General features: G+C 42.3%; 1 protein-coding gene across 7 annotated transcripts; it reads left to right on the top strand.

Moving 5' to 3' along the window:
• Nucleotides 1-11124: 11124 nt before the first annotated feature.
• On the top strand, nucleotides 11125-75943 carry PAPOLA (poly(A) polymerase alpha). 7 transcript variants are annotated; one of them, XM_050799054.1, is made up of 22 exons: nucleotides 11125-11340; nucleotides 28291-28464; nucleotides 29272-29338; nucleotides 34167-34248; nucleotides 36291-36400; nucleotides 36811-36864; nucleotides 39969-40080; nucleotides 40806-40895; nucleotides 40986-41124; nucleotides 42684-42756; nucleotides 44086-44206; nucleotides 45178-45262; nucleotides 50093-50146; nucleotides 50627-50746; nucleotides 52018-52127; nucleotides 55982-56103; nucleotides 60378-60520; nucleotides 64391-64488; nucleotides 64711-64949; nucleotides 69508-69570; nucleotides 71688-71762; nucleotides 73789-75943. In XM_050799054.1, the coding sequence occupies exons 1-22, from the start codon at nucleotides 11333-11335 to the stop codon at nucleotides 73882-73884; spliced, it is 2235 nt and encodes a 744-aa protein (XP_050655011.1). In that variant the 5' UTR covers nucleotides 11125-11332; the 3' UTR covers nucleotides 73885-75943. The 7 variants fall into 7 exon arrangements, 6 of the variants coding, with proteins under 6 accessions (XP_050655011.1, XP_050655010.1, XP_050655013.1 ...); XM_050799053.1 differs by having other exon boundaries at nucleotides 64388-64488; XR_007727589.1 differs by lacking the exon at nucleotides 73789-75943 and adding an exon at nucleotides 66554-66635 and having other exon boundaries at nucleotides 11132-11340; nucleotides 64388-64488.
• The last annotated feature ends 56437 nt before the right edge of the window (nucleotides 75944-132380 follow it).

Here is a 132380-nt window from a genome sequence, read left to right as displayed (position 1 = left end):
AGGGCTGGAATCAACCTCTTTCAAACTCCTGTTAATGTTGTCATTTTGACCTCCTTCCATGAATCCGAAATGTTCTTAATGGCATATAGAATGGTGAATCTTTTCTAGAAAGTTTTCAATTTACTTTGCCTAGATCCATCAGAGGAATCACTATCCATGCCACCTTTAGCTTTATGAAATGTATTTTTTTTTTTTTTTTGAGACAGAGTCTCACTCTGTCACCCAGGCTGGAGTTCAGTGGCCGGATCTCAGCTCACTGCAAGCTCCGCCTCCCGGGTTCACGCCATTCTCCTGCCTCAGCCTCCCGAGTAGCTGGGACTATAGGCGCCTGCCACCTCGCCCGGCTAGTTTTTGTATTTTTTAGTAGAGACGGGGTTTCACCGTGTTAGCCAGGATGGTCTCGATCTCCTGACCTCGTGATCCGCCCATCTCGGCCTCCCAAAGTGCTGGGATTACAGGCGTGAGCCACCACGCCCGGCCTGAAATGTATTTTTTTTTTTTTTTTGAGAGGGAGTCTTGCTTTGTCACCCAGGCTAGAGTGCAGTGGCCGGATCTCAGCTCACTGCAAGCTCCGCCTCCCAGGTTCACGCCATTCTCCTGGCTCAGCCTCCCGCGTAGCTGGGACTACAGGCGCCCGCCACCTCACCCAGCTAGTTTTTTTGTATGTTTTTAGTAGAGACGGCGTTTCACCGTGTTAGCCAGGATGGTCTCGATCTCCTGACCCCGTGATCCACCCGTCTCGGCCTCCCAAAGTGCTGGGATTACAGGCTTGAGCCACCGCGCCCGGCCTGAAATGTATTTCTTAAATAATAAGGCTTGAAAGTCGAAATTACTCCTTGATTCATGGGCTGCAGAATGTTTTGTTAATAACACGAAAACATTAATTTCTTTGTACATCTCCATCAGAGCTCTTGGGTGACTACATGCATTGTCAATGAGCAGCAATATTTTGAAAGGACTCAGTTTTTTTTTTTTTTTTCTGAGCAGTAGTTCTTAAACAGTGGACTTAAACTAGTCATTAAACCAAGCCATTGCACAGCAGTTCATGCCTGTAGTCCCAGCAAGTCAGGTGGCTGAAGCAGGGGATTGCTTGAGCCCAGGAATTTGAGGCTGTGATGTGCAACGATCACACCTGTGAATCGCTACTGCACTCCAGCCTGGGCAACATACTGACACTCTGTCTTTTAAAAAAAATTTTTCAGTAAACCATGCTGTAAATAGATGTGCTGTCATCCAGACTTCACTGTTCCCTTAAGAGAGCACAGGCAGAGTAGATTTAGCTATACTCTTCAAGGCCCCAAGATTTTGGGAATGGTAAATAGACATAGGCTTCAACTTAAACGTACCAGCTACATTAGTTTCTAACAAGAAAGTCAGTCTGTCTTTTGAAGCTTTGAAGCTGAGCATTGACTGCTCTTTAGGTAGGAGAGTCCTAGCTGGCATCTTTTTCCAATACAAGGCTGTTTTCGCTATGTTGAAAATGTTGTTTAGTGCGGCCACCTTCTTAAATGATTTTAGCTAGATCTTCTGAGTAACTTGCTGCGGCTTGTACATCAGTTTCACCTCGCACTTTTAGGTTATGGAGATGGCTTCTTTTCTTAAACCTCATGAACCAACCTCTGCCAGCTTCAACTTTTCTTCTACAGCTTCTGCACCGCTCTCAGCCTTCATAGAATTAAAAAGAGTTAGGCCCTTGCTCTGGATTAGGCTTTGGCTTAAAGGAACGTTGTAGCCGGTATGATCTTCTGTCCAGACCATTCAGACTTTCTCCATATTAACAAGAAAGCTGTTTCACTTTCTTATCATTTGTGGGTTCACTGGAGCAGCACTTTTAATTTCCTTCAAGAACTTTTCCTTTGCATTCACAACTTGGCTAACTGGCACAAGAGGTCTAGCTTTTGGTCTATCTCAGCTTTCAATATGCCTTCCTCACTACTCTTAATTATTTCTACCTTTTAATTTAAAGTGAGAGACTTGTGACTCTTCATTTGAATAGTTAAAGGCCATTGTAGGGTTATGACTTGGTCTAATTTCAATATTGTTGTGTCTCAGGGAAAAGGTAGGTCCAAGAAGAGGGACAGAGATGGTAAAATGGCTGGTTGGTAGAGCAATCAGAATACACATTTATCAATTAAACTTGCTGTCTTATATGGGAATGGTTTGTGGCGCCCCAGAACAATTACAATAGTGACATAAAAAAATCACTAATGAATAATAGCAATAAACTTAGAAACAGTGCAAGAATTATCAAAATATGACACAAAGATATGAAATGTCCACATGCTGCTGGAAAAATGGTGCTGATAGACTTGCTTGATGCAGGGTTGCAAAAACCTTCAATTTGTAGAAAATGGTATCTTGCAAAGTGCAGTAAAGGACAATAAAATGAGGTGTGCCTGTATATTCAAGCCCTTTGCTCACTTTTTATTTGGGTTGTCTTTTTGTTGTTGAATTGTAAGAGTTCTTTACATGTTATAGATACAAGACCCTTGTCAAACGTATGATTTGCAAAGATCTCCCCCATTCCATGGGTCTTTTCATTCTGTTGAGAGTGCCTTTTAAGACACAAAAGGTTTTAATTTTGAGGAAGTTTAATTTACCTATTTTTGGTTTTGTTTCACTGCACTATTTTTGGAAACTTTTTTTTTTTTTTTATAATTTCAACTTTTAGTTTAGATTCAGCGGGTAACATGTGCAGGTTTGTTACATGGGTATATTGTGTGATGCTCAAGTTTGGGACACAAACAACCCCATCACTCAGGTGGTGAGCATAGTACCCAATAGTTAGTTTTTCAACCCTTGTCCCTGCCTTTCCTCCCACCTCTAGTAGTCTACAGGGTCTATTGTTGCCATCTCTATGTCCACGAGTACCCAATGTTAATTAGCATAGGATAATGGTCCCGAGCTGCATCCATGCCGCTGCAAAAGGCATGATTTATTTTTCATGGCTGCACTCTATACTATTTTTGACCCTTATATTTTAATAAAAAATCTCAATAAAAAGAATACATTTTCCACAGTTTGAAATCATTAGTCTTTATAATAGTTACATTTTCATGCCTTCATTTCATGACCTTGCTTCCTGGTTTACTGAAAACTAACACAAAAAACAAATCAAATCAAAAAACAAGCCATCAAAAGAGAGCTTCTTTGTCTTCATGGGGCATGGAACCAGTAAAAGAAAAAAAAGAATAAAAGAGAGCTTCTACATTCTCCCACTACAAACCTCTCTCTGCCTTCCCATCTGCTACAGAGAACTGTGTGTGCTCCCGTCTGAGGTCAGCCCTCCACTTCTGCCCTCGCTCCTGTCCCTCCTCACATAATCAGATTCAACTCTTAAAATTGTCTGCTCTCTCGTAGCTTAATTTTTCTCTTACTTCTGGATCATCATGCCAAGCTTTAAACATGAGGTACTAGCTTCCGTACTTCAAAACAAGACAAAACCAAATTAAAATGCAAAAACCTTCCCACACCTCCACATCCTCCTCCAGCTATGGTCCCAATATAGCAAGGTTACTAGCCAGCTCCATATTTCCAAATCCAATTGGTAATTCTCAGGCCTCATCTTACTGGGTGTCTCTGAACATCTGACACATTTTATCATTTCCTCCTTGAAACACTTTCTTCCCTCCATCTGAATGTCTCATAGGCATGCTAAACTTTAACATGGCCAACGCTGATTCCTGATCCCCGTCCTCCCTCCCCTCTACCTGCCGCTCCCCCATCTTCCCACCTCAGTTATTGGCAACTCCATCCTTCCAGTTGCTCAGGCCCAAAACCTTGGAGTCATTCTCGATTCTTTTCCTTTTCTTTCTCTCTCTTTTTTCTTTTTTTTTTTTTTAGATGGAGTGGCTCAATCTCGGCTCACTGCAACCTCTGTCTCCTGGGTTCAAGTGATTCTCCTGCCTCAGCCTCCTGAGTAGCTGGGATTATAGGTGCCTGCCACCACACCTGGCTAATTTTTGTATTTTTAGTAGAGACGGGGTTTCGCCATGTTGGCCAGGCTGGTCTCGAACTCCTGACCTCAGGTGATCCACCTACCTCGGCCTTCCAAAGTCCTGGGATTACAGGCATGAGCCACTGTGCCCAGCTCTTTTCTCTTACCCCCCATCCAATACATCAATGTATTATATTGGCTCAACTTTCAAAACGTATCTGGAGTCTCTGTGCTTCTCATCCTTCCAACACTACCATCCATTAATCCATTAACCCATGATTCCATTAATCTATGAATGGGTTAATGCATGTATGAGGACAGGGCCCACATCACCCAAACATCTCTTAAGGGTCCCACCTCTTCATACTGCCACATTGGGGATTAAATTTAAATATGAGTTTTGGAGGGGACAAATATTCAAATCATAGCAAGCTGGTATCATTTACAATAAAACAGGTAGGGGTAACCTAAGGAACATGTGTAAGACCTCTACAGAAAATTACAAAACATTACTGATAGTAATTAAACATGAAATAAATGGAGAAATGAAGGGACAGACCATATTAATACTTTATAAAACCCAATATTGTTAATACTTCAATTCTTCCCCAAAAATGATTTATAGAATCAATGTAACTCCAATGAGAATCCCAGTATCTTTCTCTCCTTCCTTCCTTTCTTTCCCTTCCTTCCTTCCTTCCTTCCTTCCTTCCTTCCTTCCTTCCTTCCTTCCTTCCTTCCTTCCTTCCTTCCCTCCCTCCCTCCCTCCCTCCCTCCCTCCCTCCCTCCCTCCCTCTCTCCCTCCCTCCATCTTTCTTTCCATCTTTGCTTGCTTCCTTCTACCTTTGTTTTTTGGGGGGATGAAAATCAGTAATCTGGGCCGGGTGTGGTGGCTCATGCCTGTAATCCCAGCACTTCGGGAGGCCGAGACAGGCGGATCACCTGAGGTGGGGAGTTCAAGACCTGCCTGACCAACATGGAGAAACCCCATCTCTGCTAAAAATACAAAATTAGCTGGGTGTGGTGGTGCATGCCTGTAATCCCAGCTACTCGGGAGGCTGAGGCAGGAGAATTGCTCGAACCCGGGAGGTGGAGATTGCAGTGAGCCGAGATCACGCCATTGCACTCCAGCCTGGAGCAACAAGAGTAAAATTCTGTCTCAAAAAAAAAAAAAAAAAAAAAAAGAAAAGAAAAGAAAAAGAAGAAAAGAAAATCAGTAATTTGGTTCTAAAATGTATATGGCAATGCAAAGGACCTAGAATAATCAAAACAATTTTGAAGAACAAACCTAGAGAACTAAACTCTCCAGATATCAAGACTTATTACAAAGCTACAGTGATTAGAACAGACACATACATCAACGGAGCAGAATCAGGAACCCAGAAATGGACCCACACATTTATAGTCACTTGACTTACAGCAAAGGTGCCATGGCAATTCGATAGGAAAGTATGATCTTTTAAATAAATGGTGCATGGCCATCAACTAGAGATCCACATATTAAAAACAAAGCCAAGCCTTGTTCTCTATCTCATACTGCACACAAAATTATTTTGAAGTGGAGCATAGAATTAAATGTGAAAGTCAAAATAATAAAGTGGCTGGATGTGGTGGCTCATTCCTGTGATTCCAGCACTTTGGGAGGGCAAGGCAGAACTGCTGGAGGGCGAGGTAGGAGAATTGCCTGAGGCCAGGGATTCCTGACCAGCCTGGGTGACGTAGCTGGGACCTCATCTGCACTAAAAATGAAATATAATAAAAATTAGCTAGGTGTGGTGGCATGCACCTGTAGTCCCAGCGACCTGGGAGGCTGGGGCAGGAGGATCAGTTGAGCCTGGAAGAGGGAGGCTACAATGAGCTATAATCACAGCACTGCACTCTAGCCTGGGTGACAGAATGTAAGACTTTGTCTCAAAAAATAGATATATAAAATAAAAGGAGATATGAATTTAATGAAAGGACTGCTCAAGAGTATAGTACTCATGGGATAAAAATGCTTATATTATTATTTTTATTTTAGTAATTAATAAGTCTGGTCTTTAATTTTTTGAAAAGTATTGGCCCAGTGGATCATCAGAGTTCATTACCGGGATAAAAATCTCTGTGTCACACAGTATCTCCTATGACTACTCCTAAATGACAATAAAACACAATTCATGTAGTTCCCTCTGTATGAAGAGTTTCTGCTCTCAAAAACATTTTCATGTATTTTTTGTTTGTTTGTTTGAATGCACTGGGGGCCTCTGGGAACCAGTTTTGAAATTCTTTCCACTATTTATGACATTGTTCTGTGGAAAATGCAATCCGAATGACACAGTAGTTCCCCCGTAACTGGGGTTTCTCTTTCCTGTTTTGGTTACCTGTGGTCAACTGTGGTCTGAAAATAGTAAATGAAAAATGTTAGAAATAAACAACTCATAAGTTTAAAATTCCCTACCACTCTGAGTAGTGTCATAAAATCTTGCGCCTTCTTGCTCAGGTGGACATGAATCATCCCTTTGTCTGGTGTTTCCACACTGTATACACACTGTATACACTGCCCGCCAGTTAGTCACTTAGAGCAGCCCTCTCCATGATCAGATCAACTGTCCAATAGTACAGTGCTTGTGTTCAAGTCACTCTTATTTTACTTAATAATGGCCTCAAAGTACAAGAGTAGTCATGCTGGTATATTGTTCTAATTGTCGTATTTTATTATTGTTGCTGTTTACCTCTCACTGTGCCTAATTTATAAATTAAACTTTATCATAGGTATATATGTGTAGGAAAAACATAGTAAATACAGGGTTCGGCACTACCCTGTTTCAGGCATGTGCTGGGACTCTTTGAAGGTATCCCCTGGGGGTAGAGAGAGACTACTATACTTAAAATTCCAGTAGAACACATCTTCCCCCTTCTCTGCAGCCAGAAGAAAACAGGCACTAGGTGATGGGGCAATAGTCATGGAGACCAGCAGCAGCTGGAGGGAGGTGTGGGCAGGACTCAGGACAAGCAAGGGAAGGGTAACAGTAGACTGTACCAATATACTATTAATTGGTCTTATCTTACTCTTCACTTTCCTTGGCTAGAGTTTTATTCTTAACTGGGTCCTAAATAGGATCTGTGAGCATCTAGCTCGTTACTCATTCATGAAATTTGAGTTGGAGTAGTCGCTGGGTGTATATAAGGTCCTTCCAGAGCCGAAACATGATTCCAAGCCATGATTCTTGTTTTTAGAGTTTATAATGTTTCCAGCTCAAATTTCTCCTCTTAGCTCCGGAAGCATATTTTCAACTGCCTCATAGACATTTCTGAATGTCCCACAGGCAGTTCAAAATCAACACATAGTTACTACTCTCTCAATCTCATCCACTTACCTAGTTATACTCCTCTATTTCCTATTTCACTTATCAGTAGCTCCAATCATTGTCACCCGCCCCCATCCAGAACCTCTGAAATCACTTTGGTCTTCTTCCTCTCCATCACTTCTCACATCCAGAATTAGCTATGCCTTCTAAATCTTTCTCAAATTGCTCCCTTCTTCTCTTCCTTATTTCAAACTTCATTTCTCATCTGAATGATCGCAAGAGCTACCTCACCCATCTTCCAGCTTCAAAACCTCTCCTAGTTCAAATTCATTCCTTACACTTTCTGTCATCTTTCCAAAAATATCAATGTAACCTCACTCCTGTTTTAAAACTTTCAATGGCTCCTCCATTCACAAAAAGAAAAATTTTAAATCTCTCAGAATTAACTTCAGGTCTCAGCTCAAAAGTCAGTTCCTCTGAAATCCTTCTCTATCTGAAGTTGGCCTCCACCACAACTCTAATGCCTGGTTTATTAATGCCTCTTATCACAATCTATAATTCCCTTGTCTATTTATGGAGTTATTATATGCTCTCCCATCTCCCCCTACTCCCTTTATTATGAGACATGGTCTCATTCTGTCACCCAGGCTGGAGCGCAGTGGCATGATCTTGGCTCACTACAGCCTTGACTTCCCAGGCTCAGATGATTCTCCCACCTCAGCCTTCGGAATAGAGGACTACAGGTGTGCACCACTATGCCCCTTATCTTCTGCCTCTCACTTTCCAGCTTTATTTTCACCACTCCTCACTAAATATTTTGTGGTTTAGTCACTTCAAAAGTCTCCCTTTCTCCAAATAAATTATTTGCACTTTTAAATTATTATTATTATTATTTTTAGATGGAGGTTTGGTCTTGTTGCCCAGGCTGGAGGGCAATGGTACAATTTCGGTCCACTGCAACCTCCGCCTCCTGGGTTCAAGTGATTCTCCTGCCTCAGCTTTCAAGTAGCTGGGATTACAGGCACCCGCCACTATGCCCAGCTAATTTTTTTGTATTTTTAGTAGAGATGGGGTTTCACCATGTTTGTCAGGCTGGTCTCCAACTCCTGACCTTGAGTGATCTTCCCGCCTCGGCCTCCCAAAGTGCTGGGATTACAGGTGTGAGCCGCCGCGCCTGGCCTCATTTTATTTTTAAAAATTGTTCTCTTTACCTGAGATGCCCTTCTATTCCTTCTGTCCACTTACCAAACCCTAACATATCAGGACATGTCTGAAGTGACCTCTCTTACATGAAGTCTACCTTGACTCCATCCTCAACCCTCGATATTGTTCCTTTTAAATGTCTTAGGCAAGTAGTGTGGTATCTAGCACATTCTAGGTACTATTCATCAGCTGGCTATCTAGCGGCCTCATTCTATGGAAGGCTGAAACAAAAATAGTTTGAAGCAATTATAGACCAAAAGCATGGATGTTTAGCGTCCCTCTCTTCACTGCCTTCTGAGATGCCTGGCAGAGGACAACATAAGCTGAAAAAGTCCCATTCTTTTATTCATAAAGTACATCATTAGTGCATTTTTTTTTTTTTTTTGGACAAGGTCTTGCTCTGTTGCCAAGCTAGAGTGCAGTGGCATGATCAGGGATCACTGCAGTCTCGACTTCCTTGCCTCAGGTGATCCTCCCAACATCAGCCTCCCAAGTAACCGGGACTACAGGTGTGTGCCACCAAGCCCAGTTAATTTTTTTTTTTTTTTTTTTTTTTTTTTTTTTTTTTTTTTTTTTTAGTAGAGACAAGGTCTTGCCATGTTGCCCAGGGTGGTCTAGAACTCCGGAATTCAAGGAATCCTCTGCCTCCCAAAGAGCTGGGATTACAGGTGTGGATGAGCCACTGTGCCAGGCCCCAGGGCATATCTTTATAAGCAGCTTTTAAGTCCACAGCCTTAATACATTATTGAATTTTCTGGATCTCAGATTTTCAGTCTTTTAGGGACAACTATGCTGCTGGGTCCCCAGCCAAAGCCACCTTGATGACAAAAGGAAAAGAGACTAAGTGGAAGAAATGAGAATCAAACATAAGTCTGTTTCCAGATAAGTACTATTTAATGGAAATGAAGGCCACATATATAACTTAAAATTTCCTAGTGATCACATTTAAAAAAACAGGTAAAATTAATTTTAATAGTATATATATATATTTTTTGAGACAGGGTCTCATTGTGTCACGCAGGCTGGAGTGCAGCAGAGAGATGACGACTCACGGCAGCCTCCACCTCCCACTCCAGCAATCCTCCTACCTGAGCCTTCGGAGTAACTGGGACCACAGGCACGTACTACCATGCCCAGCTAACTTTTTTTTAACTTTTTGTAGAGACAGGAGTTTCCCTATATTGCCCAGGCTGGTCTCCAACTCCTGCTCAAGCGATCCTCCCACCTCAGCCTCCTAAAGTGCTGGATCACAGGTGTGAGGCACCGTGCCCGGCTTACATTTTCTTTACTGCAATATATCCAAAATATTTCAATGTGCAATCAATACAAAAAGTGATCAGAGAGGTATTTCACATTCCTCGAACTGACACCCGTGCGTATTTTGCACTTCCAGTGCATCCTAAACGAACTAGCCTCATTTCAAGTGCTCAGTGGCCCTAAGTGGCCAAGGGGCTACCCTAATGCACAGGGCAGGTTTAAGGACAGGTCCTGTGCTTTTCCCACTCGGAGTCACTAGTCCTACTAGACATTCTGTGAAAAAGGGGAAAGCCTTTGTGAAACTTCCTGACGACTCACAAATGCGTATTACATTTAAGAGTTTAAAACTTTGGTTAATGCAGCGTCCTGTATTTGATTCTTTCCCTCCTCCTCTCCACTAACCCCCTATGTGACACCGTAGAACTTATAATTCGTTATAATTCGCAGATGGAGGGCATATGAGAGAGGAGGCTCTGCCTCAAACACTTTCTCACACTTTTGCCGAGAGGTCGCGACAAGGTAGACTTCCAGGTCCCACCCGAGATAGATGACGGGCTGGAAACACAGTCAAGGGAAAATTATGACCAAGACAGCCTTTGCTAAAATGCCAGCGGTGACTGCCATTGATGTTCCTATAAAACAGGTCAGCTCTGTCAGGAAGTTCCAGTGCATCATTTGTTCAAAAGTAAAATCAGCCCGTGTTCCTGTATTCGGGGACTGTCCTCACAGTCCTAACCTACATATTTATTAGCTCAACAAATATTTCAGAGCCTGGGTCAGGCATCACGTGTTAAAACAGACGGAAAGCTCCATCTAGGTCCACTGGGTGGGACGCAGTCTGGGAGGGAAACGGAGTACTGGGGACATGTTTTCGTCGGCTGTGGGATAAGACCTCGCGCCGTGTCACACGCGGCCGGCACCGCTGCCCGGTAAAGTACTTGTTACTTTGCAGTCGAGTACGAAGCGGCTGACTAACCGGTTCCAACCCAAGGCAGCGACTCCTGCGAGTCGTTCTAAGCGCCGCGCTGTGGGGTACACACGGTGCACGCGTGGGTGCCTCAGCCCCCTGGCAGCGCCTTCAGGGACGCCGCTCCAGGAAAGAGCAGCCGCCGCGACCTCAGGCGGCGGGAAAGGTGGGACCTCACAATGCGCCGGAAGCGGTGCCTCGTGGGCTTGGGATCTCTCCGGGTTCTTCCTTGCGCCGTCCACGCCGCACTGCCCACGAGAGCGTCCCCGCCCAAGGCACAACTCACCTCCCGGAGCCTCCCTGACCGTTCCCTTCCACCATCTGACACCCACAACTAAGCAGGAGAAGACCGGCGTGGTAATTGCCGGGCCGCCGGCGGCCGTAAGAACTCCGCTTCCCGTGAGGCTTCGCGGCGAGCGGCGCTGGTGCGCAGGCGCGCGCACGGCGTGCGTGGTGGCGTCAGCAGTTCTAGAACGTTGCTGTGGTAGCGCTCGGGCGCCATGTTAGGACGAAGGGGAAGGAGGAGAAGCGCTTAAAGCGGCGGGAGCGGTGCGGGAGAGGGGTTGGACCCAGGGCTGAGGCAGGCCCCCCCCTCCCTCCCGCCTCAGTGGATCATGCCCAGGGCGGCAGCGGCGGCGGTTGCGGGGGGGAAGTGACTGGGCGGTGCCGGCGCAGGAGACGATGCCGTTGTAAGTAATTTGTATTCTGTTTTCTTTCGCTCGCCGGCTGGGCCTTGGGGGGCGTCCAGGAAGGGGAAAGGGTAGGCGGAGAGGGTGGCACGCGAGCCCGACCCTCCCCCCGGTAGGAGGCAGGCAGGACTGGGGACCTTCCTGTTTCCTCGCCCGCTCGCCGCCGCACTTCTCCCGTGTGCTGGGTTCCCGCGTCCCCCGACCCTTCCTGGCTGGGTCAGCTGCCGTCGGGCCGGGGGCCTTCCCCTTCCGGAAGAGCTGGAGGAACCTCTAACTAGCCCGGCCACTCCAGCTTCTCCGCCCCGTCCACAAAGAAAACCAAAACAACCCCAAAACAAAACATTGCCTGGCGGCGGGGAACCGAGACCCTGCTCCACGCGGGATCAGCACTTGGGGTTCGGGCTCGCTCTCGGCGCCCCTTGGGCCCATTGGATGTTGCTTTTCTGTTCCTGGTCTGCCTCAGCTTGCTCACTCTGTTCCATTTCCAGATGCCTGTGTTGTGCGCCAGAGTTAGCTCCTTTCCACTGACCTTGTCTGAATGTAGGAGCACGAGTTAAAAGCCCAGCTTTGAGTGTTGAGTCCCCCTGCCTCCACCTCCGCCCCAGTCCTCCCTAGCGTTCACGGTCGGTCGGAGAAGGGGGCACTTCCCAGGGTGCCCTCCTCCGAAACGACTTATGTATTGCTTTCCCTGTTTTGTTTTGATGGGGTAACCGGGTTTCATTCTGCTTCCTTTCTCTGTCTCTGGTAATACTTTTTTTTTTCCCCCCCTGGTTGTAAGGCTTAAAGCTAGTCTCTTTATGCTTTCTAATCCCACTACGCGTTTTTCTTTTTTTAGAGGATTTTTAAAAAGTTTTTTTCCTCCCCTCCCCCTTTCTGATAATGAGATATAATTTGGCAGCTCATTGCCAGTAGATTACGGATTTTTTTTTTCTGCAAATATACAGCATTGTAGAGGCCTAAGTAGTGAGACCGCATTTTTCCATTTTTGAAGATTGAAGCGTAAGAGTGCCTCTTTGAGACCAGGGACCGAGTTTTCTTCATCTTAGCCTCAAAACGCAACATGTAATTGACACTCAAAGTTTTGGTTAAATTCAGGATAAAGATTTTTGTGGTTTCTAGACATCGAATGTAGTAACTCAGGTCTATTTTTTTTTTAAGTAAGGATAATTTCTTTTGCATATAATCACCGATTGTAGTTTTACGATTATATGTGTGTGTGTCGATGTGTTTCTTTACAGGTGAGACTTTAACTTTGACACAGACCCTCATGACTTCTATCGAAATTTATGTATTTTAAAATAATTTTTCAAGGCTCCCACCCACCCCCTTATGTTATTAGGAAGTTTATCACATTACTTCTGTGATGAAAACGTTTGTTAGACTTAATTAACTATACATGTCTAAAATCTTGGAATCTGCATGGTTTCTGTTTATCGATTTTTTCCGTTTCATGGAATGATGAGACCCTAGGAGAACTGAGTCTAAGCAAGATTTTTGTGGTGTTTCTCAGTTCAGTAGGAAATAAATGTTTGCAGTGATGTCATGTGATGACGGCGTTATGAACAGTTAACATTTTGCTGTCTTTGAAAAGGGACTTCTTTTTCTTATAATCATACCAGCATTAAAAATGATAGATGTACACCTTAAAAGGCTTCAATGAAGAAATAACATTAAGTAATTTTGTGTCTTATTTCTAGGAATTAAAAGTACTTTTATACCTACTTTCCTCCAACGTTCTTTGAAGAGGGAAAGTATACATTTCTGTGAAAGACCTTAGGTATTTCAAATTCTTCGTGAGTTCGTTGAAGTGTGTAAAATGGAAGACGGGGCCAGGCGCGGTGGCTCACGCCTGTAATCCCAGCACTTTGGGAGGCCCAGGCAGGTAAATCGCTTGAGACCAGGAGTTTGAGATCAGCCTGGGCAGCATAGCGAAACTTAATCTCTACAAAAAACACATAAATTAGCTGGGCGTGGTGGCTCATGCCTGTAATCCCAGTTACTTGGGAGGTTAAGGTGGGAGGATTGCTTGAGCCCCAGGAGACCGAGGCTGCAGTGAGCCTTGATCATGCCACTTCGTTCCAGCCTGGGCGACAAAGCGAGACTCAAAAACTAAGTATACCATAATTACTATAGTGAACAGTAGAGAGCCCAAAGAATTAAAGAAATATAGGGCTTCTTCCTCGTGACTTTGCTTGGTTTTTCATGTACTGCTGTCACACTGTCATAAATTTTGTTTTTTTGATGTGTTGGATTGTGATTTCCCCGCTATGTTGTGTTTGACTTTCATTTTTGGTACACCTGTCCTAATGTTAAATTTGGATGGGTGAGTGGCATTGGGGAATGGACCCTAGGTGAGTTGTCAGAATGAATTTAAATCAAAATTATCGAATTTTAGGATGTTACAGAACATTTTGATCAAGTGTCCATATTTTGTCTAAATTTCATATGTAGCTACAAACATACTTTTGAAAAGATTATAGTCTGATTTAAGAGCTATGGTGGTAAAGCTTCTGAAAGTTTTGATAGTCTTTGGATCCATTAAACAGAGTTTCTCACCTAGTCATTATTGACATTTATGCCAGATTCATTCCTTGCAGGTGCCTGTCCTGTGTATTGTAGTTTGTTTAACAACATCCTTGGCCTTCCACCTACTGGATTCCAGGAGCTCCACCCCTCCATTTCCCCAGTAATGACAACCAAAAATGTCTCCATGTATTGCCAGATGTGCCCTGGGGTGCAAAATCTGGTTGAGAACTACGGCATTAACAAAAAGTGTGATGCCCTTATGGAAATTAGATGTATTTCTGCCCTACTCTGTGTTGGTCAGATATTTTTGGCATCAGCTCAGTTCTGAATATCAGACGGATGATAAAAAGGTATAAAGTAAGAGTAACCAGTATCAGTAACATTTATGCTTCACGCATAGAATGTTGTCGAAGTTACCAAAAAGAGTTACTGCAAGACTTAGGTGAGACAATAGCTTTCCTCTCAAATATTTGCGGGTGCTGCACAAGGAAGAGGGAATTGGAGTACTTTTACATCGCCATAACAAGCAGAACCAGTACCTGCTGGTAGATGTTCTGTACTTCCCAGAGCGTGATCTGTGGATGCTTGGGGAGGGGGACCACTGAGATCTTAAAGAGGGTACATAATATTAAAACAGTTTTCATGTTACTGAGATGTTTTGTCTTTCAACATTTGTACTTATAGTGCAAAAGCAGTGGTGGGAAATGCTGTATCCATCATAGGAACAATCAAGGCAGAGATCCGGTATTGTATATAGTCATTTCCTTCCTTCCTTCCTCCCTCCCTCCCTCCCTCTGTTCTTGCTGTCGTCCGTTCGTTCGTTCATTCGTTCGTTCATTCGTTCGTTCGTTCGTTCGTTCGTTCTTGACAGTCTCACTCTGTCGATAGGCTGAAATGCAGTGGCCCGATCTCGGCTTACTGCAACCTCCACCTTCCGGGTTCAAGCGATTCTCTTGCCTCAGCTTTCCCAGTAGCTGGGACTACAGGTGTACGCCAGCCACCACGCCCAGCTAATTTTTGTATTTTTAGTAGAGACGAGGTTTCACCATGTTGGCCAGGATGGTCTCTATCTCCTGACCTCGTGATCTGCCCACCTTAGCCTCCCAAAGTGCTGGGATTACAGGCGCGAGCCACCGCACCCGGCCGTCATTTTATTTCTTAAAGACTGCACACTCATAGTTTAAAAAAGCTTTTGATGAAACAGTAGAAGGAGGTTAATTTTATCAAATCTTGACACTTTATCTTTTTAATGTACTGTGACCATGGAAAGTACTTGTGAAGCTGTGTACTGGGGAGTAAAATGGTGGTTTTGAGGAGCACTTGTATGTTGATTTGTGAGCTAAGCTGGTGTTTTCATGGAGCTCCGTTTTTATCTGAAAGAACAAGTGATGAACTGTGGATATTCATTTTTGAGTATTTAGGAGACTTACATGAGAATAAAGCAAGTCTGTCACTTCAAGGTAAACAACTGACTGTATTCCTGGCCAGTGAAAAATTTGAGCTTTCAAGCAAAATATAGAATTTTAGAAAGCTTGCTTTTCTGACATGAGCTTGACAGTTTTTCTCAATACTTAAAAGATGTTTCTGCTGACATTGGTGGATTAATGCATATAGTTTCAATGCTGTATAATGTGTGCTTAAAAAAATAATGTTTTTTAATATTTGGTAGACCTGTATAATTCAGTGAACCCAAGTTTTCCAAATGACCATTTGTGATGTAATAAAATCGTGTATGCATTCAAGGGTACAGAGTGCAAGGTAAATCAGATTTTAATGCAACAGAGTACCGAGAGTTTATTAATAGGGTTTTAACTTTCGTATTGTAACTAATCTTTGCAAAACTACCACTTGGGGAGTTCTGGTATAGTATCAAAGAAGACTACCCATAATTAATTGAAAAGACTAAATACTGCTCTTTTCCAATTACAGTGTTGCTCCCAGCACTATGGGAGGCCAAGGTGGGAGGATTGTTTGAGCCTATAAGTTCAAGACCAGCCTGGGTGACATAGCCATCTCCACAAAACAAAAACAGTTATAATGTTGGTTTGATGCCAAGTTTTCTTCATATGCTTCAACTAGAACAATTTGTTGCAACAGATTGAATGCAGAAGCAGCTATGAGAATGCAGCCATCTTTGATTTAGCCAGAATTAAAGAGATTTACAGAAATGCAAAAGCATGCCATTCTTACTAAATTTTTTGTTTTGGAAAACAGTTTTTTAAAGCACGTTAACATGTAATGAGTTTCTTGCTATTTAAATGAATAAATACTTTACAAGTTTTTCAGTTATAATTTCCAATGCAGTGGATATTGGTAAGCGTAATACATGTAAGTAAGAGCTCTTTGCAGTGCTCAGTACATTTTAAGAGTTGTAAAGGGGTCCTGAGACCAAAATGTTTGAAAACTTGAGAAATCCTGATTGAGAACAGCTGCCCCAAGATGAAGTAGACTTTTCAGTGGTGGTGTGAGCTGCTCATGCAGCACCTCTGGTGTTTTTTTTGTTTTTTTTGAGATGGAGTCTTGCTCTGTTGCCCAGGCTGGAGTGTTAGTGGTGCTAGCTCAGCTCACTGCAACCCCCACATCCCAGGTTCAAGCGATTCTCCTGCCTCAGCCTACCGAGTAGTTGGGATTAGGCCTGTGCCACCACGTCCGGCTAATTTTTGTATTTTTAGTAGAGACAGGGTTTCGCCGTATTGGCCAGGCTGGTCTCGAACTCCTGACCTCTGGTGATCTGCCTGCCTTGGCCTCCCAAAGTGCTGGGATTACAGGCCCACCACACCCGGTCTCTGGCGGTTTTCTGAACACTGTCTGGGGATGGACCTGCACCCCACTCCACTCCAACCCACTGTGATTTAAATAAATTTTTTTTGTTGTTGTCAGTGAAAAACAATGTATTAGATAACCTTTAGGAAAGATAACAGAACTGTGAGATTTTGATTCTCAGATTTTAAAATTTGGAGTTTTTATAGTGAATTGCTGCTCAGTAAATGTTGACTATGGTTTTGAGATGTGGTGTTTTACCTGAAACATATTTTCAGTCCATATTTTTTGGTAGAGAACTTGGAAGGGTATGGGAGTTGAGTAAATTTATGAGCCTGCTCAGTTCCTATCCCTGATTGTTTTCCTCACTTTCTTAAGGCAGAAGCCAGTTCTGGCTTGATAACGACTTTAAAAATGTTTTGACTCATCAGAACATTCTATTCCTGGTTAACTAAGTCAACTTTAGGTTAGCATTACAATTAAATTTCATCTTTAGTTTTATCTAGGCAAGTTTATAAAGCTAGCTTCTTTCAGGTAAAAAGAGACCATTTGACTTCTCAGCTAGTTCTAATTTTGGGAGGGTATGTGTATCTGTTTTATTCTGTATGTTCAGGGTTCTAATTACTTAGCAGCTTTTAAATAATTGGACAATGCCAGTTTATGATTTACAAAGCAGCAACATTATAGGAGGTAATTGGTTCCCCTAAAAGTTGGTTAAAGTTGAGGCTCAAAAGAATACTTGACAGAGGTCATAAAGGTACTAAATTGTAGATTGGGGCTTAAATCAGCTCTGGATTCCATGTTCCATTCTCATTCCAGTACACTATACCATTTCCTGTGGACACTGTAGGGAACCATGTGTGGTTCGCTCAGTTGGAGTCTTTATTTTTGAGACAGGATGTCACTGCTACCCAGGCTGGAATGCAGTTGTGTGATCATGGCTCACTGCAGGTTTGACCTCCCAGGCTCAAGGGATCCTCCCACCTCAGCCTCCTGAGTATCTGGGACTACAGGCATGCACCACCACACGTGGCTAATTTTTGTATTTTTTATTGTGAGAGTGTTTTGCCACGTTGCCTAGGCTGGTCTCAAACTCCTGGGCTCAAACAATCCCGCTTTGGCCTCCCAAAATGCTGAGATTACAGGCATGAGCCACCACGCCTGGCCAGTTGGAATCTCTATATAGTTTCAAGTAGAAATAATTTTCAAGCTCAAGTTTTTTGTGTGTATAACATTTAAATCTCAAAGTATTTATATAGTGAAAAATACATACAAAAGTATATAAACCAAAGTAACATATAGTATATACTTGTAGTATACGCAGAATGTAACATACTATAGAACCTGAGATCTTGTGCATCGCTTAATGATTGGATATATTCTGAAAAAATGTGTTAGGTGATTTTACTGTGGGAACAGTGTACTTACACAAACCTAAATGGTATAGCCTACTATGCACCTCGGCTGTGTGATACAGCCTGTTGCTCCTAGGCTGTAAACCTGTACAGCGTGTTACTGTACTGAATACTGTAAGTAGTTGTAATACATTAGGAAGCATTTGTGTATCTAAATGTATGTAAACACAAAAGGAATAGTAAAAATACGGTCTTATACTGTTACGGGACCATTGTTATATATGTGGTCTGTCCTTGACTGAAAAATGCTGTTATGTGGCACACGACTATACTTTTAGTGACTTTATTTGTGTATATATTCTTATTTAAAGCCATGCACAGATTTGCCACTTACAGACCCCACTTTGTGGCCAGTACCTTTTGTGGGAGTTGCCTTTTTTTTTTTTTTTTTTAAATCTTTGGATTGTATGTAGGCCTGCTGAACTGTATAGCAATCTCATTTGTGGAAACTTAAGGATTTGGGAAGAAAAAATAGAGGCATTCTGTTAGATTTCTTTCTTCCTCTTTTGTTACATAATTATTTTTCAAATTTGTATTCCCTCTGTATTTTGTCCAGAAATTGGCTTCTTGCATTTTATGGCAGTTTTTATAACTTTTGGGTTGATCAAGTATAGTGTTTCTGTCATTTTGATCCTTAGAAACATTTAAATTGCATTTCCTGAAATTAGTAGTATGAATCTGTAGCACTATGACTTACTATGATTTTGACTATTTTCTGATACATTTTCGCACTCTTTCATACTTCTTCAGGTCCTGTTTCATACTTTATTAAATTTACATTTCTTTCATTTTCAAGTTGTACTTGGCAAGTTGATGTAGGAGTGCACAATTCAACTTTTTTTTTTTTTTTAAGTTTCTCCTAGCCATATGAGAGAGAGGGACATACACACACAAATACATGCACTTGTGCGCAAAGGGGCAGTTGGAAGTACCCTTATGAAGTGAGGAAAAATAACTTGGCTATTGTAGTAATTGAACAGCAAGTACCCTTTCTGTGCATAAGCAACCTTGAATTTTCAGTTTGGCCTTGGGCTTTATCATACATGCTTTATTCTCCTTGAGCGTAAACAATTATGTCATCTTTGAGCCTCTGCTACTGCTTTACTAACTATTGACTGGATTGCCCACCTGCAGTACATTTTTAAGAATATAGTGGGGTCTAAATATTTTTATTACCACTTACACAGAACACCTTATGGTGGGCCATTTAACCAGCCTTTTAATTTCTTAGCATATACGTTATTTTGGCAATATTCTTGCCTCTAAACTACTATCATCATATGCTGCATACCTTGTTAAAAAGGAGATTGTATTATTTTGGCTCAGAATTAATATTTAATGCACATTGAGATACTTAGAGAGATCCCTGTGTCTTTTCTGTTCATGTCCTTCGAATGAGCACATTAAGGTGGAGACCTTTCAGCAGCACCTGGTACTGTGGGGAATTGTGCCTTCTGTCAGTTACTGCAGTCTCTCCGATGGCTTCCAAAGAACAAGATTAGCAAGTTTGGCTTTCAGTTTTAACTCCATCATGCACATCATCAAGCATTTTCTGTTAAGTAGTAGCTATGAATTGGGACAGTTGACTCTGTTAATATCATGGGCCACAACTTGTTCCAAATGCCTACTATCAGTAGTGCCTGATGAGCTTTGTATACATTGAGACACAGGCAGGCTGTGGTGGCTCATGCCTGTAATCCCAGCACTTTGGGAGGTCAAAGTGGGAGGATTGCTTGAGCCCAGGCATTTGAGACCAGCCTGGGCAACGTGGTGAGACTCCGACTCTGTTAAAAAAAATTAAATTGAGATGCAAAGTACTTAAACATTAACTATTTGAGGAAAACACCAATGGAAATACGATATTCTGTCCTTTTGTGTGTTAGTAGTCATCTGTCTAGATTGCGCTTCTCCCTTCCAATCATTTACTGTGTACACCTTAACCTTCTGGCATAGTCATGTTTTTATCTTTGTTTCTTTAATTTTTTTTCCCAAGCTTCTACTTTGGACTTGTTTAAGGATCTGAATCCCAGACTAAATTTGAGATTGTCATTGAAAACAGAGACTACCTTAAGCATCTTTGTATATCTGATTTTATTTAGCATTGTCTTTTATGCATATTTAGGAATTCGGTACATTTCAACCTAATAAATACTGTACTTTCTGACAAAAGGTAGATGAGAAAAAAGTGCTTTTAGGAAAATTGAGTTGATGTTTAATAACCTTGGTTGGCCTAGCAGCTTCCTGGAGCAATAAATAAAGCAATATTTGCTTTGGATTTACTATTTCTAGCCACAGAGTATTGCACTAAAAAGCTATTTTAAAAATCTTGGTTTGTTTCACAAAATAGTGTTTTAATTAGCATGAACTGAGTTTTTAGCTAATAACCAAAAGCGAATTATTTTAATTTGAGGATTTATTTGGTGCCCCTTGCTGACATTTTAGGGGTGAGTTTAGCCTCTTTGCTATAACTATTCTAATTTAATGGTGAATGGTAGAATTAGTTGACTTTCAACTTTTGCAAGATTATTAATATCTACTTTAAATAATTTAACAAGTTGAAACAAGTTTATAAAATATAAGGCAAAATATTATGGTCTCAATTCTGCTTGGTTGTGTTTCTATGAATGTGTTATAGACATAATATACAAATAGTTAAAAATAAATAACTGGGTGTCATGGTGCATGCCTGTAATCTGAGCTATGAGGGAGGATCACCTGAGCTCAAGAGTTTAGATCAGCCTGGGCAACAGAGCAAGACCCCATCTCTAAAAACAATAATAAAAAAAAAACTGTATCTATATGACTACATATTGTAAGTGATGTACAGAGGTGCTTCAGTATAGAGATGATTATTATAGGCTATGAAATCAGATATCTAGGTTCATATTCTGGTCCAGTAAACTTAGTCAAGCCTTCTTTCTTAGTTTAATAGTAAGAGTTGTTAGAAAAGTTTAGGAATAATGTAAAGTGCTTGACTTAATATGTGGGATATGTTGAAGTTTCAGTAGATGGCAACTGATCATAATTATATTCTGCCACTTTTTTTTCTCCTGATACTCATGCTGCTACATGTACTATCTCATTTCTTTATTGTGGCATAGTTTTAAGTTGTAAGCATGTACTGTAATTAACCAGTTCTTTATTGATGGATATTTAGGTGGTTTCCAGTTTTACTTCATTGCATACTCTCCTCAGTGAACAACCTTGAATACCTTTCTGTGTTAGTTCTATGAGAAAGGTTCAAATTCCAGAACCTATGAGATCAAGAGAGTTAACTTACAAATGAATGAACTAAGTACCAAATGAACTCCCTTTTTAGGGGATAGCCCTGGGATAGACACTGCTCATTTCAAGCTTATTTCTATTGTGCCGGAGTTTGGGTCCCTATTTTGGTCTGTCTTCCAGTCTTTGCACCCATACTCTAGGAGTGGCTGGAAATTTATATATTTTTTATTGTTTGTTTTTTGCTTTTTGGGGGGATGGAGTCTCGTCACCCAGGCTGGATTGCAGTGATGTGATCACGGCTCACTACAGCCTCAGCTTCCTGGGCTCAAGAGATCCTCTTGCCTCAGCCTTCTGAGTAGCTGGCACTACAGGTGCATGCCCCTACAGCTGGCTAATTTTTAAACTTTTTGTACAGATGGGGTCTTTCTATGTTGCCCAGGCTGGTCTCAAACTCCTGGACTCAAGGGATCCTCCTGCCTCAGCCTCCCAAAGTGTTGGTATTACAGGTCTGTGCCACTGCACCAGGCCTGGGGATTTAGCTTTTTATGTAATATTTTATAGTTTAAAAATGTGTGATTAAAGAGAATATGTCTTCCAACTTCAGGGCTTTCAGTTTGAGCCTTCTGCCCTAGTATTTCTGTCCTAGTATTTCTGTAATAAGTAGATCGCTGGAGATAAAGTTGCTAGACAAACTTTTAAAATTGGTATGTGCATTTTTAATTTTGATAAATACCAGATTGCTTTTTAAAATGATGTAACAAGTTTGCTTTCATCCTGATGAATAAGGGCTCATTTTTTTTTTTTTTTTTTTTTTTTTTACACCATTGCCGACATTGGAGGTTTTTTGGTCTTTCATTCTTACCACATACATTAAATTTTGTTTTTCATTATCTGGTTGTGTTAATTTGCTTCCCTGATATGCAGTGAAACTTTTTAAAAAATTGATGAATTCTTTATGTATTCAGACTATTACTGTTTTGACATAAGTTGCATGTATTTTCTCCTTTTATCATTTGCTTTAACTTTCCTTATGTGCTATATTGTTACTATATAAAAGTTGGAATATTTTGATACAAGTAAACCTGTTTTTATGGCTTTTGCGTTTTGTGTCTTGCTTGAGTAAGGCTCTGAAAATGTTTTTTATTTTCTTTTAGTGCCTTTATGCTTTTTAAATATTTTTGAAATAGCATCTGGGATTTAGATTTTACTATGGACAATCAAGGCCATTCAAGTATTTCATAGTCGTCTTCACTGACTTGAAATGGGATCTTTGTATGTGCGAAGATGATCATACTTTGCCTATTTGAATGTATGACCATTAAACTCCAGTTAACAAATCATAGGAACTTGCACTGTTTGCATTAGATTTCTAACTACTGTACCAAGGTGGTTCTTGATAGTTGAGATTGTATGTATTAGTTAAGTTGAATGTCTAACCTTTTGAAACAAATATCCCGCCAAAATAGCCAACAGTCAACAAAAATGTCACTATTCTAAGTTCCTAGATATTTATCCTAATTAGAGTCATCTTGACAGCCCTGAATGGGGAAAGGAAAGACCTGTGTCTCAGCTTTGGTCTAAAAACTTTTGTATTTGGAAACTTCTTGTTAGTGTTATATGCTGTACTTGTAAAATTCCTAGTTTGTTATCCAAAGTAACGAAGAGATATAATAATTCTAAGGTAAATCCACAGAGATGCAGCTTACCAAGAGTAATATAACTAGTGGCAGAAATGAAACCAGAGTAATACGACGAGTAGAAGTGGAATCAGGCTTGCTTTCTCCCTTTTTTATCAGATTATTTTTGAGTTGAGACCAGACTTTGTAGTCTGTCTTGAATGCCATTACCAGAAGTTACAGTTTTTTAGTATACAGTTGTATTTTAGGAAGACATACTTAGTAGTAGTATGCCTGGTGGAACCATGTGACAAAGGAGTAGAAGGAAAGGAGTTGGAACCACGATTGCCAAGAGTTAGAACTAGAATAGTTGAAAAGGAATTGTTATATAGAATGCTAAAACAATTAAAAGGCATGTGTTCTATGTGAACTTTGCCTTGATGAAAATAATTTAAATATTATAAAGAAAACTCTGCATATTCTAAGGAGAGAAGAGTTCTGAAAATTCTTTATACAATACCTTGAACCAGTAAAAAAAAAAAGGTGTTTGTAGGGGAGGAGTGTTTGGCTGTCTTTTGTGGTTTTGAGAGGGGGCAGAATTCATGTATGTACTATTATATGTAGGTATGTATTTATGTGTAACTCTGATCCAGAAAGGATGAAAACTTTTAAGAATGCTTTAGTCATAATATTAAAAACTGACAAGATGTTTGCATTAGATGTGGATGAAAAGGAAGAATAAGGATAGATACACAATGGAGCAAAAAATTGGGTTACTAAAAATAGTTCTTAAGGAAATACAGTAATTTTTGTATTTTTATAGAGTAGAGAGCTTGCTAGATGGCTGCCAGTCACACTCTAAAAATTCAGGCGGTACCCTAAAGGTAAATACTAATTATATTGGTGAGATGAAAATGGACCAGTTGCTCAAGCAAAGCACAGTGTTCTTGATATTAAAAACCAGGAAGACATTTTAAGGAATCACAAATACTGCAGCTGTATGTCTGGTTTGTGTTTTTTGTTTTTGTGTTACATAAGTTATAGAAGTTTATTTTTCAAAGTACAATAGTATCTGAAGAAAATTAAATACTGGTAAAATGTTTCTAGAATGGATAGATGTCTAGTGCGTTCAAAAATGGGAGGAAGAACTTTGCATTCTTGGGGTTGGTAGCTGTCTGGTGTATGGTTCCAGGAGAGTGTCAGTGCATATATAAGGCAGAAGAATCCTTAATCTTTGGAGGTTTATGTTCCAGATTGCCCAATATTGGAGTATATAGTTTTGTTTTGTTGGAAGGGGAACAGCAACAAAAAGATTTCTTAAACTGTTTTATCATTGTACTTTATTTTCTAATGTTAAATGGAAAATCTTCACTTTCATTTAAAGTGTTATAATGTTTAATGTTTCTACTTTGGACATTTTGGACATTTGAAATATCTGGGAGTCTGGAATTCTTAGTCTAGCTCCTTAAGCTCATGCTGAGCCATTTTTATTGGATACACAAGTATCTTGTAAATTTCAGAGTATGCATTTGTTTTTTTTTATTTGGTAGGTCTTGTTACATAGTTTTTCCTTTACTTTCTTTCCTTCCTTCCCCTTCCATCCTCTCCTTCCCTCCATCTCTCCCTGTCTTCCTTCTTCCCTCCCTCCCTCCCTCCTGGGATCCTATCTCAAACTCCTGGGCTCAAGCCATCCTCCTGCCTCAGGCTCCGGAGTAGCTAGGACTACGGGCTTGTGCCACTAAGCCCAGCTAATTTTTATTTTTCATACAGATGACTGTCTTGCTGTGTTGCCCAGGCTGGTCAATTCCTGACTTCAAGTGATTTTCCCCTGCCGTGCCTCCCTAAGCATTGGAATTATAAGCATGAGCCACGGTTCCTGGCCCATATATGTTCTTTCTTGAATTAGGTGGAATACATGTGGTTTTATATTGACACAAAGTAATACTGAGGCTGGATGATGTGCCTACATTTGTAATAAAGTAATAAAAATTTCCAGCTTGCATGTGATTTATTTCCCTATCAAAATGTTAGTGTAATCAATATTTTTTCAAATTAGGCTGAGCAAATCTTGTGCACGTTTAGAAATCAAGGCCTGTATTCTAACATTCTAGTGAGAAAGTTAAAGTAGACAGGAGCTTTCCAAGCGTTGTTTATTATGACAATGAAAGTCTGAATATTTGAATAAGAAAAAAATGGGAAAGATAGAGGAATCTTACAATGGATACTCTGTTTTTTTAATGATCCAAACTGAACTGGTAATGAATTTAATTCCTTGAGAATGGAAAAGAATGCAGAGAAACATATTACTTGCACAAAACAAAAATAGAGATTTATTGCTTGAGGCTACAAAAATACGATTTCAGCTTATACTTGACTTACAAGCTTTCCTTGCTTGAACCAGATCTAGCCTAGACAAAAAGTTGTTTTTACACTTCTTTTTTCTGGCTTTACTCATGTTAAAATCATTTATGAAAGCATTCATAATCCCAGGATAATTGTGAAGGACTGTAGTTTACTAAGAAAAACTCATGAAGCAATGAATAACACAAGATAATACAGTTACGTTAGGATAGGTGGTAAGCATAGTTTGTATTGTGCACTTGAAAATTTAAGAGTGATCTCTGCCGGGCGCGGTGGCTCACGCCTGTATCCCAGCACTTTGGGAGGCCGAGGCGGGCGGATCACAAGGTCAGGAGATCAAGACCACGGTGAAACCCCGTCTCTACTAAAAATACAAAAAAAATTAGCCGGGCGCGGTTGTGGGCGCCTGTAGTCCCAGCTACTTGGGAGGCTGAGGCAGGAGAATGGCGTGAACCCGGGAGGTGGAGCTTGCAGTGAGCCGAGATCGCGCCACTGCACTCCAGCCTGGGCGACAGAGCGAGACTCCGTCTCAAAAAAAAAAAAAAGTAAAAAAAAAAAAAAAAAAAAAAAAAAGAGTGATCTCAAGTTCCGTGCTCTTATGGCAGAAAACCAGAGGGGCACACAGGGAAACTTTTGGAGGTAATGGATGTGTTTATTACCTTGATTATGCTAATGGAACTACAAGTGTATTATGTCCAAACTTACCAGATTATATACATTAATTACGTTCAGTATTTTTGGTATGTCAATGATACCTCAATAAAACTAGGGGGAAAAAAAACCTGTGTGTAATGACCAAGACATTATGAATTCAGTTATACTTCATGTGTATATTTTAACCTTAGGAGATGCTGCATATGATTAGAAAACAGAACATTTTTATTTCGTCTTCAGCAAATACCTTTTTTTTTTTTTGAGGTGGAGTTTTGCTCTGTTGCCCAGGCCAGAGTGCAGTAGGTGCTGCATACGATTAGAAAACAGAACATTTTTATTTCGTCTTCAGCAAATACGTTTTGTTTCGTTTTTTTTCCGAGGTGGAGTTTTGCTTTGTTGCCCAGGCCAGAGTGCAGTGGCATGATCTTGGCTCACTGCAAACCTCCACTTCCTGGGTTAGAACGATTCTCCGGTCTCAGCCTCCTGAGTAGCTGAGATTACAGCATGTCATCACACCTGGTTGATTTTTGTATTTTTAGTGGAAATGGGTTTTCGCCTTGTTGGCTGGGCTGGTCTTGAACTCCTGGCCACAAATGATCTGCCCTCCTCGGCCTCCCAAAGTTTGCTGTGATTACAAGTGTGAGACATCATGCTTTTTGCAAGTCTTCAGCAAATGCTTAGTGCTGATGTGGATGAACATTGTATCGAGTAGCTATGCAGCTTAGATTAAAGGGGCAAGAGGAAACGATCCAACGTGAATTAATTTCTGCAAGAGATATGTCTGATTCGTATTTATTCAGTAAATGCTGTTATAAAATCTGAATTAAAATTAAGACAGTATGTAACTAGACCAGGCAACAGTAAACAGATGACATGCAGTCCAGCAGCTAATTAGTAACATACAGTATGGGCTTCCTGGCATTCTTAGATCTGTGTTGATATCACAAGACAAATTACAGAACAGTCTAGCAGTCGCAGTGTAGACCAGAACCCAGTGGATTTGTGTAGTAAATGCATCATAAGCCTTACCTGTATAGCATTCTTAGATTTAGCACTTTATTGCTTATGTAGATTATCACACTTTAACTTATAAAGTAGAAATTGTATTTAGAACTTGGTAAAAAAGTAGCTGTGGTTGGGCTTGGTGGCCTATGCCTGTAATCCCAGCACTTTGGGAGGCAAAAGGGAACAGATCACTTGAGGTCAGGAGTTTGAGAGCATGGCCAACATGGTGAAACCCTGTCTCTACCAAAAATACAAAAATTAGCCAGGTGTGATGGCATGCACCTGTAATCCCAGCTACTCGGGAGGCTGAGGCAGGAGAATCAGTAGAACCCGGAAGGCAGAGGTTGCAGTGAGCTGAGATCGCGCCACTGTACTCCAGCCTGGGTGGCAGAGTGAGACTCCATCTCAAAAAATAAAAAGTAGCTGTGTGTGTGTGTGTAAAATACATTTTTTTTTTTTAGTAGAGACGGGGTTTCAACATGTTATCCAGGCTGGCCTCAACTCCTGGGCTCAAGCCTTTCTCCCACTTCAGCCTCCTAAAGTGCTGGGATTACAGGTGTGAGCCACCACACCTGGCCTATAAACACTTAATTTCTTAAGGAATGGAATTTGGAAGAAATAACTAATCCAGATTTGGGGTCTTTCCTTATCATATACTTGGTTTTGTATGTTATTCAACTGTTAGTTTAAAAATATTGTGTTGACTTTTTAAAGTTAATTTAATGAAAAAAATTATGAAAAAAGATTGAGTCAAATTTATTTCCAAAGCATTTAAAGCATGCTATGCCTTTTTACAAATTTGGAACTTATCTTAAGATGGATAAAAATGTAGCTGTGTGTGTGTAAAAGAAACCTTTTAGACTAGCATCATTATTGAAGTGTAAATCTCTTTAAAAGATCATTAACAAGCCTAGGGTGAATACAGTTCTTTCCCTTCAAATTTTGTTATGCTATTTGCTTCATTATCTATGAACTTCGTTCATTGTGAGTCAGATGCCAGGTTTCATTTGGGGAATGTCTTATATTGGTAAAATAACATTTTTGTAGCGTGTTTATCAATGTTTAAGAAACAGATTTTGGCTTATTTTCAAGAGGTGAAATTTTACAGAAGTTTACTATGTTCTGGATAGTGTTTTCTCTAGCAGTGTATTTGGTCTGGATTCTAACTTAGGTGTTTAAGTAGTGACAGAGTTAAAATCCTTGGGGTAGAATTTTCTCTTTTTGGTCACTTGCTTTTGGTCACTTTTTGTCATAAAAATTTTGGGGGTATTGCAGGGAACCAATCATGTTTAGAAATGTGTGTTACTAAGTTAGTTTTTCTGGTCATGCTGATTTGTTTCAAATTGTAGAATTCTTTTGGGAGTAATTTTATCCAATTTTATTTATAGTCCAGTTACAACACAGGGATCACAACAAACACAGCCGCCACAGAAGCACTATGGCATTACTTCTCCTATCAGCTTAGCAGCCCCCAAGGAGACTGACTGCATACTTACACAGAAACTAATTGAGACATTGAAACCCTTTGGGGTTTTCGAAGAGGAAGAGGAACTGCAGCGCAGGTAAATAGATATTCTGTATTTTTTTAACTTGGAAATTTTTATTGATGTTAACATAAACTGATTTTGAGGCATTCTGTACTCACTCAGAAGGCCAGGGTTATTTGCCCAGATCTATATATCTGTTTCAGAGAAGAGCGATACTTAAGAGAGAAAACTTTTTTTTGTTTTTTTGAGACAGAGTCTTCCTCTTGTTGCCTAGGCTGGAGTGCAATGGTACGATCTTGGCTCACCACAGCCTCCGCCTCCTGGGTTCAAGCGATTCTTCTGCCTCAGCCTTTCGAGTAGCTGGGATTATAGGCACCCACCACCACGCCCGTACCCGCCACCACGCCTGCCTAATTTTTTATATTTTTAGTAGAGATGGGGTTTCACCATGTTGGCCAAGCTGGTCTTGAACTCCTGACCTCCGGTGATCTGCCCGCCTTGGCTTCCCAAAGTGTTGGAATTACAGGTGTGAGCCACCATAACCGGCTGAAAACTTTATTTTCTACATAGAGTTCTCTTCCCTTAATTTTGATGTTGTTTATTTTTTTAAAGCAATAATTCTGATTTTTTAATGCTTTTGGTTATTATAGTACTGAATTGTCTGGAGAAAGAGGAATACCTTACTCAGTGTAACAGTGCCCGTATATATATAGAGAGAGAGAGAGAGAGAGCGCGCGCGCGCGCGAGCACGTGCTAACTACAATATACTGTGTTTCTGATCACTTAAAAAATCATAATTTAGGAAGAATGCCTATTTAAAACTTTGAGAAACTTAATCAGTAATGATCTGGAATACTTGATTGATAATTGTTTTATCAACAGGATTTTAATTTTGGGAAAACTAAATAACCTGGTAAAAGAGTGGATACGAGAAATCAGTGAAAGCAAGGTAAGGCAACTTTTTTGTGTATAAAATAATTGGTATATAGCCGACTGAACACAGCAAATGTCTTATGTAACCTGTCCTTATTTGAGTAGATTTAGAGTCTTTAATGTGGAGTCAATTTTAGACTATTGATAACAGATTTTACATTACTTTTCTAGTTAATTTGGAAGCAGGAAAAACTGAACTGACTTAAGCAATTTTTAAAAATAAGTACTGTTTGTTTGGAACATTTGAAAACTGAAACTCAGTAATTGTAAACTGCTCACACTCTTCGCAGAAATGATGGATGTTTCTCTAAAAAGGTGCTTTAAACATTTGAGAATCTTGTTGCCTTTTAAGAAATTCTGCCACAGTTTTTAAAAAAGATTTTCAGGTATTTTTCAAACTGAATATTTGTTTATTTAGTGTTTTTGTTTTTAAGAGACAGGGTCTCGCTCTGTCGTTCAAGCTGGAGTGCAAGTGACACCATCATAGTGCACTGTAACCTCAAATTCCTGAGTTCAAGCAATCCTCCTGGCCTTAGCCTCCCAAGTAGCTGGGACTATAGGCATGTCCCTTCGCACCTGGCTAATGGTATATGTAGGGTCTTGCTTTGTTGCCCAGACTGATCTCAAACTCCTGGCCTCAAGCAGTCCTCTCACCTTGGCCTCCCAAAGTGCTAGCATTCCAGGCATGAGCCACTGCCTGGCCTATTTAGTTTTCTATAATAACATTCTTTGTCCTTTTTTCTTTCTTATTGAAACAGAGTCTCACTCTGTCACCCAGGCTAGAGTGCAGTGGTGCCACTGCAACCTCCACCTCCTAGGTTCAAGGGATTCTCATGCCTCAGCCTTCTGAGTAGCTGGAATTACAGGCGGGTGCAACCATGCCCAGCTATTGTTTTTATTTTTAGTAGAGACGGAGTTTCTCCATGTTGGCCACGCTGGTCTTGAGCTCCTGACCACAAGTGATCCGCCTTCCTTGGCCTCCCAAAGTGCTTGGGATTACAGCCGTGAGCCACTGCACCTAACCTCTTTCTTTCTTTCTTTTTTTTTTTTTTTTTTTTTTTTTGAGACAGTCTCACTCAGTCGCCCAGGCTGAAGTGCAGTGGCACGATCTTGGCTAGCTGCAACCTCTGCCTCCCGCATTCAACTGATTCTCCTGCCTCAGTCCTTCAAGTAGCTGGGATTACAGGTGTGTGCCACCATACCCAGCTAATTTTGTATTTTAGTAAAGATGGGCTTTTGCCATGTTGACCAGCTGGTCTCAAACTTTTGGCCTCAGATGATCTGCCCACCTCGGCCTTCCAAAGTGCTGGGATTACAGGCGTGTTCCCAGCCTCTTTTTTTTTTTTTTTTTTTTTTTGAGACGGGGTCTCCCTCTGTTGCCCAGACTGGAGTGCAGTGGCATGATCTTAGCTCACTGTATCCTCTGCCTCCCAGGCTCAGGCGATCCTCCCACCCCAGCCTCCCGAGTAGCTGGGACTATAGGCGGGGGTCGCCAAGCCTGGCTAATTTTTTGTATTTTTTGTAGAGATGGCTTTTCACCATGTTGCCTAGGTTAGTGTCAAACTCCTGGGCTTAAGATATCTGCCTGCCTTGGCCTCCCAAAGTGCCAGGACTACAGAGGTCAGCCACTGCCCCGGCCCCTTTGAATTTCTAACTCTTCATTATGAATACTTGTACATACAACTCATAAGTACATGGCTAGGATTCTTCTGGTAGAGAAAATGTTTTTGTAGAGTTGTATATGGAGTTTGACCCATTTAAAAAAATAACATAGTGGTAATTTTTCCAGGGTAGTGCAAAATCCATGTTTATAATATAACTGAAAGGTTGAAAAGAGAACCAAGGGTAAAGGAAAAATTTCATAGAGCAGGGAGAAGAGGGTGTCATCTTAGAAGAAAAGTTGTAGTCTTTTGGTTTTAGTCAAATTTATAGGACTGTTTGCTTAAAGCAATGTATATGTATATTTCAAAATAGAAATTAAACTTCAGCAAATGTAGTATTCTAAATTGTGGACTTTATGTACCACGTGTTTCTTACTGATTTTAGTTTCTAATAGAAAATAAGATTTTTTGGGGGGTATGTTTGACATCTAATACTCTGAACTTTAAAATGAAAAAAAGATTTCGCAAGTGAAAATGTTTTTCCGTGACCTGAATTAAGAAATCTTAAATTTCTGGGTTACAATGATGATAATAGGTATAAACATACTAATATCTATAAGTGTAGTTTATAATATACTAGTCACCAGCCACGTGAGTATTTAAATGGAAATTAAAATTAATCAAAATTAAACATTCAGATTCTTGACTACACTAGTTACATTTCAGGTGCTCAACAGTGATGAGTAGCAGTGACAGAATGTTTACATCCTTGCAGAAAGTACCATTGGAGAGTATTCTTCAAAAGGCTGTTATGTCTTAATAGAGAAGTCTGTGGACCAGTGTTTTAAGATAGTTTCTACTTCATCTCCTTTGTAGGCTACTTCTGCACACATCTTGCTGGCTAATTTTAAATAACCAGGTCAGCGTTGCCATTGAGGTTTTAAAATATCTAAACAAAGGAAGACAAAGGCTTTGCTTACTTTTAAGAAATACAACATTACAGCTGGGCACCAGTGGTTCACGCCTGTAATCCAACATTTTGGAAGGCTGAGGCGGGCTTATCACGAGGTCAGGAGTTCAAGACCAGCCTGACCAACATGGTGAAACCCGGTCTCTACTGAAGATACAAAAATTAGCCGGGTGTGGTGGTGTGCACCTGTAATCCCAGCTACTCAGGAGGCTGAGGCAGGATAATCACTTGAATCCAGGAGGCAGAGGTTGCAGTGAGCTGAGACTGTGCCATTGCACTCCAGCCTGGGGGACAGAGTGAGACTCTGTCTCAGAAAAAAAAAAAAAAAAAGACAGCATTACATACATAACTTGTCTATTTTCTATAGTGATGATTAAATATGCTCTTAAAAAAACATTCTGATCGCTTTAAAGAAAAAGATTATATTCAATGATTTTTACCAAATATCCCAAAGCATATTAGAGTATTTTTTTTATCATATCAAAAGTGACTTGAAAGCCAATACCAGCCACGCGTGGTGGCTCACGCCTATAACCCCAACACTTTGGGAGGCTGAGATGGGCCAACTGCTTGAGCCCAGATTGAGACCAGCTTGGGCAACATGTGAAACCCCGTCTCTACAAAAGATGTTTTAAAAATTAGCTGGGCATGGTGGCGTATGCATATAGTCCCAGCTAATCAGGTGGCTGAGGTGGGATCTCACTCTTTAGAACTTGTCTTTAGGGTTTTTTGGAGTATGAAATAGCACTTCATTTTATGTTCTTTTTTTTTTTTTTTTTTTTTTTTTTGAGACGGAGTCTCGCTCTGTCGCCCAGGCTGGAGTGCAGTGGCCAGATCTCAGCTCACTGCAAGCTCCGCCTCCCGGGTTCCCCATTCTCCTGCCATTCTCTGCCTCAGCCTCCCGAGTAGCTGGGACCACAGGCGCCGCCACCTCGCCCGGCTAATTTTTTGTGTTTTTAGTAGAGACGGGGTTTCGCCGTGTTAGCCAGGATGGTCTCGATCTCCTGACCTTGTGATCCGCCCGTCTCAGCCTCCCAAAGTGCTGGGATTACAGGCTTGAGCCACCGCGCCTGGCCTGTTCTTTTTTTTTTTTTTGAGGGGGTGGGGAGGTGGTCTTTTACATGTTTTGGTACTGAATAGATACTTTATTATACCGAGGAGTTAGGTAAGAGGAAATATTGACTAAACACTTACTAAAATTGTTTTTGTTTGTACAGACCTTGTCATTCTTATGAGCAGGGCCATTGAATACTAAACTGTAAAGCCTGGGATTTTACACTAGTGCCAGGGCTAGGAAGGCAGTTTTTGAATGCTTTCTCCCTCTTCCTGATGACTCTACTCTTTCTGAGTAAGAAAAGTAAATTTAGCTGTTTCTAAATTACTTCACCAAAGCCTTTTGGAAATCTAAAAAACTAAGCAATTATTTACCAATATTGGCTTTCTCTTCTCTGCTTTGCCGTCCCCTTCCCCTTCCCTTCTTTGCCTTCCTCTTCTCTTTTTTTGAGACAGGGGCTCACTCTGTCGCCCAGGCTAGAGTGTAGTGGTGTGATCATGGCTCACTGCAGCCTCGACCTGTAAGACTCAAGCAATCCTCCTACTTCAGCCACCTGATTAGCTGGGACTATATGCATATGCCACCATGCCCAGCTAATTTTTAACACATTTTTTGTAGAGACGGGGTTTCACATGTTGCCCAAGCTGGTCTCAATCTGGGCTCAAGCAGTTGGCCTGTCTCAGCCTCCCAAAGTGTTGGGGTTATAGGCGTGAGCCACTGCGCGTGGCTGGTATTGGCTTTCAAGTCACTTTTGATATGATAAAAAAATACTCTAATATGCTTTGGGATATTTGGTAAAAATCGTTGAATATAATCTTTTTCTTTAAAGTGATCAGAATGTGTTTTTATTATACTCTAAATTGATGATTCATTTTATGTACAGCATCTTTGTCATGAATAAAGTCCCTGATTCTAATGTGCTCCTGTGGGATTACGTGATCTTCTCAATCACAGTCTTCTTTATAGCAGTTTCTAGAAATAGGGCAAAAATCTAACAATAAAGAATAAACTTCTTTAAAAGTTGAAAATTGTTTGAATTTCAAATATGATTGATTTGAGGGGCTGGTATTTTTAAAGAGCTTTTATAGACTTTGAATACCCTTTATATAAATTTATACTGTAATCTTTCTTGGGATCCACTCCCCCACCCAAGTGTAGTGTCATTTGAATAGTTGCCCTTGTGCTCCACTGGCAAAATAACCATTTTTTGTTTCAACAGAATCTTCCACAATCTGTAATTGAAAATGTTGGAGGAAAAATTTTTACATTTGGATCTTACAGATTAGGAGTGCATACAAAAGGTAAGTTTTATTTCATTTTTCCTAGAAAGGGACCCTTTAGTTCTTAAACATGATGACATACCCATCTCAGTTACTTGTGTATCATATAGCTTAGGCTTGCGTGGAAGAGAGAGTGCTTTGAGGAGTCTAAATTTTCAGTAAGAAAGATGTAAAATAATGCTGACTTCTGTATCGCCACTATCCAAAAGTAGTATTAAGATTAAATAAAATTAGCTTAGTGTGGAGACTCATATCTATAATCCTAGAACTTTGGGAGGCCGAGGCAGGTGGATTGCTTGAGCCCAGGGAGGTCAAAGCTGCTGTGAGCTGTGATTGCACTGCTGCACTTCAGCCTGGGTGACAGAACAAGACCCCGTCTCAAGAAACAAAAATAAAAAAAAATAAAAATTCAGAGTTTCAGTAGAGGTAGCCGCATTTTATATGTTCAGTAGCCACATATGTCTAGTGGTTACTGCATTGGAAAGTACAGATATAGAGTAGTTTTTCTGTTGGAGAGCTCTTTTGGACAGTGCTGCTATCTACATGTATATCATTTTCCCTCACTAGCAGAATATCATTCTGGAAATAGAACAAAAACGAATTCCAGCTTTTAAGAAAACCTCGTGGATGCCCCCGCTAATACCTTTATAGACAAATTATAAAATATAGCTAAGCAAAAACCCCCAAAATGTGTGTTCATAGCCATTGATAATCAGTTAATAGTTTATACTTGTAGTTATTTCCTCTATGCAGATAAATACACAATAAAAATGTTACCACGGCAAAGAACATTTATTGAGCTTCTTTTCTTTCACCGAGCACTGGGATCTTCATTATCTTATTTAGTTCTTCCAGTATTGTTATTCTCACATAACAAACAGAAGCCTGAGACTAAAAGAGGCAGTAAAGCTTGAACAGTTCTTCTCAGCCTTCTATTGGCAGGGTAGTGACAACTCACACATCCTGAGGCTCTACTGTCTTTGGGTCTTGCTCTGTTGCACAGGCTGGATGCAGTGGCACAGTCTTGGCTTACTGCACCCTCCACCTCCTGGGCTCAGGTGATTTTCAGACCTCAGCCACCTGAGTAGCTGGGACTACAGGCACACGCCACCATGCCTGGCTAATTTTTTTGTTTTATTTTGGTAGAGACAGGATTTTGCCATGTTGCCCAGGCTGGTCTCGAACTCCTGGGCTCAAGCCATCCACTTGCCTTGGCCTCCCAAAGTGCTGGGGTTACAGGCATGAGCCACCACGCCCAGCCGAGGCTGTATTCTTTAACCATGAACTGTATCTGCCAGGTTAGTGTTGTCTGTTTTCTAGTATCCTTCCCTTTCTCCATCTCCCATCACTCTGTCCCATTAGTACATTACTTTTGATATATCCTGTGTGCTATACAACCTTCCTCCTGTTCTTGAATATTCTATTATAATAAATAGCTTTCAGAGTCATACCTCAACATCTTGGCTTTTAGGAAAATGACTGTTGACCTGATTCCACATTAATCTCTCCCCTTTGTGACCCCAATTAGTTGATTTTAATTCTCCTTTTTAAAATTCTGCCTATGTACTCAGTGCTGGCCTCTTATCAAGCACTGAATTAATGACAAATATTTTACCATTGTCTACCTCTTTGGATTCTTCTGCTTGAAGTTTATTTTGTAGGTCCCATTTAGGGGCCTGGTAGAGAGCGTATAAGCACCAAACACGTAGTACATAGAGGAAAACTATGTTTTTGTTTAACCAATGAACATGGCTATGACTAATGACATCAAGATGTTGGGTGTATGTTTGAATAATTCCCTCTCCATGAAAGTACTTGCTGAACCATCTTTCTTTGGGCTCCCAGTTTATCTGGGCCACTATAAATAGAGGATGCTGCAGGATCAAAATACACCCCATCAATTAAAATCATGTTTGTCCTCCATTGACTGGTAATTTTTAGTAAGTTTCTAGAAGCTCACCGATATGTTAAACAGATTCTCAACATCAAATACTACCATGATAGGATGCAAAATAATTTTCTTGTAATATTAATTAGTGGTTGATGGGCTTAATTTTTTTTAGGTGCTGATATTGATGCGTTGTGTGTTGCACCAAGACATGTTGATCGAAGTGACTTTTTCACCTCATTCTATGATAAGTTGAAATTACAGGAAGAAGTAAAAGATTTAAGAGTGCGTAAATGTTCGGGGTGTAATGGGAGGAGTTATGAACTTTCATTTAGTCAGTTGAGTGAATACAGCCATCATTTATTGAGTTCTTGCAGTTTACCAAACCCTTCTAAGCACTTGGCATATGTGTTTGTGTTTTATTCTTTACAGCAAGTGTAAAATTATAAACTCATTAACAGATTAGGAAATTGAGGCAAACAAAATAAATATGAAATAATCTGGCTGCAGTCATACATCTGATGAGTGGGTGAAATCAAATGTTTGAACCTTGATTTCTGATCTGATTTGTCCAATTCAAGAGCTCAGCCTTAAAGCTAGCTATTTTTGTGTCAGGTGTTTTGCTAACGTACTAAAACTAGTAGAGGCCTAAAATGTAGTTTCAGAGACCCTAAACTTGTTTACTTTTCTTATAGGCTGTTGAAGAGGCATTCGTACCAGTTATTAAACTCTGTTTTGATGGGATAGAGGTAAGGTATAGTTCAAATTGACAGTTCTTGCTATGTGCTGTCACTAATTTTGATTGATATAGGTTAAAAACTTGGTTTATTTTAAGGTTTACAATTAGTAGTTGGTTGATATTAACGATTAAGGCTTTTAAATGGAAGTGACTGCCTGTTGTTTGTAGAATATACCATTTTAAGTCTTTTTAAAAATGCCAAGTGAAATTTGGAGCTAAAACAGAAGTAATGAAACCTTAAGATTGAAATGCTATTACAAAAAAGTTTTTTTGGTAGCTTTTCCATATGCCAGTTTTGTGTGCTTTTAGTCTCATTAAGGCAGTAGCATAATGTATTTTTGCAAGTAACACTTTGCTTTGACTTCATTTAAAAATTGGGAGGAAAGTGTCAGTGCTGAAATGTTTTCCAATAGGGGAGGATTTATGGACTCAAATTCTTGAGATGTTCATTTCTTCTTGCTGCTTTCCGTGTGTGTAATTAAAGTGATGAGAATAAAGTTGACAGTGAAGCAGCTTTAGTAATTCATTACTTTTGCTGTACCGAATGGTACTGGAAAGTCACAGATAATAAAGTGAAGATTGTAACAGTTTGGAAACTGTAAGAGAAATAATTTATTGAAGCTGGGCACAGTGATGTGCACCTATCAGAAGGCTGCTGCAGGAGGATCTCTTGAGCCCTTAAATCTAGCCTGGGCAACATAGCAAGACTTCATCTCTTTAAAAAATAAAAAGATAAATCACTGTTGTGCTATTTTGCAAAAAAAAAAATGGCTGCTTCTCAGGTTGCTGCGTAAGATGCTCAACTCTGTATTTTATGAAAAGTCAAGTGGCTGACCTTAATAAGTAGACATAAAATGTTACATTTGGTAAGAGATTATCAAGTTCATGTAGTTTTGATTTACTGTCAGTGTTTTAAGTAAATGTAAAAATAATCTGTAATATAAAGTATAAGGTGATACCTCATTTTCCTTAAAAGAATATTACTGACAAAGAGGACATTTTTTTGGAAGGAGACCTGACCTAACTTTGTAAACGTTACAGGATCAAGATGGAAAGTTAGATGGCTACTTAAAGCATTTAATGTGTTAGTTTTCTATTATACATGCTATATTAAAAAATAGTATTTTAGGAACATAATATTTCAGGAAATTTAGTAATCATTTTCACATTTCAGTATTTTTTGAAGTAATTCCATCCTTTAAAAAATGTGTCAGTATTATTACTGAGTTGTTTTTTCAGTTATCTAGTTTTATGAGCCTATAATCTTTATTTCTGTCCAAATTGCGGAAGATACTAGACTTTGAAATCTGTTCTTTTTCATTGGACAGTTTATCCTAGACCACAGGTACTTATTTGTGTAGCAGTACAATTTTTTTTCTGTAGGTGTGTTTAAATGATATTTTAAAATGTGCTCCTAAAATAATGCTTTTTAAAAAATGATCTAATAGCCGGGCACAGTGGCTTATGCCTGTAATCCCAGCACTTTGGGAGGTTGAGGCGGGTGGATCACGAGGTCAGAAGATCGAGACCGTCCTGGCCAACACGGCGAAGCCCTATCTCTACTAAAAATAGAAAAAAGTAGCCGGGCATGGTGGCGTGCACCTGTAGTCCCAGCTACTCAGGAGACTGAGGCAGGAGAATCACTTGAACCCGGGAAGAGGAGGTTGTAATGAGCCAAGGTCCTGCCACTGCGCTTCAGCCTGGGTGACAGAGCAAGACTCTGTCTCCAAAAAAAAAAAAAGTTATCTTATAAAAGGCTTGTTTACAGCAGCATCCGCATTTTTGGAACCATGAAATCATACCCTCAGGGATAACTACCAAATCTGTGCTGTTTCTTTGCACTGTTACCTTTCCTTTAGAAAAGAAACAATTTTGTAAGCTGAATTCTATGTCTTCAAAATTAGCCTTAACTCTGGTTGTTTTAGACTGTACTTTCCCCAGTGTTTTTGTTTTACTTAAAACTCAATTGGAAAAACATACTGTAGTATTATAGACATAGAAGTTCTCAGATACAAAGAAACTCTCTTTATTGAGAGTTACTTTTGGCTAAATATAAGGATGCTTGCCTTATATTTGAGTACTTTTAAGTTCTCGTGTAATGAGATCTCCCCTTACTGAGAAGTATTTTTGGCTAACTGTAAGGCTATTTGCCTAAATTTGGGTACTTTTTAGTATGTAATCAGTCTCTAATTCATATAGATGAAGAACTAAACAGCTAACTTTAATTCAGTGTATGTATTTAGTAGACTTAGTATACCCAGTAGATGGATTTAACAACCTTAATAATTGTGATTAAAGTGACAACTGGGTATATGTACATTTCCATTTCTGTTTTAAAAATATTGCCTTTTTTTTCCTCCCCTGAGACAGGGTCTCCCTTTACACAGGCTAGAGGCAGTGTTGCAATCACAGCTCACTGTAGCCTCAACCTGGGCTCAAGGGATCCTCCTACCTCAGCCCCCCAAGTAGGTGGGACTACAGACACTTGTCACCATGCCTGGCTAATTTTTAAATTTTTTTGTAGAGATGGGGCCTCGCTATGTTGTCCAGGTTGATTTCGAACTTGTAGCCTCAAGCAGTCTTCCTGCCTTGGCCTCCCAAAGTGCTGGGACTACAGGCGGTAGCCACCATGCCCAGCCTATATTGCCATGTTTTAAAATTATCTGGTTAAAATACCTATGATACGAAATAATATAGTTTGGACTTTTGGAGGGACATTGTCATGTTCCCAGATAACGAAAAGATCCTGGCTTTAAGGATAATTAAGTTTTTGTTTTGCTGTTTTGAGTCAAGAGTTTTACTCCTGTCACACAGGCTGGAGTGTAGTGGCACAGTTTTGACTCACTGCAACCTCCGCCTCCCAGGCTCAAATGATTTTTCTGCCTCAGCCTCCCACATGGCTGGGACCACAGGTGCGTGCCACCATGCCTGGCTAATTTTTTTTGTATTTTTTTTATAGAGGTGGGGTTTCACCATGTTGCCCAGGCTGGTCTTGCTCAAGTGTTCCACCTGCCTCAGCCTCCCAGAGTGCTGTGATTTTTTTTTTTTTTCCTTAATAGAAATGCCTTAAAAGTAGTTTGACAGATATGGATTGTTGTTTTGTTTGTGTTTCAGATTGATATTTTGTTTGCAAGATTAGCACTGCAGACAATTCCAGAAGATTTGGATCTACGAGATGACAGTCTGCTTAAAAATTTAGATATAAGATGTATAAGAAGTCTTAACGGTATGAGAAAGCCTACTTCCTTTTGTGTACTTCAGTTTTTGTCAGATATTAGTTATTTTTACACAAGTTTTGTATTGAAGCTTTTTATAGCTATATTGTTAACACAGTAGTGAGTTAAATAAAATGTACTTTGCCTAATAAACTACAGAAAGAGTATGTAGTAGTTTATTTCACTCTTAACAATATTTTATACTGTATTTCTTCTGTCATTAATGGTATTCAGGACACTTGAAAAGACCATCTGGCTTTTGTACTCTGTTGCTAGTGATTTAGGTTTCATGGCCTAACCCTAATTAATTTTGATCCTGTTATTCTTTAGTAATGCTTTCAGCATTGCTGAGATCAGAAGGACTACTTTGGTACAATTTTATATTAGCATAGCTTGTTACTGTGCTCTTGAAGAGCAATTCTTGGAAACTTGAGTGGATTAAGTCTTCCTCAGTATATGTGGAAAGTTTTAATTGTGAGTCTAAAATTCAAAATTAGGCAGGTTACAGTTTACTTTGGTTTCTTTGGTCAGTGCTTATGATAGGAGATAAATGCTTTAGTTTTTTTTTCCCCCTCTTAATTGAATTAGCTTTACTGGTTCTACCAAATGAAAATTTATGTTTACTTTTAACTTCAATCTCAGAAAATTTGGAAGCATTACCATTAAACTTTTGATGATTTAATGTTCTGTTTTTTTTTGTTGTTGTTGTTTTGTTTTTTTTACCCCTATTAATTAGGTTGCAGGGTAACCGATGAAATTTTACATCTAGTACCAAACATTGACAACTTCAGGTTAACTCTGAGAGCTATCAAACTATGGGCCAAACGTGAGTTGAGAATTTGTTGGCTGGCTTATTAGAAATGTTCAAGCTTTTGTTCAACACTAACTTATCTTTTTGCTTTTCCCTTATCAACAGGCCACAACATCTATTCCAATATATTAGGTTTCCTCGGTGGTGTTTCCTGGGCTATGCTAGTAGCAAGAACTTGCCAGCTTTATCCAAATGCAATAGCATCAACTCTTGTACATAAATTTTTCTTGGTATTTTCTAAATGGTATGTGTTTAGATTATATTAAAATAAAATTGATTGTAGACACTGAAGTTTAGTCTTATTTCTATGACATTTCTGCAGCTGGTTTCAGATTCAAATTTTAGTTCATGATGTAGTCATGTAGGCAGCCTTGGAGATCACATTGTATTTAAAATGTCAAACTGAAACTCTATTTCTTTTCCCTAGTTTGGCCAGGATAGTAAGGCAGATTCTATTTGTGCTTCCTTGCTTAAACTTACCCCTGAATAAACTCTGAATTTTAGCAGCTAAGATCCAATTTATTGATAGGTTGGGAAATCGGTTACTATACTTTTGGATAAAAGTTGTACACACCACCTCTTGCACTCTTTGAATCCTCTGTCAGTATAGGCCATTAGTTTCTTGTGATTGTTTTTTTTCCTTTTTGCTTTCAGCATTTATTTTGGCCTAATATTAAAGATACAAATTTTCATAAGAAGCTTTTAAAGAATAAATTAACATTAAGTGCTTCAGGACAAAAAAGGAATTTGAGATTAGTCATTAACCCAGGAGAGGTTTTTTTTTCTTTTTTTTTAAGTTTCTTCATTTCATTTCCACATTTGTCAACTATGATTTAAGAAAAAATAGGATAAAAGATTACTGCCATTTTATATTAATTGCCTTGGCCCAATAGGTGAGAGTCCTTGGTTTTTAATCAAATTAAGATAAATCGTCCATTCCTGTTCTTACGAACTCCTGCTCCTCCCTCTGCAAAAGAGATGTTCTTTTCTAGTAATTTTATAACAATTAGAGTTATTTGAGACAATTTAGAACTGTGTTCAACTGGAGGAAAAATAAAAAAAATTTAGAACCATGCCACACTTTTCACTACACATTCTGGCTGTTTGGGGATTTAGTAGCACTAATAACCAGGCGTGATAAGATTAAAGAATGTCAGAATTTCTCTTAATGCTACACATATATAAGCAAATAATGTTTTTAAGAAGCTAACCTTGATGTTAAGAATGGCAGGTGTTCTCCAGTTTTTACCTCTTTCATATGGGACCAAAGTAGCTAGTATATGGAACACATATGAACATGTGTTTATGCCACCCAAGTTTTACTACTATACTTGTCTTACGACTTTTAAGTCATGAATCCTTATTAATTTTCATAATTATTCATACCCTTTTGCCTGTGATCAGAAGTAACTTTTAAAATTATCAGTTGACTTTGGATGGAACTAGTATAAAGGCAGGAATTTTGTCTTTCAGTGGAGATTTATTCTGTTCAAGGTTGAAGTGGACACATCATTATCTTGGGATGGTACTTCTTTATTTAAATAGTCCTTTAAAGTTCTTTGAGTGGCAGAGAATATATTTTGTTTCAGTCTGAGAAGGCTACCAGATGATTTAAGTTCATTTCATAGTTAGGAGAAAAAGATTTTTGAGTAGTCTAATGTCATCAGAAAGGAATAAAACGTTGTATGTACCAAGAAGGCAGAATGAAGAAGGATCACATTCACAAATGCTGTATGTTTAACAAAATACGTTTAGATGGTAATATCCAATAGTCTTATCAAGTGCTACAATCTTTTTAAACAGGGAATGGCCAAATCCAGTGCTATTGAAACAGCCTGAAGAATGCAATCTTAATTTGCCTGTATGGGACCCAAGGGTTAGTGTATTATTTTTTCCCCTACCAATTCACACTGTGCAATAACAAGTAAAAATCATCTGCATAAACTCCAGGGAGACTTCCAGCCTTTTACTTATGAGTGGTCATGTCCGTATTACACTTTCTTTTAGATAACCTCAACTATAATTGTCCTCAACTATAATTGATGTGAGAAGCATAATTATGTACCCTGTAAACCACATTTAATTGTACATAGTTTTTAATACAGATTTTACTAACATTTTAATTTATTCTATATAGAACTACCTTGTAAGTCAAAGTTGTGTGGGCATTTGTGCTTTTAAAAAAATAAAAGGATACTAAAAATCCCTGTATTTTTTTATTTTATCTAAGTATTTTGCTAAAGTTGGGTTGTTATAGGAAAGCTGTTACTTAATGTTTACATGTGGCATATAACTTCTAAGCAGTCTCACTTTAATTACCATGATGTAATTGTAAAAAAAAAAATTGGTTTAGATTATTTTAGAGATTATAAAAACATGGTTGGGCTAAAGAAGACCTTCCATTCTGTTTCTTGGGAAGTTACAACATTTACCACTTACTCATTTTAAATGTTAACAACATGCACTTTATAAACTGATAAAAGAAATTTAGGTTTGAATAAGATTTCCTAAGTTTATGAAATCCTATTTTTCTAAATTTATCTTACTGCAATATCAAAAATTTTAAATTCTGTTGAATTACATCAAGCTATGCATTTTCAGGTTTTCCAAACCTCAAGGCATTTACTTTTAGAGGATGTGAATTTACAACTTCCTTTGTGGAAGTGTGCCACTTACCTGATATACAGATTTAAAATTAACAGTATATCATTTCATTATCTCCTAACATTTCAACATGGATAATGTAGTTTCACCGTGTGTTAATAAGCTTGAACTCCTTAATAGTTTAAGGGTATAGTAAGAACTTACGTTTCTATCTTGTTGAAAATTAGCTTTACAAAACATATTGTAGCATGACATGTCTCTAAAGGTAATTGTATGTGCATCCCTATTTCTGTTGTTGAATAAAGAAAAACTAAACATCAATAGATTCCCAAGCAGAACTTTTTTGTTGTTGTTCAGCCAGGCACACTTTCTAGTAAGGTTGCCAAAATCCAAATTGAAACAGATCATTAGTTTAGATGAAATCTTTGATTCTATAAAAAATTCCTATAAAAACAATGTCTCTACATGGTTTTTCTTTCTCAACTCCAGCTATGAATGAAATAAAAAATATAATCATTGGTTCAGTTTAACAAGGGGTAAAAAGCCCAAGTATCTGTTGCATATGTACTTGAAGAAACTGATTGGCTGTTGTTGTATGTAGGTAAACCCCAGTGATAGGTACCATCTTATGCCTATAATTACACCAGCATACCCACAACAGAACTCCACGTACAATGTGTCCGTTTCAACACGGATGGTCATGGTTGAGGAGTTTAAACAAGGTAAGTGTTTATCCTTATGCTCTGATTTATACACGAAGGATTTACATACCATTGTAGACCCGGTAGTCAACTGTGCAACTTAAATTGAAGGATTCACTGAAGTGGATTTTGGTGTTCATTTATTACAGTATATATTTGAGAACTGCAAAAAATTCCTTTTAGGCAATTTATGTTTTATAACAAGTTGGAAGATTAACCAACAGTTAAAACCAGTAGGCTGGTTTAGTTCCATACTATTGCCTTGTAAAATTATAAATGATGACAGTTTGTCTACACTGGTTGAAATGAGAGATGTTTAGCAGGCTGCGTACTCCTGGGAAAGAACTTTGAGCAGCAGTGGGGCCAAACCACCCAATTAGATTCCATTATTTTTTGGAGGAACCTTTTAACTTTTGAACCTACTTGTGCTGTTAATTTGAAGGTATAGCTACTACCAAATAGTCTTTGAGAGAACTGAAACAAGATTGGTTTGACTGAAAACAGTGGTTTGACTGAAAACAATGAAATAGAATCAGCTGTTTGACTACTAGCTTTAAATTTACACATTTAAAATTCCTGAGTATTTTATGCTTTAGTTTCATCTTTAGTCTAAAGAGGCCCATCAAGGGAAGATGCCTCTATCCCTTTAGAAACAACAGGAAAACTTGTTTTTAGAAAGGCAAGAAACAAAGTATATTGGAAATTTTTCCTTCTCGGGTAACTGGAGTGTTTAAGAAAGAAGGTCATTCTATGAGCATGGCATTTTAGAATAATCGTACTTTACCAGAAACCTGGTTCTGAAAATATCTTCCAGCTTTTTAAAAAAAGTATGTATGTATATAAGAATATGCTCTAAAATCATAAGCTAAAACTATATATGTTAAAATTCTGGTTTTAGGATTATAGTGAGTGCATGTAGTATGATTAAGATTATGTAAAATTCTAGATTATAGACTGAAGTATGCAAACATTTTAATATGTTTTTAATTTAGGTCTTGCTATCACAGATGAAATTTTGCTGAGTAAGGCAGAGTGGTCCAAACTTTTTGAAGCTCCAAACTTCTTTCAAAAGTACAAGTATGTATTTTAAGGCATGTCGGACATGTTGCTCTCTTAAATAATGGTTTAATGGTAGCACATATGAGCTTTCTTCTTGCTGGATTAATGTTTTGGATTTTCCTTTAAACATCTGTAGAATTTTCTTTCCTGTCACAAGGACATACTGTTTTTAGTGAACTCCTTAGTTTTTTTTTGGTTGTGGTAATGAATGTGAAGCCCCTTTGATTTTTCTGCTCCATCTAACTGAGCTCCTGCTACGTTTGTAGCAACATCAGTTCCGTAGGCATACCTCAGTCATGACAAAACAGTACATCTGTATAGTGGCAAGTGGATGCATCCTGAAAATCTGTAGTTAATAATTCTCTACTAAGACACAGTATTTTCATCTAATTCTGGAAACTCGTTAATCACTAAGAATCTTTAAAACAAAGACAAAGCTAATAAAATGTCAATATATATTCAATTAAATGTTTTCAATAGTTACAGCACATTATTCGCCTGCCATATCCCCAATTGTTAATAAAACCCCTTCAAATATTTCTACAACTAGCTTTCATGAATCTAAGTGGGTGTTAATAATTTTAATTAATGGTTTAATGCCTTAGTACAGGTTAAAAGCTTCATTAATTGTGTTAGTTTTGATGAAAAATGTAAGTTATAATCTTATTTAAAAAAAAACAGGCAAACCACAGGCTTGCATTTTTATTTGCCCTGGGCTGAAAATGTGCCAAAGTCCCACTTACAATTTTTTTTTTTTAAATGCTTGAAACTTTTCTGACCATTTGATCTTGTGTTGGATTGTGTTTTGTAATAATCTAAGCAGGATTGCTTTATGCTATTCCCCAATTAAAAGCAAGAATGATGACCTCCATGATGTCTCTGTGTTTTGTTTCTGTATCTTTTGCATGAGGAAGCAGTAACGAGCCAGTAAGGAAGCACTGTGTTGTCAGTGAACGTTAAAGTAGCATGACCATTAAATACTCTTATTTTATTACAACTTCCCCCATAAATTGTGATTTCTGTTTGACAGATAATTTTTCTTTGTTTCTATTTTAACCAATGTAGAGGAAGTACCTTGGAACATTTACACTAATAAACATGTATATAGATACTTTTAAAACTTGATACACAGGAGACACAGTTACATGTAAGGAGAATAATAAAGGAATTGGTTTTACAGGAAAGTATTAGTACCCCTTAATTCCTGGAATCAATGATGAAACTAGATTTAAACTTTGTTCTATTCACTTTCTTATAGGACTGTGATGGGGCTTCTTTCACTTTAAGAAAGATTAATGTTTACATTGAACAAACCTTAATGTCATTTTATTCAAATTCACATTATTAGCACTTTGGTGCTTTTTCTAAAGCTTGCGTACTGTTTCTTTTAAAAGTTTTAAACTATGTTTCAGTCCTTGCTGGATAGTACCTATAAGTTCTTTGACTGGTTAAAAGATATATTACTAATCTTCACTGAAGTTTTTGTGAAACAATCAAATTTTTTTAGGTTATAAAAAAGGAAGCAGCAACAAATAGAGGAAATTACATCAGGAAAATTTACATTTCTGCTGAGTGTCTTCTGAAAACTTTTGAAATATGACAGTGGGCTATTTTTATCCATACCAAATTCTATTTATATTTTTAATTGTTCTCCAGAAATTTGCGTCTAAGATAAAGTGATGACTATCATTAGGCTTTTGGAGGTATTCACAGATTTGAATTTTTAAAAACATCCTCATGTAAAATACCCCAAAGATTGACTGTACAACCAAATGGAAATGTTTAGTCTTCCCATAAGTCAGAGTTGATTCAATCTTAATTGAGACATATCATGAAATACTGCCTGTTGATATGTGTAGGATTTTAAATCATGTGAAATATACCTGACATTCTTGGAAGGAGCCAGAACCATGGAGAAAAATCTCATTTGTCTTAAAAGGCAAACTAATCATCTTCCAGAAAGACATGTCAGTGTTCCTTAACAAAAAGGGGTAACATTGTTTTGTGAAATTTTTGGAGTTCTAAGAAAACAGTTTTTTAAATGCCGCCTCTGAGACAATTCGAGTTAACAAGTAACTAGCAGTAAATCACTAACATTAGGAAATGTGAATACTTACTTCAGGTGTTAGATTTCACTAGGAATAAAGGAAAAGTATTAGGTAAACCAGTGTATTCTCTAAGGTGCAAGATGATTTTGTAATTTCATGTGTATGTATAGTAACCTTAAATTTGTTAAAAAAAGTTAAAAACAGGAAACTAAATCTTGGTCTTGAATTACGTAGATAGAGACTTACAAACATTTTTGACTAAGATGTGCCAGCTTTTTATTGTATGTATCTTGAGTTATCTTCCCAGGTGAGATGAAATGATCTTCAAGAGATTCACTTAGAGAATTTGTTTTGCAAATAGCAGTTAGGTAATACAGTAACTAAATTAATTGTTTTTAGGGCACTTTGCATAAATACTAATTATTTTGGGATATATTTTTATAGTTAAATTTACTTTTAACTATTTTAAACTATTTTTATTGGAAACTGAATTTTTTTTTAATTTGGGGAAAAGGTAATGGCAATTGCATTAAGACTTCAAAGTCTCACATGGAGGCATTTGAGCATCATAAACATGACAGTTTAAACATGGCACTTGTAAAATAGGGGATCGTTTTTTGGTACATCAACAAAATGTAGTCTAATTTAGATGTACATGTACACTAGGTTTCTGTGGTCTGATTGGGACCTTAAGAATTGAGTACCAGTCCTGGTTTTAAAAATTAGAGATGTTTAGAGAATGCAGTTGGAATTTTGTTTTGTAAATGAATTCCTAATGACTCAAGATATTTGCAGGTTATTTTTTATTAAACTTAACTATTGCATTTTATATCTCTCAACTCAAATTTGTTTAAATGTGGCTGAGTAAAGGACATTTAACTTCAGCGTAAATACTTGTTAGAATTAACATTTCTACCTATATGTGAATATTTGCATTTGTGTGTAAGATATGTACAGAGTAGGTACTCTTTCCCTTTTGGATTTTGGTAAGAAGTAATGTTGAACTCTAGGATTCAGAGCTTTGAATTGCCAACAAAACTGTGTCCAAATGGATTGTGTATTTCCTCTTTATAAATAAAGAACATTGTATATCATTTAAGGTTTTGTTGAAGACTAAGGTGGTTATTAAGAATTTCCATTTTAATAATGTGTTGTAAGAGTGATTTAGAGACTGCGGGAGTTTTGTCCCTGCCCTTAGATGGACCCAGACAGCTTTGTGTTTTTGTGTACGTGCCTGATTTCTGTACTTCATTGTCTCCTGTTATAAGTTGCTGTACTTTTGTGAGAGAGCTCTTTCTGCATGTTCTTTACCTTTTTTTTTTTTTAAAACCAGTTAGCCATTTTTAATATTTTAGGGACCTAGAAATCAGGTTACTGAGCTTGTTAGGATTTTGATTTAAGAGCATTTGGAACTCTCAGTATGGATTTTTCTATACATAAAATACATGAATTTTTAATGCTTTTATATGACTTTTGTTGACTTATTTGGGCCATCTGTGCTTGCTCATGTATTTGACATTTTCCAAATAATGCTGAGCAAATTAAACTGGTAAAGGAAGTATTGGTTTGTAGGGGTTTGGACTGCATATTCACATGGCTCTATATTCCTTGTTTTTTATATATCTATCTCTGTTACCTTAAGTTTATAGACTTCAAGTTAACTCCATTGAACTTTACATACCACTGCCAGTAGAATGTGTACTATTATCCCATTTTCCAGACGATGTACACAAGACTTAGAATTGCCTAGGATTACATAGCTGTGAAGAATTGAAACCATTTTTCAAATACATTTTTTTAAATAGGTTTGGTAGTTTTTTCTCTGGGTCTAGGTCAGATTTTTGCTCTTGGTTAGAAACTACACTTATAAAATGTGTTAGAAAGTATTAGGTAGACTTTTCAAAGAGTAAAATAATTTTAAAATTTTGGTGATACTGCTACTTTTGAAACTAGTATCAATACTTATCAATACTAGATGATGTCAGTTTGCTTTTTGCTGTAGAGATTCTGGTGTGAAATTTGGCTCCCAGCACTGGGTACTATAGAAGAGTATATTGGATTGAACTTTTTTAGTCTTAGAAAACTGAATCATAGTAGTTACATTTGAGTTGTAAATAGTTTTAAAAAGACTTCAGTATTTATTTGATCATGATGCTATTTTCTGAAGTGAAAACTTGGCTTTTGTCTAATATGAATGGGATTGAGTTTTGGATAAAAATCGGATTTCTTTGTTGCTGTCATATTAGTGATTTTTTTTTCTTTTTTGATTATAGAAACGTATACTCTTAATTGGGAAAAAAATCACAGGGCCTAACTGTAGTATTTAGTTTAATTTTCACTACTGTTTAATTTGAATTTAGAAGCATGATGTGTTCGATACTGTTTTTGAAGTTACTGTTGTAGTGTGTGTATTTAGTGATAAATTGTGTCTAAAGCCATGGTGTTTTGATTCCATTGAAACATTTTTAAGTAGATTATATTTTAGTGAGCAACTCTTTAAGGCAGAGCACTCAATCGGTGTCATTGAGCAAAACTATTAATGCTTATTTATAGTTCTTCAATTAAGCTGCTTTTCGGTAATTATTCATAAAGTCACTGCTTTTTTCAGAAGAATTAAACTCACTAGTAGTTAGAAACGTGGAATTTAGCATATATGATTTTATGTGCATATTGAGATTGTAGTGCCCCTTGCTAAATTGATGTGGATCTATAATTGTAAGGAAGCTTATTACTTTATGGTCTAATATCCAGCACAAAACATGTAAATAAAATAAATAGCATGTTGTCTTTATCTTCAAAGGCATTATATTGTACTTCTAGCAAGTGCACCAACAGAAAAACAACGCCTAGAATGGTGAGTATAAGAATAGACTTTACAGAAAAAGCAAACTTCAGAATGAATCACATAGCCACTGAACACAGTAGGAGATGGGAGGAAGTCCTTAAAACTTCTAGTTTGGTTTGATTTGTTCACAAATGGAGCTGCTTTACTGTGTGTAGTGAAAACATAGAAATCAGGGGATCCATATGCAACTTATTTTTTTGTTTGCTTTTTAGAGATCCATGCATCATTTCTTAATTGTATATTTAAATTGCACTTATAGCTTGTTTTTCTTAAAATTTCTGTGGGGAGAACTTTTGCAGCCTTGCTGGTGTGAATGGAGTGTTTCTTGGCTCTTTTTTCCCTGTTGTTTGGCAATTTGGGGTAGAACATAAGGCTTCTGGTTTTATTTGTGGGAGTTCAGCCAGTTGAAATGCCCTGGTATGTGCATTTTTTTTATTTATTTTTAAGTTAACCAAAACTCTTTGTTAATACTAAGTGACATTTGTTCAGGGTGGGCTTGGTGGAATCAAAAATCCGAATCCTGGTTGGAAGCTTGGAGAAGAATGAATTTATTACACTGGCTCATGTGAATCCCCAGTCATTTCCAGCACCCAAAGAAAATCCCGACAAGTAAGCCCTTTTCTAATTTAATTTCTTCTTCCCATTTCCAATTTTTATTCATAGAAGCTTTTACAGGCAATTTTTATAACCAGTATCACTATTCTGTTGACTACATATGGCTAATAGACAATTTAGAACTTGTAACTTAGTTTTTCTGATCAGAAACATTGAAAAGAAAGACTGTTTTATGAGAAAAATCAGCACACTTTTTTTTTCCTGATATTCTTCCAGTGATGAGGTGCCTATTAGCTAGAGTTCACATTCTACAGTTTTCCGTTAATACTGTCTTTACCATTCCTTCTTAATATTTTCTTCTCCTGTTTTGTACAGTAGTTGTCAGAACAGCTGGTATACCATACATCAGTCTTTGCTTTTTATCTTAATTTTTTGTTAAAAGGGAACAAACATTTTGATATGAACTTATAAAAATCTGATTTATGCTTGATTCTGGACTGTTGAGAAGCTAACGTACGTAAAAGCAGAGTCAGTTTGCCTTTTTAGAGGTCTTTTATTTATATAGGTTAGTTGCTGATTTGATTGTTTGCTGTTAATATGAGACTAGACTATACTTTGTTGCATTGGAGAGTTGGAGAGTACTAGTAATAAGCTTATTTTAAAAAATAAAGCAGCATTAAAAAAAGATAAGTGGAAGGATCATTAAATTTGTGTTACACAGTTTTCTTAATGATTATATAGATGTTTTTAATTTTGTAATTATATGATAAGAGTTTTTTTACATTTTGTGGTAATTCTGATCTTAATTATTACAAGACTGTTTGATGTTCCATTCAGTAGATACACTGTTAAATGTTCAAAAGTAGCTAAATCACAAATTACTCCTGGTATTATGCTTCTGTTCATGTGGCCTTTTAAAATGAATTTTTGAAGTTTAAGAAATAGCTATTAAGTTCTAGTTAAATTTCTGTATTTAGAAAATCCTTTTTTTCCCAGACTTTCTAAAAAGTCTTTTTCCTTCATTAGTTTAAAGATAATTTTTCTTTGATTTCAGTGGATTTGGTTCTTTAGAATCATCATTAAGGACATTGACTATCAATGTACAGTTAATAAGACTGTATTTCTCCTGGATCTCTATGTTGTAGTAGGAATATAGAGGACAGGTGTCGGTGAGAACTTTGCATTTTGATGGAGCTTGGGCTTAGAACTTTTAGTTTGCTCATACATTTGTATTACAAGTTTTTCCATGTCTCAGATTGTCAGCCACATTGATAGCTACGTTTTCATGAAATCCAGATAAACTATGGTAATGCTTTTCTTTGCAGGGAAGAATTTCGCACGATGTGGGTGATTGGGTTAGTGTTTAAAAAAACAGAAAACTCTGAAAACCTCAGTGTTGATCTCACCTATGATATTCAGTCTTTCACAGATACAGGTATGTCTTTACTTGGATAATCAAAACACTTCAGTTCTTGCATATTTGAAATTGTCTTGATGCACACCATAGTGATATTTACAATAATTATTGAAATTACTTGCAAATATTGAACTGTCATCAGAATAATGGTTTTGTATTAGTCTAATACAGATTGAGTATTCCTTATCCGCAATGCTTGGGACCAGAAGTGTTTAGGATTTTTTTCAGATTTTGGAATATTTACATTACACTTACCAGTTGAGCATCCCTAGTCTGAAAATAGGAAATTTGAATACTTCAATGAGCATTTCCTTTAAGTGGCATGTTGGCACTCACAAATTTTTGCATTTTGTAGAAGTTTCAGTTTCGGGCCGGGCGCGGTGGCTCAAGCCTGTAATCCCAGCACTTTGGGAGGCCGAGACGGGCGGATCACGAGGTCAGGAGATCGAGACCATCCCGGCCTACACGGTGAAACCCCGTCTCTACTAAAAAATACCAAAAAACTAGCCGGGCGAGGTGGCAGGCGCCTGTAGTCCCAGCTACTCGGGAGGCTGAGGCAGGAGAATGGCGTAAACCCAGGAGGCGGAGCTTGCAGTGAGCTGAGATCCGGTCACTGCACTCCAGCCTGGGCGACAGAGCGAGACTCCGTCTCAAAAAAAAAAAAAAAAAAAAAAAGAAGTTTCAGATTTTTGGATTAGTGATACTCAACCTGTATATACATGATTTTTCGCTATTGTGGCAACCTTAAAGTTAAGTAGAACCATTCCAAACTTGACTTCTCCATAATTTCCTAAAAAATGGGAAACAACTTGAATATATGGTTGTCTAGACTGAATCTGTGTCTGACTGCCTTCATCATCTTGAACCTGAGAAATCAATGAAGTGTAACTTGTGATGACCTGGAGAAATTTTCCTACTGTGTCTCAAATACAGATTCAAATGTTAATGCATAGGTGGGAAATAGGCTGATTAAGTGTAGATTTCAGATTGACCTGTACTCTAAGATGAAAGGTAGTTCATTTTAACTAAAGACCAAATGGTGGATGTAGTTGAGAGAATGAGTCTATATGTAGGTGCACAACTTTTCATGGGAATGGCGAATACTACACATAGGGACAACTGCACATCTACTTTAAGGACTAATCCTTTTCTCTCTCAGACACTGTCCTTCTCTCTCCCATTAAAAAAAATCTAAATGGCATTTTTATTCACGATGAGGAGTTTTCCCTGGAGAACATATAGACTTAAAATTAAGAATTTTTTTACCTAGTTACAGGAGAGAAAAAAATTAGTGCCAGTTTGTTAAAAAGTCAGTATCGTGCACTAACTGTGATACAAAGGAGAAAATAAAAGGAAAAGAATATGTATTTCAATATGTCACTGCTCAGACACAATGACGCTAGAAGATAACAAGTGTCAAGTGATTACACTTTATGTGGATTCGCTAGCAGTGTGACACCTATAAATTCTGATCAATACCGGTGTTGTCTGTGGTGATTCAGGTATCACCAGCAGCGTTAGCATTGGTGACCTTGTAAGAGTGAAAGTTGCAAATAAAAAGAGATCTAATTTTGATATGCTTGGTGGTAGTTGTATTCCTGGAAATTGCAAATTAAAATACTCTGTTTTTTGTTTGTTTTTTTTCTTGTTTTTTATTTTAAATACTCCATTTTTAAAATGTAGAATTGAAGTGATTTCTTGTTTAAATAATTGCTAAGTAGGTTTTTTGTCTTAGGAATGTAGGAAGGACATGGTATAATTCTGTGTTGGGTAGAACTGTCCATGTTGAAGGATATATATATATATATATATGTTTCTAGCCATAGTACCTTTTAATCAATACAACAACAAAAAGACCTCTACAGATTTTTAGAATGTCGTATGTAGGGTGATACTCCACCTGCTGAACACCACAGAAGTATTTTTTCCTGAAGTAAAAATTCTGATGTTAACTTACTTATGAACTAGTAAGTCACGGATACCTACCTGGATTAGAAATTTGTTCTGTATGTTGCGTTCAAATTAAGATGTTTATCAAAGATTACACTAATGAACCATCAAGATTTTCAAGGATGTTTGAGATATTTTGGGAAGGAAAATTTAGTTGTCCTGTATATTGAAACACTTTAATCCAATACTTTATGGGATTTTAAAAGAAAATAGATTTCACATATTCAGCACACAAATGTTCACTCCCAACCCCTACCAGTTTCTTTTCAAGTAATTTTGGTTGTTCATCCTAGACACCTTGGAATCAGTCTTTGACCCTACTCCATGTTAATCCATTATAAAATCTTTTTGCTTCCTCTTTCAGAATATATTGAGGTTTCTGCTACTTAGTACTAATCCCACTGTTTTCACCCTAAGTCCTAGCCACTATAGTGCTGTTGGATCACTGTCATTGCCAAAACTTTCTCTTTTGCCCTCGCGCCTTCAGCTGTTCTTACCTAGAGTCCAAATGATATTTTTAAGCCAGATCATGTCTTGCCTGCTTAAAAGCTTTGAGTATCTGAGTATCTACTCAGAATAAAAGTCCAAGTCCTTACTGTGGTTTGCAAACTTCTGCCTGATCTGCCCTTTTCATTATGTCTGTGACCTTACCTCCTATTATAAGTTCACAATCCTTTATTTGTAAGTTTTGGAGCCAGAAAGGTAATACAGTTAGTAATATACCCATTGAGGCCTGGAGCGGTATTTGGTACTGAAAGACAGTATCATTTCTGCAGGGAACCATTGATACTCACATGGAGCAAAAGATAAAGACCAAATAGCCACAGCCACAAGTAGTTCAGAACAGGGTTTGTTACTAGATGAATTTTGTTTCCTATCTTAGAAAAACTTGTGTGTTGGGAGTTTTTAGGATTTTAGAGTTGCACATAAGGGATTATGGATTTCTACTTGTCATCTTCTCCATTGGCATTTTTGTTGTTTCTCAAATGTTCCAGGCATTTTCTCCTGCTTAGGGCATTTTGTTCTTGATGTTTGCTCTCTCTGGAATGCTATTTCACCAGGTACTCTCAGCTTACATCCTCATGTTCATTTAAATCTTCAGTCAGATGTCAACTCAGTTTCCAGGCTGAGCTTCCTATCCTACTCCTTGTGTGGTTTTTCTCAGTAATACTTATCATCATCTGACATGGACTGTAGTTTAGGTTTTATTTTTTTCTTGTTTATTCTATTCTCCCTACTGTAATGTAGACCCTTTGAGGCTACATTGGTCTTTGTTCACTGCTTATCTCCAGTGTCTAGAACAGTACGAATCAAGTATAGATGTTTCATAAATCTGTTTTGTATGACCGACTTTTACCTTTTGGGGCCCTCTGGATCTAAATAATTTGAATTTATTTAATTGTAGCATTTTCTTTTTGTACCTGTGACCTCTATTATTTAAGTTATTACTATATATAGAAAGTATGTCATTACTTAGTTTTATCTTGCAGATTCTTGTAAAGGTACCTATAGGTATAGTTTAATAAGTTTGACTTATTTTACAGCATGTGTTACATACTTGGGTAAAGTTTTAAACAATAGTACTGGTAGCATAAAAGGATATGAGTTTAAGAAACCCTTTTCCCCTCATTTCTGCCATTTCTTAAAGAGTTACTCTTTAGAGTTACTACTTTAAGAGCTATTTAAAGAGTTACTACACTGGAAGAATTAATACATTTTGTGCTTTTATTCAGCGCATCTTGTGGTAAAAGGAGTTTACTCAGGCAATGAATTATGTCAGATTAGGAATAGGTCTTGACTGATTTACAGGTATGCAGTATTGATGGAAAAAGGATCCCTACTTAGAATAGTTTCTCTGGAGTGAGTTTAACTGCCTTTATTAAAATGTTTCTATTTCTTGTAACAATTTCCTAATTGTATAGTTTATAGGCAAGCAATAAACAGCAAGATGTTTGAGGTGGATATGAAAATTGCTGCAATGCATGTAAAAAGAAAGCAACTCCATCAACTACTACCTAATCATGTGCTTCAGAAAAAGAAAAAGGTAAATTTAGAAAGTACTTACAAAAGCATTACTAACATAATGTTTTATGCATCTGGACTATCATTATTTCAGAATTTAGGCTCAGTTAATAAGTCATATTTGAAATAGATGACAGCTTTTTAAGAATCTGTTTCATGGGTTTCATGGAGCAGTTTCATTATGTGAAATCTGACTCTAATCAGTTTTCTTGCACACAGTTGCTTTAGATTTTAGAAGGATTAGTAGTGATGCTTCATATCCTTACTTTGTATATACCCATATTCTCTTTAAGCACTTTTTATTCTTATTCATTAAAAAATCCCACATCAGTATTTAATTTTCTTTCCTTTAAAAAGTAAACTCAATTAAATTACTAAGGAAATATGTGGGTCAAGTAAATTATGTGAGACTTTTAAAAAATGAAAATCGCTTTTTTGGATGAATGTGAGAAATATAACATGTATATTATTTAAAAACCAAAAGTTGCTGAGTATAAAGGAGGTCATGAACAGAGGTCACTGAGTTAATATTTTGCATTACATTTTTCTAGTGTTAGTGCTTCTTTTGAATAACTTAGAGCTATTTTTTCCTTATTTGAACTTTAGTGAGCATATTGGAATTTTAGTGCACAGATACAAATTACATTTTTCTTTAGGTGATTTCAAAAATAGATGGTTTATTCTTATAATGGAATACTTCACAGTATGTAGCAGTGAAAATAAATGAACTACAACTGCATATACTAATATGTTGAATAAAAAAGCACACGCATGTGTGTCTCACTTGATACTTCCATATAAAGATTACAAGTTTAAAAACTTAAAAAACAATGTATTTAGGAGAGAATATGAAATAAAAGTATATATTACAGAATGATAACCACTGCATTCAGGAAAATGGCTGGTTGTCTGGGATTGTGGTTGGGAGGAAAGGAATGAAATTAATACACAGAAGACTTTAATTTTATAATGTTTTGTTTCTTAAAACAGAATATATTGTAATACAAAAGCATTGAAGTTAATTAAAGGCAAGGACTCTGGAGTGGACTGCCTTGTTCAAATTCAGGCTCTACTGTTTCCTGCCTGTGAAATTTGAGCAAGTTACATGGCAAACATCTTGTTCTTGATTTGTCTCATCTCTAAAATTGTGGCAGTATTTTTACCTATTTTATTAGGTATTTCATGAGGATTAAATGAGCCAATACATGTAAAGGGTGGTTTAGACTAGCTCCTGGCATATAATAAATGCTCATATTGGCTTTTGTTATCACATAACATCATTATTATTCACAACTTGGGGATAGGTAGATAAATGAGGAGGGGTGTAAAATCAGTTTTTAAGGCTTAAACGTGATGTTATTTTAAAAATGTTTTATTCTTAACCTAATGGTTTACTAAAAATTTAGTTAACTAGATAAAAATTGACAAACATGTACTATTCTCAGTGTACTATTTATACACAGACTGTTCAGTGCATGTTAACATATTTATTGTAAAATTTTCCATCAAACAGTTTTATTTTAAAACTAAAGTATCTCAGCTAGAGATTAGCCTCAGGAAAACAAACCTAAAATATCAAGTTAAACATTTGCTTTCTAATTGTCCTTTAGCATTGTATTATTAAGGGGTTAAATCAATTGTACTTAAATGTAAATTTATCACATACAAAAAATATAAACACTTTGGACTCAGGAATGGTGGCTCAAGCTTGTAATCCCAGTGACTTGTGAGGCTGAGGTAGGAGGATCTTTTGAGGCTGGGAGTTCAAGACCATCCTGGGCAACACAGCAAGACTCCGTCTCTAAAAAAAAATTTTAATTAGCCGGGTATGGTGGCATGCGTCTTACAGTCCTAGCTACTCGAGAGGCTGAGGTGGGAAGATCACGTGTGCCCAGTAGTTCAAGGCTGCGGTGAACTTATGATTGTGTCATTGCACTTCAGTCTGAGTGACAGAACGAGACTCTGTCTCTTACAAAATAATAATTTTTTTAAAACAGTATATAAAGATTTTATGTTTTCAGAAGTGAAAGTAGATTATGTTCTTTAGAACTTTGCTATTAATATTTAATTCATAATCAAATAGCTATTAACAGCTATTTATAAACAGATAATTAGATTTCTCAGAATCCTATATTCAGATTTCCTTTTTAAGTTCTATTTCCATGACAGTACTGATATTTGGAACCATCCTATGTAAATTTTAAGTAAATTTGAATATAAGATGTTTTATTATTTCTTAAGGTATTATTTCTTTAAATATAGTCATCTAGAATATAAAGAGAATCATTAATGATTGGAAATTTGTTTTTTAGTCCAAAAATTCTATCAGATGAAGTAACTATAATTTCACAGCAAACCTACTTTTAACATTTTATTTATACACAGACTGTTCAGTGCATGTTACCACATACAGATTTTTAAAAGGTTTTTGATGAAACTTGCTATTTTGTGACCTGCCTTTTTTTGTATTAACATATCGTGACCATCTATCCAAATTATATTTTTAGTGGCTGTTTAATATCTCTTTATCTAGCTACAGTATGATTACATCTACCCTGTATTTGAGATCATTTAGAGTATTTCTAAGTTTGCATTAGTAAAATAGCACTTTCTTGCCTAGTAAGTAACAAGTGTCTAGGAGTCAAGATCTATGAATGTTTTGTTTGGACTCTTATAAATAGCTTCCTTTTATTAACTGCTATTTGCATAACACTGTACCAGTCCTTTTTATATTTAATGTTCCAGCAACCCATGGGTATTGTCTTTTAATAGCAGAAACTGAGGAGTTAAGAACCTTGCCCTGGGTCATGTAGTATGAACTGTGAATTGGACCTAAGTCTGACTGCAAAGTATGTGTGTATGTTTCTTTCTGTAGTATGTTCTTTGTTTTATTTCTTTTATTAAAAATTATGATAGAATATTTATGACTCTTTGGCTTTGAGGTCTCTTGCTACCAAACTTGATCTGGATATAGAAGCAAACAAAGCAAAGTAGCTTAATGCTGTTTTGTGTTTAGACTAACCAGTTAAACTTTCACAATTTATCCCCAACGGTGGCCTGTTAACTCACAGCTGTTTGGTCACTTAGGGAGGCAGGTAACTGTAGAACTCAATATAATTTACTTACTGAATAAATCCTCATATCTAGGGGAGAGTAAGATTGGTAGCATTGTTGAATAGTAAGAGATACTCATTTATAATATTAGGTACTTTTATTTCACAACTGACTTCATAAGCAAATGGCGTTACTCTCTCTTCCTCTCCTTTCCACCATATCTCACCTTCCCCATTTGATCAATTTTCATTCATGTACATAAGTGATATGTCTAGTGCTAAATCAAAGATAAGAATATTTTGTTATTTGGGGAACTAGAAAGCACAGAATGCAGGCACATATATAAGGAATGTGTTTTTGTCAACAGTATAAATTATTGTCATTAAAATGTTTGTATAGGTAAGTGAACCCAGGCTAAACATTCTGGAAAAAAAAAATGAACCTGAATGTAATGTTACAGTAGCACCAAATAGCAAAAATTTAAACGTTGTTACTAGAAAACAACTTTAATTCCATGAAACCATCCATAGTTTTTGGTTTTTCTGCTTTATTTGTTTTGGAGTGCTTTGATTTTTAAGGAGGACCAACATTAGGATTTGTATATTATGTTTAGTTTTCAGAAAATTATTTCTGCTTTTCTTTTCACAGGATAATTTACAGTATTAAGCGTGCCATTTAAAAAATTATAAATTGCAATTAGAGCACTAAAGTCTCTCGCTTTTGAGAGAGGCTCTTTTTATTGACAAATAGTAAGGAGTGGCAATAAGTTTAAAGTTTAAAAAATTTTATGTTTATTGTAGGATAATTAGAAATCTATATGTAAACAGAATCACTTCTAGACCCACTTTACAGAGAGTCATTGTAGTACCATGTTTATTGTTGAGACATTTTTTTCTTGTATGTGTATATATTTAGAGTTCTCTGATTGGAGATTCTTTTGTTTTATATTATAGTGTTTTTAATTTGTGTTGTATCTTATGGTCAGTAGATACATTTAATACAGCATTTCTTTCTCCTTTTTTCTCCCACATAAGAACTATATTTAATGTTGAGGCCTTCTTAGAAGAAAGTACTTGACTCCCAAATTGTTGCCTTTTAGAATCAGCATGGCACGTCTAACTTTCGTAGATTTAGTGATTTGTGCTTTTCAGTAAAAACCATATATGTTAAGTAAAAGGTTTCCATGTTTCAGCATCTGGATGAAGTAAAGATACATTCAGTAAAATGTTTCATTGTTTGCAGCATTCAACAGAAGGTGTCAAATTGACAGCTCTCAATGACAGCAGCCTTGACTTGTCTATGGACAGTGATAACAGCATGTCTGTGCCTTCACCTACTAGTGCTACGAAGACCAGTCCATTGAACAGTTCTGGCAGCTCTCAGGGGTAAGGAAAAAGAGGAAAACAGAAATGGAGTGGCTGTTTGCTGAATCAATCAGATACATTCTTATTTTGCTATTAAAGTCATCTATTTAGAATGTTATTTTCATTCCATCTACTAATTTTTTTTAATAGCAATTTAATTCCTAGTTTTGGGGATAGTACTCTTTGGTTTTGTCTTGTCATACTTAACATTTTATTTTTGACACTGATAATGTCTTCAGTCAGATGTGAATGAATGTTAGCGCATAACCCCTCCAAGTTCATGTGTTTAGATGGCTACTGCTACAGTGCACTGTATGGTGTGCTAATGAGAACAGACAAAAGGAACAAAACCACCTTTCTGTCCTAGAGCTGCTTATAGCTTTGTAACAAGGGAATGTATCTACGATAGTTAGGGAAACCTGTTTTAGAGCTAGGTATCTCTCTTAACATTCACAGCAGGTAAAAATTTAAAAATTTATTATTATTTTAAGAGATGGGGCCGGGCGCGGTGGCTCAAGCCTGTAATCCCAGCACTTTGGGAGGCCGAGACGGGCGGATCACGAGGTCAGCAGATCGAGACCATCCTGGCTAACCCAGTGAAACCCCGTCTCTACTAAAAAACAAAAAACTAGCCGGGTGAGGTGGCGGGCGCCTGTAGTCCCAGCTACTCGGGAGGCTGAGGCAGGAGAATGGCGTAAACCCGGGAGGCGGAGCTTGCAGTGAGCCGAGATCCAGCCACTGCACTCCAGCCTGGGCAACAGAGCGAGACTCCGTCTCAAAAAAAAAAAAAATAAAAAAAAAAATAAGAGATGGGGCCTGGCTGTTTTGTTTAGGCTGGCCTTGAGCTCCTGGATTCAAGCGATTCTCCTACTTCAACCTCCTGAGTAGTTGAGACTAGAGGCGCATGCCACTGCCTTGGGTATGAAGCAGTGAAAAATTTTCAGCCAGGTGCAGTGACTCACACCTGTAATCCCAACACTTTGGGAGGTTGAGGTGGTAGGATCACTTGAGGCCAGGAGTTCAACACCAGCCTGGGCAACATAGTGAGACTCCCATCTCTAGAAAAAAGTAAAAATTAGCCAGGTTTGGTGGTGTGCACCTGTAGTCCTGGCCACTAAGGAGGCTGAGGTCGGAGGATTGCTTGAACCTGCAAGGTTGAGACTACAGTGACCTGTGGTCCCACCACTGCACCCCAGCCTGGGCAACCAGAGTGAGACCCTGTCTTTAAAAAAAATAAAAATAAAATAAAATAAAAGTAATAAATATATATATATTTATGTGTGTATGTTTATATATGTGTGTAATATATATATAAATATACACATATAAAAATATACATATATAATATATATATATAAAATATACACACATATATAAATATATAAAAATATATACAAATATATATTATATATAAATATACACATATAAAATATATATATATAAAATATATATACACACACACATATACACACACACATGCACACATTTTGTTTGTTTTTGTTTTGTTTTGTTTTTTGTTTTGAGATGGAGTCTCACTCTGTCACCCAGGCTGGAGTGCAATGGTACGATCTCGGCTCACTGCAACCTTCGCCTCCCAGGTTCGAGCGATTCTCCTGCCTTAGACTCCCGAGTAGCTGGGATTACCGTCACCTGCCATCATGCCCGGCTAATTGTATTTTTGTGGAGATGGGGTTTCACCGTGTTGGCAAGGCTGGTCTTGAATTCCTGACCTCAGGTGATCTACCCACCCTGGCCTCCCAAAGTGCTGGGATTACAGGCGTGAGCCACCACGACTGGCCTATATTACAATTTTTAAAAGGCAGTTTTAGAAGTCTGTTTGTCAGTTAACGTATAACCGATGGCAGAAGTGCAAGCTGGGGAGGATTCCCTGGATGAGTGTGAAATAGAAAATGCTGAAGTCTCGTGGATGTCTTTTCTTTCTTTTGGACTTGGTGTGTGTGATATGTTTTTAGGCAAATCATGCATAGTTCAAAGACTTTAGGCCTGAATATGTCCTGTAAGTGTTAATCATTTTAAAAGTTTTTTTTTTTTTTGGTTTTTTTTAAGTGAAGAAGCTGACTAATAAGAATTTTGGGATGTGTAAAAGCCTTTGTGTCCTTTTGAGTTTGTGCACGAATATAAAACGTGTACAACTGTACTAAATTTCACAAATTTAGTTTTGAAATTTAGTTTCTTGAAGTAATACTAACTTCTGTAAATAAAACTTCTGGGTTTTTAGAATACAGTTGTATATTTGTTCAACAAGCATTGAGTGTTTATTATATACTAGGCACCTTGCTAGCCATTTCAGGCTTTCCTCCTGCATGTGTGGTTGTTCTCTGGCCAACTGTCCTTTTCTTTTTATTCATTTAATATTTGTGCCCTTGAGGGCTCTCTCATTGTTCTTTTGTCTGTTTATCCCATCTTGATATTGTCCCTGAGTGGTAACACCTTCTCTGTTGACTACATTTACATTCATGTGCCAGTGATATCCATAGCTTTAGTAAGCTGACTGCTCTGTGGTTCCACGTGGATGTCATGTAGGTACCAAAAATAACAAGTCTTCCAAGTGTTGCCTACCTCCTTATGGCGTCATCATTCACCAGTTTCAGAGTGTGGGTGGTAGCTCTGAGAGAGAGAGAGAGAGAGAGAGAGAGAGAGGAACCAGAGGGACTTTTCTGCTTTTGTTTTTCTTTTAGGAGATAATAAAAACTTGAGTTTATTTAAATGCTAATGTGTAGAATTTACTTGAGACAGGAAAGTTGGTTGGGAGAGTAAAGGAGTGATGATTTGAGTTTCTTGAGATGACAGGAGATCTTATTAAAAGAATTAAAAACCAAAAAAAAGATGACAGGAGTTAGTGAGATTTAGAACATAGATTGGGCTTTTTTATATAATAAGGAAAGAATAGGGGTTAATTATAGAAATAGGTGTGTCTCTTTAATATTTATACTTAGAATTTGGGGTAATATTTGGTTACCCCAAAGCTAGTGGCTTTTGGTTGTTAAGTAGGAAGGTCATTTGAGATTGACATGAGAAGGAGAAAATGGGAGAGAAACTTCAGGGGAGTAAAGAGGGTTTAAAATAAGTTATTTTTAAAGTTAAATATTGAAATACTTCCTTGTCACTTAAAAGTCTTTGTTTAACTGAGCCACTGGATGGGCTTTTAGGGTTTTACAAAACCCTTATACTTTGTGTACAGAAGTTTATTTCTGTTTTCTGTTTCTCAGAACATTTTCTCATTCATAACTTTTTTTTTTTTTAATAATATAGGTTTTTTTTTTCTTGTAGAGACGAGGGCTCACTGTGTTGCCCGGGCTAGTTTCAAACTTGAACTCAAGCAATCTTCCCGCCTCGTTTCCCAGAGTGCTAGGATTACAGGCATGAGCCACCATGCCTGGCCTCTTATTAATAAATAATTTTTGTTCAAAAAAATCCTTCAGTTAAGTCTCTTAGCCAAAATCAGTTAAGAATAGATCTTTTAGAACCACTCTGGCGATATAGTAGCCAGCCGCCATATGTGACAATTTAAATTTAATTAAAATTAAATAGTCTCTCACTGGTCATATTTTAAGTGCAGAGTAGCTATGTTTTAATAGTGGCTACCATATCCAGTAGCACAGATACAGAACATTCTGTCATCTCAGGAAGTAACATTAGACAGTGCTGCTTTGGAAGGTTTGTGTACTTTTTACTGTTGTTATACTTTATCCAATAAAGTCAGTTGCTAAAGTGTATGTATAGGAAGTAAAATCAGAGAATCATTTACTTTACAAAATAACTTCTGTGCATGTTATAGATCATTGTATTTTATTTTTATTTATTTTTCTACTTTTAAATTTTGAGACAATTTTTAATTTTTTTTTTTTTTTTTTTTTTTTTTTTTAGCAGAAACAGTCCTGCTCCAGCTGTAACAGCAGCATCTGTGACCAACATACAGGCTACTGAAGTTTCTGTGCCACAAGTAAATTCCAGTGAAAGCTCAGGGGGTAAGGAGATTGGGTTTGTCAGGTTTGAGAATTCTTACATTATATTTGGTTTAACCTTCATTTTGAAAAGCGGGTTTGTTAAGTAGTTGAAATTCAATTTTTTAAATGCCAGTTTATTTTTTGCATGTAAAGTTATTCATGAAATCAAATTCAGAGAAACAAAAACTTACAACTTGATACTGATGTGGTTAATTTGTATATGCTCATATATTTACTCCTTAGGTACATCGAGTGAAAGCATTCCTCAAACTGCCACACAACCAGCCATTTCTCCACCACCAAAGCCTACGGTCTCCAGAGTTGTTTCTTCAACACGTCTGGTAAACCCACCACCTAGATCTTCAGGAAATGCAGCAACTTCAGGAAATGCAGCAACAAAAATACCTACTCCTATAGTAGGAGTCAAGAGGACATCCTCACCTCATAAAGAAGAGAGTCCCAAGAAAACCAAAACAGAAGAGGTATATATATAAAAAACATATTAGTTAGCCATGGCAACACCAGCTGCCTATTTTTAAATCCATTGGAAGAAAACTTTATGAACCAAAATAGAGAAGGACCAAGGAACAAAGCTTTTAGAAAATCATAGGTGTGTCTGTAGTGTTTTAGTGCCATAGTTTCTCTTCACCTTTCCCATTCTTCTCAGTAACTACCTCTGCCATAAAGCTATGCCCTCTCATTTAAACTTCTTTAGTGCGTGTAGTTAGCAGGTATTGTCTACAACAGAATTTAACATGGAATTATATGTATTCTTAACTTATTATTCTCTAATGACTGTCTTTTTTTGCACTGATTTTTTGATGGTCCTTTGGACAGTTTTTTGCTTCTATGATCCAAATGGAGTTTTGAAGTTTCTCTCCTGTACTTGGTATTATAGGACCATCGAATACTAGAGGTTCTCAGGGAATTCTTATTGAATGATAAACAAGTACACACAGCCACATTAGTTTTTGAACCCTAAATGGTTAGTTCCCTAACCCTTAAAGAAACTTTCTAGCATCATTTGCTTTTTTTTTTTTTTTTTTTAAAAACTCCTGGGCACAGACTCCTGCCTCCCAGGTAGCTAGACCCACAGGTGCATGTCACCATGCCCAGCTTAGTTTTTTGTTTTTTATTTTGAGACAAACAAAAAAGAGCCCAACCTGGGCTCTTTTGCCCAGGTTGGAGTGCAGCAGAGCAATCTCAGCTGACTGCAACCTCTGCCTCCCAGACTCAAGCAATCCTCCCACCTCAGCCTCCCAAGTAGCTGGGACTACAGGTGCGCACCACCATGCGTGCCTAATTTAAAAAAAGACTTTTTTTTTTTGTAAAGACAGAGTCTTGCTATGTTATCCAGGCTTATCTCCAGCTCCTGGGCTCAAGCAATCCTCTTGTCTTCATCTCCCAAAGTGTTGAGGTCACAGGAACCACTATGTTTTGTGAGCTTGTATTAACTTTTTATACTAGCTGGTTTACAATTGTTACAGTCTTAGTTTTGGGAAAACCATTAAAAGTGTACATTGATTTGGTATGAGTCTTAAAATAGAGGTAGTCTTGTTACACAATTTTATTTCTCCCTCGAGTCACTTTCATGTTGTTTTCCAATCAATGAGGCATTCGCTATTTCCCCAGAGGTGACAGTCTAAAAGCACCAATTTCATTGTGATTTTTTTTTTAAGCTAAGAATGTATTTAGTAATTTACTTATTACAACAAAATTTCTTTAGAGTGGAAAAAAACCCTCTAGATTGCTCATGGATTCTATTATGTTTTGATTAAGAATGGTGAAAATTATTTTATTATTTAGCTTATTCTCTGAAGACTTCAGTTTTTTTTTTTTTTTGAAATAGCTGCTATTAACTAAAAGTAATCTGATGAATTTTGTCACTCTTAAGATGGTAAATGAGAATGAAAAATGAGTATTGTGTAGTACTTTAAATCCCCCCAGATTACTTATGATGCCTAATACAATGTAAATGCCGTTTAAGTTATTGTTATGACGTATTTTTTAATTTGTGTCATTTTTATTGTTGTATTATTTTTTATTTTTCCAAGTATTTTTGATCCATGGTTGGTTGAATTCGCAGATGCAGAATCCACAGATATGAAGGGCCCACTGTAAATCATCGTAACTTAGAAGATGTGTTCTGAAAACTCATCTGTGTCTGTGTAATTATCTCTTAAGGCAGTGATTTTCATTGTTGGTTTTGCAACAGAATTAGTTTTTGGGTTTTCTTTGGTTATTGTTTTTCAATAAAGATTTTAGGGCTTTCTCCAGACGAACTGAATCAGAGATCTTCTAGAAGTTAGGCCTGGAGATCTTATTAAGAGCCCCACTGCCACATGATTGTGTTGTGCAGCAGCTTAAGAATATGCTAAATTTTTGTGTCAGTTACACATTCAGACTACTGATAACCAGTTTGAAGTTGTCAGGGCATTTCAGAATTCAGATTTCTTTTGACATTAGTAAAGTGTATTTAAGTATAATTCTATGCATTTAACATTGGGTTTTTTTTTTTTTAATGTTAAAAATGGCACCCTAAGAGTTCTAAATAAGTTTGTACCAGTGCGGTATTTTGCAATTTATTTGCACTTACCTTGGTAGAATAACACTTGTGTTTCTTGTCTGGTTTAGAAAAGCAATAAGAATATAGAATTTTTAAACTTAAGTATGGAAAATTAAAAATACATATAGAAGAATCATTTTATGTACCTGTGTACCCATCACACAGCTTCTGTTATAATTAACTCTCAGCCAATCTTTGTATTCTTAATTCTTTCAGCCTTTTTCGTTTTCTCTTGCGATTGAATTACTTAACAGCAAAATCTGGACATGTTTAATTAGAATCTTAAAAATCATATCTAAGAATGAAAGCATTAAGAGTAAAATTAGCCTACTCACAAAAATTAACAATTTATTAATATCATCAAACATCTAGTCAGTGCTCAAATGTCCCGATTGTTTCATTGGTTGTTTTAAAAATAGGCTGTTTGTTCAAATCCGGAAATCGAAAAAGATCCCTGTGTTGCAATTGTTTGATATCTGTAAGTGTCCTTTAAAATACAGATTCCCTCCTCCATCCCTCCCCACTTTTTCCTGTAATTTTTTTTTTTTTGGTATATATTTTCTCAGTCTGAATTTTGCTTATGGCATTTCTATGGAGTTGATTAATAGAAACATAGCATTTTAAGAAGATAAGGGATATTAGGTTATTCCATGGGCTAATCTCATTTCCTACCAGAAGAACTTGCTGTTCAGTGGCTTTTCCAGTTACAGATCTAGTTACAGTTAGAGGCAGGATTAGAACCCAGGCCTAAATCTCATAGTGCTTTAGTCAAAGAAATTTGCTGTAGTAGAAATAATCCTCAATTTGAAGCCCTTCTAAATTGGGTCTTTTATTATCTGCTAATGAGTACTTGGTATTAGAAATTTTAGCAAACCAGAAATAAATACTGGCCTCACTCAGTAATGCACTAAATGTATATAGATAGGAGAGTTTTAGATACTCTGAGGTAGTTTAGTTCTGCTTAATGGTCATCATATCCTAAGGTTTTTCAAATAAATATAAATGGTAATGTGAAATAAAAATGGAAAATGTTTACTCTGTTTCCTGGATTATATAGCTAAATTAACCTCTCTCTCTCTCTCTCTCTCTCTCTCTCTCTATCTATATATATATATATATATATATACACACACATATATATATATAAAAAAAACTTTTTGTATGGAAAATTTCAAACATGTCATAAGTATAACGAACTGTCATGTTTGCATCACCTAGCTTCAACAGTTAACAACTCACAGCCAGCCTTGTTTTATCTACGTACCCACATCACTTCCTTCCCCATTGTTTTGAAGCAAACCCCAGGCATAACCAAAAATATTTCTTTGTATATCTAAAAATAAGGACTTTTTTTTTTTTTTTTTTTTTTTTTTTTTTTGAGACGGAGTCTCGCTCTGTCACCCAGGCTGGAGTGCAGTGGCCGGATCTCAGCTCACTGCAAGCTCCGCCTCCCGGGTTTACGCCATTCTCCGGCCTCAGCCTCCCGAGTAGCTGGGACTACAGGCGCCCGCCACCTCGCCCGGCTAGTTTTTTGTACTTTTTAGTAGAGACGGGGTTTCACCGTGTTAGCCAGGATGGTCTCCATCTCTTGACCTCGTGATCCGCCCGTCTCGGCCTCCCAAAGTGCTGGGATTACAGGCTTGAGCCACCACGCCCGGCCAAAATAAGGACTTCTATAAAATATAAGTACAGTATATTTATCACACAAATATTGATAATCCATAGTTTTACATATCAGTATTCAGATTTGGCCAATTGTGACACATTACTATTTTTAAAGTTTGCATATTTGCAGGGTACAAATAAAGTCCTTATTGGAATTGACTGGTACTGTATTAAATCTCTTCTAAGCTGTAAGTTAGCCTGTGGTTTTTCTATGCCTGTTTTAAGAGTCACATTTAAAATTAAATTTTAATTCTGCTGAGAAAATAGTGTCAAAATAGTTCTTAAGACCCAAGCAAGGCGTTTCTCGAGTCTTGTGTTCTGTAGGATGTTAGTAGGTTGTACCAGGAACAAGGATTCTCTGGTTAACTAGGCTTGGGAAGATTAAAGTGGTGTTCTTTCTTGGTAGAATTGATTAGAACCTTCTGTGTGCCACTCTATGTGAGGCTTCCAGAATGGGGGTGATAACTATGCCAAATTCCTAAAGTTGTTTGATCAGGATCTCTTTTTTTTTTCTTTTCCTTACAAAATATATTTCTATGAACTCTTAGTGGTTTTGGAAACGTACTTTAGGTGGTAATCTGCAGTAACAGTTTTCCTGATGCTTTTTAAAATTTTATTAGCTTCTGAAGCCAAATTTAATTTGATAAAAACATTTTAAAAGAAGAACCAGTTATCTATTTTAAGGCTATAGTTGATCTTACAGGTTTAATTATTTTGTAGTTTTAAAAAAGTTTATAAAGTAAAGCATTGATTGGCAAATAATCTAAATTTTTCATTTTAGAGAATAAAGCTTTTTTTTTTAAAAACAGGATGAAACAAGTGAAGATGCTAACTGTCTTGCTTTGAGTGGACATGATAAAACAGAAGCAAAGGTATACTAATTTAGCCTTTAGAATACATACACAATTGAGAGTTCAGAAGATGTAATAGAAATGTCTCTAAAATATTGTATTTTGTGCTATAGGTTTTAGATTTTTTTAGTGTTGTTTGTGGAGAAGTATTTGTTCATTTTTACTGTTAATTATGTAATGCTGAACACTGAAGGGAATGTAGTGATGAGTGTAACACATTCTGTGCCTTTAAAGGAGCTTATAATTAAGTAGAGAAGATAAGTCATGAATGTAATTAATTACATTATCAAAGAAAATCAAAGTAATTGAGGGCTGGGGGCCAAGGGGCAAGAGGAGTAAGATGTTATTTCTGACTGCAGAAATAGCAGTAAATGTCTTCACTGAAGAAAGAAGTAGCATTTGAAGTGGCCTCGAAGGATACATAGGATTTTTGACAGTCCAGGCTGAGATCATGATCTCTCTCTGTTGGGTTGAGAATATGGTATGATTACAGAAGCAGTTTTTGGCATAAGGTTTTGGCTAGAACCTGGGGTGCATGGGGCTTGAACGAGGTGTAGGGGTGGAAGAAATTTTTTTTTCCCAAAATGTAAAAGACTCATTTTTTCCCCTAGAATTTGAAATATATTGAAGGCTTTTAACTTTCTTTTGTTGTGGAAAAATTAGAAATTCTCCCCCTTCTCCCAAATTCTCCAGATTTCTCTGATGGATATTTTAACAAATACTCTCTTAGGTTTTGTGCGTGCCCTCATAATGCCCTTGTTTTATAATTTCAATGTACTTTGTAAACCAAGAAAAAAATGTTTGTGTCATTACGTAATCTACAAAATTATTAATGGCTTCACAGAATGCCGTCTTAAGGCTGTGATTATTTTTATCCAGCCAATTTCCTATCCATAGCAATTATTTCCATTTAAAAAAGCAAGCTGTGCTTTCCTACTGTAATACTGGTTACAGCTAAATATCATATCTGCCATTCATTCATGTTTATTTACTTAGCATAAATCAATGGAAGAAGAATTATTGAGGAAAATAGTATGCTTAAAGTTTGGTATACATCACCAAGTTGTCCTCTAGGAAGCCTGCATGTCTTCCATTCCTACTTCTTACATCTTATTTACGTTTTTTAATTTCATAGGAGAAAGCAGTTTCATTTTTTTGGTATAGTTTCATTCAAATTGAAGTTTTCATATTTTTATTTTCTTTTTTAAATTGTTTTTTTTTTTGAGATGGAGTCTTGCGCTGTTGCCCAGGCTGGAATGCAGTGGCATGTTCTTGGCTCACTGCAACCTCTGCCTCCCGGGTTCAAGCGATTCTCCTGCCTCAGCCTCCCAAGTAGCTGGGATTACTGGCATGCACCACCACGCCTGGCTGATTTTGTATTTTTAGTAGAGACGGGGTTTTACCATGTTGGCCAGTCTGCTCTTGAACTCCTGACCTCCTCATCTGCCCACCTCGGCCTCCCAAAGTGCTGGGATTACAGGTGTGAGTCACCAGGTCTGACCTATATTTTTATTTTTATATGTTTGTGTATATATTATTTTCTTTTGTGTACTGCTTTTAAAAAGTTTAGAGTAATGGTATGACATACTTTACCCTGTGTTTTCTGATGAGTAGAACCAGTGCACTGATTACTGAGGAGGGGTGAAGAGACCATAAGGAGGGAGAAATCTTTTTAAGACATATTTTCTACTTTTAATTAAAGGTGTGGGGTTGTTTTATTTAGTAGTATTGAATAAGTTTTTTGTTTTTTTGTTTTTTTGTTTTCTCCCTCAAAGCTAAGAATTTTCCTTGGGTTTATGCTCTGTTATTGTCTGGGCAACATTTCATGATGTGCCTATGTGTGTTTTTAATTATCATTTGCTTAAAATGTCCCAAGTTGGAGCTGGTTGGAAAGTCATGAGCTATTTTGACCCATGCCTTATAAGATTTAAGTAGGCAAATAGAAATTTATTAATATCTGAAATGGTGAAATAACCTACAGCATCTACACACTAGGTGTTTTTGTAATGTAGTCACATCTTTCTCTTGATCCCTCCTGTCTTCCAGTTTGTCTTCTTTATTAGCCACCAAACCCAGTTATGTTCTTTTATTCTTTTTTAAGTCTCTTTTCCCCCTTCCCCATCCTCTTTGTCTCACAGGAACAACTTGATACAGAGACAAGTACAACTCAATCAGAAACTATTCAGACAGCGGCTTCTCTGTTGGCCTCTCAGGTACTAAGTGCAAAAAGCAAGGAGAATTTTGTAAATGTCCTGAAGATTAGTGTGGTATATTGAATTAAAGTGAGAGTTCATAGAAGACTATTAAAATTAATCTTTGTGAAAGTAATTACTTGCTAGCCTATAAACGTATTTATTGTAGTTTTAAGGCAGGGCCCTGGATTTGACGGAACCGTTCTCTGGGACTGTTTCAATGTTAACTCATCCCCTTATATTAATATATTATTTGATACTGCAAATCATTTAAATTTTCACTAGTCACTTATACAGGTTTCATATGTAAGTTTTATTTGTAGGTCAAAGAGTGAAATTCAAACTAGGAATGAACTAAAAAACATTCTTCATGTATTTCTTTTGTAAAGGCTAATTTATTTTTATTTTAAAAATGTATTTCTGCCTTATTTTTCCACTACTGATTTCAGTTAGTTATTAATATAGCCCATAGCTCTTCAGAATTACTTTTTCATTTGTCCTAGCAATTCTACTTGTGACAGACCCTCACATACGGAATCTCACAGTAGGCATCTGGAATCTTTTTTCATTGATTTGTTTGTGAACCTTCATTTTGTTAAATAATTTTCTTCTTGAATCCTTTCACATGAATGAACCCTAACGTCTAGCTCAAACTCTGACACAAAGTAGATATATTCTTTAATAGATGATAAAACTGGTTAATCTCTACAAAGTAACTGAGATAACAACTGCTGCTGTACTGATACTATGATGATATTTTGCTGCTTTGCAGCTCAGAGTTATTTTAACGTGATCATTTAAAAATGTGCTTTTGCTAGATGTTAACTTTTATAGTCTCTAAAGATATATAAATATTATGTTTAGTTTCCAGAATACCTTTTCCATAATCTAATAAAACTTTAGGGGGAGTAACTAACATCAGGAAGCATGTTTAATATTGATACGTGGACAAACTTGTTTATCATTCGTAAACTGTCCTGTGATTGCATGTGTTTGGTTTGCCACATACTCTCTAGGGACTTATTTTCATAGTTTTGTCTTACTGAATTTATCCCTGTAGTAATTAGTACCCATGGGTATTTACCTTTCAGATATTTTTATGAGTGAGTAGAATTTTCTTTCTAATGAAAGGATTCATAGAGCCATAGAGAGAAAAATCACCCAGTTATGTAAGAAGAATGATTATGTTGATTTAAAAAAAAATACATTCCTATGTTTGGTAATGTTAGGTATGTACTTATTTCTGGGGAGGTGATAATATTGTGGCTATACCTAATAAAGAATTCTTACTGTTTTGAGATAAATCTGGAAATATTTATAAATGAAATGATAGGATCGCTAGGATTTGCTTCAGAATAACACAAGGTGAATTGAAAGTGGGAGGACGGTGGCTTAGATTTGACAATTGATGAAGCTGGGTAATGAATACATGGGGATCCATTATACAGTGCTCTCTACTTTTGTGTATGTTTGGAATTTTCCATAATAAAACTTTAAAAGATCCATCTCTGTATTTTTTTTAGTGTTAAAGAAAGCTTGTGATTTAATCTAATTAATATGAAAATAATCTATCTAAAATGTAGGATGATTAAATTATTGCTCAGCTGTATAGATTTAATTGTATAATTTACAGTGTCAGAAAATAAATTTACTGCTGCTGCTTTGTATAAAATGAACTTTAAGTATTCTCCCACTTGGGGGTGCTCCAATACTAGTTAATATTACCGCTATTAGTGTGGTAATAAGTGAATACGGTTTAGCAGTAACTTAAGCATTATGTGATAGGTGATTCTTAGAGGAACAATTTAAAAAACTATTTGAAATTACTTAGGAGTTTTTAAAATATTGTTAAAATATACCTATTTGAAAATTCCTTTGTTGAACACATTATTTGTTAAATAATGTGATAGTCATATTTACATTCCATTTTGACAACATTATAGAGTTTTTAAATTTGTAATGCTTTTCTCATAAGGTTTCTTAAATACATCTCATTGTTAAATTATGGTGCTTTGAACAATGTTGTGTTCTTTGCTTTCATTCTCAGAAAACATCCAGTACAGACCTTTCTGATATCCCTGCTCTCCCTGCAAATCCTATTCCTGTTATCAAGAATTCAATAAAACTGAGATTGAATCGGTAAAAACAACCTCAGGGGTCCATAAACAATATCTGCCAACTCAACCTGTTGTCTTCAAATGCTAAAAAAGGAGAATGGAGGGTACAAGACTAGACATGACTGAAATGGATTTGGGGTTTTTGGTGACCTCCCTTACTGGGCTAATCAGCACTTGATCGGAAGTCCAGGTTAGTATGTGAAGCCAGGAGTACTATTATTATTGTGTTAGCAACAGTTGCATTAACTATTTCAAAAATTACTGCCTTTAAAAAAACAACCTCAAGCTATATTTGTATTCATAATTGACATCTGGATTGGGTTTATGTTTGATGCATTGTTTGGAAAATTTGCAATACAAACTGGCATAAGAATTACTTATTCTGATGATGCACTTTTATGTATTTTTCATTAGAAAGTAGAACTAATTTTAGAGTTTCAGCTTGATGGATTTTCAGTTTTTCCTGAAGAATTTTCTTTACCTTTAGTCTTCAAATTGGATACCGTTGTGCAGTGGTGTACTGTTATACTTCAGAGAAAGGGTAAGAGTACATCTAGTTCAGTTCCTGTGAGGTAGCTGTAACCCTTAAAAATGAAACGTCAACTCTAGGGTACATTTGACATTGAAAGAATAGTTAGGAAATAACTTGGTTTTGATAGGGTCATGATTAAGAAATGATATATTGGTTTTATTTATGGAATTGTTTTATAGTGCATACAAATCAGCGATCAGCCAGCAAATATTTTTCTTTGAGCTTATGAAAGCTCTGTATTCTTTTGCCTTCAATCTGTTGTCTTCAAAACAAACAAACTAAACAAAAAGCTTCTTGCACCTTCCCCTTCCTTTTTCTTTTTGCTTGTATGCACAAGGTAGGACTTATTTTGTAAGAAACAAAATGCCAGTATTTTCTTAAGCCATGATGTGAAACCAATGACCCTGTGACCACATGGCACAGAACACTAAATTTTGGTCCCATGGCTGAAACTTGAGGGTGACTAAAAGTAATGCCTGTGAAACATGGTATCTGTCTGGGATGGCCATTTGATCTCTAAGAGGAATTTTGTACACTCCACAGAACTCCTATCTATAGTAAAATTGATTTTCAGTTTTAAATGTGGGCAAAAAGTCATTTTCTCCAAGATTTTAAAACTAATTCTTATTTTTAAATGGTTTACCAAAATTTGTCAGTACATTTTACATGTAGAAGCATTTTAAAAATCATTTCTAGCAAGCACTTGACATCTAGTCAGCTCTCTACTCCTTCTTTATTTTGTTTTTTTCAAAAGATTAAGAGCTCTTTTCTTTGAATAAAATAATTTCTCATAATTAAGCAGTAGAAGATCTATCTTTACAAAGTATGAGGGATGCCAGATGTTGATAAACTTACTCTTTCTTAATCTGGACAAAGTAAACTTAACAGATTTTTCTGATGAGCATGTTTTATGAATCCTCCATTGTGCTCCATTCTATCACATGTGCATTTTTCATGTTAAACTGCAATTACTTAATCTCTTCCCCTATCCTTCTAAATTAATTTTCTGAAGTTGGAGTGTAGTCTTTTCCCCCTTAGGCTATGCATTAATCGAAGCTTTCTTTTCACCATGACTTTATAATGTCTAGTAAACAATATTTCTACTTCCCACATCTTTGCTTTACACAGTCACCTTGCCCTTCCTTCCACCACCGAAGAAAAAAGCTGGTCATACTAACAGGTGAAGTGTACAAGGTGTCTGTGTGTTTTGTGTAGCTTCAGAGTTAGATTGAAATTACCAGGCACAGATTTAGTCTTGTCATTTTGTTTACACATTGGGGAAAACAATTCAGTTTATTAAACGTTTCATGTAACTGCACCCAAGTTTTGCCAAGCTGGAAACTTGGACCTTTTCTGTGTAGTGACTTTTTAATTATAGTTTTCATAACCTGGAGATCAGACTGTTGCTTTCGCATGATGTATGTAGTGTCTCATGACTGGAGTTTGCTTTGTTTTATAGTATCTGTACTCCTTGTATTTTTCAAGAGCTATTTTGTAAACAGATGATGTATTTCTCCATTGAAAACACAATAAAAAAAAACAGCACAATCTCACAGTTGCCTGATTTATTTTGACTACTCCTTTTTTTCAGTAATTTAATTGGTTCTGTCATAAGTTTATAGTGTGATTCTAAGTGAAGATTTGCAAAAGAATTTGGTTACATTAGAAAAGATTTGTTTCTGGTTAACTTAAGCCATTGGCAGCAGCCTTGTATTTATAGCTCAGATAATAATTAGGTGTTTGTTTTTCATATAATTGATCTTTAGGGAAGAAAACATTAATATAGTTACTATTAATTCAATTTTAGCTGTTCTGTCCTCTAAAGTATTCTGTGTCTGTAGACACCATACTTATCTGTATATTTATTCTATGCCTGTAGACAGTGTACTGTCCTTTTCAAAGCATTTAGCACTTTAATGTCAGCAGGTGGCACTGTTGTTTTTCAGTGAATTTAGAATTACAGACAACAACCAACCAGGATTCCATTTCTTATTTTACTAAATGCAAATCAGATATTGCTTTTCTTAATCCCCCAGATGCTCAGCATTGAATACTTAACTCATGGTGTAGAAGTGAGCTGCTCTGTGTACTTTGTGATGGTCAGCTCTTGGGTATGGTTATCTTGTGTTTTGAGTGGAGAGATGGACCTCTTTATGTCAAAGCCATTGTTCTGAAGGACATGTAGTTGTTCATATATCATTTCTAAAATTCTATTTTAAAATTCTAATATAACCTTCCCTATATATAATAATGGGGATGTGGCTGCATTGTAGGATAACTTTTTAGTAAAAGCAAAATTTAACTTCTGAGACTATTCAGTAAAAGGGAAAATATTGTAGGAATTACCCTTGTCTCCCTTGTTAACACTAAAAGAATTGGACTGGCTGTACTTCCTCTACTTTGGTAGACATCTAGATGCAGGACTGTATATCACAGTTTCTGAGTTTTATCATCCACATGGCCTCTTGGCATTTTCATGCATCTTGCTGAATTAGTAAAATTATAATGGAAAAAGTTGTGTTTTGTGGTTGTGGGTATAGTCTAGAATAAAGTTTTTATTTTTCTAATTAAGAGGGTTTTTTTCCACCACAAATTAAAATGTTTTAGAGCTCTGCATAGTATTAATTCTGGCTGCCTTCAAGGTGGCAATAAATGATCAGCAGCTCCAAGTTGTAATGGACATATGAACAGAGAAATCCTTAATGTATACGGACGTGTAGACTGAGCCCTGGAAATACTGTTAGTGCACTTAGATGCACTTAAATTATAAAACTGTTTACCTGAAGCAGCACTGAGCAATCCTTTGGATATACTTTTACCTGTTTTTATTCTAATAAAAATGATGAGTACAAGGAAAATTAGTTGGTTTTTAGCCTGAATTACATGTTTTATTTTGATTTTTATTTCTCCACCTTATTTTGCTTGTTAGCTTTTCTTTGAACCAGCATCACAAATGGATGCTGTCTTCACTCAGACCTTAATTTGGTAAATGAAATATTATGTTCTGTAATAAATAAGACCTTCAGTTATATAGAAACAAGTGGTCTGTTTAATTCTAATATCTGTTTCTCATAGAATCAATTCATTCTTTTATCAATTTAAAAATTATTGTTAAATTTTACATAGCTTTTATTGGCACCAGTAAGGGAAGATAGCCTCAATGTTTTTGAGCCATGTATTTCAGAAGTGATTGTACTTTATTCTAGAAGTGATTTTACATACTTGGGAAATCATTTCAACTTCTTTTCTTCTTTGGAGACATGCTTTTGTCTCAATATTCTGGGAACATCATTACAGCTGATCAAACCACACAAGTATTCTGTTGAAAGGGATGGAATTTTAAGTACATTTTTTCTTTCTTCATCCCTTCCCAATTCATAGGCCTTTCCTTAAAAGGGTAGAATTTAAGACTGTGCTTAAGCTCCCATTTCGGAAACTTTACATTTGTGTGAAAGGTTGTGATTTTAGTTATTGTGCTTTTTTGTGCAATTATCTTTTAATATGTTTTCTATTTTAATCCAGCTAAGAGTCACACCTACAAAGGGCACAGTTTTTGTTGAGTTTATAGAGTTTACCTGCTGTTTAAAATGTTAACTTTCAAAGTATTCATGCTTTAATGTAAATAAGAGTGCAGTCATTTTTTTCCTCTGGTTTGGGTATCTTTAAATTCCACCAGTAAGGTGGGAAATGTGTCTATTCAGGTAAAGAACAGAAGAGTGAGCAAGAGTGAGGGTGTGTGTGTGTGTGTGTGTGTATCAAAGCATTATTTTTTGCTTTGGTATTTCTTTTTTTTTTTTTTTTTTTGAGACGGAGTTTCGCTCGTTTTGCCCAGGCTGGAGTGCAATGGCGCGATCTCAGCTCACTGCAACCTCCGCCTCCCGGGTTCAGGCGATAAATTCAGTTATATATTACCAGTCTTAAAGTTATAGAGTTTTCCTCTGTAGTCACTGAATACTATTCTTTTTGTCAGTTTTTCAAATAAGTCAACAGATTTGTTATGGTAGGTTTTAGTCTTGGGCTGGTTTTAATGTTACTAGTAGTTAAATGATAAAGTCTCACCTCTTTTAATCACCACACATCACAATATTCGAAACGACGTAGATGGTATCCTCATTTTTCACATAACCTGGATGGTTTTTATTAGTGATATGATTATGACCTGATTTTTTTTTTAATTATCTCTAAGTCTCTTAAAAATACTTCACAAGCCTTTTAGAAGTGTTTCCTTTAATTAATTTGTAGGATGTTATTTTTTGATCCAACAGATTTCATGCTGAAAATATATATTTTGAATAATTCAAACATTTCAGTTTTATGGGGTTTTTTTTATAGCTCATTGGAGACATTTATCTCAGTCTTGTGTGTTTTCTAATAATGTCATGTAGTCCTAAAATAGTTAAAACTTTTTTTTTTTTTGGTATAATACTGTTTTTGCTCAAAGACTTCTGGAAGTGCAAAATAGCAAAGTTATTTCTGGGGAGTAAGGTGATCTCTGTCTCACTACCGTGCCCCTCTCAATCCCCATGCATATACATATATGTGGGTATTGGGGTTCTTTTCAGATTCTAGGCATCAGAAATTAAGTGAGAGAGAGAGAGAGAGAGAGAGTGTGTGTGTGTGTGTGTGTGTGTGTGTGTGTGTAAAATGTCCCAACTTTGTGTTCTTCCTTGTGGATGCTGTCTCTCTCTTGGCACAGCACCCTCCTTAGAAACTTTCACACTGTGTGATGCCTGGTGCTATGTGATTTCCAGAAATCTGGCATGAGAATTGGTCCTTGTTTGCGTTTTCTGACTGCAGTGGAGCTGTTAATAAAGAGATTGATGATAAAGTTGTCGAAAAGAGACAGTTGGGCAGAACTGCTCCCCATGAGTGACAGAGGGCATGATCTGCCTTCACAGCCAAGAAAGTCGCCCCCAGCAGAGAACCGACCGTGCCTGGACACTGTGCCAAGACTGTTAGGGGAGCTTTACTGCACTATTAGGCTACTACTTCTCTCTCTGTCGCTTTGGCTTACTTCACATTACCATTTTTATCCTGAAGTTCTTGAGATACTCAGAACAAATCTCTTTGCATATATGACACACACTTTCCAACTGTAAAATAATTATTTTTGAAAATTCTTTAAAGCACTCAGTTCATCCTAATTTGGCTTTTATAGTAAAATAGTAAAAGTTTTAAAACTATTACTACAGTTTTCATACAAAGCCTGGCTCAAGAATAAGCATTGGCTCCAATAAGCATTTGTTATGGGATATTAAACATTTTAGCCATACTTATTGTAACTGTATTTTTCATCTATCACTGTTAGTAAACTTAGGCTACTGGCATCCACTTTAGCTGTTCATGTTTTTTGTGGTCTCCTTGATAACCCGTAAGATTTTTTTGACTCTCTTTAATGCGACTTTAAAGGTACAAATTTTTCCTGTAATTTTTAAGCTGTGTTAGGTTACATGTTTTTCACTTAGGTTTTCTTAAATATGAGACTATTTTAGTAGACTTCTCTTTTAAGGAAACCGATACCATTGTGGCCTTTGTCATGTTGAATGACCCAAATGTGAACACTTTGGTTTCTTAACAATGAAAATTCCCATAAAGCTAGTTTTCCAAGCATGGTCTTTGTCATCTGCCTAAATTGTTGAATAACTTTTTTTTTTCCTTAAAAATAACCAGTCTTCTTTAAAAATTTAAATTTAAAATATTTAAATTTTAAAATCTCAAAGTAGAAGGCACCTAATGAGCCTTCTCATTCATTTTGTCTGTGATGGCCTCTTCTCAACCATTTCCATTGAGAGAGGAGTCTGTATTTCATGTTGCCATCTCTAGGCAGCAACTGAAGTTTTAGCTTGGCTCAAGGTGATTTTCTTAATCCCCATAGTTTCCTTAGAAGCAAGTTATGACCCTTGTCTACTTCATTTAACAGGGGACCTTAAAACATTTCTCAGGAGTCACTAGCTGGTTTTCTTATCCCAAGTCAAATGTAGGAATGTGTTTTATAACCAGAGTATGTTAGCACATCACTAATTCCCTGGAATTTGAGTGGTGGTGGTCTAAAAGCACTCATTCTGTAAGAACCGCACACCTGAAGAGGGGAATAAGGTTAGCTCATGTCCTCGGATATATCGTAATCAGGATAAATCCCCCAAGTGAAGTAGTACTTGTGGGTGTAGTGGAGCAACTTGTACATTAGGGTGATACCAGGTTTTCTCAGTAGGCTTTTGCGAGGTTTATGGTGAGCATGAGCTATTGCTAAGCTAGAAATCCACTGATAGGAAGATGAAAGCAGTAATTTGCAGTAGTTGAAGAAACTGTCAAGTGACATCAAAGATCATATAATTTCTCTCTACTTCTGCCCATCTCGTAAAGTGTGTTCTTGCTATTCTGTATTATTTGTTCTACTGACTCACTTTTGATGTGGGAAGAGGTCAGATGGAATGTCTTACAGGACTCTGGTTTAGTGAACTGAACTGTAGCATGTTGAGAGCATGTTTTCTGAGGCCAGATTTGTTCTCAGAAACCTCCAAAGAAGGGTTTCCTCTGCCAGACTTGCCAGGGTTGGCTTTTGAAAGGAGAGTTCTATTCATGGACTCTTAAGTCGTAATCCCTATAAGATAGACTCAGGATGGGTAGAAGAAAGGTGAGCTGCAAGGACTCCTGGTATTTTCTTAGCTCCCCCTTGGCCTTGTGGCACTTTGTCTAGAGTCTTGCTGTGTCGCCCAGGCTGGAGTACAGTGGCACAATCTTGGCTCACTACAGCCTCTGCCTCCTGAGTTCAAGTGATTCTCATGCTTCAGCCTCCCAAGTAGCAGGGATTACAGGCACGCACCACCACACTTGGCTAATTTTTGTGTTTTTAGTTGAGATGGGGTTTCTCCATGTTGGCCAGGCTGGTCTTGAACTCCTGGCCTCAAGTGATCTGCCTGCCTCGGCCTCCCAAAGCGTTGGGATTACAGGTGTGAGCCACCGCACCTGGCTCCTTGCAGTACTTGTATGAAGAGCTTTGAATTTGGCTGTTAACCAAACAGGCTGTAAGAAAGCATGAAAATCTTCATTTTCAAAAGGGTTTGAAGTAGAATTTTCACATGTTAGGAACAGAATTTTTAAAGAAGAGTAGTATAACTGGGATGTGGGGAAACAAGTATTGAACAGTAAGGTGAGGCCTGAAGCCTAGAGAAAATAACTTAATCTCTCGTCCCTTGTTTTTTCAACAAATGTTTTTGAGTTGTCTCTGTGCCTGAAATCTTCCTGGTTGCTGACTTCAAGGAACTTAGATTCCAATGAAAGGTAATTTTTTTTGTTACATTTTTGTATTTTAATTAGTAATATGGCTAGTAAGTGGCTGCACCATATAAATTAGCATGACTTCATTAATTCTGAGTTCTTTGGAAATTCTTGTTTGTAATCTTATTTTGATCACCACTCAAGATCATAATATCCAAAGCATCGGAGCTTCCGTGAAGGAAGGATTAGAAGTTGAAGCACCTTGAGGCTCTGACTTGAGTGGTGTTTCACTTGAAACCTGCCATATTGGTTTAACATGGGGGAGAATACAGGGAGTTTGAGGCATGACCGGATGTTGGGGCCAACTAGAAGATTGGGGCCTCGTGGAAAATAAGGGGTCTCTGTAGGCCTTTTGTTGAGTGGAAGGGAAATGGCATTGGCATTGTGATAAAGATGCATGGAAAATAAGAGGTCTGTGTGGGCATTTTGTTGAGTGGAAGGGGGATGGCATTAGCATTGTGGTACGGATGCCTAATTTCTGGTTGTAAGAATTAAATTCCATAGGATACATCATCTGCCAGGTTTGGCACATGCTAGAAATACTCAGCAAAGTTGCCCATCAGGCAGTTCATCTTGACTGCCATTTTATCATATCAGCTGAATTAAAACATTGAGTACACAACTTGTCTGTGTGTAGCGGAAAGAGTGCCTCTTTTCAAGGCAGAGCTGCATTCAGGTCTTCACTTCAGCACTTACTAGCTGTTGAGCTCATGCAGTTACGGCATTTTTCTTTTTTTTTTGAAGCTCGTATTCCTTTTCAGCAGAGATGAGCAATGTCCTTTTAAGGTGATTGTGAGGATAAAAGGTAAGTAAATGAAGAGCCTCATACTGCAGCTGATACTGCTGTGTCCTGATGCTCTCTGAGCATTCACCCTTCAGCGCTCATTGGCTTAAGTGTTCTAACAAACAATTCTTCCTCACTTGGGATAGCCAAGTGATCTATGGCTATTTGAATTTTGGTCCAGGTTAGAATTGAGGAAATCTAACACTGGAAAGAGGTTGAATGCCTGAGATTCCATTAAAGTTTGCGTCTAGGTCATCCTGGTTGTGGATTTTGTTTGTAAATAACGCATTTCAGCCTAACACTGTCACCAGCTAGTTTCTTGAAATTTTGCATATCTAGTTGGAGTGAGCCTAAGTACCCATTGAAGGTTCCCAGATAAGAGTGGGAGGAAGGAAAAGAAAAGACAATTTCTTTTTTTTTTTTTTTTTTTTTTTTTTGAGACGGAGTCTCGCTCTGCCGCCCAGGCTGGAGTGCAGTGGCGCGATCTCGGCTCACTGCAAGCTCCGCCTCCCGGGTTCACGCCATTCTCCTGCCTCAGCCTCCCGAGTAGCTGGGACTACAGGCGCCCGCCACCTCGCCCGGCTAGTTTTTTGTATTTTTAAAGTAGAAACGGGGGTTTCACGGTGTCAGCCAGGATGGTCTCGATCTCCTGACCTCGTGATCCGCCCGTCTTGGCCTCCCAAAGTGCTGGGATTACAGGCTTGAGCCACCGCGCCCGGCCTCAAGAAAAGACAATTTCTGAGCAAATAAGAAAATAAGATGTCAGACAAGATCAAGGCAGTAAAAGGGGATGCAGCTGAATTGGAGAGAGAAATTCCATTGTTTTACATCCTGGCTGAATTATACAATCAATCTAGGACTTGGATATTGTTAAATAACTTTTTATGATGTACAAATTGAATATTGCCAAACCTTGGCCTCTCAGTTGAATTGTACTCCAAGTTGCATGAGGTCTACCTTATGCTTCTGAAGCCACCACCAGCGTGGTGCAATGTTTGATTAATGTCTGAAGGGAGCCTGGTCCAGTGGTTGGAAGAAAAAGCCCTGGCCTTCAGGAAGGACAAATCTGATCCTTCTCTCCTCCAAGGCCTGGTGACCGCGGGTGAGCTATTTAACACCTTCCCCTAGTTTCTGAGGAAAATGTTAAGTTTTTCTTTAGATCTTTCTTATTGGAGCTTTATGTGGATTAGCAAGCAGGTAGGACATGTTTAAGCAATCAGACTTTTTTTTCCAGTACTAGGTTAAACCTAGTTTGAATTAGTCAGAGGGCAGTCACAAAGGCAGACTGCAAAGGAACATCTGGCAAACCACCCCTGCTAATTCTCAAATCTGTCTTCCTGCTAGGAAATTTGGGCAGGCCCAGAGTAGGGAGAAAAAAGTGGAGTCAAGCAAAGCCCTGTTTAAAAACAAAACAAAATTAATGTGGGTTTGGGGCAGACTGACCTTTTCATTAAAAAACGTTCTCTCCCTTAGTGCCAAGACAAATGCAGTGCGCGCTTCTGAGGAGACAGCGTGCCTGTCTGCTTCTGGCAAGGGTTCAAGTGCAGTGAGTGGGTCTGGGAAAAATTCCTGACAGTAGCTGCCTTTTATTGAGTATATCTACTAGGTGTTAAACGGTAGGGCCATTGTTACAGCAACCTATAAGATTTGACACATATTCATTGGCGTCACCATTTACAGATGAGGAAACAGGTTTATTTTGGCAGAGTGTCTTGCCCAGGGTCACACAGTAAATTGGATTTGAGCCTGGTTCTGTTTGACTCTAAAACTTAATCCTGAAATATGACCCTGTGTTTTCCCATTCAACAGCATTGCCTTAGTATCTCTTTGGATATTATCGTTGAGAAGGCAAGGGTAATTAGCTCTATTTTGCATATGCCTCTAGTTTCAGAACAGCTAAAATACATTTCTGCTCTTTGGATGCCCTTAAAGCTGGCCTGCTGGAGGTGAGGAGGGGGAGAGATTTGCAAAGAGCGATAGTGAACAGCTGGGCTCTGATGACACTGGTGTACTATATTTATTAGTACTGGAAGATTTGGGTCCTGACTAGTTTGGGGTGAACTGACCTGTTCACACTCAAGTCACTTAACAGCTTTAACTAAAATTTGGGTGTTTAAGTAATTTTATATATTGGTTGGGATGGTTTCTCCTTGAGAAGTTTTGCATCTCAGAAATGTTTTTCATTTTAAGCCAATTAAAACAAGACCTCCTAAAAGAAATGCTAAAAATCCTTAAAAGTACTCAAGACTAGAGTAAATGAAACCTCAACAGAGATGCCTTAGAGGCTGTCGAGGAGGTGCTTTACCTATCATATCTGAAGGCATTAATTACACTAAAAAGTTTTATTAAAAATAAAGGCAGAGGTACTTTTAGAGGAATTGGATGAAAACAATACTTATTTTTTAAAAAAAGAAAAATTGGCATCTAAAAATGATTTTTTTTTTGTGGGGAGGGCTTCATTATGTTGTATGTAAAATGTGAATGTGGTAAATGTCTAAAATGTGAATTGTGGGTGAATATGTCACTGGGCAAATTGATTATTAGGTGAATTGGTTTTAGGCAAATTTGATGTTATCTTGAATTTGTTAATGTTGATTTTTTTCTAATTATAGTCATAATACATACTCATTGTAATACTTAAAAAATACAGAAAAGCATAAAGAAGAAACTTCACCCATAAACCTTTAAAAAAAATGAGGTCATACTAGGTAAGTAATTTTATATCAAGCATTTTCCCTGGAGATTGTCATGGCTGTTGAATCCTGTGTGTGTCTCCACAAGCTGGGGACCTACCCCTTGGATTGAGGCCTGAGGAGAAATGTGGGAGAGCCTGGACGTAGGAGGGGTATGGAGAGGGAAGCAGGCTGTATAGTGGAGAAAGACTCCCTGGTTTGCCAGGTGAGGGTTTAATCAGGGAGGCTCACAACAATGACCGACTTTAGCTTTAAATGAATACCCCTATCAGAAACTTAGAAAAAAACCAAACTCTTGTAGTTTAATGGGCATGGTTTTGCCTCCTGTGAGGATTCGTTCATTCAACAGATGTTTGTTGATCCCCTATCATGTACCAGGTGCTGTTACGGCGAGAAGAAGGCAAGCAAGGAGAGGGAACGGGGGTTCCCTGAGTGTCCACAGTGTTCTGGGCACTTTGGCACACTCTGAGTGGTGGGCGTCACACTCGGCTGCCATGACAGCTGCCTGGGGGTAGTTACAGAGCAGTGAGGCCCGTAATAAGTTGAACTTGTCTGGTTCTAAAGCCCAAGCTGTTACCATTTTGAGGCACATTTAACAGTGAAGGAGAGGCCCTAGTTATACATGGGGAACAAAACTGGTAAGCCCCTGTGCTTAGGAAAGCTTATAGTTCACAGGGGATACAGATGCCTGACAACACAAATGAACTGCAAGTCACTAGTGGGCTCTGAACGGAAATAAGAGTGCTTCTGGAGGGTTAGGAGCACACTTTCAAACTGGACAAGCTTTGACCTGAAGAATAAGGTGGCGCAGAGGGAGGGAGCAGCATTTTTCTGAAGAAGGAGCTTGGCAACTGCAGAGGAACAGGAAAGTGCTGGAGTTTTAGAGCTCAGTGGGGTTGGGAGAGATGTAAATGCCCAGATGTATCACAGTAGTATAGTGAGAGGTCCAGAAGTGCTGAGGGAGCATGCAGCTTCCTGGTGGCCTTGGGGAGGGTGTGGGAGAGCAGGTGCTATTTGATGGGTAATTTGGTTGTGATCCGGAAACAGCAGAGGAGACAGCCTGCTAAGCGGAGCGAAGGGCTTGCACTAGGGCATGGGGTATGAGAGCATGCCAAGGTCAGAGAACAAAGCAGCCAGCAAAGCTAGTGTGTGACTGGGTGGGGTGGGTGGGGAGCAGTAGGTTAGATGTTACTGCCCTATTGAGAAAGATCTTGAGGCTCAAAGCAGCTCAACATGATTAAGATGTGGTCCAGGTTCTTAGTGGTGGTAGAAGCTAAGTAAAGGAGAATAAGGAGCACACACACAAAGACCCTGGTCACTCGTGCTTGTACCTGGTCCCATATCCCCATATTGGAGACTTGTACCGTCGCACGCTTGCTCTCGCACCTCCCTTCCTTCCAGATCCAGCTTCATGCTGGATAAAACAAACGTTTACATCCCAAATAGGATGGAGTGGACAGTGCCAGATTTCACACTACCCAGAGGGCTGCACAATTTACAACTTAGAAATTGTTTATTTCTGGCATTTTCCATTTAGCATTTTCAGACTGGTTGGGCGCAGGTAACTGAAACCACAGAAAGCGGAACCATGGATAAAGGGGATCACTGAACTACAAATTCCAGGGTCCTGATGGAGAAGTGTCTTCCTTAGGGAGCCAGACCGCTTGCCTTAAAGTGCATTTGGCTTGCAGGATGGGTACGAGGGAATGATATGTCATGAGCCAGCGGAAGCTGTGGGCAGTGTACCCTTTCCGTTCTGACACGTTTGGGGGCCCACATCTCTGCAGAGTCCTCCCCTTGAAAGCCTTTTAGTCCCTGACATCCATCATTGTGGGGCTCAGCTTGGCTGAGCTGAATATTTATGAGTCGTTATTTAATTAAGTCTTTCATACCTTCATTGATAAATGCAGTCAACCCCTTGCCCCATTAGTCCTCACCACACCTTGCAGCCCACTGCCAACTTCTGGCCCAGGCACTGCTCCTCATTCTGTTTCTGGCATGCTGTTGACTGCCCTCCAGTCTCTACCACCCACTGGAAAGAAATCAAGGCAGGGATTCCTTTCAGTGCCCCCAAAATGTGGAGGCAAAGAGAGACATTTGCACTGACCATTATTTGACCGAAGGGCCCTATCCCAAGGTGTTTGGCAACTTGTAGCCCAAGTGCAAGACTGGAGAAGACAACCCAACAGGCATCTGGGGAGGTGCCTGTTCTCCTGACGCTGCCTGTCTGGTGGTTCTAATGACAGCCTTCAAGAAGTATGAAGGGGAGGGTACAGCAGTGAACAACAAACCTCTCAGGAGGGGAATTTCAAGAGGGGTGCACCTGGGTGGGAAGAGGAGAAATGAGGACAAAGCTTTGGAAACTTTGCTAGGAAGATGTAATGGGAATGCAGCCCGAGGTGAGGCTCACACACCTGGCCCCTGCGTCGTCAAGAAACACCACATGGCAGGGAAGGGTGCTTCTTCCCCACCCCTGGACAACTGTGCCTAGCATCTTGGTTTCTGAACTTAAACCACTTGAGTCCACTTGCAGCAGCACTTGGGGCCCCAGCCTGTCCCTCTCACTGAGAATCTGGGATTCTGGGCACCTGGGGACATGGGCAGTCCTCCGGGGGTTGGAGTGCTTTCCCATGGCATCCTGACCTGGCATGTCCAGTGATGCACTTCTCCACGGGCTGCCCTCTTCTTCCTGGCTATGCTTTGGGTTAGGCGCCAGAGGGAGCGGGCATCTCTTCCCTGGAACCTGGAGCAGCAGGTAGGAAGGGAAGATGTGAGCCGTGTACAGCAAGCTTGTTTATTCATTCAGCAACACCTCCTGAGCCCTAAGTGCCTGGCATGAGTTCTGGGTGTGTCAACGAGTTAGCCGAAGCCTGTCCGCTCTCCCACTTGCCACGACATGCTCTCCTGTGTGCGTGGAAGTTCTTGCCCCTGCACCTCACTGCTCACCCCCTGTTGTACTCATCATCCCATGGGATATACCTTAGGTATCACCATCTCTGAGAAGTCTTCCGATCCCTCAGGCTGGGTTAGATCTCCACTCCCAAAGCACCCTGTAGCTAAATCTCTCAGCACTTACCATATTGCAGTATTGCCCTAGGTAGGACCAGCTCTTGCAAAGCTGAGGCCGTGTCTTTTTTTTTTTTTTTTTTTTTGAGACGGAGTCTCGCTCTGTCGCCCAGGCTGGAGTGCAGTGGCACGATATCGGCTCACTGCAAGCTCCACCTCCCGGGTTCACACCATTCTCCCGCCTCAGCCTCCGAGTAGCTGGGACTACAGGCGCCCGCCACCACGCCCGGCTAGTTTTTTGTATTTTTAGTAGAGACGGGGTTTCATCATGTTAGCCAGGATGGTCTCGATCTCCTGACCTCGTGATCTACCCGCCTCGGCCTCCCAAAGTGCTGGGATTACAGGCTTGAGCCACCGCGCCCGGCCGAGGCCGTGTCTTGATGCATGCCTGTAGCCACAGTGCATGATGTGTAACTGCTTGTCAGTGTCTGTGGAAAGCTCAGTGAATGAGGGACTTGACCAAGTTCTTCCTGAGGAGCTCCCCGTGTACCAGCGGAATATGAGCTCGTGTGTATTAAGACTTCACATGGTCTAAAGATTGTGCTAAATGCCTTACATGGACTGTCTCATTGAATCCCCCCAACAATCCTTTGAAACACATATTACAGTTCCCATTTTCCAGATGATGAAACTGAGGCACCGAGAAATACTTGTCCAAGGACCCATGGTGCCAATCGCAATGATGGGAGTGTTTAAGGGTGATGGGACAGAGAAGAGAGGCACCTGACTGTGTACTATGCACACCTCTCATCTAGTACCCAAAACAGCCCTGCAGGACTGGTTTTGTTACCTGGAACCTAAGAATTCAGAGAGAGTCAGTGGCCACCAGCTGGGAAGCAGTGGAGCCAAGATTCAAACCCTCTGACTGTTCTTAGGCAGACAGACCCTAAAGAGAGGACTCTCGGGTATCGTAGCTTGAACACTAAGGGAGCCCCTCGAGGCAGGAGCTGTGTCTGCCTGTGCTCTCTCCCACTTTGCAGGAAAGGGGCTCTGACATGAGAATTCTTTTTTATTTTTGAGACAGGGTCTTGCTCTGGCACCCAGGCTGGAGTGTAGTGGCACAATGACGGCTCACTGCAGCCTTGCCCTCCCGGGCTCAAGTGATCCTCCTGCCTCAGCCTCCAGAGTAGCTGGCACCACGGTGCATGGCACCACAGGCCCAGCTAATTTTAAGTTTTTTCTTTTGTAGAGACAGGGTCTCTCTTTTTTACCCAAGCTGGTCTCAAACTCCTGGGACCAAGTGATCCTTCTGCCTCTGCCTCCCAGTGTTGGGGTTATAGGCGTGAACCACCACACGTGGCCTGACATGTCAATCCTTACCGTCATTTGCTGAATAAACCGTCATAGGGAGCCCAGCTAATGGGGATGCATTAGTAACTGGACAGTCCTCTCAGATCTCAGGGGCCACTGTCAAAGCCTTTTCTTGGATTAAGACTCATGGCTGGTTACCCTAAGTCTTCCAGTCCACCACCTCTCTGGCTATGGCAGGTTTTGCAGAATAAAGTGACTGAGGCTAAACAAGTTTGTGAGTGTGGCCAAAGCCAGTGTAGCATAGGACTGGACCAGTGCTGGTGAAGGAAATTAACCTGTAACTTACGGGATTTCAAGAAACCAGTCTTGGTCTGTAATTCGTTTTTATAAAAATGAATATGCGATAACTGCCCTAATTCTCATTTCTTTAAACGGATGCCAAGAGCATTCAAGGGAGAGCAATGCCAAATTTACATTCAGCTTTAACAGTTTGTCCTTCCGAGGAGCACAGGCTGACTTTAGAGTAATTTCTGTGATCATCACAAATGGAGTTGGCATTAAAAAGGGTGAAGGGAAGACTCAGGAAGGAGGACAGACACTCCGTGCTACACACGAAAGCTTGTTTATCTGGAAGCCTGGCTTGCAGTTCCTGCATCCCTCTGGAACCCAGCCCTGAATCTGAACTGAGCAGTAAGTAGAAAAGGCTTGTAGGCTCTGGGAAGAAATGTCACACAGCCCATGCACCAAGGTCACGCCCTGTCCTCTAGGTGCACAGCAAAGGTCTTCACGGCTGTCTCCTGTGTCATTTGTGGTTAACACTTGACTTATGTGCCTCTTTTCACAGCTCACAGCAGATTATCCTAGAGGCCTGTAACTTCAGCTAGCTTCAGGTATACCAGGTATGACACTAAATGTCATCACATACCTGATCCTTTTTACTCCTCACAGAAAACAGGCCTCATAAACCGTATTTCACAGATGAGGAAACAAGTTCGCTTAAGAGGTGTCTAGCTTATAGGTTGTATGTCTAGTATAGACAAGTGCTGTGCTGATGATTTGCTAATTGTTGTGAGGAGATGGGCACAGGAGAGCTTTTTGGCCTCAGTTGACTTTTTAAGAGATGCACACTTAGAACCACTGGAGCTGTGTCCAGCTAGAGAAACTGTGTCCATCTCTACAGACTGGTGAGGTTTTGCCCATTTCTCCCAGAGAACCCAAAGGGAGGGGGTTTGGAGAGGGGAGCCAGGACTGGGGCTCAGAGCGGAGCCGAAAGGAAAGCGCAGGGTGGGGTGTGACTCTGAGCTCCTCCACCCGCCCGGGGACCTCTGAGATAACACCAACGGCACCCAGTTCCCCAGCCCACACCTGGCGGGTGGCACGTTCACTTCATGACCTCCTTGAACGCACGGTGCCCCATTCTTTGAGTTCTTATTACATGTCGAAGGCAAGGACCATGGCCTCTCTTTTTCTCCACACGGTGCTCATATGGTCTTGATAGGACTGACCTTCTAAGGAGCTCCTTGATCTTTCTTTACCTATATAAACAAAAATTAAATTTAAACACAGCTGTATTCGCATATGAACAAAAAACTACCATTAGGTGTTTGTCTCTCAGCAAATTATTTCTCCTCTCTAGGTCTCAGTTTTTTCATCAATTAAATGAGACCATTAGGCGGAGGAGGAACTTCTGGCTCCAAAACCCTTTGGGTTCTAAGTCTCCTCTTTGAGAATGTTCCCCACCCCCCAAAACTGATGTGACATAATTTGGTCTCTCCTCCCATTCCAGTGGCCTCTTTCCTGCCTTGTCTTTGCCTACCAGCCACGCCCCCTCTGGCATGCCCCACCCACCTTTCTTTGTTTGCTGCTCTGGAAGAGAAGGATCCTGGCTTCTCAGAGCCCTGATGAATACAGATACTGCCTCGTTTGCATATTGACACTGGTGCCAGTCTGAGCCCAGCTGTGTGCAACGTAAGGTGAAATATAGATTCCCCCAACCTGGTCACGGCGTCTCCACGCGGCTAATGGAAAAGCCTACAGAGTGGGCCCATGTTGCATATGCATAAGCTTTCCTTTGGCTGTGGATGGGCATTGGGTGCTCTTACTCCCATTTCAACTGTGTCTCTGTGCTTCTTTGGGTTTCCTTCAAGATTAACAGGCCATCTGGGCTAAACAGCTATTTGAAGTGACTTGGCCAGGCCCTGGGCTGGCCTCTTGGGAACTCTGGGACTTGAGTGTTGAACCCGACCCCTACCCTCCTGCCCATCCACTCAGCATGGCGGCGGCAGCTTTTATGTATCAGCAGCGACCTAGAACTAGGCCGAGCATCCCCTTCACCTCCTGCAGGATAAAGGTCAGGCTCCTTACATGGTGTCGGAGGTCCTGCTTCCCCTGCCCCTGGGCTCTCTGTTACACCCATCATCCCGTGTCCAGACTTACCGCAGCTCCTGAGCAGGCCTGGTGTTCTCCTGCCTGCTAAGCCTTCACACCTGCTGTTTCTTCTGCCCTTTGGGCATTCCTGGGGGTGGGAGGTGCAGAGAGAAGGATCCAGGGCTCCCCTCTGTGTTCCTGCAGCCCAGTGTGTCTGCCTCTGGCACACACCTGCACTTGGAACTCACATCTGTCCCTGCTGGACCCTGGGTCCTCCCTGGGACTCTGGCCTAGCACCTGCACACAGTGGATGCCACCAAGCGAGGAACGCTTAGGGCCAATGTGCTTTTAACCCCTTTACCGAGAACTTGAGTTCTAAGAACTTGCTGAGTCTTGCTACATACAGATGCGGCATGTTTAATGGAAATGGCTAAATAGAGGTTTTGCTGGTGAAGGTTTTTGTTGCTATTGCTGCTTCTGCCACTGAAGGTTTTCTCAGGAGGAACCCCCTCAAACCACCCCCTCACCCTGGGAAATAGGAAGGTGGGCTGCCTGTCTGTGTGGCCAGCTCAGTCACTGGAGAGCCGTGAGCACAATGGCCGGACGCCACAGAAGCCTCCCCACCTTCTCTTCCCTGCCCTCTGTCTGCCCCTGCCAGGTCTTCCAGGCACCCACTCTCTCCTTCCACTCCTCGATCAGGGTAGCTGGAAGAGCAGAGGGGCTAAATTGAGTTTATATAGCCTTCCCTGTATATATTTAGAGATAAGAAGTTCATTTAGGGATCAGGGGCTGCTTCTTGTCTATGCATCATTAAGCACACCACATCTGCTACTGAGCTAGCAATCAGCAGAATATTGAGAAAAGTTATAAAGAAATCTTTGCATCGGTTCATTTTCATTCCCAACTCCCTGTGTCCTGGCTCTCAGATTTCTGTGAGCGAGTGCAGGGGAGGAAATGGAGCCGCGGCTGTTGGGGCCATGCCTTGGGAGCTGGGGCTGGACTCAGATAATTCATATTGGACCTACTGTCTTTTCTCAGCGTGCATGCCTGTGTGCAAGCACGTGAGTGTGTTTGGGGGAGGGTGGGTGGTGGTGTTGAGGAGATGGTCTACGGAAAGCTGTGCATGCATTGTCCCATGGTGACCACGCCAGGAAGGGCATGTCGCCTGATCAAGTCCTGAGCATGTCGCCATGGCAGTCCTGAGCACTGTCCTGCAGGTAGGCAGAGGTGGGAGACCAGACTTAGGTACTATCCCCCTAGATGACCTTGACTAAGCCACCTGCCCTCTGTGGTCCTCAGTCTTCCGGGCTGTAAAGCGAGGGCACTGGGTCAGGTGGTCACGCCTTGCTGAGAGGAGCAGGGGGAAGGTGAGAAAGTGCCGCACAGAGCTGGCTCTCAGTAAAACCTGTTTAGATGCTGCTCCTGTGGCAACTGGTGTTCTCTGGTTCCTGCTGCCTCCCCACCCAGCAAGTTCCCATGGCCTTGGCTTTCTTAGGTTGGTGGCTGAGTGGGGAGAGCAACAGGCACAGGTGTTGGGTTCTGGAGTCTCAGGGCTAGAAACTGTTGCCTTGTGGCCTCCTCCCAGAACAGCAGGTGGATCTGCCCTCTGTCTGGCTCCTACACCACACCCAGAGAACTCAGTCTCCTCAGCCCTCTCCCTGGGGACCCCTGGCAAGGGCAGTGGTGGCCGAGTGGCCCAAGGTCCCTCAGCCCCCTCCCAGGGCAGTTGTCCCGCAGAGTGACATGTGGCAGGTTAAACTGCAGGTGTCACTGTTAGCCCTGAAATGGGGGCTTGGTTGGGCCGGCCCCTGGGCAGCCGCAAAGGAATCTTCCTGGCTAGCAGCTTGGCCGGCTGAGGGAGCCCTGGAACGGGCACAGCACTCCCTCGTCTTACACTGTGCCTCCCTGGCTGTGTGGACATTGCCCACCCGTAGCTAAAGTAAAGACGATACTAACTGACGACAGCCTGGCCCCCAAGAAAGCACCGTTTTCACAAGGCATGCAAATGGCTCTTTGAACACCTGTAATTAGAAGGAATGCTCAAAACCCGGACGTTTGTGGGATCAGCATTTAACCTTGGCCAACCCCTCAGGAAGGAGGAGTGCAGGGAGGCTGAGTGCGGCCACGTCCATGCAGTCAGTGTGGCCGGCCTGGGGGGCCTGTGAGGACTGTGGGAGGGCGGGGACCCCTGGGTAGAAGAGGCCAAGAGCTTTGTGCTTTATTGAGGAAGCTGCAGAGGAGGAGAGACCCAAATAAACATGGGGTGTTGATGCTCTGTTCCTTGTACCTCAAATGGTGGCACCCTTGCCCTCTAGACATTAATAATGACTTAGAGGTTCAGGAGTCACAGACAAAAAAGGCCCCCTTTTCAAAGTGTTTATAAAAAGGACTGGTGGGGTGCTATTTTTGCAGGAAATTTAACTGCATAAACCACAGCCACTGACCAGGAAATGCCTGCCACCACCAAATTGCCGCCGGGAACTCGGGGCACAGTGTCCCAGCCCCGGGCCAGGCAGGTTCCTACAGCTGCCAAGTAGATTATACCCTGGCTTCGCTTTAGCAGGCTTGTTGAGCCTCAACATAGTCTCCCCATGTTGTTTTACTCCCCTTTTAAAAAATTCTGCATTTCATTCTGGACCAAGAAAGCTCTTGGACTTGAGAGAAAACTAGTATCTGCTTGAAGCAGGTTTGGACGGTTCTCCATCTCTCTGGGAGCTGCAGTGCCTGCCCCAGGCCCAGTGGCTGCAGGAGAGGGGGCTGCTGGGCTTTCTGGGCTTCCGTATCTTAATTTCCATTTAAAGAGAACGTAGAAAGAAGTGTGTGTGTGTGTGTGTGTGTGTGTGTGTGTGTGTGTGTTGGTGGGGAGAGAGGGCATAGAATATTTCCAGGCCTTAAAAAGAAGAAGGAAAAAAAATAAATTTTTGAATAAGAATGGTCCATGTACTATGACCACAGGGCAAATGCAAATGTCTGTTTTCAAACACAGACTCGTGAATTCTTATTAGGAGTTCGTGACTGCGCCTCCAAGCAGGACATTACATATTCATAAGTGTGAGCAACCCGGCTGCCCACTTCAGGTGTGGCCTTCCCAACACCCGTGTCCCTTTCATCTTGGGGGAAGAAGGAGAAGAAGAAGAAAACCATGACCAGCCACATTTGGTCTGTTTTCTTCAGTTGCTAAAGTGTTAAGGGAATAGGAGATAAAAAGATGCATGCAGAAAAAGAAGCAGCCGCAGCGATACTCCACAAAGATCTTTTTAGTGTCAACTTAAATGTACACAAATAGCGGATGATGATCTCTTTTATTGGACTAACATTTATCCAGTAATATCCACACACTTTTAAAACCATTGAGGCCTCCTCTTCAGGTGTTCATTTGAATAGAAATAGCTGAATGAGTGTTTTTATAATTGATCCCCTGAGAACTGAATGTCGAGTGCTGCATAACCAACATTTTCCCATTGCTGGGTTTTCTTTTCCCCCCAAATTGCCACTCTGCAAAATTAGGATTTTGTACAGTTTTGATAAGAGAATTAACCTCCCACGTGCCAAACTCCCTGAGTATGAGGGACTCCCAAGGAATCGGCCTGTGCGAGGTCGGCTTTGACACCAGATCTTTTACGGGGGCTTTGCTGCTGCTCGGTCTGAGTGAGAGAACCGCAGAGATCTGGCGGGAGGTAGACTTGATAGAGGCAGAGGGAGAGGAGGAGGCTGTTGCACACCCTGAAAGGTTCCTGCACCCCAGAATCTTGTGCTTCTGACTTTTCCTTCTGCACTTGCCAGAAACACCCAGACGCTCACTCTGGCCCAATGTGGCATCTGTGGGTGCTGGAGCCCTGGATCTTGATGGAAACATGAAAGATTTTCCTGTCCTCTCCCTCGAAGTGTCTCCCCCAGGGTTGCCAAATGTGTCCTCGGGGTCTTCACCCTAGTTCTCAGGTTACAATCATAATATATGCTTATTGTAAAAAAACTTGAAAAATAAGCAGAAGTATAAAGTTGGCAATAAATATTACCCCAAATTCCACCACCCAAACACTGTGGTGTTTCCTTCCAGTCTTATTTTATGTGTGTGCATATTAAAAAATATACATATGATCATACTGCATACATAGAGTTTAGTAACCTGTGTTTTTTTCTTTCATTTAATAGTAACATACAAAGCATCTCCAGTGTCTTTAAGCATCATCTGTCAGCATCAATTTAGCGGCTGCGCACACAGCTATCAAATGGCTGTAGTTGAATGAACTTAATTACCCTCTATTGATGGACAGTCGGGTGGGGAGCTTTCTTTTTTGACTGTGTAGAAAGGAAACGTCAGTCTCTGGCCATTTTGTGGGAGGCTTATTTAAACCAGGGTAAGAAAGTTATTTAGGAAACAGTTTTCCCTTCATGACCTAGAAGTGAAGGAAAAAGCAGTTTTTTTGCAGCAGAAACTGACCGATGTGTCTTCAGTAAGACAAGCCACAGGGCTGGCTCAGGGCCAGTGGGAAGCTGGAGCAGCCGGTCCGGTTCCCCTGTCACTCGTAGTGCACGCTGATCCCAGCTCTGACTCCTGGTGTCAAGGAGGCTGCTTTCAGCTCCGGACAACAGAAACGCTGCTTAACCCGCTGCAAAAGCGAGTACGGGGACTGCATTACCTGATGGGCTTTCCTGAGGTGACGCCACCACCACGAGAGGCCCTGGCTCCTTGGCTCCCTGGCCACCTTCAGCTGCTCCGCGTGGCTGCAGCCTGGCTGTCCGCTCCAGTCCTGCATGCCACCCAGACTCAAAGCAGTCCAAAGGTGGAAACTGGACTCTTTCTTCAAATGGGATTTTTTAAAATTTAAATTATCAATGAGTAAGGAAAATATTGTCCAGAAGCCCAGGCCTTTCCTTCCTCCAACTCCCCGCCCCTGTCGTGGGCTAGAACGGGGACACATGCCCATGCCCATGCCTAAGGCAGGCAGTCCCTGGCAAGGAGAGCGAAATCCATGCCCTTCTGACACTACACTTTGGGTGCCTGGGATGTGCCCTCCTGCCCTTCTGGGCTTAGAACCCTGAAACCCCAGCATCCCGCCTTCTCTAGGCTCTTCTTGGCAGTGGGCATTGACCCCTCTAAGATGCAGGCTCACCCAGACCCTGAGGCAGCCCACATTAGGGACCCGAATGTTAACTGTCCCAGCCCTATCAGCTCGTGGGGGCACCTGGGGCTGGGGTCCAATGTGAGACTTGGGCCAGCCTCACTGGTGGTCTTCCAGATCCCACTGAGTGTCCTCAGAGCTTTGGTGACAGCCCTGCTTGGCTGGGTCCTGATACCATTCTCTGTCCTCTGCTCCCTTGCCATGTTATCTGCCCTCTCAGTTCTATCCCCACTACTTCTGGAAATGGCATGTTAATTTTCCCATGGAGAACCCCCACTTTGCCCCTAGTGCCATGGGTGGCCCAAGTGTTGCATGGCCAATCACAGCACCATATGCCTACACCAACCTGATTGGTTGCTATGGGATTGGCATGTGATCCAAAACTAGTCCAATAAGAGTTGCCCTCAGGATGTCTCCTGGGATTCATGGGATCTGAAGATAAGTTGGTGGGCGCCATCTTACCACCACAGGGGAGCGTCTGCCTGAGAACGAAGCCAACACAGAGGAAAGCAGAGTTAGAAGATGGGGAGCCCAGGTCCTGAGGATGTCAGTTGAACCACTGGATCCAGCCATGCCTGAAGCAGTTTACCTCTGAAGTGATCATTTATGGAAGCCAACAATTTTCCTTTGCACATGGACCAGTTTGACTTGGGTTTTTGCTGCAACTGAAAAGAGACACCTATTCAGTCGGCTACTCTTCCAAAACCAGAATCCCTTGGTCATGCCTATAACCAACACTGTCCGCATACTCCAGCCATTGTGCCTCTTATGCCAGGTTGGATCCACCCCCAGTGCTGTCCTTCTATTTTTGATGTCAAGGCAGGCCAGGCCCCAGTGACCCTGACTTTGCCGCTTTGTGTGCTGAAGGCTGAACAGCTGGTCACCCCTCCTGGAGCCACTTCTGCAGTCCACACAGCTTCTCTGCAGAGCTGTTTCCTGAATGCCCAATGAATGGATCTGGTGACCTCTTTTGAGAAGTCAGGAAGAAACAGAAACGATATTTTCCCCTCCCTCTCTGCATCGACACCTCCGCTTTGCACAGGCGTTCAATCCAGAGGTAGTTTCCTGATAATTCAGCTGAAAATTTCCCCGGCTCAGTTTCTGTTTCCCTGAGTTGCCCCCCTGGGCTTCTCTCTAACTACTCGGCTCCTTCCTGAGGCCATGGTTGGAGCGCATCTCTGCCCACGTCACTGTTCAGCCAAGGTCGGCACATTTCCTGTGTTCATTCTTCATAAGTCACATCTCCAGCCTGCTCATCACCGTGGACGCATTTCGAGGGAAACTTTGCAATTTTCATTGGCTCTGGTGCTGAGAGGCCCCCTGGCTTTTTCTAGGCAGGCCAAGGGCTCTCCCTCTAAAAGGCTGTGTGTCCCACATCCAAGCGTGCACGCGGGCCGAGGGGGAAGGAAGTGGATGAAGCAGGCCTGGAGGAAGATGCTGAGGGCCCGGGACCTGCCCGGGGGAGGCAGCTACTTCTCAGGCCAGCCAGCTGTCTCCATGTGGGAGCCAGGCCCAGCATTTGCAGAGGTTATAATTTCTCAAGGGAAGCTGCAAATCTGTGCTTTTATGTGTAATTTCCCACTTAAAAAAAAATTCCAGCAACAAAATAAAAATTCAAATGCCGTGGAGACCAAAATGGTCTCTCATATCACCAGATTGTGACTCTGTCCTGGTAGATTAATAAAGTGACAGAGTGTCAGGCCACTTAGAGCAGGATGGCCTAGTGAACAAACACAAGGCTGGGAACAAGAACCCAGAGGCCTGGATCTGGTCCTAGCCTGGACACCGCGTGACCTTGGGCAAGTAAATTACTGCGTCTCCAAAAATTCCTGGTTGTCCACAGTCATCTTCTTAACCCTTCCAAAAATCTCATAAGGTGGAGCTCATTATTCCTTTCTTGCAGAAGTGAAAACCCAGCTCAGAAGGCAGCTGCAGGAGGGCCGTTGGGTCCCACGGGCCAGCTCGCAGCTCTGTTTCTGGGGTGTTGGGGAGACTACCGTCTGGGCAAGGAAGAGCTGGATCTGTCTTCAGCAGCTTGAGCTGGTTGCAGAGTCCAGCGTTCTTCAGGGTCACAGGTGGCTTTTCCTCCTCTGGATCTGAGATGTTCCCTCTGTTTTCCCTGCCCTCCCCTCTCTATGCTCAGCATATTTTATTTCTGTAGCTCCATATTCTTGCCATGTCGCTGGTTCTGGGTGATGTTTCAAACACTATTGGCACAGGGTTAGAAATGTCATTATCTAACTCAGAAAAGCTCCAAGAGGAATGTTGTGTATACGCATCTTCTCCCCATGGGCTTGTCTCTGCCTTGTGACGAGAACTATGAGAACTATGAGTCTCTGTTGCTTTCCAATCTTTGATGCTCTTTCCTTCACCTCAGATGCTGCTTTCTGAAAAGAGAGATTCCAGAGCTCAGCCATTTAGACCCATGAGTTCTGGGCACTGGTTCTTCTTCCAGTTTTGTGTTGATAATAGTGCTTAATAGTGATAACAGTGATACAGTGGAGTGGCCCCTCGCTTGTCCAAGGCTGCAGGCTCTGAGCACATCACCACAATTTGTAAGAAGCTTCGAGCTTTAATAATGACATTATAAAATGTAAATGAAATATTTACATTATAAAATGTAAATGCCATTATAAAACAGAGAAGGGTAAGCTGTATGCTCCCATTTTAGAGATGGGAAAACAGAGGTCATGCCTGGTTAAATAACTTGCTCGGTAAACCCACCTAGCCAAGTAATAAGTAAAACTCATTTGGCCCAAATGTTTGATCTTAAGGTCTACAGTGATGGCCTCCCCCTCCCCGGCTTAACCTTGCCCCCACTTGCCTTCGTTGGGGCATATTCACTAATTTGGGTTCAGAAGCAGAACTGACATTCTCCTAGACGTTGTTATCTGGCGCTTGCTCTTTGTTCTGTCTCTCCATGGTCTCTTCTTCAGGAGAGATCCTCCAACTACTGAAATATGGAACCAGGAGTGGGCCAGGGGAGGGGAGACGCGTGTCTTGTGCTAGGGCTGGATCTGACTCGCTGTGAGACTCTGGGAGATTTTCCTCACTCTGGGCGTTGGTTTCCTCTTCTCCAAAGGGTGTGGGGAAGAGGAGACGGGCTAGCCCAGCCTCCAGGAGGCAAATTGGTCACATATAGGCAATTGGTTCACAGTTACATTGGAACTGGTTGCCAACCTTTAGAAACCAGGAAATGCCAGGTCAAGAGCTAGCTCACCACCTTTCTTGAAGAAGACTATGTGGCCCCTTCACAGCATTAGGCTGGAGGGAACATTTCCACTTGCCACTGTCCCTACCTGCCATTCCTCTCAACGACGATGCCTGCCTGGCCCTGCAGGCCCTGGGTGTGGGACCCCTGGCTCAGTGGCTTCCAAGGACCCAGCATCCAGTCCAAGGGGTCTCATTCTCTATGAGGTGGTCACCCCTGTGATCCTCATTTTGAGATGAGGAGACAGAGTCATTTGCAGTTGGAGTGACTTGCCCAAGGTCACACAGCTGGTCAGCAGCAGAGACAAGACTGCCCCTAGGCTTGTGGACTGTGGGGTCGGTTCTCAGTTGCTGGAAAACAGATCTTGGGATTGAGTTCTTTCAGCAACATGGGTGTGCTTCGGCTTCAGAAGTTTTAAGAAAACGTGATTTATTTTTATTGTTATTATGGAAACTTTAAACATGTACTAAGAGTAGACAGACTCATGTGATGGACCCATGTGCCCATCACCCATTTCCAACAATTTTTATGCCCAGTTTTGCTTACTCTGTGCACCCCCACCCCATTATTTAAAAACAAATGGGCACCAGACATCATATCCTTTCATTTGGGAAGACTGCAGCGTGTCTCTCTAAAGGGAGGGGGCTCTTTTTCAAAGTATAACTGTAACATTACTGTATTATCACACTCCCCCCAGTAATAGAAAATCCTTAATTATGCAGGGCAGTTTCAGTGTGAATTTACATCACTGATATGTCTAAAAGATGTCCATCATGCTTGCTTTCAGAACGAGCCAGCAGCACCCCAGCTTTGGAATCAGAAGACTTGGGTTTCAGTCTTGGCTTCTTATCTTATTTTATTTTATTTTTTGGAGACCGAGTCTCACTCTGTCACCCAGGCTGGAGTGCAGTGGCGCGATCCCAGCTCACTGCAACCTCTGCCCCCTGGGTTCAAGCAATTCTTCTGCCTCAGCCTCCCGAGTAGCTGGAATTACAGGCGCCCACCAGCACGCCCCGCTAATTTTGTATATTTAGTAGGGATGGGGTTTCACCATATTGGCCAGGCTGATCTCCAACTCCCTATCTCTTGTGATCCACCCGCTCAAAGTGCGGGGATTACAGGCGTGAGCCACCGCGCCCGGCCGGCTTCCTTACTTTCTAGCTGTGGGACCTTGGGCTGGCCACTAAATCTCTGAGCCTCAGTTTCCTTATCTGGAAAATGGGAAGAATCCTAAAATTTATCTATCTCAAAAGGCTCGTGTGACAGTCAAGTGAGAAGGCATACATGCAAAGTATCCTGTCAAATTACAAAAAGTTAGTAGTGATTTTAGTAGAGGAAAAGCAAGCTAAGCACTGGGTGGCGGAGAAATCCTTTTGGGTCTCATCTTGCTGAGACTAGGTAGGAAATATAAAAAGAATAAGAATAGCCCTTCCTAGGCGTCCACAGGAATGCTCAGCGCTGCCGCACAGAGAGCCCGCATCCGTGCCTGCCACCGGCCTGTTATACCCGGAGCTACCACGACCTATGGGGTGGGCGACTCTAGGACCCTCATTTTCCAGACGAGAAAACGGAGGCACCTACAGGTTCAGTGACTTGCCCAAGGTCACGCACCTGGTCAGCGGCAGACACAAGACTCCGCCCACCCGGGCCGCGGATTGCCGGGTCGGTTCTCAGTCACCGCAGAGGTGTCCCGGAGCGCTGGCGGTCCCCTGCCCTCCGCCAGGCGCCCGCCCCTAGGCTCAGTGCCCCGCCCCTCCTGGAGCACGGCCTGCGCATGCGCGCGCCCCCGGGCCCAGCCCTGCAGCCGCTGCTCCGGCTCCTGCCGGGATGCTTCACGGAGTGAGCGAGTAAGCGAGCCGTGGAGCCCGGGGCCTTGGGTATGCCGTCGGCTCAGTGCCCCGCGGTGAGATAGGCATGGTTATCAACCCACGCCAAGGTGGCTGTGTACCTGGCATAGAAAACACTGCTGTTAAATGTTGTTCCCATAGTTATTCGCCAGCGTCCACTGGTGAGAGGGGCCACCGCGGACACCCGGCCTTGCTCCGTCGAAGCTTTGGTCCATTTGGACCAAAGTCAGGCTCCAGCGGGCCTCCCTGCCATTCCTGGACGGCCTCGCGTCCTCCCAGAGCCTGACTTCTCTTGATCTTTGCAGCCCAAGTCGCAGAAGCGTAGACACCCAGCTCTTCCCGCGTGCTCTCTTGGGTTCCCCTGGACACGGAGGGTGGAGCAGAAAGAGCAGAGGGGCCGGTAGGAGCCATGGGGAGTCGGCCTAGCTCCAGAGGTAAAGGCAAGAATGGCTTCATCATCCCCCTTCATCCTCCAGGCCAGCCTCGGACCCAGCAGCATCCTGCCCAGGGGGCACCCCCACCTCCCTGGATGCCAAGCAGAGCTGCAGAATATTCACAACCCAGAGGAGGGCCCGGCCGACAGAGAAGGGACTCCCCTTCCTAGTGCACTCTGTGTCCGTGTGTATCTGACTTCCTGTATAGTGACAACCATTTTTATCCTCCCAATTCCTAGGACACCTTACCTGGATCCGCCTTTGTGGCCTCCTCCTGGCTCTGGGGGCTGTCCTGTGGGGTCACAGTAGCTGAAAGACAGCCCCCCCATGTGAGGAAGCATCCAACTGGGGAAAACCCCCTCTTGGACTCATTCCTGTCCCTGCATGTGGCCTTCACCTGACTGTCTGCATTGAGGCGTCCTCTACCAAGAGCAATTTCAAAGTGGCAGATCTTGGGAGATGGGGCGCTGTATTTGGGAGTAGAGGCAGGGAAGGGTTGAAGTGTCCTGGGAAAACTGGAGGAAGACATTTTTAATGCTCTTGTGAGGCTGGGAGCAGAGGCGGAGCGGGGCAGAGAAGAGCAGGGGTGAGGAGAATGAAGCATTGGCCTGGGCACGTAATTGAAGGGGTGCCAAAAATCGCAGTCATCAAGAGAAATCGTATTTTAATGCCATGTTTTAAAACTCAAAATTAACAAAAGAAATCCATGATGAACAAACTATCAACATTTCAAATAAAGATGGGATCTGTTTCGTGGATGTCTCCTTTTGCCTCAGGGTCCAATATGGGTCGGCATAGTTGATCCTGTCTTTATTTAAAATTTTGATTTTTTGTTCATGGTTGATTTTTTTCCCCATTACTTTTTGCATTAACATTATTCATCTTGAATTCTGGTGCACTCTTAAATTCTGCACCCAAGGCAAGTGGGCTTCACTCTAGTCCCATTTCGGGAGGATGGTGGATTCGTAAGCATTCGGGAGACTACCACAGAACCCCTAAGCTGTTTCACTGCCGCAGTGGGATCCCCTGTAGCCCCAGGCTTCAGTAAAATCCCATACACAAAGGTCTTACATGAGTGTTTTCTTGTGAAAATTAAAGGAAAGTGCTGCTTTCAACATCTGCCACATTTGCAAGAAGAGCATAAGGTGGGCTGCTGACTTCTGGTGACGGTGATGCCAATTTCCTGGCTGTCCAAGGTTCAAATCTTGGTCTTAATCCTCCCTGGCCTTCTCTCATCAATGGCCAGAGCCACCCTAGCTAACAAGGCGCCCAGGGACTCTGGGGTGGGAGGAGTCCAGCTCCTTCTTAGCTGAGGACATTTGAGTCTAGTCACAGGCCCCAAAGGAGTACTCACTTTTGTAGCCGGAGGGCCTGGCCTCTGTCTATCTTTGCTTTTCTGGAAGCTGACAAGTACCTGCCAGAAAAATTGCCTCTCTTCCCTCCCATGCTTGGAGCAGGCATTGCTGACAGATCACAGCTGCTGGGCCCAGAGGTCCCTTCGCACGCAGGACTGCAAGAAGTTGCTGCTGACCTATGGGAGTTGGTGCAGAAAGATGAAATTTGTTATCCTTGGCTATATCAACTCTCTCTCCTCTCCTTGGTGGTGATAGTTTGGTTCTTAAAAGCTCCTTGAGAGAGAATTTGTGGATGAAGAAACTGCAAGATCACAAGTGAAACTTAATTTATCAATGTCAATAGATTTATACACATTCACTAAAAATCAAAACTAAAAGTAAGACATCAGTCTGACTAAAGAGACCAACACAGACATTTCATACGTTGTACACCAGTAACAAAGTGTACCAAGCAGTTAATATCTATGTACTGGTCACATGAGAAATGTTTTAGGGTCACTGACCAGTGTCATCAGTACACTGGTGCTGTGGTATTTGTGGGGGATTAACCTCTTGGACCCTAACTCCATGGATGAACAGACAATATAAAATGTGGGTCAGGTGCAGTGGCTCATACCTGTAATACCAGCATTTTGGGAGAATCACTTGAGGTCAGGAGTTCGAGACCAGCCTGGGCAACATAGACTCCACCTCTACAAAAAAAAAAAAAAATTAGCTGGGTGCAGTGGTGTGCACCTGTAGTCCCAGCTACTCACGAGGTTGAGGTGAAAAGATCACTTGGGCCCAGGAGTTTGAGGCTGCAGTGAGCTGTGACTGTGACACTGCACTCCAGCCTGAGTGACAAAGCAACACCCTGTCTCTTAAAAAAATAAAATAAAATAATAGCATTTGAATGTAACCTACACACATCTCCCATATACTTTAAATCATCTGTAGATTGCTTATAATACAATGTAAGTATACATTGCTTATAATACAATGTAAGTGCTATGTAAATAGTTGTTATTCTGTACTGTTTTTAAAAATGTGTATTTCTTATTGTTGTCTTTTTGTTTGTTGTTGTTGTTTTTGGAGACAAGGAGACAAAGTCTCTCTGTCACCCAGGCTGGAATTCAGTGGCACCATCTGGGCTCACTGCAGCCTTGACATCCTGGGCCCAAGCGATCCTTCTACTTCAACCTCCCGAGTAGCTGGGACTACGGGTGCTTGCGACCATGCCTGACTAATTTTTGTATTTTTATAGAGACAGGGTTTCACCATGTTGCCCAGGCTGGTCTTGAACTCCTGGGCTCAAGTGATCCTCCTGCCTCAGCTTCCCAAAGTGCTGAAATTACAGATGTGAGCCACCATGCCCGGCCATTATTGTTGTATTTTTTTTTTTTTCAAACATTTTTGAATTGCAGTTGGTTGAATCTGTGCATATGGGAACCATAGATACTGAGGACTGTAATTTCACCAAAATGCTTCCGATCACTGTGCCGGTCCGTCAGCTCCCGCACACATCTGAGCACATGACGTGTCGTGGGAAGAGTGTGGTCTCCAGGGCCCACCGACCTGAGCTTCAATTCCAACTCCACTTCTGCAGACCAGTTACTTCTTTGAGGTCCATTCTCATTTGCAAAATGGGAGAACAACTTTTCCTCAGATTGCTGGGAAGATTAAACAAGATCACGATTCAGAATGCTTAGCATGTATGTGCATGATGCACCTAAAGAATGTCGGCCACCCTTTCTGTTCCGCTTGCCACCCTCACTCCCTCGCTACCTTCTCTGTGTGGGTCCTCCTTCCAAAAGTCAATATATTTCTGACTTAAGACTTGGCCTCTCTGAGTCCCACCTTGGTGACTCCTGATTTGAATGTAGATATCCCACATTTCAATGTAGATGAAAAGGTGGAGTTGAAAATTTATACCAGAGTCAGATCCCGGTTTTAGGGGTCCTAGAACCTATACAATTTGGGGCACCTTCTTACAGAACTATAATTCTAAATTCAGCTCAGGGTCTTGGAAGGTACCTGGACAAGTGAGGGGGCCTGGAGCTTAAGTTTCACTCGCTTCTCGGCAAATCCCCTTTGATCTGCCCACGTTAGAATTTCACATGCAGTAGGCCGGGCACCGTGGCTCACGCCTGTAATCCCAGCACTTTGGGAGGCTGAGGTGGGCAGCTCACTTGACGTCAGGAGTTTGAGACCAGCCTGGCCAACATAGTGAAACTCTGTCTCTACTAAATTAGACTAATTACAAAAATTAGTCTGGCATGATGGCGGGTGCCTGTAATCCCAGCTAGTTGGGAACCTGAGGCAGGAGAATGGCTTGAACCTGAGAGGCAGAGGTTGCAGTGAGCTAAGATCGCACCACTGCACTCCAACCTGGGAGAAAGAGCAAGGCTGTGTCTTAAAAAAAAAAAAAAAAAAAAAGAATTCCACACAAGTGAGCTGGGGCTCAGGGACCCTTCTGTTTGTGTGCCTCAGAGCCTAGACGTAATGCCTTACTCCATGAAGGCCTCCTTGGTGGCTTTCTGGAAGCCCCAAGAGCAGAGCCTGGGGAGGGGAGACCCAGAGGGAAGGCAATGCCCTGACCCCCTCGCCCATGCCCAGGTGCGTCAGTCCAGGACGAGAGCGGGGAAAGCCCTGCACTTTGCCAAGGCTGCTCTTGAGACCCAGCCGACATCCCGTCAGAAGCCTCCCCTACATGTCCTCTGCTGTGGGACTGAGATGATACCCTCGCCCCTCCGCTGGAGCCAGAAGGCAATGGAGCAGGGGTCCATGGAGCCTGCCAGGCCCACCTGAGCATGTTCAGCTCAGAGGTGCAGCTCCCAGCTTCATGCCTGGGCCCCAACCCGTCTCTGCCTCCTCTTTTTGGTCCTCCTCCCCTCTTCTCCTTCCTCCTCTCTTCCCCCTCCTCCATCTTGCCCCTCCTCTCTTCTCCCCCTCCTCTCCCTTTCTCCTGCCCCCTAGCTTCCTTCCCCCTCCTCTTCCCCCTTCTCCCTCTTCCTCCTCCTCCCTCTTCCCCATCCTCTCCTCTTCCTCCTCCTCTCCTCTTCCACCTCCTCTCTTCTCCCCCTCCTCTCCCTTTCTCCTGACCCTCTAAGTTCCTTCCCCCTACTTTCCCCCTTCTACCTCCCCTCCTCCTCCCTCTTCCTCCTCCCTTCTTCCCTCTCCTCCCCCCTCCCCTCCCCCTTTCTCCTGCCCCTCTAGTTTCCTTCCGCCTTCTCCCTCTTTCTCCTCCTCTCCTCTTCCACCTCCTCGCCTCTCCCCCTCCTCTCCCTTTCTCCTACCCCTCTAGGTTCCTTCCCCTTTCTTTTCCCCCTTCTCCTTCTTCCTCCTCCTCCCTCTTCCCCCCCTCCCTGTTCCTCCTCCTCCCCTCTCCTCCCTCCTCCCCTCTACCCCTCCTCTCCCTTTCTCCTGCCCCTCTAGGTTCCTTCCCCCTCTCTTCCCCCTTCTCCCTCCTCCTCCTCCCTCCCCCTTCCTCCTCCTTCTTCTTCCTCCTCCCTTCCTCCCCTCCTCTCCCTTTCTCCTGCCCCTCTAGGTTTCTTCCCCCTCCTCCCCTCCTTCTCTACCTCCTCCCCTTCCCTGTCTCCAGCCTCCCCAGGGTAGATGGGCTCTGGAGGCCTCTTCTCCCTCTAGAGGTATCTGCTAGAGTCGACAGGACCCCACCCCCACCAGCTCCTCATGCTAACACAGGCCCAGCTGGGGCGTTCTGGTTATGACAGAGCTGTCCAGTTGCCTGGAAAGGGCTGACAGCAGACACAGCCCTGGTCGGGCAGAGCAAGTCCCCGGCCAGCTGGTGAGGGGATGGGCCCGAGCCAGGTAATTATTGCCTGGTGCAGAGGTCGAAAGCCGCAGAGCGGCTGATGTACTAATGAAACACAAATGGGACATCTGTGTTCAGGAGTTCAGCAAACCATGGAAAACCCAACTTTGCCAAGAGTTTATGTACTACTGAGATCAGGGACCGTCCCTGCAGCTAAGGGAGCAGTGCACACACCAGAAGCCATTTCCCCTGCAGCTCCACACATCCTTTATCTAGGGGCGTGGCAACTTTTTCTTCCCTAGGAAATTGTTGGAGCTGCAGGTGTGTTCACCTGTGGAGCGCCCTTTCCTGGTAGCTCGGAAAGCCCGGACGCCAGGCCCTTGGATGCGCTCCTGGAGAGGGATGGTGGCGAGGGTGGGTTTCCCTCCCCACAGGTCTGGGTCCACTTGGTCCAAGCTTACCACTTGGTCTGGGCAGATTGGGGCCTTTGCCTTCCCCAGCAGCACCAACACGGGGCATGTGGACTCCTCTGAAGCCAGAGCCAAGAGGGCCCCAGGAAGGGGCTGAGTCCACACATTTACTAAGCGGATTGTCAGAAAGAGGAGTGAGGGGGTGTCTAGAAACCGGGGTTCTCTCAGACCTGCATGCATGGTCAGCACAACCTCTGCAAGTCACACTTGCCGGGCCCCAGGTCACACCTGTAAAATGAGGGCGTGACTGAGGGCCCTGTGTTCATTCGGACTCAAGCAACAGAAACCGTGTCTTATCTGACCAAAAAAAAAAAAAAAAAAAAAAGAGTCTCCTGGCAGGAAGTGAGGGTATTTCGTGGACTAGAGAAGTTATTGGCCCAGGAAGAATAGGCAGCCGTGGGGACTGGGCCAGCAGGACGCGGTGGCCATCTTCTGGGGGCCCTGCCCTTATGGGACTCGACTTCAGTGCCCACTGGCCTGTGTCTTGGCACCACCAGCTGTCAATTCCCAAATTCTGGTGCGCAGACTCTTTGGCCCATCCACTTGGGTGTCTTTGCAGTGCATGGGTGGGAGATACTCAGGACCTGGCCTGCACAGGGGGCTACTTCTGGAAGAGGGGAAATAGCAGGGAGCCAGCCAGCCACGATGTGGATACTGCGGCATCGTGATGTGCAGCTACAGATGGGTGTGCCTGTCTCACTGCGTTCCAAAGCCAGGACAGCCAAGGGCCTCGCCTGGCTCTGTGCTCCGACTCTGTGCCTCACTCGTAGTCCCCCACTTACCCTGGGGCCACGCTTGAGCTGGGGACCAATGCTTTAGGAAGCACACCGCCACTGCGGTCCACGTTTGCCCTCGGGAGGCTGCTGCTTCTGTAACGACGATGGCTAACGCGTGCTGCGGGGCCCAGCCCTAGCACCTCCCAGACTGTTTGCTGGGTGCCGATTATGGGACTGGGGTCTTAGCTGACAGTTGCTGTGGCTCATGGCAGTGGCGTCAGGACCGCCCCCTCCTCCGCTGGCTAATGTGGCCAAGTAGGGGTGGGGGTTGGCTTTCCTGAGGTTAAGGCTGAGGCTGAGTCTGGGCTGCGTGGCCCTCCCCAGGCAGCAGGGCCTGAGAGTCAAGCCATGCTGAAACTGACCCAGCAGCTGAGGCTGTACTTCCAGCAGGGCCTGTGCAAGTGCTGGTTTTAGAGGGGCCAGAGTGTGGTCCACAGACAGGAACATGAGGCCAGGAGATGGATCTTGAGAGATCCAGCTCCAGCTCTTTGTTGAGAGATGGATCAGAGCAGAAGGAGATCAGGAGCGAGTGGGTGGGTTGGCAGGACAGGTGACTCACCCTCCTGGGGCCAGTGACCTCCCTCTTCCCTTCCCCTCCTTTCCCAGTTGGTTGCAATCCCTAGGCTGGGTGGGAGGATTCAGGCAGATCATCTTAGGCATTTTCCAGGAAAGGAATTTTGCCAGGCCATGCCTTTGACTGGAGGCCTGGGGTCACAGGCAAGGAAGCCACCAAAGGCTGCTTCCGCCTGAGGGGTTGGGAACCCGTGGCTCTTGGGTGTGAAGCACCAAGGGCAAGACTGTGCATTTTTCCTGAGCAGGGTTTTACCAAAGCTCTTCCTGTTTTCTCAGCATCATTAGGAAATGCTAAGTAAGAATGCTTTGCAAGTAGATGAGAAAACTCACCTGCAAAGCTGTTTCGTAAGCAGGTGTGGCAGACACTCTTGTTGCTCACTCCAAATCCACTCCCCTACTTCCCTGCTGGCGGAGTCTGATTTGCTCAGTCTCCACCCTCTTCCTGGCCAGGTTTCAGGTAAGTTGTGTTTGGTCTATGGTTCTCATTCCTCCGACATTGAAGCTGGTCTGAAGTTGGCCACCTGAGGGTCTTTTGTGCATGAGGTCGTGAAAACCCTCAGTGTTTAAACATCTTTTTTTTTTCCCCATAGGTTATTGGGATATAGGTAGTGTTTGGTTACTTGAGTAAGTTCTTTAGCGGTGATTTGTGAGATTTTGGTGCACCCATCACCTGAATAGTGTACACTGCACCCTATTTGCAGTCTTGTGTCTCTCACCCCCTTCCATATCCTTCCTCCCAAGTCCTGAAAGTCCATTGTATCATTCTTATGCCTTTGCGTCCTTATAGCTTAGCTCCCACATATCAGTGAGAATATACGATGTTTGGTTTTCCATTCCTGAATGACTTCACTTAGAATAATAGTCTCCAATGTCACCCAGGTCACCACGAATGCTGTTACTTCATTCCTTTTTATGGCTGAGTAGTATTCCATCATATATACATATACACACACACATATATATATGTCCATCATATATATATCTCACAGTTTATCTGCTCGTCGATTGATGGGCATTTGGGTTGGTTACATGATTTTGCAATTGTGGATTGTGCTGCTATAAACATGTGTGTGCAAGTATCTTTTTCACATAATGACTTCTTTTCCTCTGGGTAGATACTCAGTACTGGAATTTCTGGATCAAATGGTAGTTCTACTTTTAGTTCTTTAAGGAATCTCCACATTGTTTTCCATAGTGGTTGTACAGTTTACATTCCCACTAGCAGTGTAGAAGTGTTTCCTGCTCACCACATCCATGCCAACATCTACTGTTTTTTCGATTTTATGATTATGGCCATTCTTGCAGGAGTAAGGTGGCATCACATTGTGGTTTTGATTTGCATTTCCCTGATCATTAGTGATGTTAAGCATCTTTTCATGTTTCTTGGCCATTTGTATATCTTCTTTTGAGAATTATCTATTCATGTCCTTAGCCCACTTTTTGATGAGATGTTTAAACCTCTTTGAGTTGGTGTGTCTGTTACTTGCAGCCCAAAGCACTCCAGTTGACCCCACATAAGAAGGGTAACTTTCTGGTTTTGTAGGAGATTCATGCTGTCTGCATGGAACACTGCGTGGGTAACAAACAGATTCTGTGGATGCTGTCACCTTTGATCCCATGGCAGCCCTTAAGGGAGGGAAGTGTGGCATTGGCTCCCTGTCTCAGATGAGGGCAACTAAGGCTAAGGACAGAGAACAATGTGGTGATAGGGCTAGAACTTCAACGCAGGAGTGGGGATTGGAGGGCCGCAGGGGACAGCCCCAGGTTTTCCTGTTACCTGACAGCTGAGAGTAAAAGTGAAGCCACCTGGAAGCTGGAGAAAACCACACCAGGCTTTGTGCAGCACCAGCGTGTGCAGCATGGCCCAGCACTGATGCAGGGAGGTAGAAATGACTCTCTTTCATAATAACAACCACAACATTTATTAACTGTATGCTCTGGGCCAAACCCTATGCATGTTCTCACTTAATTCCTGCAGAGTTCCTAGAAGGCTGTCCTTATATTGTTCACATTCTTAGATGAGGAAATTGCGGTCAAGAAAAGTAAGTGGAGGCTTCTGAGCTGGGACTCAGTTCTGTCAGATGTTGCATCATGGTGCTAAATGGAAACTATGGCCTCTCCATCTGGGAGGTAAATGCATAAAGCTCATGCATGGCATGGAGCTCTTTCCCCGTCCTGGGGTGAAGCACAGCCAATGCATTTGTAGTTGAGTAGGCACCTTCTTTAGGTGGCACCCTGGGCCCTGGGCAGCGAACAGCTCATGGGTGGGACCTTGCTTCAAAGGCTTCAGCACCCCAAGACCTGGCATAGTGCCTGGGACTCAGGAGGTGCTTCCCCGGTATTTGTTGAATGAATGAACAAGTGTCTGTGTTTGTGGCTGAACTATCCAGAGCAGTTGTTTAGAAAGCGAACATCCACTGTGGGCCAAACATCCACCATGGGCCTTTGGGTAGGAGCCTCTCATATGGCAGATGTAGAAAGAGCTCAGGGAAGGTCTAAGATCATGCTGTACGTTGGGGAAGGGTCAGGACTAGAGTTCGGGCCTCCTGACATGCGGTCCAGGCCAGGCCAGGGGACTTCCATGTTTTATTTGTAGGAAAGGCCACATGGTCAGAAGCTGTGTGGGGAGGGGAAGAAGGAGGTGGGTATGTGTGTCTGGGGAGGGGAGAGGGAAAGGATGCAGAAGCCTGAGTGAGGACTGCATTCGAGAGGGGCGCCGCCAGGAGCTGCTGTCCCTCTCTGGGCAAGAGATCCTTCGGCTACTGCGCTCTGCCTTGCCATTTCTCTGGGCCAACTTGACAGAGAGGCCATATTGGATGGGGAGGTGCTGTCGGCATCTGGCCTCTCTGGCCGGTGTACCGAGTATGTCAGGGAAGGGAACATTTTTTGGACTTCTAATCCCAGGCTGCTGAGCCTTAGGGGTCCAGGGGTTGCATCTGGAGCAAAGAGATGTCCCAATAGCCTTGCCCTGAGGTTGAGAGAGGGTGGGCTGGGATAGGGGCCCGTGGGCTTTGCCTGCCCCTAGGAGTCCCTCTGGCACCCATTCGAGCGGGCAGGACCAGTGTGAGAGGCTCTGTGGGGCTTGACTTTGTACTGCCGGCAATGAACTTTGCTCAAAAGTGCTCTGTAGGCAGAAAGAGGAGTAGCAAAAAGGCTTTCATGTGCTATTTCAGGATTGCTGGCCCTGAACATTTATCACTTACTGATGCATATAATTTGCCTGATGACTCAGTTTCATATATTTTAGTTTCCAAAGATAAACAGTTGTGCATATTTCCTGCAAATGGGGGTTATATTTAATAATCTGTGGGCGGGAGGGTTGGATGCTGGGGACAGGGAGTTAGAGGAAGGCAGAGGACTTGGGTCGGGGCAGCTTGGGCACAGTGATCTGGAAGCTTGGCCCGTGATTAGAATCTGGGCAGGAGGCAGCTTCAGTCTGCAAGACTTATGGGAAAAGGTGCAGAAGGCTGGAACAAAGATGAGGTCGCCTTTAGAGGGGGTTGAATTGAATGAATACAGGCTTTGGTGCCTGTTGTTGAGGCCAACTAGACTGGGCGTCAGGGTGGGGCATGGGGGTTTTCAGCCAAAGCCAGCTGGACTCTGCTTTGACCAAACATTCCAGACCTCGCCCTGGCCAGCCTTCTTATCAGTCCTGCTCACAAATAGGTCAGCCTGAGAGCAGAGCTGTGTTGTGTCCATCCTTCCCCTGAAGACACTGGGAACCTTGCATAGCACACTAGGCGGTGGTGTGGAAGACCTAGGGGATAATACTGTCCACATCACAGCCAAGGTGGGCTGCAGTCCCAGTTCTGTTACTGATTCGGGTGCGACATTGGACAGAGAGTTTAATCTTCTTGAATCTTGACAGTAACATTGGCCTTACAGGATTTCTCAAAGATTGGGATGGTTTAGTACATGTAAAAACATGTAGCACAATGCCGGGCTCGTAGTAGATGTTCAATAAATGCTTCTCTCCCAAAATGTGTGTTAAGATACTCAGGGTCATGAAAAATGGGTGCTACAGGTTTCTATCCTGAAGGTGCGACTGTCTAGTTGAGAAGGCAGAGCACACCCTCAGGGAAGTCAGGCTGCCATAGCCAAAGAGTGGGTCTGATTCAATTGTGGTATTGAATCAGACTCTGGGTGGCAAGTGTCAGAAACCCAATGCAAATGGCTTGAGCAGATTCTTATAATCAAATAGGCCAGGGGTAGCTGGCTTCCACCACATCTGGCTGCAGGACCCCAAGAGACATTGTTGGTGTCTGGTCTTGTGCTTGCTGTCTCTGGGAGGGCCCTGTCCCCTGTAGTGCCAAGACAGCTGCTGGAAGCATCAGGTTCACAGCCACCTCCTCAGAAGCAACAATGGAAATGAATCCTTCTCTTTCCCTTCAGCCCAGATGAAAGGCTTAGCAATGAATCTCATTGACTCAACTGGCCTGGCTTGGGTCACATGCCCGTCCTTGAACCGATACCTATGGCAAAGGGGTCACCAGGTGACGTGGGTGTAGATTGTATTCTTGCTCTCAACTCTTCAGTCTCCTTTTCTGTAAGAAGACCATATATCTCCTCCCATACTTCATGCCTTGCAGTGCCTCCTGTGGGAGGAGTCTACCTCCCCTCTCCACTAACCTTGAACTTGGCATGTGCCTTGCTCTGGCTCACGGTGTGTGAGCAGATGTGATATGCACCATGTCTGAGCGGAAGCTTTAATATTACAGACTTCCACCAGCTCTCTTCCTCTTTTCCTTCTCCCTCTAGAAGGGGCTGTCCCAAATAGATACTGCTCCTTCAGCCTGGACCCAAGTGCGAAGAAGCCACATGGAACAGAGCTGCAGTTAACCTGAAGTCTGTGTGAACTGAGTGCAAGAGACAAATGTTTGCCACTGGAAGTCACTGAGATCTGGGGATCATTTGTTACTGCAGCATCTAGCAGAAACTGACTGATACACAGAGGGAATGGGTGCTGGATGGGTGAAAACAATATATATGCCCCAGAGAGGCCGACTCCAAAAGCTCTGTGAATTCAGAGAGAAACAGCCCATGGCTTAGGGCTTGAAACAAGAGGCAGGAGGTTGGGGGATATTGGTTTTTGGTGAACTTACTGGGCTTTCTGAGGAATAGCAACACCTGTTTCTCTGGACCATTACTACACAGGTCAGATTGCGAGTCTTGTCCTATATTTGGCATGCTTTGAGAGTTTTCCTTAAGACACAGTTTGATCATGTTACTTTCCTGCTTAGAATCCCTCAGTAGGTCCCCACTGCCCCAGAAAAAAGTCTAGACCCCCAAGCATGTCCTGCATGGCCTTCCTGACATGTCTGAGTCTGGGCATTCTACCTACTAGTGAACCACAAAGTGTGCAGGTCCTGGTGCCCACCCCATCTCCACTGCTGCCCCGGGGATAAATCCACAGCACCCCTCAGCTGGACTAGGGCTAGTGCCTCCTAACTAGAAGGATTCCACTCAGCTCCCTTCTAACCCACCCTCCACCCAGCCACTTCTCAAATGTAAACCCAGTCTTGTTGCCATCCTACTGTCACGTGTATGATAATATCCAAACTCCTTCTGGAGTGGGTGCGGCAGCTTGGATTTTCCAAAACTGACCACATTTGTATTCTCTTCTTACAATGTGATGCTGACACTGCTCCCATGGAGGGGGCTCCGTGTCCCCTCCCCTCATTGTGGTTGGGCTTCTGACTGTGGTGAAAAAGACACTCCTGAGGCGAGATCATGAGAGGTGACATGACTTCTGCCTGGCTTTCTTGGCACACGCACTCCTGGAACCCAGCCACCCACCAGGAGAAATCTTGAGCAGGCTGTGGAAAGGAAGGCAGGTCTCTGACCACAGCCAAAGCCAGCATGAGAGTGCGCTGCCTGGGAAGTGACCTCTTCAGCCCTTGACCAACCGCCCCAGCTGACTCTGCGTGGAGCTGTTGGTGAAGGAGACTGATAGATAAGGTGCCTTCAGGAAGGAGAAAGAATGAGAGGGAGAGGGTTGGGGAAGAGGAGCGCCAACCGTATGCATGGCCACCTGAACACAGGATGCCTTTCTTATGAGAGAAACTGAGGCTTCAAGAAGGCAGCTCTTTTATTTGTGGCCACTCTGATGGCAAGTTGACACCTATGGGTGAAGTCCAGCTCCTCTAGGAGGCCCACCCCCTCTTTCTGCCCACTTAGATCCTTCTCTTCCTCTGCAGGCCCTGGACCCAGTGAACTCAGCTGCTTCGTCAGTGAGGAAGTGTTTTGGCCAGCCCCTCTGCTCTAGTAACTTAGTAGACTCTTTCTTCTTGGGTGTTTATTCTAGAATAATGACGCCATGGGAGAGGGCACTGTGGTGGGCAGAGATATGTAGGGCTCCTAGTCAGGGTGGGGTCAGCCATCTCCCAACTCTGCCCTGCAACCTGATTCCCATGTGGATGCAGTCTCCTTGGGAATGGTTCTGGTTCCCTGGCTGGAGCCAGTAGTGTAAGGTGGAGGAAGGTCTTAAGGTCCAAGTATTTCCATAGCAGTGAGACCAATGAGGAGGACAGACAGCTCTGGGAATCCAGCAGGAAACAAGAATTGTCACTGCCTATGCAGAGCTGGTCTGGTCCAGGAGACACACAGACACTATAGTGTGATTAGTGGATGTTCGGGGCTGAGATCAGGGACCCCAGCCTGCTGTGGGCATCCAGGAAGGCTTCTCAGAGGAGGAGGCAACTATGTGAATCAGACTCAGTGGCCTTGGGCATGGTAGTCAAGGTTAGTTCACCTCTCTGAGTCTCAGCAACATCTGAACTGGTTTCAAAGTCTGGGTAGAAGGCAGCCACATCGAAGGAGGTGAGAAAGAGGTTCTGGACAGAGATAGTGCAGAAGTAAAACCTGGAGGTGAAAGAGTGCAGCTGCTCGGGATATAGGGGGGGTCAGGTCCCAAGGGTGTGTGGGCAGGAGATGGGGCTGGTACTGGATCTGGCCCACCTGGGCTTGGACAAGGTGTGAGCATCAGCCGGGGACTTGATGACTGCATCACTTGTGTACTTGTACATATCTGAAAGATGAGGCACAGTTGGTCTGCAGTGATTATCTATTAATTGTGATGGTACCCACTGGTCACTGTCATTCCAGTTCATGTCAAAAAAGAATGGGGACCTGATATGGTTTGGCTGTGTCCCCACCCAAATCTCATCTTGAATTGTAACTCCCATAATCCTCACATGTCATGGGAGGGACCTGGTGGGAGGTAATTGAATAATGGGGGCAAGTTTTTCCTGTGCTGTTCTCATAATAGTGAATGAGTCTCATGAGATCTGATGCATTTATAAAGGGCAGTTCCCCTGCACACGCTGTTGCCTGCAGCCATGTAAGACATGCCTTTGCTCTTCTGTCACCTTCCACCATGATTGTGAGTCCTCCCCAGCCATGTGGAACTGTGAGTCCATTAAACCTCTTTTTCTTTATAAATTGCCCAGTCTTGGGTATTTCTTCATAGCAGTATGAAAATGGACTAATACAGGACTTATCAAGGGCACATTTGGATTCTGCTAGAAAGATGTGCACTTGCCCCTGTGACCTCCCTTCCACCTGGCAGATCGCCCAAGGTGGGTAGAAAGTTTTACATTCCTTAGTGGGGTCTGGTAGAAATCGAGTTGATAACCCCAAATTGGAGCAGTGCTATGTCTTCAATTATTGCTTTGGTTGTCCTGGAGATGCTGGGAACTGAGGGGTGGGCTCCAGGCTGACCTGCCGAGGTTGTGGTGCTCTGAGCCTGGGAATGGTGAGGTCTGGGTAGGACACTCGGCCAACAGGCAGTGGAGAGTTGGAATGAGTGGGTGTGTGTTCCTAGACTGACCCTGTCTTAGTCTGTGCAGGCTGCAATAACAGAACATCACAGACTGGAGAGCTTATAATAAACTCAGATTTTTATTTCTCATGATTCTGGAGGCTGGGAGGCCCAAGATGAAGGAGTCAGCAAATTCTGCTTTGGGTGAGGGCCCACTTGCTGATTCATAGAAGGTACCTTCCTGCTGTGTCCTCACATGGTGAAATGAGGACTGGAGACCTTTCTGGGGCCTCTTTCATAAAGGCACTAATCCATGGATAAGGGCCCCACCCTCATGACTTAATCACTCTCCAAAGGTGGGAGTCATACCATCACCTTGGGAGTTAGCATTCAACACTGAATTTTGGTGTTGGGGGATGGGCATACACATTCAGACCATTTCAGGCCTTTCCTGCCCACCCTGCATCCATCACCTCATGGGTAAATTGTCCTGTGCTCTATCTTAGTGTGGCTGGGGGAAGCTTGGAGCCCAGAACGTGGAGTGGGGCTGGGCTGGGGCTGGAGCTGGGCTTTGCCACTTAGCAACTTGGCCTCCTGTGGGAGATGCCTCTACTGCTGAGCCTCAGTGTCCTCATTGTGGCCACAGAGGTGGGCATGTGTGCCCTGCGGAGCTGCTGGGAGAGCTGAGGAGGGATGAAAGGCCTGCAACAGTCCCAGCAAGCATTAGGGCCTCTCCTCACCATTGTCATCTTCTTCTTCATGGACTTATCATGACCATAATCACCACTGTTCTCTGCCTTTGTTCTCTTTTCAAAATCTTTCTCACCTTAAGAGAGCTGTCAGAAGAGCTGGGCCTCTCCTCTCCCTTCCTGAGTCCCTCACCACCCCTGAGGTGTAGAGTTTAGGGGGCTTAGAGCGGGTCTGGCCCAGCCCTCTGATTTGGGGCTTGGTGAGGCCTGATTCATTGCTATACGTCCAGTGCTAGCGAGAGCCTGGCACAGAGAAGGCGTTTGCTTGAGCCTTGCTGGATGACAGCCTGAACTGAAGTCTTCTTGAGAGGTGGGAGCTGTGACCACACTCCTCAGCTGTGTGAAAGACCCCAGCAAGTCGTCCTGCTTGGTAGCTCCCAGACATTCGTGTGGCACTCCTTCTGTTTGGTCCTCTGTGGACCTGGAGCGCAATGACCCATCTCATCTAAATCCAGGCTCTTCCTCACTTTTCAGCCCCTGCCCAACTGGCTGCCCCCATTTCCAGCCTCCCATAGGCTCAGTACCACTCAGGCCCTGAGCTTCTGAAAGTCTGTCCTGGGAGGACTCTGGAAACTCCCTCCCCCTGCCAAGTGGGCCCCCAAAGCCCCTGCTGCCCATGAACTTGCATCCCCATGGGAAACGGGGGCCCTGCTGGTAGCCTCCCTCCCCAGCCCACCCCAGCCCTCGCTCCCGAGCCCCCAGCATGCTGCCCATTGTGTGGTCATGGGCTTTTGACAATGACATCTTTATATACTTTTTTCTTCTGACTATAAAATTAATATGGGTCCACGGTGGAAAATTTGGAAAACACACAAAATGACAAAGAAGAAAATTTTGTGGCTGAATTTTGGCAGCTGAATTTGTGCTGTGAATGTATCTCTTTGCCTTGCCTGGTTCTGTTTTTGAGATTTCTTCAACTTTGCCTTCTTCGCCATCTATTCAGTTTAAAATTTTTTTAGTCATACTTTTAACTTGGTAGTCCCTTTCTTACCCTCTGGTTTTTTCTTTTGTTGTTGTTTCACTAGCATTCATTTTTGTTCAACAAGTGCAGTACCTTCTATTATTTCTGCTGCTGTTTCCTTCTATGTTTTGTTCTTCAGTCTTCTACTTTTCTGTGAAAGGATCTTCTCTAATCTGGTGATCACATCTGGTGATCCTCGGCTGCCCTAAAGATATTTAAGAGTGAGGCACTAAAAAGCTGAGCAGAAATGCTGGGTCCGAGGGCTGGGCTTGTGGACTGATGTTTCTTGTTATGGGATGGTTTGGTGGCAATCTGGTCATTTTCTTGTGGGGAGGGTACCCCAAATGTCCTTATCTGTAGATCGTTTTTCTTGAACTAGTTCCTCAAAGGACACTCTCCAAATCTGTAGAAGTGGGAGTGTGTGTGTGGAGGAGATTGTGAGATATAAACCTGGCTGCCAAGATTCTGAACCAAGTGAGGAAAGGGACCTTCCCCCATGTTCCCACTTCCGGCTTTCTCTTACCGCCTCTATTTTCAGTAGGATCTTCACTGGGCCTGGGCTTGTTGAATATACAATCTAGTTCATTTTTATCACAAAACAAGCTTTATTCTAGTCTTCTACTGGTGTGGAAGGGGCAATTTCATAAGTGCCCCGAGTTAGGGTCAGGGAGGAAACCTGGTGGTAAGATGATCAACTAATCCTGGTTTGCCTGGGGCTGTCCTAGTTTTTGTACTCAAAGTCCCAGGCACCCCCCTGTCCCATCCCCTCAAAGTCCCAGGCAAACTGAGACAGTTGGTCATGCTATTTGGTCATCCCGCTGCTTCTTTTCCCAACTTTCCACCAATCCTTCTGTCTTCAGCCCCACCCCACTCTCCAGCCTTCAGATGTCTTTGATTCTTCTAGCTCCTCAGCTTTTCTGGAGTGATATGGGAGGTGGGAGACAGGTTTGCTTCTCATTGCACACCCTCCTCCCCACCCCTTGAAATCAATTAAGTTTTGGCTGTCTGGTCTGCTGAGTCAATTACTACTGATCTATCAACTGTCCATCTTCCAGAATTTTGTCAACATCTCCCATCTCCTGGTTCATCTTTCCTGTGTTCTTTGTCCTTGTGGGTTGATAGCTCTTTTGTTCTGTTACCATCCCTTGGGTGGGCTTCCTAAACCCAGAGTGAAGGTGTATGTCTCATCTGTCCGGCTTAACTGCAAGTCTTTCTGTGTTTCCATTTGTGCCGCTATCAGCCAGCCTTGCTGCTCCTTCCTCTCAGCCCCACTCCCCAGTACTGAGTATTGTATAACACTAAGACTCTTCTAAAACTGTCATTCCATGGCTGTTGAATTTTAGCTCTGTATTTAAATGGACCAAATCTCTGCCACCTGTGCTTTCACCATACTTCCTTCTTTCATGGGTCTTTATGGGAACTGGATGAATTTGATGAGAGTCATTTTTTCAAGGGTGCTATATTCCCAGGGTTTTTCATGTTTGAGGACATCTCCTGTTACCATTATATTCCAATAGCGTCTTTTTGGGTTATAATCTCCTGGTTACACTTTGTCACTCTAGAACCCTGCAGCTATTTGCTCTGTAGTTGCCCGGCATTGAACATGACTGTAGATGTCTTTAGTCAGTTAGCTTTTTCTCTTTGTGGTTGATTTGCTTTTTCTGTCTTGACCTCCAAAGAATTCATTTTTATCTTTGATGTCCAGGCAATGTTTCAGTGTTCATGGCTCTCCATTAAGATTTTCTGGAACACTGTACGAGTATATTTTTGATCTTTTGAAAAAGTCATCCATTTAAGAGAAACAGTGTTGTATCATCTCTTTAGACATCTTCTGCTCAATTTGTTGCGTTCTTTACTTCAGGGACGCAAATTTCTTACATTGTACCATCCTTACCAGTTCCCTATGTGTCATCTTTTTTTTTTTTGGAGATGGAGTCTCACTGTGTTGCCCAGCCTGGAGTGCAGTGGCATGATCTCGGCTCATTGCAAACTCTGCCTTCCAGGTTCAAGCGATTCTCCTGCCTCAGCCTACCAAGTGGCTGGGACTACAGACATGCCACCACACCCGGCTAAGTTCTGTATTTTTAATAGAGATGGGATTTCGCCATGTTGGCCAGGCTGGTCTCAAACCTCCTGACCTCAAGCAATCTGCCCACCTCAGCCTCCGAAGTGCTGGGATTACAGGCATAAGCCACTGCACCTGGCCTCTCTGTGTCATCTTATCTCTACTTACTTTAATCTCTTTATTTCATCTGCATTCACCAGTTTTCTCAAGCTTTTCCACTATGTCAATAATTTTACTTTTAAGAATGTCTTCTGTTCCTGGTTTGGAAGGTCATTGTTGCTCTTGTGGCACTGTTTTGGCTTCCATCTGTACCTTTAGGTCTGAGCAATGTCCTTTTCCATCTTTTCCTGTTGTTTTAGTATCTTGTCATTGTGCGTCTATTTTGTTGAGTCACCATTCTCATTCGGTGTTCAATAATGAGGAATTCCCTCTCTTCCTGAGCTTTCTGTTAGGTCAGGATTGTTTCTCCATGTCTCCCTCCCTCTCTCCCCTTTCATTCCTGAGGACTATCTGCATTCGTGGTTATTTTCAAATTGCCCCATTGGAATGGACTTGGGTACAGGCCTGTGGGCATGTGGGTGGCCATGGGGTAGGGGAGACGGTTCAGCAAGGGAGCAGGGGGTCTTTGTCAGGCTTAGGGGCTCCTCTGCTTCGTCTGAGAGAATGTTAAATGCCTTCTACCAGAGTGTGCGTCCTTGGTTCATGGTGGGCTTCAGATGGCTCCCCAGTCTGGTATAGCCCTGAGATCTCCCTTCTACCTGCATGTGGGCTGCTGAGTTTCGGGTGGGCTCAGAGATCTGGGCAGGAGAGAGTGACATGTGGTCTTGGCGGATGAGAGTCTAAAGACAGACCTGGCATGGATGGGAAGAGGGGGCCCTAGGAGCAGGCAGTTGGATGCTGGGGCCCCAGGGTGATGTGCAGCTGACAGGAAACAGTGACCATCATCCGATCTGATGTTAAATATTTTTAATATATGCCAGGCACGGTGGCTCATGCCTGTAATCCTAGCACTTTGGGAGGCCAAGGTGGTGGATCACCTGAGGTCGGGAGTTAGAGACCAGCCTGGCCAATATGGTGAAACCTCATCCCTACTAAAAATACAAAAATAAGCCAGGGGTGGTGACGGGTGCCTGTAATCCCAGCTACTCGGGAGGCTGAGGCAGGAGAATTGTTGAACCCAGGAGGTGGAGGTTGCAGTGAGCCAAGATGGCACCACTGCACTCCAGCCTGGGCCACAGAGCAAAAACTCTGTCATATATATAATTTTTAAAAATATACTCCTGCTTGGGCCCCATCACTGAGAAGTCAAGGTGGCCATGGGTGGTCAGCAGCCTGGCATGTGCAGGTTCTGGGAGGAGAGTTCTCACATAGGTCCAGGAGCTGTGAGGAAGCAGAGGATAGAGCACAGCCCATGGGCCCGTGATGTGCTGGGCAGGCAGGCTGAGTTCCAAGACAGGCCCCCTGCCAGATGCGTGGTTCCACTCCCTCCTGGTGCTCTCGGACCTCAGGCACCACCATCCACCCTGTGAGGACACCTCAAGCCTCTGCAAACCTGGGGAGGACCAAAGGGTCATTAGTGGGCTGTAGGGAAAGGACCAGTCTGGGGACAGAGGGGATGGTCACCCCAGGGATCCACCTGCTACAGATCCCAGCTGCTCAGATTGAAGGGGCTTGGGGAAGACCTTGGACTTAGATGCTTTTCTCACCAGGAACCGATTCCAGACCCTCAAAGGGAAGGGGATTCCTCCCGTCAATGTTCCCGATGGTCCCGTTTCTATCTTGTAGAACTATTGCCCTGGGCTGGAACTGCCTCATCCGTGAGCTTCCTGAATGCAGACGCCATACCTCATTCACCCAGTGCCTGGCACACAGTAGGTGCTCATTAAATGACTTCATTGACAATAAGCAGGTCTTCTCATCTTCACTGGCGCCTCTCCACATCCCCCCCACACCAAAGCCCTTATACACAGGGGCACACCTTTAGTGAGCAAGCCATTTTAAGGCTAATGGGATTCGTCCATAATTGCATAGTTAAGGAAAATTTATGTTTGGTGGAATTAGCTGGGCTCCCTGAGGGCGGCATACACCAGAGAGAGATTCTCTGTTTCAAAGTCCTGTCTCCCTGTTTAAAATAGTTTGTCATTCTTTTGTGGCAATGGTTAAGAGCTCCTAGAGGCACGCGGATGCTTATTTACTGATCCACAGATGACGGATGGTATATCCCTGCTTTGTTTGGAAGGGAAAACTTGAACAGCTTGTCTGCACCTCTCCACTCGGACATTAAATCAACATGGCTCTATTAGTGGCCTTGGGATGCCAGCTGAGCTGTCTCTGAGCCTGTCACCGTGATGTCTTCATCTGTAACCAGAGCAGACGTGAGCTCCTGGCAGCTTCAGGAGCTGACAACAAATCCAATTAGCTCCTCTCCACGGCGCCGCAGTGCCACTGCGAAACGGCCTGATGGGGAGGGTGGCTGCAGAGCCCCGCACAGTGGGACACTCGCAGGAAGCAGAGAGAGAGAGAGAGAGAGAGAGAGAGAGAGGGAAGAAGGGGAGGAGAGACAAAGGGACCAAGCTTAATTGTTGGAGCGACTTTCAGCACGATTGGACAGATACTCGTGCCAGACCGGCCTGAAACAGGCCAGACCCTTGGGCTCTCGGATGGCTGGCGAGGCCGCCAGGAGCCCAGCTGATAGTCCGTCCCTATCTTGAAACCTTGCTTGACTTTGATGGTGACTCTCTTGAGGAGGCGGTTAAATATCATTTTCCCTTCCTCCTCTGCCACCTTTCAGCTTCTTTCCCTGTTTCTGAGCTCTGTGCACAGTCCAGAAACAAACTGGAACTCTGGGTGCTGGTGGGAGGGGAACGTTTGATATTCCTCTTGGTCAAGGGCGTCGTCCAAAGACCAGAGCCGATGTGAGCAGACGGACTTTGGCATGCGAGCTAAGAGTGTCTTAGAAGTGAGGTGGGGGTGAGGGTGGGAGTGTGGTGACAGCGGTGGGGTGGGTGGCGTGGGGGGCGCAGAAGGGCAGCAGACTAAAAGCTCACAGTTTCCAGCATCCAGCGGGAGTGGAAGAGGGAGAAGCCGCCTGGATGCTGAGGCGTGGCTGTTCGTTCTGTGTTTAGATCCTGGGGACGTTGGGGCGCCGGGCGGAAAAAGAGAACATCTTCTGAAGAAAGGCCAAACTCAAACCAGCTCCAAGAGTCTGAGAGTTCACTGAACTTCCCAAGTTCCCGGGAGGAACACAATATTAACAGTTTCTTGGGTCATTTATTTCCTAAGAATGACTCCCCTGCAAGCCACGGGGCGTTTCCCACCATCCGCCAGCCCCGGATACCCTCTGGAGTCAGGCGTTCTCTGTGCTCCTAGAATAGCCAAGGAATGGATGAGAAGAGGGAGGTGGGAACTGGGACAGTCCCCTTGAGATCTCTGGGATGACGATGTGAGGGTTTGGAGGAGAGGGGCAAGAAAAGGGGGAAGGAGAGGAAGTAACTGAGCTTCTAAATGCTGCCTCTGAATGCTGACATCTGGCCTGCAGGCTTCTACTCTACTGCCCCCTTGATAAAGGGCCGGAGTGATGGGGGCGGCACTCTGGAAAGGGGGGGTGTGAGTCAGGAGGCTTTGACCCGGATCGTTGACTAGTAGGGGGCCACACTCATCCTCTCTCCAGTTCGCTTCTTTGTAGAACAGGAAGAGGCGCACAGCCTCCCAAGGCTGCTGGGAGGGTGACGCAGTAACAGCACCTGGCAGGTCCTCACATCCATTCCTTCCCTCCCTCTTTCCCTCCAAGGGGTTTCTGGACACTTTTTTTTGCCTCACATCTTCCTGGTTCTTTGGGGAGCATTAAGGAGGGGAAACAGTTCCCTGCCTGCAGAGGCCAGGCCTCACCTCAAGAATGCCTCTGGAGTTTCAGTGCATGAAACAGGCCAATGTCACATTCCAGGGAAGGGCTCGGTGCACGAACTTCTCCCAGAGAACAGGAATTTGCAAGCATTGCCTGCTGGAGCCAGCAGGACCGTAGTCAATGGCTAATGGCTGGCAGTGCAGGGGTCTCTGCTGCCAGCTTGCCGGTGGGCTGTCGCTTTCTGCCACAACCTGGTGCTGTCTACCTGTAGGGGCTGGCAGCAGCAGGGCCCTTGGGGTGAGCCACAGAGCTGGGAGAGGCAGGGAGGAGGGAGGGGAAAGAACCAGGAAGTAGCTTTGTGATCCTTCTTTCAGTAGCAGGTTGTTGCAAAATGTACGTTATCATAATCCAACTCATTCCAGATTAATTGGGCAGGATATAGAGGCATCTGGCTGCCGCATAGAGCAAGCAAAGCTTCGGCGTGCACTGGATCACTGGACGGCTTTTGGAACCAGCCCCAGTGCTGCCAGGCACAATTATTTTCAGCAATGTCTTTCTGCCATTGAAACTTAGGACTGTGGACTTTGGCATGCAAGCTAAGTGCCGATTTGCAAGCTCACAAATTGACACAATCCTTGACGCAAGATGTTGTACCAGGGCCGGAATGGCAGCGAGACGGACCCCCGCCCCGGGCCATGTGGTGGTGGGGCGTGCCGGGGGAGTGCTGTGTGTGAGTGTGTGTGTAAGCGGGGGTGAGCAGAAGGAGGATGGGGTAGCCTGGGACCAGCTCACAAAGGGTCTTTCAGGCCCACTGGAGGTTTTGTTTGGACGTTAGCCTGTGACAATGAGGGGGACTTCACTCATTTCTGCCATTGGTCCCTCCAAAAATCCTTTCATGGCCCCCTAAGACTGCCAAATGGCCCCATGTGCTTCCTCTATGCCACTTAATGTCTACTGTGATTTGTAATCTGCACGGGCACCTCATTCCTTACTTGCTGTTACTGTGTGACTTGGAGTTACTTAAAGGAAGAACCATGTTTTGTCATCAATTCCCTCATATCCAGAATTGTGAAGGCACATTAGACACTCAGCCAAGTTCATGGAATTGGCCACTATCAATGGGAGAAATATGACCAGGGTGGGGAGGGGCTGAGGACGGGGAACTTGGATCAGCAAAACCTCCTGGGATAAAATGTCTATGGTCGCCGGGCGCGGTGGCTCAAGCCTGTAATCCCAGCACTTTGGGAGGCCGAGGCGGGCGGATCACAAGGTCAGGAGATCGAGACCACAGTGAAACCCCGTCTCTACTAAAAATACAAAAAATTAGCCGGGCGCGGTGGCGGGCGCCTGTAGTCCCAGCTACTCAGGAGGCTGAGGCAGGAGAATGGCGGGAACCCGGGAGGCGGAGCTTGCAGTGAGCCGAGATCGCGCCACTGCACTCCAGCCTGGGCAACAGCGTGAGACTCCGTCTCAAAAAAAAAAAAAAAAATGTCTATGGTCCAGATAAGAGATGAGGAGGCTTGAGTTTTGAGTAGAAGACGTGGAAACGAAGTGACAAAAGAAAAAGATATTAAGGAAGTTGAATTCATAGGATTTGGTCACTCTTTCAATGTGAGGCAAAGCAAGGAAGGTGTCCAGGAAGATTCTGGATTTCAATTTTGGGTGGTAGATGGTGGGAATACAGCCAGGGGAGGAGTAGGCATCCAGGAGTGAGGAGTTCAGGTCTGGGTGGACTGAGACCGCTGGGGTGACTGTGGGACACCCTGGTGGAGAATTTCCACTGGATCCAGGGGTCAGGACCCCCAAAGAGGAGCCTGGGTTGAAGTTCTGTGGGTCATCAGCTGTGGTCATGGATGAGCCCAGGGAGAGGCTGAGAGTTGAGAACAGATGAGGGTGGAGGATGGAAGGCAGCATTTCAGGCTTGGGAGGAGGAGCCTAAAGGGAACCCCGGAAGTGAAACTGGAGAGCTGTGGGAAGGGCAGGTGTGTGCAGGCTTGGCCCTGCAACTGTTAACAGATGAATATTAAATCAGCAAATGTGCAAGAAGGAAGATAATCAGATAATGTCACTCTAGGGAGAACTGGAGTGTTGCATGAACCACAGAGTTTAAGCAGAAATCCTTGCCCCCCTGGGCTTTGGCTGGAGCCTTTGGTCCTGCAATAGAATCACACGGTGGCTGTGCTCTGAGGGTACCTTCTCAGTGTGACTATAGCTTTGGGGCTCCTACCTATTTTCTGAGACATATGAGGGCCCAGCTAAAGCCACATCCTCCCCTGGGCATTTTGCAGGGAGTGGCCAGTATTCCCTCACCTTTCTGTCTCCCTTCAGTTCCCTTTCCCCTCTTCCAGAACTTAATTATTGCCCTCCTCCCTCCTTCTGTGCAGTGGCATGATTTCGGCTCACTGCAACCTCTAACTCCCCAGTTCAAGTTATCTTCCTGCCTCAGCCTCCTAAGTAGCTGGGATTTCAGGCATGTACTACCATGTCTGGCTAATTTTTATTTTTACTTTTGTATTTTTATTAGAGACAGGGTTTCACCATGTTGGCCAGGCTGGTCTTGAACTCCTGGCCTCAAGTGATCCACCCACCTTGGCCTCCCAAAGTGCTGGGATTACAGGCATGAGCCACTGTGCCCAGCCATAAGCAACACTTTTTTAAAAGCAAAGCACTGAGTACGAATTGTCTGTATGTGTTGGTCCTCCCATGGGAACATGGCTCCTACCGCAACATGTTTTGCTAACCCTCCTTCAACTTTCTACAAATCTCCCTCCGCCAGTTATCCCTCTTTATCTTCTTCCTTCGTGGCTTCCTCTCATCAAGTTTATCTTCTTATTTTGAAATTGTTCTGTGTGTGCGGATCTCAAGAGCACAACCTGGATGATCTATTTACTCATCTTTCTCCTCCGTTAGAGATGACATGCCCTCATTAGTCCAGTCCAGCCTCCCTCCATGCCCATTCCACTTCTCCCCATTGCACGGAATCTCATCTCATTAATGCTGAACCTTCAATTTCCTCCTGGCCTTTTACATGCATATGTATATGAAAATATACAGTATTATCTTTGTATTTGAAAAGTTTTCCTTAAAATTATATCATACTATACATTTATTTCTTCTCCTTCTCCTTCTTCTCCTTCTTCTTCTTCTTCTCCTTCTTCTTCTTCTTCCTTTTTTCTTTGAGACAAAATTTTGCTCTGTCACCCAGGCTGGAGTGCAGTGGCACCATCTTGGCTCACTGCAACCTCTACCTGCTGGGTTCAAGCGATTCTCCTGTCTCAACCTCCCAAGTAGCTGGGATTACAGGAGTGCACCACCATGCCTAGCTAATTTTTCATACATTCATTCTATAACTTGTTTTTTCCAATCAGCAAAATCTTTGATTCATCTGAGTTACAAATAGAGATCTAGTTCCTTTATCAATTGCTGTTTTCCAGTGCATGAACATGCCATTTTTAATCTATATATTCTCCCAAAGGTGGGCATTTTTGTTTTCTATTTTGCCATAACATAGGATGCTGTAATGAACATTCTTGTTCCTGTCAGTTTGTATAAGAGTCTCTCTGGGTCTAGGCTACACATTTAGAAATAGAATTGCTGAATTGTGGAGTGTGTGTGTGGTAGATGATAAAACATGGCCATGATATTTTCAGCTCCTCTTGGTAAGAGGTGGAATCTGTTTCCTCACCTTTTGCATCTCAGCTGGCCTTGTGACTTGCTTTGACCGATAGAATGTGGCAGACATGATGCTGTGCAACTTCAGGGCCTAGGTGTCAAGAGACCTTGCAGCTTCCATCTTTGTCCTTTCGGAAATTGACTCCACCTACAGATAAGAGGAGCCTCATCAACTAGCATGACCTTAGGCAAGCCACCAGCTTGGCTCACCCCAAGCCACCAGCAACTTGATTCCTCCCCTCTTGGCTCTTACCCAGGCTCTCTTTGGGACCAAAGTTTCCTTCCAGAGAGAGCAGCTGTCAGTCCCAACAGCATTTTCCTGGACTAACCATCCAGCAGAGAGAAAGGTGGAAAGAGGACAAAAGAGGGGAGCACAGTTTCTACAACCTGTGATTTTTTCCCCACCTGCCCATCTCCTTGGGATGCTCTGGGTAAGGAAAGGTCTCCTGGGAGAGAAGAGGAGAGGGGAGGGGAGGGGAGGGGAGGTGAAAGGAGGGGAGGGGAGGGGAGAGGAGGGGAGGGGAGGGGAGGAGGGGGGGGGGAGGGGAGGGGAGGGGAGGGGAGGGGAGAGGAGAGGAAAGGAGAGGAGAGGAGAGGAGAGGAGAGGAGAGGAGAGGAGAGGAGAGGTCTTACGAAGAAGAAATGGGGCTCTGTTCTACCTATTTCTAGGTCTTTCTTCTCTGTGGGATTCTTTAGCCCTCTCTGCAAAGGAGTCCTTGATGCCTGAGGGTACTCCCTGGGAAGGTTGGGGAGAGGATGAAACCAACTTCCTACGGATGCTGTGCCTCCAGGCCTGGGGTCAGCTAGGCATGTGGCCGTGTACTCCTGGGGAAGAGATTAAGGCATCTCAGAGATGATGCACCTTGGAAGTTCAATTTCTAACCTTTCTAGAGCTCCTCAAAACCCTCTTAAGTCCAGGATAATGGGAAATTCAGCTCCTCTGGGCTGTGAGCATCTAGTCTGTGCTGCCCCAGAAGCCCCTGAAATACGCCAAGCTGTGTCTACCACGCGTTTATCCAAGTCTACTGGAGACAAGGCTCAGGTCTCCACCTCAGCCCCCTAATCTGCAAGGTTGTCAGGAGTGTCACCCAGAACAACCCATCAGCCTTGGTCATATCATCTGCAGCAGGTGTTTCTGTCTTCACTTTGACAACAAGATGGTCAAAGCACATTATCCACGGCCGGAAGCACTGAAATACCAGGTCAACTTGCAAATATGTCACTTAGCACTCTCTCCTGTTGAAAAGTTAGACGTGGCTATCAGTCTCTTGCTTTCTGAAATTGATTTGGAGAAATTAAATGGTAACACGTGGACGGAGTCTCCCGCCTGTCTATGCTGTCTTCATGTTCTACCCGGTTCTAGCTGAAGTACACTCATCTGGGCCTCTGACTGAATCTAGGTCTTTCAGTTTCTGTCTGAGACGGTGAATCTGCACTCTCCCCGAGGGTCAGTAGAGGTGTGAGTCTGCTTCCTCTCAACTTGGCTTTCTCCAACCTCAAGTCCAGTTGGAAGGGCGATGCCATGCCCCCGCCATCATCCTCATGTTCCACCTCAGCACTGTTTCTGGGCCTTTGGGCCTCTTTGGAGCACCCTGCCAGCCTCACACTGACTAACACCCAGATCCTACATCCAAGAGAGCCCATGGCAGGGGCAGCTGACCGTCTCTGATGGCCACTGGTCCCACGTTCCTCAAGTCATAGCTGTTCTCTCAGAGACCCATAGTGACCTGCTTTTGGGTGGCAGTCTAGATCTTTGGCCACAGAGAAGAGATTTTTCCAGCTGGTGTATCTGAGAGGGGCTGAGCGTGTTGAGAGGAGATGGTGTGGTCAAGCTCTGTGTTGCAAGCTTCTACGCGACTCCCCGGGGTTGCTCCTCTGTGGGCCATGAATGCACTTGCAGAGGATGTTTCAACAACAGATTGATCTGGGCTCCCTGTTCCCCCTTTGGAGAGATTCTGTTCCCTAGCAGAAAACCCACCATTCTTGAAAAGTAGCACCCAGAATACCTGTACCGCCTGGGGTATGTAGGACTTTGTGGGTTGTAATCCCTGAGTTTCCAAGTTTGGTCCAGGTCTTCCCCACTACTGGCGTCACTCACCACGTCGCCTTTTCCAACCTGCCCCTTCTCTTTGTCTTCTATTTTCCCCACCCAGGGACCCCTGATGGAGGCAGGGTTACCGTTGCTCCTCGGCAACAGAGCGCAGTGACATCAGGCCGCTGGGCAATCCTAAGTGCAGCTCCCCTACTGCTGCAACTCCGTGCGGCTCCGGGGCCAGCTCCTCTCCCGCCCCCACAGAGATCCCAGGCTGGCCCAGCCAGGCGAAGCCCCTCCCGGGCTCTGCCCTCTGCGCCGATGGCGGGCGCACTTGTGCTCCTGCCTGCCGGGATTGCTGCTTCCCTCCACCCCTCTTGTACCGCATCCTTGGAAGTTGGAAAGATCTGAGAGCTCTCCAGAGGCCCAGTGAGAACCACACGGCACTTCTCCCCCATCAGGAGTCTCTTTCTCCTTCCCGGCCTACGTTCCATCCCACCTGGACGGCACCCCAGTGGCCCTCACAGTCACTCTCTTTCAGGCGACAGCCCTGGCTCCATCTCCCTGAGGTCCCGGCCCTCCATGACTGGCTCGGGAACCCCCTGCTTCTTGCTGTTCTTCTGCCTCCTAAACCCAAGAATTCCCTTGCTTCTCTCTCCCACAGTTTCTGTCTGCACCGCAAAACTTTTCAGCTGACTCCATGTTTTCTTGCGTTCCTAGTGGGTGTCCCCTTCTCCCGACCAAGTCAAGAGAGGCTTGAGAGGTGGTCTTCTGTCCGGAGCATAGCCTGACCCGTCTCCTTCCCCTCTCACCGCAGCTCCGTGCTGACTGTGAGGCGCACACTTTGATTGCTAAGCTTCCTGCTGGCGTTGCTGTCAAAGCCAGCCGGCTCTCCAGCAAGGCTGCCTCCTCCACACAGGGCTCTGGCTGGAGGCAGAGTCAAGGATCCACTCTCTCCCTCCCAGACACCTTCTCAATCTTCCACCCTCGGGTCTGGAGCAGGCGAGATGTCCAACGAGCGCCTCTGGGGCCAGTGCAGACATGGACAACGGAGGCCCACCAAAATGACTCCAGATCGGCCCAGGAGGGGTTTAGGGTGTTCTGGCTCCTGCTCAGGCACAGGCGAGGGCGCAGCAGGTGGGGACAGACAGAGTGGCCGGGGATCCGTCTGGGAGGGGCTGGGCTGCCTCGCGGGTGGAGGGCCCGACGGCCTTCTTACAGGTGCTCTGGGCAGGCCTCCACACGGGCCACGGCCGCCTGGAGGCTGAGCGGGCTCCAGCCGTCGGAGCTGGATTCCACCCCGAGCCTGGGCAGAAGAAATAAAGGGGCTCTCTTGCCAGCGCTTTCTTCCCAGTTACGGTTTTTGGCCCTGCCCCTGGTGCTCGCACAGCCGCCATCTGGCTCTCTCTGCTGTGGCCCAGCCCCCGCAGGCTCGCAGGCCTTCCTGGAGGGGCTGTTCGTCTGTGAAGATCCAGGGTCTGGGGAAGCAGCTTGTGGGATGCCAGGCTGGAATTTCTGAAATTCTGGGACTGTCTCCCTAGCCGGGTCCCTGGCTGGCCTCCGCCAGCTCCTGCGAGACTTAGGCCTCGGTTTCATTTTGAGAGCGGTGGACAGTGCAGGCAGGTGCCCATTTGAGATCTCAGCCCCGGGGGAGCAGAAAATCAGAGCTGTCTTTGGGGGTCGCTGAATCCTGCCCAGGGGGTCCATTGTGCTGGAGCATGGGCAGAACCCCGCTGCACGGCCGACAGCTTTTACGGACGGGGCCCCTCATCCTCCCCTCACACACATTCCCCAATTTTGTTTTGTAGGAAATAATAACAACGCAATTAGCTATTCCTTTGTACGGGTCCAGTAAAGGAATAATTTAAAGGGACCGGCACGCTGGAATCGCCCTTCTCCTCCTTGCTGGGAGGCAGGGGTGGGAGCGAG

This window comes from Macaca thibetana, chromosome 7, assembly GCF_024542745.1.
Source record: "Macaca thibetana thibetana isolate TM-01 chromosome 7, ASM2454274v1, whole genome shotgun sequence".
NCBI classification, from domain to species: Eukaryota; Metazoa; Chordata; class Mammalia; order Primates; family Cercopithecidae; genus Macaca; species Macaca thibetana.
This window is presented reverse-complemented; position numbering and strand designations above follow the sequence as displayed.

Coding starts and splice junctions, on each gene's coding strand:
- PAPOLA (XM_050799053.1), top strand. Junction 40,896..40,985: donor TATCAAACTATGGGCCAAAC/GTGAGTTGAGAA, acceptor CCTTATCAACAG/GCCACAACATCTATTCCAAT. Junction 60,521..64,387: donor AGTTCTGGCAGCTCTCAGGG/GTAAGGAAAAAG, acceptor TTTTTTTTTTAG/CAGAAACAGTCCTGCTCCAG.